The following is a 144,179-nucleotide window of genomic DNA, read 5'->3' on the forward strand; positions in this document are numbered from 1 at the left end:
TTTTAGGAAGCAGCTTATATTCAGGGAAAGAAAATCACGCTGGGGTTCAAGAAACCTGTTTTCAAGTCCCAGCACCACCATTATGTGACCCCGAGCAAGTCACTTCTCTCTAGACTTCAATATCCAAAACTGTACAATAAGGATGATACACTAGGAGCTCTAAGATCAAAGGAAAGGCCAAGTAGATAGGGCTACCCTCCAAAACTCCTGCCTTCTTCTTTAATTAGAACAGCTCTCTTTTAATCCATTATATGTGTATATAATTCTGAAGGCCCTCCATTTCTAATGGTCTTGGATTCCATTATTCTGCCATACATAGGCAGTTCATTATTCTTTGCACTTTATAGATGAGGAAACTAAAGCTCAATCCAAGTGAACAGATTATTCTTCAAGCCTGGCTAAAAGGAGGCCAGACCTTCCAACTCTATTGTGGGCCCTAGCCCCTTCTCAAATCTAGAACCACCCTCTCTTCCTGAATTCCAACTCTTCCTGAGACTGGACTGCTCAGCATTTCAGGGTCCTCCAGCAAGTGTATCCCTACCATGAAATGCTCAACAAATCTCCACCCTAAATCACTTGAGGTAACCCTGTTCCTTCCAAGCCAAAGAGGTAAATTCTTCTGAGTAAAACAGAAGTCACCCTTTGTTGATAATGCTGTCATGAAGTAAGAAGTGGTCACTGACCTCATGAAGGACTCCCCTACATGCACAGCCATATAGGCCTAGGGGAGTTACTATGCCACTTGACCTTTGCCATATCTTCTTCCCCAATTTTTCTGGATTATGATTCTTCAAAAGTTTCAAAACTTTCTTTAAAAAATGTTTATGCCATCTAATAATAACAGCAACACAGTGCTTTCTTTTTCCTGAAACACCTTTACAGATATTTTCTCAATTATTCTTCACCACAATCTTATAAAGAAAGTAGAGGGACTTACATCCTCATCGCAAGATGAGGAAATTAAGACTCAGAGGATTGAAGTGACTTGCTCAATCACACAGCTAGAAAGTGGACTCAGGTTTTAGCCTCCTAGCCCAATGCTCTTTTCATCCAGCCTCCACCTCTCAACATTATCTCATTTGATAATTGTTACTTGGAGACCCACATTCAGGCCAATTTACCATTATTACAGGCCCCCTGAGCAGTCAGTCCCTTTACTCCCATGGAAAGTCCCATGGGAGGGAACAAAAGAGATCAAAACTTATTTCTCTCCTGTCAAGTAAATAAATAAGTGAATAAAATCATGGAAAACTCCTCCTTCTCTATCCTGCTTATCTGCCTAATTAGAAACTGTAGTGCAAGACAACATTTAGATAACTAGGAAAGCTCCTACCAGAAGTTGGGGCTAGAAGACCTAACATATTTCTTGACCAGGCTGTGAAGAGTTGTTACAGCCATTTTAACACAGGAGAAAGACTGAGTACATCTAGTAAGAGGTGACATCTTAAATGTAAAGGACCCAACTTTTTTTTTTTTAATGTATGTATTTATTTATTTGGCTGCATTGGGTCTTCGTTGCTGCACGCAGTCTTTCTCTAGTTATGGCGAGCGGGGGCTACTTTTGGATGCAGTGCGAGGGCTTCTCATTGCAGTGGCTTCTCTTGTTGTGGAGCCCGGGCTCTAGACACGAGGACTTCAGTAGTTGTGGCTCGCGGGTTCTAGAGCACAGGCTCAGTAGTTGTGGCTTGGTTGCTCTGCATTATGTGGGACCTTCCCGGACCAGGGATCGAATCCGTGTCCCCTGCATTGGCAGGCGGATTCTTAACCACTGCGCCACCAGGGAAGTCCGAAAACACCCAACTTTTGAGAAGGCTCTGATTATTAGATACTCCTACATTTGGTGAAAGTTTGGTTTTGTTTCTTCAGAGATCTTTACCACCCCAAGATATTATGATTCTGAGTTTCCCAAGAGTGTAATACTCTAGAATCTTAAGACTGTAAAGTGTCTAAAGGCTCTAAAATCTTGTAATTCTTGTGGAACAACTTTACAAAGGGAAGATCAAGTTGTGGAGTAGCCAGTTCTTAGCTGTCTCTCCTTCTCTACCTGCCCCACCCCTAATCTGCTATTCACTTAAATCCCCAAGTATTTAATCGCTCATTGGAGAAATACAAAAATTATGGCACATTCATCCATGGAATACTTTATACTATATATTCAATTAAAATGACGAAGAAAAATACTTACTTTGTAACAAAGAATACATGACTTTATATAGCATTACCCCAACTGTGTTAAAATAGATACACAGAAAAAAAAAAAGGAAGAATGACAAAAATCAGTCATGATTATTTCTGGCCGGTGGGGTATCAGCATTTTTCTTTTCATTATGCTTTCCCAAATTTCCAAATTTTCTAAATTACGCATATATTTTTATAATCAGAAAAAAAATGTTTTATGTTCAAACGTGTTAGGCCACATCTGGCGCCGCCAATTTATTGTTGGGATACAAACAAAGATGAGTCATCTCAAAGGCGAGGGAGGGGCCAGCTGGGCATTGACAAGGGCTGGCTTTGAAGGGGAGGGACAAGCACTGGATAGGGTGAGGACTGATCAGCTTAGTTCGAGTTCAACCCGGAAGCGCTGACGGTGGCACACGACAGGGCAAAATCCAGCCACAAGAACTGGGAATAACGTGGCAACTACAATACCCCAGCCCCGGCGGCCCTCTGGCCCACGCCCCTGGCGAGTTCCCGCCCCTTGCCTTTCCCCATTGGTCTGCTGAAGCTTATTTGGCTCCTAGGGCCCGCCCCTCTGGGGCGTACGAGAGGTGGTGCATCCCTCCCCCACTTCCGACAGGAGCAGCCATACTGAGTGTGGCGGGAACGAGACGTTGCCGGCGCAGTTCGCTCTTTGGCCTCCGCTTTTATCCTCCCAGTGTTTCTCTTTAGTCTCGGGTTATCAGGACCCAGAGGAAAGGGCGGTTTGCCAGTTGGTAGCGGGGCGTTCGTGTGAAGTGCAGAGGTTTCCTTCACTGCCTCCAGTTCCCTGGAGGCCGGCGGGTTTTAGTTTTCAAAAGATGTCATCACAAAACCTTTGCAAGGTCCTAATGCCCTGTGGTTAGGATCTCAGAACCACTTAAAATCAGATCCTTAGCGATAGGGTGACCATATAATTTATTGTTAAAACTGGCACAAATTTGAAAGCCTAAGGTGATACTATTAATTACCATTGGCCCAATAGTCATATATGTGGAATTTAGAGTCACCCTACTCCAGATCAAGTCTTAGGCCCAGGTTTTTGTTTGTGTGTGCGTGTGTGCACGTGCACGCGCGCGCTGAAATGTATGTACCGAACACTTCCATTTTAATCATTTTTATTTTTTTATTTTAGTGTAGTTGATTTACAGTGTTATATTGGTTTCAGGTTTACAATGTAGTAATTCTATATTTTTATAGATTATTCTCCGTTTAAAGTTATAACATTGGCTCTACATTAGATGCTTGTATCTTATTCATTTTATATCTTCTACTTCGTGCCTCTTAATCCCCTTAACCTATCTTGTCCCTTCCCCACCCCCTCCACAATGGTGACCACTAGTTTGTTCTCTATATCTGTGTCTGTTTCTGTTTCTTGTTATATTCATTTGCTTATTTTTTAGTTTCCACATATAAGTGAAAACACAGGATTTGATTTATTTCACTAAGCATAATACCCTCTAGCTCCAGCCATGTTGTTGCAAATCCTTTTAAATAATTTTTAAGTGGCATTAATTACATTCACAGTGTAGTGTAACTGTCACCATTATCTGTTTCCAAAATTTTTTATCACCTCAAATAGAAACCCTACCATTTGGCAATAACTCCACATTACCCCATTTCACCAGCCCCTGGTAGTCTCTTTGAACTTGCCTTTACTAGGCAATTCACGTAAGTGGAATCATGCAATATTTGTCCTTTTATATCTGACTTACTTCCTCAGTATAATGTTTTCAAGGTTCATCCATATTGTAGCATGTATCAGTACTTCATTCCATTTTATGGCTTAATAAAATTCCATTGTATGGTTATATCATAATTTGTTTTTCCATTTATTAGCTAGCTGATGGACACTTGGGTTGTTTCTACCTTTTGGCTATTGTGAATAATGCTGCTATGAAAACTCCCATACAAGTATTTTGTTTGATTCCCTGCTTTCAATTCTTTTGAGTATATACTTAGGAGTAGGACTGTTGGGTCATATGGTAATTCTATGTTTTAACTTTTTGAGGACCTGTCATACTGTTTTCCACAGCAGCTGTACCATTTTACACTCCCATCAAAAATAGATAAGGGGGGACTTCCGTGGTGGTGCAGTGGTTAAGAATCCGCCTGCCAATGCACGGGCATGAGTTCGATCCCTGGTCCAGGAAAATCCCACATGCTGCTGAGCAACTAATCCCCTGCGCCGCAAGTAGTGAGCCTGCGTGCCACAACTACTGAAGCCCGTGCACCTAGAGCCCTGCTCTGCAACAAGAGAAGCCACTGCAATGAGAAGCCTGCTTACCACAATGAAGGATAGCTCCCACTCGCTGCAACTAGGGAAAGCCTGCACACAGCAACAAAGACCTAATGCAGCCAAAAACTAAATAAAATTAAAAAAAAAAACAATGGATAAGGGTTCCAATTTCTCTACATCCTCATGAAAACTTGTTATTTTCCAGTTTTTATTTTATTTTATTTTATTTATTTATTTAACATAAATAAGCAGGATCAACAAGCAGGATCCTGGCTTACTTCAGGACATAAAGTTTATAGAACGGGCCTTTAATTCATGGCCTTGGATACCAAGATTTTAGAAATCTCAATCTTTACTGGCTGAGTTACATGAAGGGCTCCCTGTTGAGGCCAAGAGCCAAAATGTCAATTTCACTTAAATTTTTTTTCTACCAGTGTACATTAATAGAAATGTCCTTGCAAAATTTGACTTTAAAAAAAATTGGGCACATATGTCTGAAGTTTAAAATCATTTTATTCAACAAATATGTACAGAGAACTTTAGGTCTGTTACCGTCTTTATTCTTATTTTGTTCATTAATTTGTAAAGTAAATATTATGAATTTCTCTTTCTCTGAGATTTACATGTTGCTCTCTATTAAGGCTTGAACAAGGCTAGTCCTTCCAGCCTGTGTCCAAGTCAAGATGAAATGTGGTGTATATGTAGTGCCAATGCTTCCCCATCACATTCATTTCTGGACATCTTTAGGTAGCTTTTTTTTTTCCTTCAAGACTATAAGGTTTGGGATAGAGAGCAATTAGAAATTACAAGGATAGGAGGGATTTTTAGACCCTGTCCTAATTGGAGTAGGTGGTAATGTTGGTGGGGTCCTATTATGTTTTTTTTTCTTCAAATCATTTTAATAACCTGGCACTGATTCAAAGTATAAGAAGATTCAAACGTCTTCCCTTTAAAGGGGATGCTACCATGATTGCCTCACAACAAGCATGATCGAAGGCAATCATGAGACTGGATTCCAAAGAGCAAGGGTCGTAGGAAAGCTCCAAGGCTCACAGATTGAAGAGCTTGGTTTCAGAAAGTCTCTTGAGGGTGAGCAGACAGCAGAAGAGACCTGAAATTTTAAGAGGTCCTCAGAGGACGGGGTGCAATTGCTGGGTCACGAGCACCTTAAGGCATGCCTTGATGGTAATTTGGTGTCAAGAGTATTTGTCATCTGGGAGAACTGAGCAGGATGGGCCACGCAGGTCTGTTGTCTCATAGGATCAAGCTTCTTCAGCGAATAGATCCGGTCTCCCTGCTCATTGAGATAATACTGGAGAAACATGACCACACCAAAGCCAGAGGGTCCAATTCCGTCTGCCCATACTATGTTGTGCTTTAAAAAAAATATGGAAGTTTTTACTTTTGGAAATTAAAAAAAAAGAATCTGTCCAAAATAGAAGCTGCATTCACTAAGCAGTCAATTCTATAAGTGAAGAAATTGCCAATTTAAGAAAATTTATTTATTTATTTTGGCTGCACCATGTCTTAGCTTCAACACGCGGGATCTTCCTTGCGGCATGCAGGATCTTTAGTTGTGGCACGCAGGCTATTAGTTCTGGCCTGCAAGCTTCTTTAGTTGCAGCATGATGACACTTAATTGCGGCATGCATGTGGGATCTAGTTTCCCGACAAGAGATCGAACCCAGGTCCCCTGCATTGGGAGCATGGAGTCTTACCCACTGGACCACCAGGGAAGTCCCAGAAATTGCCAATTATAATGTTCTCTCTTTCAAACCTTTCCACAAACCTTCCCACCCCTTGAGCCAATCTTCTATCAGAATTACCTTTAAAAATAAACAGACCAGGGCTTCCCTGGTGGGGCAGTGGTTGAGAGTCCGCCTGCCGATGCAGGGGACACGGGTTCGTTACCCGGTCCGGGAAGATCCCACATGGCCACTGAGCCTGCGCGCCCGGAGCCTATGTTCCGCAGTGGGAGAGGCCACGACAGTGAGAGGCCCGTGTACCGCAAAAAAAATAAAAAATAAAAAAATAAACAGACCTGAAAGAAAAGTGTATCTAAATATGATTTTTGTACCTGCAGAGCATATCTCTTCTAAAGAACATATAAAAGGCATAATAATTATCTCCTTTGCTCCTTCCCAAATTTTCTGCAACTAGGAATTATAGTGAGTATTTTACTCTATCCTCTCTAAAAATCAGACAATTATAGTATGTGTTTTCTAGTTCAGTCTCTCTGTTGAGCATGTGAGATTGCTTGGTTCTAAAGCCTTTGGATTAGGTCGGTCTCACTGCTAAAGAAAGAAACCCTTAGCCAGTCTGTGGGGCTGCAAGATCTGATTTCTTACTAGAGGTTACTCATAATTAGAGTTGCAAGATTTAGCAAACAAAAATAAGGATGCCCAGTTAAATTTGAATATAGAATTTAAAATTCTAATTTAATTTGGCATCCAGTATTTTATCTGGCAACCCAATCTAATTAATACACCAATATTATGCACTCATTATTTCAACTTAATATGTTTTTATTGAACACCCCTAGAGTGAAACACTGGGCTAGGCTTTGTAGGTCAAACCGCAGGTAAAATGTGTGTCCTCAAAGAATTTATAATATTGGAAGATATAAGGCAGAACACTGAAATTACATTTTAGTAAAACACTGGGCTGGGCTTTGTAGGTCAAACCGCAGGTAAAATGTGTGTCCTCAAAGAATTTATAATATTGGAAGATATAAGGCAGAACACTGAAATTACATGTAAACAAATGAAAACTACATGTATAATAATGTTACTATATAGAGCTGCCTGTCAGTCTCTCTGTAGTTTGTTTCTTTGAATGTTGAGTATTGGTCCCTTTCAGGTATTTGTATTTGGAAGAACAGAGTCCTTCCCCTGTAGTAAAGCTCTGTCTTGGAATTAGCATGACTTTTGCCTGTTCATTGCTACCAAAGCATAAATACCTGGTATTGAACAGGACTGTTCAATATTTTAACTCTATACAGCAAAGTGAAAAATTAGAAAGCTAGACACTTAAATGCTCTTTTTTCATTATAATTTCAAGCTTGCTTTATCTTAATTTGTGATTGATATTTAATCAGTAGTGGTTTGTTATACTTTGAGCTTTTGGGTTTGCCTTCTGTTAAGAATTTAATGGAATTTAATGACTCTAAGCAAACACTTAAGAAGATGATACTTAAAGGAAGCCTATGACCCCTTTGCAATGGATGAATTGTTTTGCAATGTGAGCAATTTCATTCTCTAATTTATGAGTTTATAAGTAAAATGGGTTAATAGTTCAGATACTAATGTTAAGTTTTCTATCAAATAATACAAAAGGGATGTTATCCCAAGGGGAAAAGAGTAACATCTCTATATAAACATTTTTTTTTGCATCTTTCCCTCCAAATGATAACTATTTACTGAGTTCTTTCTCTGTGCAGGCACTATGTTACATGCTTTACAGACATCATTTAATTTAATTCTGATGGAGAAACCAAGGCTAGAGAGGTTGGAGATGTGACCCAACATTTTTTTAGGATATCTGGTGATCTTGTAAACACTAACAACAGAAAGCACAACTGCATGCAACATTTTGCTTAAATGAAGAGTTTTAAAGCACTCAATTTTTAAAAGAGAGATCCGAGTTAAATACAAGAAAAAACTTCCTGATAATGAAGAACTGGAATGGGGAGAGTGGAGAGATTTTCTTCACTATATAGTATACTAAAGGATCAGTTGATGTTTATATGCCTAGAAGCTGATAGAGATGAATAAGCGCTACAGATATTCTCTGAGCTCAGTAGTTATGGGAAAAGGACTTTGCCTGGAGACGAGAGAGGGGACTTGTATCCGCTGTGTGTTGTTCCCTTTCCAGCTTCAATCCTATGTCCACCTACTGTGGAAACTTGCATGGTAATTGCTACTTCTAAAACAATAAATAATAATTATCTACCTCTAGCTATTGGATTCTTACTTCAATGAAATATGTGTAAAACTAAACTCACTATCTTCCTACCTTTCTTGACCTTGTATGCCCCACTTCTTTATTTGCTACCTTCTTTTTTCTTTCCTTCTCTTCAGAACAAAGTTCCTTAGATGAGAGTCTTCACTTCTTGCCTCCATTTCTTTTTTTTTTTTTCCCTCCATTTCTTAGTCTCCCATTTCCTCTTAAACCCAAGAGTGGCTTCTCTCCTCCTCTCTCCATTGAAACTTCTTTGACTCAGGACAGTGACCTTTTAAAAAAGGAAAACTTTATTGAAATATAATTTACATATGATAAAGTCACTCATTTTAAGTGGCTTAATTATAATTCAGCGATTTTTATTAAATTTACAACATTGTACAATCATCACCACAATCAAATCTGAAAACATTTCTATTGCCTTGAAAAGAGCCCTGGGCCCATTTGCAGTCACTCACCTTTTGAGAACAGATTCAGTGTATGATTTTCAGTCCACAACTTACTTAACTGCTCTGAATACATTTGGCCCTACTGACCATACCTTTCCTTTTGAAACTTTCTCTTCCCTTCTTTCTAGCCATCACTTTCTCCTGGTTTCTCTCCTAATTTTTTGATAATTCTTCACAGATTACTTTCTCTGCCAAGCTTTATTATTTTTAAAAATATTTATTTATTTATGTATTTGGTTGCACCGGGTCTTAGTTGCGGCACGCAGGATCTTCCTTGCCACGTGCGGAATTTTTGTCACGGTATGAGGGATCTGTTTCCCTGACCAGGGATTGAACCCCGGCCCCCTGCACTGAGAGCTCGTAGTCTTAGGCACTGGACCACCCGGGAAGTCCCTGCCTTACTTAAAATTTATTTATTTATTTATTTATTTATTTATTTATATCTGCATTAGGTCTTTGTTGCTGCGTGTGGGCTCTCTCTAGTTGCGGTGAGCGGGGGCTACTCTTCCCTGCGGTGTGCTGGCTTCTCACCGCGGTGGCTTCTCTTGCTGCAGAGCACCGGCTCTAGGCACGCGGGCTTTAGTAGTTGTGGCATGCGGGCTCAGTAGTTGTGGCTCCTGGGCTCTACAGCACAGGCTCAGTAGTTGTGGCCAACAGGCTTAGCTGCTCCACGGCATGTGGGATCTTCCCGGACCAGGGATCGAACCTGTGTCCCCTGCATTGGCAGGTGGATTCTTAACCACTGCGTCACCAGGGAAGTCCCCGTGCCTTACTTTAACTATTTTTGTTCCATCGAGTTCTGTCCTGGCCTTTCAGCCTACACCTACTTAAGTGATTATATTCATCCTCATGGCTACAACTGCCATCTGTAATCCAATTACTCCAAAATTTCTATTTCCAGCTTAGACTTGTGCCCTGAGCTCCAGTCTGGTATAGTATAGTAAAACTACTTATCATCAACAGTGGTTCTTCTCTTGGGCTCTTGCTATAATAAAATGCAAACAGAAAACTCATCAAATTAGCAGATAAATCCTGTTCCTCTTGGAGGAGGAAATTAAGACTCACCTATATTGTATTAAGTATCAAAGTGCTGGATGAAATATGAAATATACATATGATCGCTGAAGTCTACAGACAATAATATACTCTTCTTGTCAGATCTTGCAAGTAAAATAGAATTTTAATGTACCTGCTACTCTATTACTTCATTCTAGCTTACATTTTTACATATGTGTCTCACCAGGAGATTGATATAAACTCAAGAGCAGGGACCGAATCTTTTTCTGCTTTGTCTTTCCAGTAAGAAAGCACAGTGCTTGGTATAAAGTAGGTAAAAGTATTGTAGAATGAATAAATGAATGTATCAGGGCAGAACATACTTGAAACTGAACTGGTGTGTTAGTGTAGTGTACATTGGTGGTGGACTACCAAAGGTCATTTTCCATCTTTTCTTCCTTATTACAAAATTGTAATTTTTTTGTAATAATCCATCTCCCTCCACATAGCCATACACTTTTGTATTTATCATAGAAATCCTACTTCTCTTGCCAGTGACAGATTTAGGATGGCTATATGAAGAAATTCGTGCCAGTAAGATGTAATGGGCAAAGAAGATATACAGATTGCCAACAAACACATGAAAGAACACTCAACACCATTAATCATTAGAGAAATGCAAATCAAAACTACAATGAGATATCATCTCACACCAGTCAGAATGGCCATCATCAAAAAATGTACAAACAATAAATGCTGGAGAGGGTGTGGAGAAAAGGGAGCCCTCTTGCACTGTTGGTGGGAATGTAAATTGATACAGCCACTATGGAGAACAGTATGGAGGTTCCTTAAAAAACTAAAAATAGAACTACCATTCGACCCAGCAATCCCACTACTGGGTATATACCCTGAGAAAACCATAATTCAAAAAGAGTCATGTACCACAATGTTCATTGCAGCTCTATTTACAATAGCCAGGACATGGAAGCAACCTAAGTGTCCATCAACAGATGAATGGATAAAGAAAATGTGGCACATATATACAATGGAATATTACTCAGCTGTAAAAAGAAATGAAATTGAGTTATTTGTAGTGAGGTGGATGGACCTAGAGTCTGTCATACAGAGTGAAGTAAGTCAGAAAGAGAAAAACAAATACCGTATGCTAACACATATATATGGAATCTAAAAAAAAAAAAAAAAAGGTCATGAAGAACCTAGGGGCAGGACGAGAATAAAAACGCAGACCTACCAGAGAAAGGACTTGAGGACATGGGGAGGGGGAAGGGTAAGCTGGGACGAAGTGAGAGAGTGGCATGGACATATATACACTACCAAATGTAAAACCAGTAGCTAGTGGGAAGCAGCCGCATAGCACAGGGAGATCAGCTCGGTGCTTTGTGACCATCTAGAGGGGTGGGATAGGGAGGGTGGCAGGGAGGTAGATGCAAGAGGGAAGACATATGGGGATATATGTATATGTATAGCTGATTCACTTTGTTATAAAGCAGAAACTAACACACCATTGTAAAGCAATTATACTCCAATAAAGATGTTAAAAAAAAAAGAAAGATGTAATGGGGAGTCTGCTGGGGAGATTCTGGGGAAAGTTTTTCACTTATAAATAGAGATACATCGGGGAATTCCCTAGCGGCCCAGTGGTTAGGACTCTGAACTCTCACTGCCCAGGGCCCAGATTCAATCCCTGGTTAGGGAACTAAGATCCCACAAGCCACATGGCAGGGCCAAAAAAGATAAAAAGAGTTGCAGCGAGGCATCTTCTTTCTTTGGACTTTATAGTGTCTAGAAGTGTCATCTTGAACTATGACAGCCATCTTGTGAATACTGGGGATGCTAGTATCTAAGGACAAAGTCAATAAACCGAGGAAAGCAGAACAGAAAGACAGAAGAAGGTGGTCTTTGCCGACATTGCTGGATGGAAATTAACCAACTCTGAAGGTGCCCTAACTTGGGACTTCATTATGTGACTTGCCCTACTATTTAAACTATTTAGAGTTGAGTTTTCTATTTCTTCTAGTTGAAAGAACCTTAACCAATAATTTTAGTAAACAGATAACACAGCAAATAACCTATATGGGTTTTTTTTCCTTATTAGACTACAATAGAGTGTGGACAAAGAGCACATGTCGATCCTGTTGTCATCTCTGTTGTCTGTGTTGGACTCCAGCTGTAATGTAGATGTTCTTACAAACCTCCTCTGAAAAAGACCCTTTCCACACTAACCTTGATAGTCTCAGATCTAGGCAACAAAAACAATAATAGGCATGTCAGGTGAAGCCAGGAAGACATATTTTAGGGTCAGTGCTGTATGGAAACTTCTTGCTTCTACTGATGAAAATAATGAGAATTTTCAGGCTGATTCTACCACTCATTGCTGGCACTATTTAGCCCCGGGGGAGAATTCTAATGGTAATTATATTCAGGAGACTTTAAGATATATATTGACACTGGTTCTTTGTAGTTATTATGATATTATTTATACAAGTTTCAGTACTTTTACCTTTTTCTCCTCCCTTTCCATCTATTCAAATTCTGCCTGTATGCCAAGATGCAGCTGAGATTTCACACTTGTCATAAACACAATGCACCATGATGTAACTCTGATGTACCAAAATACCTATATTTCTGAGCATCAAATACCTACAAGACCCTGGAGGTATGTTATACATATAAGGTACAACCCTACCTTGCATAGCTTATGATCTAATTGACAAACTAGGACACAAAGAAAGTATGGAGTAGCATACTGATTCTCAAACTTAGGGTGCATAAAAGTCCACTTGTTACACCTGTTAAAAATCAGTTTCCTAGGCCATACCTTCAGAGATTTTGACTCAGTAGTTTCAGCTTGGCGTTCCATAATCTTTATTTTTGACAAAATCCTCAGATTGATTTTGACTGTAGGTGTAATGAGACTCTCTATTGGAGAACATTGTGGAGTGGAGAGAGTGACAATTTTGTGTTTCTTTGGACTGTGGTGCCATGCTGAAATGGGCCTGTGGTAGGAGTATAAAAGCATATATTCATTCAGATTATCTTAATAGTGGTAACGGTGAAAATGGAGCTAATTGTAACAGAGAGATGTTAAAGAGATAGCTTTCACAGGGTTTGGTGACTAATTACATATGAATGACACAGAAGAAGAAAAGGTCTAGGATAACAGTAAATATCCTGATTTAAGTGATTCCCATCTCTTGTTGGCTCTATGACTGATTCCCTTATTCCCTAAACTTTAAATGAAGATGATAATATCTACTTCATAGCGTTATTATGAAGTATAAATAAATTAGGGTGTTTAATAAATACTCAAAAATATTTAGTTTTCTAAAAGAAGTTTAATAACAATAGAAGGTAGCATATGGTTAATGCTTAATGAAGGACTGGTGCAAACTATAAGAATTAAAGGAGTCATGGAGGAGGAAAGATCATTGTGGTCTGGCATGAAGAATCTCAGTACTTTAAAAAATTCAATTACATTTTTAAATTTTGAGGTTTTTTTAGATTTTTTTTAAGTTAATTAATTTATTTATTTTTGGCTGTGTTGGGTCTTTGTTGCTGCGTGGCAACAAAGTTTTCTAGTTGTGGCGAGCGGGGGCTACTCTTCGTTGTGGTGAACAGGTTTCTCATTGCAGTGGCTTCTCTTGCTGCGGAGCACGGGCTCTAGGCACGCAGGCTTCAGTAGTTGTGGCACACGGGCTCAGTAGCTGTAGTTCGCGGGCTCTAGGGTGCAGGCTCAGTAGTTGTGACGCACAGGCTTAGTTGCTCTGCGGCATGTGGGATCTTCCCCCACCAGGGTTCGAACCTGTGTCCCCTGCATTGGCAGGTGGATTCTTAACCACTGTGCTACCAGGCCTAGATTTATTTTTTATTGAGGGAACATTGGTTTATAACATTATATAAATTTCAAATCCAAAGAAGAAGGAACGAGGAAATCCAAAAAAGAGGGGATATATGTATACATATAGCTGATTCAATTTGTTGTACAGTAGAAACTAACACAACGTTGTAAAGCAACTATACTCCAATAAAAATTTAAAAATAAATAAATAAATTTCAAGTGTACAGCCTTTCATTTCTATTTCGGTATACCTCACAGCATGCTCAGAGCACTTCCTTCTGTCACCATAGAAGGTGAGTCCCTTTATCCGTTTTGCCCTCTGCCCCATCGCCTTTGGTAACCCCTACTCCATTCTCTATATCTATGACTTTGTTTTTGTCTGCTTTGGTTTGTTCATTTATTTTGTTTTGAGTTTTTAAAAAATATTCTATATATGAATGAAATCATACAGTATTTGTCTTTCTCCATGTGACTTATATCACTTAGCATAATACCCTCAAGGTCCATCCATGTTGTCACAAATGGCAAGATTTCATCTTTTTTATGGTTGAGTAGTATTCATATATATACATATATATGAATATATATATCTATCTTACATCTTCTTTATCCCTTCATCCATTGATGGGCACTTAGCTTGTTTCCATACCTTGACTCTTGTAAATAATGCTGCAATGAACAAAGAGGTGCATATATCTTTTTGAATTAGTGTTTTCATGTTCTTTGGATAAATACCCAGAGGTGGGATAGTTGGATCATATGGTAGTTCTATTCTTAATTTTTTGAGGAATCTCCATACTGTTTTCCACAGTAGCTGTACCAATTTACATTACCCCCAACTGTGCACAAGGGTTCCCATTTCTCCACATCCTCACCAACACTTGCTATATCTTGCCTTTTTGATAATAGTCATTCTAACAGTTGTGAGGTGATATCTCCTTGTAGTTTTCATTTACATTTCCCTAATAATTTGTACTGTTGAACATCTTTTCCCGTACCAGTTGGCCATCTGTTTGTCTTCTCTGGAAAAATGTCTATTCAGCTACTCTGCCCATTTTTAAATTGGGTTGCTTGTTTTTTTGTTGTTGAATTGTATAAGTTCTTTATATATTTTGGGTATAAACCCCTATTGAATACTTCATTTGCAAATATCTTCTCCCGTTCAGTAGGTTGTCATTTTGTGTTTGTCTTGTTTTGTTTTGGCTGAGTTGGGTCTTCGTTGCTGCATGCAGGCTTTCTCTAGTTGCAGCAAGCAGGGACTACTCTTTGTTGCAGTGTGTGGGCTTCTCATTGCAGTGGCTTCTCTTGTTGCGGAGCACAGGCTCTAGGTGTGCAGACTTCAGTAGTTTTAGCATGCGGGATCAGTAGTTGCAGCACATGGGCACTAGAGTGTATGGGCTTCTGTAGTTGCAACACGCGGGCTCAGTAGTTGTGGCTCGCGGGCTCTAGAGCACAGGCTTAGTAGTAGTGGCGCACAGGCTTAGTTGCTCTGCGGCATGTGGGATCTTCCTGGACCAGGGATTGAACCTGTGTCCCCTACATTAGCAGGAAGATTCTTAACCACTGCACCACCAGGGAAGTCCCTGTCATTGTGTTTTGTTGATAGTTTCTTTTGCTGTGCAGAAGCTTTTTAGTTTGCTGTAGTCCCATTTGTTTATTTTTTTGTTTCCCTTGCCTGAGTAGACTCATCTAGAAAGATACTGCTAAGACAAATGTCAAAGAAAGTATACCTATGTTTTCTTCTTGGAGTTTTATTGTTTCAGGTCTTACATTCAAGTCTTTAATCCATTTTGAGTTGATTTTTGTGTATGGTGTGGGATAGTTGTCTAGTTTCATTTTTTTTGCATGTGACTGTCCAGTTTTCCCAACACCATTTATAAAATTCAATTACGTTTAATTCAAGTGTATATATGCATAGTTTTAAAAAGTCTAATAGTGCTAAAATGCTATTTTTCATTTGTCTAGTTTTTTTGCACTTGTTGGCAAGTTTTCCTTCAACTCCATTTTCTGTATGGTTAAATTTAACTACATCCTGCTGCTCTGTCTGGGTTGGTTACTCTCTAGACTTTTTTTGCTTTTCCTAGGAATACCTTTTACTTCTTTCCTGTGTAAGATCTACTATTTCTAGATCTATAACTTACTTTTCTTTGGTTTAACTCCTTGTTTGGCTTCTTCAATAGCTTTTTGGAAAAGAGTGAATTTTTGAGACCTTGTACATCTGGAAATATTTTACTCTACCTGCACATTTAAATGATAGTTTGCCTGGGAATAGAATTCTAGTTTGAAAATCTTTTCACTTAGAAGTTTCTTTGTTTTTTTCCCCAATTTCCAATGTTATTATTGAGAACACTGATGCCTTTTAATTTATTTTATATTTTTGGCCGTGCCACGTGTTAGTTGCAGCATGTGGGATCTTCGTTGAGGCATGCAGTTTTCTCTCTCTAGTTGTGGCACAAGGGCTCCAGAGCACGTGGGCTCTGTAGTTTGCAGCACGTGGGCTCTCTACTTGAGGTGCACAAGCTCAGCAGTTGTGGCACGCAGGTTTAGTTACCCCGAGGCATGGGGGATCCCCGTTCCCCAACCAGGGATCGAACCCTCATCCCCTGCATCGGAAGATGGACTCTTCACCACTGGACCACCAGGGAAGTCTCCCTTTTCTGGTTTTTAATCCTTTTGATATGTCCTGTTTTAATTTCTGGGAACTTTTAAGATCTTCTTTTGTCTCTGATGTGGAATTTCATGATAATGTGTGAAGTGATTTTCTTTTATTTTTGCTGGGTCTCTGACATACACTTTTTTTTTTTACAATGGAATCTTTGTTTTTTTAATTAATTAATTTAATTTATTTATGTTTGGCTGCACAGGGTCTTTGTTGCTGCACGTGGGCTTTCTCTAGTTGCAGCGAGCTGGGGCTACTCTTCGTTGCGGTGCGTGGCTTTCTCACTGAGGTGGCTTCTCTCGTTGTGGAGCATGGGTTCTAGACACGCGGGCTTCAGTAGTTGTGGCTCGCAAGCTCTAGAGCACAGGCTCAGTAGTTGTGGTGCACGGGCTTAGTTTCTCCGCGTCATGTGGCATCTCCCCAGACCAGGGCTTGAACCCATGTCCCCTGCATTGGCAGGTGGATTTGTAACCGCTGCGCCACCAGGGAAGTCCTGACACACACTTTCAATTTGGAAACTCATGTCTACCAGGTGTGAGAACTTATTTTATATAATTTATTTTATAATAATCTCTGCATTAAAGTTTTCTTCGTTCTCTCTATATATAATTTCTATTATTTGTGTGCTGAGTCTCCTGGATTAATCTTAGATACTCCTCAAATTATCTAGTGCTCATCTCTTAGCTTTTTGCTATGCTTTCTGGAATATTTCCTTAATGTTATCTTCCAATTATTTTATTTTATTTTTAAACTTTGGCTATCATAATTTTAATTTCCAAGAAAACCTGTTTTGAAACAGTGTTCCTTTTTAAAAAATAGGATCTTGCTCTTCCTTCAAAAATGCAATAGTGGGACTTCCCTAGTGGCACACTGGTTAAGAATCCGCCTGCCAATGGAGGGGACACGGGTTCAAGCCCTGGTCCAGGAAGATCCCACATGCCGTGGAGCAACTAAGCCCATGTGCCACAACTACTGAGCCTATGCTCTAGAGCCTGCAAGCCACAACTACTGAAGCCCGCGTGCCTAGAACCCATGCTCCACAACAAGAGAAGCCACTGCAATGAGAAGCCTGCACACCACAACAAAGAGTAGCCCCTGTTCTCCACAACTAGAGAAAGCCTGCATGCATCAATGCAGCCAAAAATAAATAAATAAATAAATAAATAAAATGAAAAATGCAATATCTTTTATCATAGACTTTCTTTTCTTTCTATCTATCTATCTTTCTTTCTTTTTGCTGGCTTATTTGTTTTATTTTTTTTATTTCATATTGGAGATTTTATCAAATATATGGTAAGCTTTTACAGTTTGTTCAGATTTAAGAGAAGCATCAAAGTAATTGGAAGCTCAATGTGAGGGGTAGAATTTCTTGATTAGAAGGGTTCATTATAGATAATTTGGTGGTGAACTGACTTTTTTATTGAAGTTACCTCTATATTCAGAACTTACAGATCCTTTCTCTGGGACGTTTCAGCTTATATATAGAAGGATCTTTCCATCTCTTTTTCAGGCTTATAAGATGCTGCCAGTGTTATGAAAGGTGCTTGGAGAGAGACCATTGATTATCAATCCCCAGATCTTCTGACAGCACCTCATTCTAGTAGTCTACTATGCCTGGTTTATGAGCCTAGAGCTTCTTATGTGCCATTCCTCCATAGATGGGGATAGGTTTGTAACTACTGTTTATATCGTCTTTGATACAATTCCCTTGTTTTGGGCCCCTTTTCTCTTCCCTACCTTTGTGGTACCTGGTATTTCACATTCCTGATCCTTTCTGGGGGTTCTGCTTGCCTGATTGACTTGCTTCTTATTGCTTTCCCCTTCAGTAAGCACTTTCTATCCTCTGTTTAGTCAGTTACCGTTGCTCTATCTTTTTTTTTTTTTTTTTCTTTTTGCGGTATGTGGGCCTCTCACTGTTGTGGCCTCTCCCGTTGCGGAGCACAGGCTCCGGATGCGCAGGCCCAGCGGCCATGGCTCACGGGCCCAGCCGCTCCGCGGCATATGGGATCCTCCCAGACCGGGGCACGAACCCGTATCCCCTGCATCGGCAGGCGGACTCTCAACCACTTGCGCCACCAGGGAGGCCCCCGTTGCTCTATCTTTGTCTCCCAACTTAAAATATTATGGGTCTGGGTTAGAGATGTCACAGCCAGAGTTTGTGTTTTTACTTTTTCTTCTTGTTTTGGAATAATTTCAGAAAAGGAAGGAGGCAGAAACTCCTTTAATCTACCATCCTAAAACTGGAAGTTTGTTCAATTTTTCTGAATGGCGTTGCAGCTTATTATCTCACTGGATAGTTTCAGCTATAAGCTACCATAATGATTTTGATATCTTTTGATTTTTATTTAAAATTCAAAAATCTGAAGAATGTTCACTAAGAGATGTTTTCTCTTAGCATCTTAGGCAAGTTACAATTTGGCTGTACAGTCTGTTGGCATTTCAGTGCAAACAGTATTGGTCTCATTTTTCTTTCCTAAGATGCTCTGTTCTTTACATAAACAGCAGTAGAAGCAGTTGTTCTCTTCTACTGTGAGAGAGATTATCTCTTAGTAGCAAGTGGAGTGATTCATTCTCTGGCACATCTTAGAGGAGACTTTATTATTTGTGGGAAATAGAGTGTGGGGAGAGGAGAGTTCCAGCAATGTGTCAGATATTACACATTCTGGACCTACATAAAAAGAAGCAACCTCTTCTCCCACTGCAATTTCAAAACCTAGAAGTAACACCTCCCATCTAAGGCTCTGAGAAATCACATTATTCATAACAAGGACCATGATTCACATAAATGGAACAAAATGGAATTATCAAAAATAGATTTTGTAGATCACTCTTCAGCAAGAATATCTTGTAACATAGCTTATAAATTGGCCATAATAATAGGTAGAACAATTCCAATGAAGTTCTAACTACCTTCTCCTCCACCTTGACTGAATAACATTTATACTTCTACCATGGCACATCCTTGAAGGTCAAGGTATTTGGAAAACAGGTTTTGACATGAGGCCTCCTATGTCTTTTTTTTTTAATTGTAGTCCTTTTGAAATGAGACTTGCTTAAACATACCTTGTGTTAATTGTGCTTATTTAATTGGTCACCTTGAATTATTGGGCATTTGTCATTTTTATGCTTTGTATATTGACCCACTATTATTTTTAGTAGCAATGATTCTAATAACTTGTGGAGTAGGTTAGAAGGGCTTCACATTTGATGGAATTTGAATTCCTGCCAGAGCTATTATTTGTTTCAAATATGAGCAATATGATTTCAGTCCTTTTACCTGGGCAGTTTTTCTCCTTTTATTGATTTCCTGCCTCTCCAAGAGTAATAAATCCCTTTTAGGTGGTAGTAAACAGAAAAAGACTTTACAGTTTGTTAACCACTACTGTATTTTATATATATATATATATATATATATATATATATATATATATATATGTATATATATATACACACATACACACATGTATATATACATACACACACATACACACACACAAGCACACACACACAGTATTGAGTGCCTAATGTTCAAGGAGTTGTGTGAGGTGTTTTAAGGGATCTAAAGATGAGAATGTCAGATGCTTTCAGCTGCAAGTAACAATGACAAAGACATATTATGAAGACATTAATACATATAAAGACATTTATTATTTTGCTAAAAAGGAATCCAGAGGAAGTCCAGTTCCAGGGTTGGTACAGTGGCCCAATGATGCCTTTTAGCTTTTTGCTTAGCCATCATCAGTGGTTGGCTTTTTTCTTCAGGATTATATATTAATGTTCACAAGATGTCTTTGCTCTAGATATCATGTCATATAACCATATCCAATGGCACATAAATGGCAGTTTTTCCTCATCTACCTGTTCTCATCAAGGAAGAAAATTTATCTCAGAAGTCTCTGGCACATTTCCTTTGTATCCCACTGGCTCAGATCAAGTTAGGTGCCTATAGCTTAGCTGAAGGGAAGCTGGAAAAGTATCTATCATTTCCAATATATATTGTGGAAATGTGTGTGTGTGTGTGAATGTGTGTGTGTGTGTGTGTGTTGTTGGATAGGCAACAAATAGTGTCTGTCACAGGGAATAAGATGAAATCTCAGTCCTCCCTCAAGAAGTTTTTTGTCTCTGAAAGTCAAGCTGTAATTATATTGCAATTTCTGTGTGTTATATTCCTGCTCATACTCATGGGCTTCAAATTAACAATCCCCCCCCTTTTTTTTTTTTTTGCGGTACGTGGGCCTCTCACTGTTGTGGCCTTTCCCGTTGCGGAGCACAGGCTCCGGACGCGCAGGCTCAGCGGCCATGGCTCACGGGGCCAGCCGCTTCGCGGCACGTGGGATCTTCCCGGACCGGGGCACGAACCCGTGTCGCCTGCATTGGCAGGCGGACTCTTAACCACTGCGCCACCAGGGAAGCCCCAACAATCCCTTTTAAGCTGATCAAAAAAAAACAGCTCTAGGTACTTTCCCTTTGGAGCTGCCAAAGCTGTCCTCTCCCATTGTCCCCAGTTTTTAGTTATGAGATCTGATCTGGGCATCTTTTTCATAAGTGTCGTAAAGGAATGCAGTATCAATTTACATCACATGATTTTAAGTGATGTTCTCTTTCTCCAAAACGTTCTTGCCCTTCCATCTCCACATGCCCAAATCCCATTCACCTTTTGAAGAAAACTAAAAATAATCTCTCTCATTTATTTCATTTATTCAGCAAATATCTGTTGCATGCTTGCTGTGGAGCAAGCACTCTGAAAGTGCTGGGAATACAAGACATGAGTTTTGACCTCATGAAGCTTATAGTCAGGTGGGGAAGACTGACAATTAACAAAAACAATTAAGTGATGGGGAAGAATAGGGTACAATGGGAGGACAGGCAGGAGTACTTACACTCTTTGTTGGAATTCGAGCAGACAGAGAGGTTTTTTTGAGGACTTTTAAAAGATGATACCTAAAGAATTAGTAGGAATTCAGACGAGGGAGGGAGGTGCACGTGTTCAAGATTAAGAGAAATTATTCAAGTGAAAGTGCTGGTGAAAGCACCCTTGAAAAAGGCCTCTTTAATTCCTCCTTCTCCCAAGTAATTTCTCCATTTGATAAACCCCATAGCACATATGTAACTTTTAGACCATAAGATCTCTAAAGATAAAACATATGACTTACACAGAGCACTTGATAAATATGATATTGGCTTCAGAGGAGAATGAGGCCTTATATGTGTCAAGTTAAAACATTAAAAACATCTGAGGTAAGAGGTGGATTATATCATATCGCTCTTCAAAATGATAGGAATAGCCTCACCTACCTAGGTGATTACAGAGACCAAAGCAGCAGGGAAGAATTGATTCATAAAGTTCTGGAGGAAGTACAAAGTAATTATAGCTCCAATCCTCAGATGTTACTTTAAAGGCTATTTCAGGAAACATAATGAAAACCTGGTACCCATCAGAAAGAAAAAATAGCCACTCATTTTTGTTTGCAGAGCTTTTCTTCTTAAATATTGTCTTGGTATTGGCTGCACTTTGTGTGTACTAGGGTTTTGGGTTACTGGTGGGGCGAGCCTTATCAGACCTGACAAGCTACTTTTAAAATCAAGTATTAAAAAAGAAAAATCAGACATCCATGTGACAACTCAGGTTTCTACCATTTCATTTTAGATGCATGATCTAAAATCTTTCTGCTGCTTGGCTGAGAGGAACTAGAAGTTAGTAAATTTTAATAGAGAAGGAGATTTGGGGGTATAGCTGTTGTCTTGATAGGCCAGAATAAATGAAAATTTAAGAATCTCTTTTCCTCCTCTTAATTTATTCTAGTTCATTCAGCAATTCATCCCTGGGTTTGAGAAGGCACTTGTTTGATCCTGCCATTTCTACAGCTAAGTAAACAATAACCCTCAAATAATGAGAAAATGTACACAAGTGTGTTTTGTGAATGGTAAGGCTCTAAACACAAATTTAAGGACTTATTTTTTATTATTAACTTGGAACTATTTTTGATACCAGTTTTTAAAAGCGTCCTTTTCAAGGCCAAGGATTACTTTTTCGAATGCTGTCCTATCGTATGGTGAGTTGTGGCTGAAGTATGGTAAGGTGTGGATTACAAATTCTCTAATTTGATAATTCTTAACCTTTATTTATCTTTTATTAATACATGTTATTTTTTAAAAGTTTTAGATTTACAGAAAAAATGAGCAGACAGTACAGAAAGTCCACATATACTTCTCCCCATCCCCAGTTTCCTCTATTAATATCTTACATTAGTACGATACATTTGTTACAATTAATGTACCAATACTGATACATTGTAATTAACTAAAGTCCACATTTATTCAGATTTCCTTAGTTTTTCCTAATGTTCTTTTTCTGTTCCAGGATCCCATTCAGCTTAAAACTTACCAGTTTAGTTATGTTAGTTATACCCACATTACACTTAGTTGTCATGTATTCCTGAGCTCCTCTTGAGTGTGACATTAACCTTCATTTTTTGGGTCATGAACTGGGTTGAAAATCTGATGAAAGCTATGGATTCTCTCCGCAGAAAGATACACATGCTGCAGATGTCTAATTTAGGGGAGGCTCACCTACAGCAGATTCAGAAGCCCTGCTTTAGAAGGAATGGGTGATCTTTTTTTTTAAATTAGTTTTTATTGGAGTATAGTTGATTTACAATGTTGTGTTAGTTTCTGCTGTACAGCAAAGTGAATCAGTTATACATATACATATATCCACTCTTTTTTAGATTCTTTTCTCATATAGGTCATTACAGAGTATTGAGTAGAGTTCCCTGTGCTATACAATAGGTTCTTATTAGTTATCTGTTTTATATATAGTAGTCTGTATATGTCAATCCCAATCTATCAGTTTAATCCTCCCCTCCCATAAACCATGTTTGTTTTCTACATCTGTAGAAAGGTGATCTTTTTATTTTATTTTTTAATATATTTATTTATTTATTTTAGGCAGCATTGGGTCTTTGTTGCTGCACGCGGGCTTTCTCTAATTGCGGCGAGCGGGGGCTACTCTTCGTTGCAGTGTGTGGGCTTCTCATTTTGGTGGCTTCTCTTTGTTGTGGAGCACGGGCTCCAGGTGTGCAGGCTTCAGTAGTTATGGCACATGGGCTTCAGTAGTTGTGGCGCATGGGCTTAGTTGCTCCACAGCATGTGGGATCTTCCCAGACCAGGGCTCGAACCCGTGTCCCCTGAATTGGCAGGCAGATTCTTAACCACTACGCCACCAGGGAAGTCCCCAGGTGATCTTTCAATGTCTACTTCCCTGCATCAGGGACATGCTCTACCTCTAATTTGTTGTGTGACCTTTTTGCAACTCCATTTTCTTATCTGGACCTCAGTTTCACCACCTGTGAAATGAAGGGTTTGGTTTACCTGACGTCTAACTCCTTTTCTATCACAGTAGAAGGTGGGGGTCACTTATAACTGTCCATATCTGAGGAACAAAGGTTGGTAAGAGAAGACCAAGCCAGGTCAAGCTAGGGAAGTGGATGGGCTTATCAACGAGGAGGTTGTGGAGGTTCAACTGGGGGAAAAGACAAAACCTGGGTTCCACTTTATGGCTCTACGTATTTTGTAAATCATTTCCTTCCTGTGACCTTCAGCTTTCTTGTCTACAAAAATGTGGAGGCCCTGCTTCTGTTACGAAACTCCTGGGAGCAACAGTACCTAGTAGGGTATCGTCTGAAGAATTATAAGAAAGAAGATGGAGAAGGTGGGTGCAGAGGTGAAGGGCGGATCTGAGGACTGTGAGGCAGAGCTGAGGGCTCAGGAAAGAGGAACCTTCTGTACACCTTAGGACCTTCCGACTTCACCCCCACTTGGGGTCAATTCCGCCTCCATTCTGGCCCCGCCTCCGCCCCAGTTCCCTCCCCTCCCCTCAAGTTGCGATGGGCCACACTTCGCATGGCCGCCACGGTGAGACGCTTTCCACCGCAGGAGGGCAGCGCGCGCGCTCTGGCGCTGCCACCTCACTCGACATCTCTGCCCGCCCTTAACCTCTTCCAATTGGCTCATCCCGTAAGTGACATAAGTGCTCCTTATTCTACCCCGTCAGCTCCCCCAGGCTCCACCCCACCATCTCCCGGCTTCTCCCGACGCGAGGGGAAACCTAACCTCCCCACGTCTTCTCTGCCTGGGCGGAGCCGGGAAAGCAGGCTAAACCAGGAAGGCGCTGGCTGTGGCGCGCACGCGCGCTCACGCACGCACGCACGCACGCCGTGTCTGGCTGGGCGGCAGGCTCGCGCCCGGGCTCGCCCCGTGCCGCGCCGCGCCACAGGCTCGCGCACTCAGCAGGTTGGGCTGCAGTGGCGGCAGCTGTGGAGCTGGGACGCTGCGTGTGAGAGGTCCCAGACGCGTCTGCGGCTCCGGCTCCGCCACCCTCGCCTCAGTCTCGGTGCCGGGTGCTGAGAAGGGAACAGCTCTAGCCTCGGGACCCCCGAGCACACTGCTGGCTGCTTCCGACACCGCCCTCCTTCCTTTCCCAGCCGCGGGCCTCGCTCGGTGCTAGGTGACTCCGAGAGGCGGCGGCGACGGCTGCCTGTCTGTGAGAGGAGCCTTGTTCTCCAGCCTTGCTCCGCTGCCGGGCCCTGCAGGGGCCGAGAGAGCTCGGTGCCGACCCTTCCTCTAGCCTCCCCGTGAACCGGTTGGAGCGGCGTCGGTCTCGGAGGTCTCTGGGCTGAGGCGGCGGCAGCTCCTCCGGCTCCATCATGTCCGCGGGCGGAGACTTCGGGAATCCGCTGAGGAAATTCAAGCTGGTGTTCCTGGGGGAGCAGAGCGGTGAGTGCGCGGCTCCCCCACTCCTGGCAGCTGGAAGTGGCTTCCCCGCACCGCCCCCAGTGCGGCCCTTCCGTCCGCGGGGGCTCCCTGCGGGCCTCGCGGTCGCGCTTCCTTCCACCCCCTAGCCCTTGAGCCTGTTCGCCGATCCCTGTTAGCCACGCATTCCTCTTCGCCATGATCTGTCGATCGGATTCTGACCCTTCCGCCCCCCACTCCGCCCGCTTCTTTCCCCGCAGCCCGGCCCTCTCCCGTGGATCTGCCCTCCCCACTCCTCACCCCGCCCAGCCCCAGCCTCCTGTCCATCCCTTTCTTCCTCCGGTCTCCGTCGTCTCACCGACGCCAGCTCCCTTCCTTGAGCCCCACCCTTGTTCCTTGCTCTGATCCCAGTTGCTCAGCTCGATGAGGCCCACCTTGGGAAGCCCCACTCCGGGGAACGGGCCCTCTTCAACCTTGTGCCGGGAGGGTGGGATCTGGGCGTTGTTTTCCCCAGAGGCTTGGCCCCGAGAAGTGCGGATATTATGGAAGTGGGGGGGGGGGCTCCTAGGAAATTCTTGGTTTGTTTTCACCTGAGTGGGGAATGGGTCTGGGTTATAGAGGATATATATCTGAATTGGAGGCGACTTGATGGAATGGTTGGGGAGTGAGGGAGTGGCGGCGGCAGTAGCGGTTTTTGCCCCTTGGGTTAGGCTGTGGCCTGTTGGAAAACCTCGTTTTCTTCTCTTGACTTTCATCCCTGGCGATTCTTTTGGTTGTGTTCATGCTTTTCCAATCTCTGCCAGATGCTATGTCATGATCGTTTTACTTGGAATTTTTCACATCTCACCTCTCCTTTTTCTGCTTCAACACGAAGCGCAGTGTCTGATTCTTCTCACGGTGGTGCAAACAGGAATTACTGGAGAAATGTTAATTATTCCATTTCTTATTGAGTATTTTCCAATTATATATTCAGGATTCCTTAAGGAGAGAAGACTTTAGAATAACGAACATATTTGTTTTGTAGGGTTTCCTTCGGGGATAGGGAGTAACAGAGTAGAGAAGGGATAGATTCATCATCCAGTTATTTAGATTCGATTCGAACATGTAATACCATTTTGGCTAAATGATTCTTTTATGGTTAATATTCCATAATATCTAATGAGTGAAATTATTATCTCATTTACTTGGTCAGGCTCTTGCTGTCATTGTACTTTGTGTTGGGTATAAGGTTCTAATTTTCTGATGGTTGTCTCTAAAAATTACTTCTTGTGGTAATTCCAATTTTATGCTGTATTATGCAAACTTCACACTCTGCAGTTTAGAGATTATCATCCTCCATTATTTTTCTCACACTTTTCCTATCTTTAAAATTGAGACATTAAGAGATTAGTTCCTCCCGAGTCATCAGACATTGAGTTACATGATAGGTGTTTCAGGTTAGGCTATAGAAGACATTTATTTCTTTTGATTGGAAAGAAGATAAGTGGTATAAATTCAGAGCTCTTATTACTGCTCTGAACTATTTATACTAATTTGTGTGGCGTTAAAGTAGGTTAATAATAGTTGCAAAATTGCTTCCAGTTAGACCTGATAAATTGTTTTTCTCCTTTCATACATAATCTTTTCTCCCTGCCCTCTTACCAGTCTCCTCTTTGCTTTTTTTTTGCTATGCAAATATAAACTTGTTTCTTCAAGTGACTTAGTAAGACTTATGAGACTGATCCCTGTCCAGGTATTTTATGACAGTTTCAGGACAGTGACATACATAAAATACAGCCTATTGGTCATTATTGATAAATAGGATCTAAAGTGCCTATTGTGCACTCAGGGATGTTATTGCCTGCCTTACATTGTGATGCAGAGCTATTTAGTTTGCATGAAAAATCCATTACTCTCTGTCCTAGGAAGTTTTTAGTATGAATAGAAATCATAACTTAAGTATCTGCAGGTTTCCTTTGAATTTCTTTGGTATTTATATTCTAATTCACATTGCAGAGTTTTATGGCTTCTCATTTCTTAGTTTCTTCAAGTCTTTACTAACTCCCCTTCCTTCCAGCGTAATTCCTGAAGCCATCTTAGATTTTTTTTAAGTAGACTTGATTTTTTAGAACAGTTTTAGATTTACAGAAAAATTAAGAAGATCATGCAGAGGTTTCCCATATAGCCCCACCCAATATCCTATATTATTAACATATTAGTAAGGTACATTTGTTACCATTAATGAACCAATATTGATACATTATTAACTAAAGTCTATAGTTTATTCAGATTTCCGTAATTTTTATCTTTTTCTGTTTCAGCATTCAGTTCAGGATACCACACTACATTTGGTTGTCCTGTCTCCTTAGGCTCCTCTTAGTTTTTTTAGTATTGTGTTTACATGCTTTTTAACTAGGTGGAACTGTGAGGTTAATAATCTTTTGAGGCTACTACATTGCTAAGTAATACCATCCAGTAGCTTTGGAAAGACGGATCTCTGTTTTCACAGGCAGTGTCTGTAGTTTTCTTATGCATTAGCAAAGGTCTGTCAGAGTCAATGTCATCTTTTTTTCTTTTTTTAAATTAATTAATTAATTTATTTTTGGCTGAGTTGGGTCTTTGTTGCTGCACATGGGCTTTCTCTAGTTGTGGTGAGCAGGGGCTACTTTTCATTGTGGGGCGCAGTCTTCTCATTGCAGTGTCTTCTCTTGATGCGGAGCACTGGCTCTAGGCGCGCGGGCTTCAGTAGTTGTGGCTCACGGGCTCTAGAGCACAGGCTAAGTAGTTGTAGTGCATGGGCTTTGTTGCTCCGTGGCATGTGAGATCCTCCCAGACCAGGGCTTGAACCCTTGTCCCCTGCATTGGCAGGCGGATTCTTAACCACTGTGCCACCAGGGAAGCCCAGTCCATGTCATCTTGATTTAACTCTTAATGAATTTTTTATTTTTAGGTTTTAGAATTCCACAATTCAGCTTTCAAAGAATAATCTGTGGCAAAGCCTTGTTTGTTTCCTTAATGGCATTGACCACATTTCTAATTCTTACTTGTGTTTATTTTTGTCTGTTTCCCACAGCAGAATGCAGGTCCCATGAAGATTAAAAATTATTTGTTTTTTTGTTCATTGTATCCCTAGTGCCTAGAATAGTGCCAGACTTGTAGTGGGTACTCAGAGTGAATGATGGTAGAATCTAATAGTAACCAAAGCTAGTAGTCATCTCTGTTATGGTGAAGTCTACATTTTTTCCTTGCACATTTAATAGTTTAATAATAACTTTTTATTGGCCCCACATGCAGCTTGTGGGATCTTAGTTCCCCCACTAGGGATTGAACCTGGGCCCCGGCAGTGAAAGCACTGAGTACTAACCACTGGACTGCCAGGGAATTCCCAACAATAACATTTTATACTTACATTATTTGATTGTATATAGGGATAATCCAGATGCTCGAGAGCAGGGATTCCAATAATTTATATATAACCTTTATGGTGTAACAAAAAAAAAAAAACAGAAAAACAACTGACCAGAATTTTATACTTTTTTTTTTGAGTTGAACAAAATTAGTTTTGTTAAAGTTATTGTTAAATTATTTGCTATTAGTATAACATCTAAAAGTATGTCAAATGATTATTAAAGACATGTTCATGGAACAGATTTGAAGTTAGGTAGACTTTTATTTAGCTTTTCAAAAACTTAAGGTTCTGGGACCTCCCTGGCGGTCCAGTGGTTACGACTCCACGGTTCCTCTGCAGTGGGTACCGGTTCGATCCCTGGTCGGGGAAATAAGATCCTGAATGCTTCATGACACAGCCAAAAAAAATAAGGTTCTGTATTCTATAATGAAGATGAAGTGTTTCAGTATATGAAGCCTCATATTGAATTAATTATATCAGTCTTGGTAATCTTCGTGTGAATTCTTACAGTTTCTTTATATTTCAGTAGTATACATGGTTAAATAAAGAAATGTTGAAATACATAGCTTGAACCTGAAGTTTCTTTGAGGAACCTCTTTTGTTACCACCTTTGGCTATTGTCTTGAAATACAAAGGCAATTTTAGGAATGGTTTAGAGTAGAAGGTAATACTTACAAACAAATGTTATGAGTTACAAATTAGGAAATGTAATTTCAAAAAGAAACACATACCTGGCCTAGTACTACTTATTTTTTCACTTTTTATTACCTTTTTTACATCAGTTCTTTTGAATTATAACATGCTGTGTTGGGAAAAATTGTCTTAATGTCAGAGACTAGGAACACTGAACAGTTTAGATTGGCTAGATCAGTGATCTTAAACTTTTTCTTCTCAAGAGCCTCTCAAGATGTTCTTACAAATTGTTGAGGCTTCTAAAGAGCTGTTTATGTGGTTTATATCACTATTTACTGTGTCAAAAGTTAACTGAGAAAATTGTTTAATATTTAATTCATTTTAAAAGAATAGTGTTAAATCCATTACATGTTGACATAATTTTAATGAAAGAGAACTATTTTTCAAACAATAATTTAGTGAGGGAGTGGCATTGTTTTACATATTTGCAAATCTCTGTAATGTCTGATGTATTAAAAGTCATCTGCTTCTCACAGCTGCTTCTGCATTCAGTCTCTTGTAATATCCCACATCACATAGGCTCTGGAAACTCCACTATATACTCATGAGAGAACAAAAGTGAAAAAAGCCAAATAACATCTTGTTATTATGAAAGTGGTTTTGACCTTCAGGAGAGTGGTGGCCCAGCCAAAGGGTCCTGGGGATCCTGGGAGTTGGTGGGCTGCGTTTTGAGATCTGCTAGTTTCTAGATGATATTAAGCCATTTGTATCTTGTAGCTTCATATTGCATTTATTTATTTATTTTTAACATTTATTTATTATTTTTGGCTGCGTTGGGTTAGTTGCGGTGCTCGGGCTCTTCATTGTGGTGCATGGGCTTAGTTGCCTGTGGGATCTTAGTTCCCCAACCGGGGTTTGAACCCACGTCCCCAGCATTGGAAGGTGGATTCTTAACCACTGGACCACCAGGGAAATCCCCATATTGCATTTAGAACAGTCAAAAGGAGTTTTTTCCATATCTTGTTTTGAAGTCTTAAAACTAATCAGTACAGCTAGTGATTACGAGCACAGAGTCTGGGTTTTATATTTTAGCCCTGCTCACTGACCTTATTATTGACTTCTTTATGCTTTAACTTCCTTATCTATAAAATGAAGATAATAGGACCTATCATATAGCATTATTGTGAAGATTAAATTAGTTAGTAAATGTAAAGCATTTAGAAGAGTGCCTGGCACATGTTTACTGAAAACTGCTACTCTGTCAATTATCAATAGTTTGATAGAGCCTACTCTTAAGAAATATACATTTCATCATGGAAGAAACATATAATACCTAATACAATATAGTGCAATGAGTGCAGCTGCTTTGAAAAGTAGAGTTAAAAGATACAGAGAAGTGACAGGGGAGCATGGAGTTTCAGGGAAGGTATTGATACATTATAAATATGACTGACTAAAAGTTTAAGGATCTTCTAGTTGAAATTGTTGAATTAGAGCATTCCAAAGTTGGAGGAGACTTGGAGAAGTCACCCAATCCATTTCTCTTAGGGCTTTAAACTGGATTGCTATTTTTGCCCTCTAACTTTATTTTATTTATTTATTTATTTTTTGCTGTACGCGGGCCTCTCACCGTTGTGGCCTCTCCCATTGTGGAGCACAGGCTCTGGACGCTGAGGCTCAGCGGCCATGGCTCACAGGCCCAGCCGTTCCGCGGCATGTGGGATCTTCCTGGACCGGGGCACGAACCTGTGTCCCCTGCATTGGCAGGCGGACTCTCAGCCACTGCGCCACCAGGGAAGCCCTAACTTCATTTTTAACAGTTAACACAATCACGTAGTTCATAAATCAAAATTATGTAAAACGATATACTTTCAGAAAACTTACTGCTACCCCTGTTCCTGTGACCTCATTCCCCACCCCCTCCTCTATTAGTAATTATATATATATATATATATATATATATATATATATATATATATATATATATATACTATTTTCTTATGTATATTCTGGGATTTCTTCATGCAGACACAAGCAAATATGAATTAAATTTTTTATTCTTCCTTACATACGAGGTATCAGATTTTATTCTGCATCTTGCTTTTTTTCACTTAACAATAATTCCTAGAGATGTTTTCACATTAGTACTTAGAGTACTTTCCCATTCTGTTGTTTTGTTTCTAAATACAATTTTTTTGATTTAGGATAGTTTTAGATATACAGAAAAATTGCAGAGATAATATGGAATTCCTGTATACTCTACACCAGTTTCCTCTGTAATTAACAGCTCATGTGTACATTTTCCACAACTAATGTACCAATATTGATACATTATTAACCAAAGACCATGTTTTATTTTGATTTCTTTAGTTTTTTTCCTAATGTCTTTTTTCTGTTCCAGGATCCCATCTAGGATACTACATTTGATTTAGTTGTTAGATCTCCTTAGGCTGTTCTTGTCTGTGACAGTTAAACTGGACCACTTTTTTTTTTTGCGATACGCGGGCCTCTCACTGTTGTGTGGCCTCTCCCGTTGCAGAGCACAGGCTCTGGACGCGCAGGCTCAGCGGCCATGGCTCACGGGCCCAGCCGCTCCGCGGCATGTGGGATCTTCCCGGACCGGGGCACGAACCCGTATCCCCTGCATCGGCAGGCAGACTCTCAACCACTGCGCCACCAGGGAAGCCCTGGACCACTCTTAAGTTACTTCACTCTAAGAGATCTCCAGGAGAACATATTTTGTAATTTTTAGTATTAAACTTCCCTGTTCTGAAATTCTCAAATCTATTCCCTTACTACTGTAGTTAAGTTTTTTCTTCTTAGGGAGGCAATATATAGTGATAAAGACAGCTCTAGAGACAGTTATACTTTGGTTCTAATCTTGAACCCCGTGTTTACAGTGTGATCTTGGACAGTTTATTTAACCTTTCTAAATTCTTTTCATTTCTGATATGCAGTACTAACCTGGCAGTGTTGTTTTCCCCATCCTCTAAATATAGATATTATACATTTTGGTTAGATCAGTATTTAATCTTCACATTATTGTTAATAGGTAATGGTATTCACAGCTGAGCTGTGTAGTATACTGATTACTTGTACTATATTCCGCATTTTTTTTTGTTTTCCTTTGTGTCACTATTTGACTTGCTTTTTTCTTAATTATCCCCAAACTCTTTACCAGTAGCGTAGATCTCAGTTGTTTGAATGCATCAGGTTTGCCTGGGACATCTCTCCCAGAACCTTCTGACCTCTTCTAATTTATACTATTGTATAATAGTTACCCTCCAGAATTGATGTACAACTGTCAATGTGTCATCTCCTTTACTTTCATTTTGAGGATTTCCTTCTCTCTTGTGTTGGATGGATCCCTTGTTTCTCAGATTACTTTTTTCTTCTTTGTTTTACTCATTACGTTGAATGTATCCACCAGTAGGTAGCTTCCTAATAAAGGGAACATGGGAGGAAGTTTTTTGAGACCTTGTATGTCTGAAAATGTGTTTGTACAACCTTTACACTGAAGTTTGGTGGAGTTTAGAAATTTGGGTTGGATATATTCTTCCTTTAGAAATTTGAAGACAAATATATTGCCTTGTAGAGTCTAGTATTGCCATTATGACTCTTGGTATTTTGATTTTTCATAATGATGTGTTTATTTTCATTTTATGTGCTGAGTAATAGGTATAAATATTTTCAAACTGGAAACTTAAGTTTATTTCAGGAAATTTTCTTGACTTAACTAGTATGATATTCTCCTCTCCATTTTCAGTTCTTTCTGGAATTCTTATTAGACCTCCTGGATTGATCCTCTAGTTGTATCTTATCTTGCCCCTTTTTCATTTATTTGTTTCTGTTTTAATTCTTAAAAAATTTTCTCAACTTTCTTTTACCCTATTACATTTTATTTCTGCTATCGTTTTAATTTCAAAGAGCTCTTTGTTTTCTGATTGTTTCTGTCTGTAACATCTTTTTGATTCTAGTATCTTCTTTTGTTAAAAATTATTTTAAATTGAAGTATAGTTGATTTTCAACATTGTGTTAATTTCTGCTGTATCTCTTGTCATTTTGAGGATATTAAAGAGATATATGGCCTTCTTTTCAATACTCAGTTTTTTATAAATTGCTTTTCACTTATGTTTATTCTAGTTTCTCTATTTCTTGTTTGATGTGGTCCTCAAAGAACTAGTATTCTTGACTGTCTCCTTTTGTTTAAGAGTTGAGCACTAAAAATTTGATTTTAAGCTCTATTGTGGGTTTATTGGGCTTCTCTGTAGGACAATCTGGCTGAGTTCTTTTTGGGGGAAGAAGTCTGATGTTAGCTCTTTTAAGTCTTTTTGCCAGTCACATTTCTTTTTTTAAAATTAATTAATTAATTTTAATTTTTGGCTGCTTTGGGTCTTTGTTGCTGTACGCAGGCTTTCTCTAGTTGCAGGGAGTGGGGGCTACTCTTTGTTGCGGTGTGCGGGTTTCTCATTGCGGTGGCTTCTCTTGTTGCAGAGCACGGGCTCTAGGCGCGTGGGCTTCAGTAGTTGTGGCTTGCAGGCTCTAGAGCTCAGGCTCAGGAGTTGTGGCGCAGGGGCTTAGTTGCTCCGCGGCATGTAGGATCTTCCCAGACCAGGGCTTGAACCCATGTGCCCTGCATTGGCAGGCGGATTCTTTGGGGTTTTTTTTGTTTGTTTTTTTTTAGCGGTACGCGGGCCTCTCACTGTTGTGACCTCTCGCGTTGCGGAGCACAGGCTCCGGACGCACAGGCTCCGGACGCGCAGGCTCAGCGGCCATGGCTCACGGGCCCAGCCGCTCCGCGGCATGTGGGATCTTCCCAGACCGGGGCACGAACCCGTGTCCCCTGCATTGGCAGGCGGACTCTCAACCACTGCGCCACCAGGGAAGCCCGGCAGGCGGATTCTTAACCACTGAACCACCAGGGAAGTCCCGCCAGTCACATTTCTTTCTTTTTTTTTTTTTTTTTTGCGGTATGTGGGCCTCTCACTGTTGTGGCCTCTCCCGTTGCGCAGCACAGGCTCCGGACGCGCAGACTCAGCGGCCATGGCTCACAGGCCCAGCCGCTCTGCGGCATGTGGGATCTTCCCAGACCGGGGCACGAACCCGTTTCCCCTGCATCGGCAGGCGGACTCTCAACCACTGCGCCACCAGGGAAGCCCCCAGTCACATTTCTTAAAGAAGAGTTGTCCAGTGTCCTGCTGGAGAGGATAAGATTGGTTGCCAGCTTTCTTGGAGCTGAATGGAGACAGGGTTTGAAGATAACATTAGAGTATATGAATTTAATTTACTTTGTTTTTAATACTGTTTGTACTTCAGCCTTCTCTTAAATCTTGTATTCACCAGTCCAGAAACCCTCTATTTTCCTTTCTCATAGCATAATCTATAATCTTCTGATGAAGCGGGAGAGGAACCTGGCTGTGTGGAATAGAGGAGGGGATGTGAGGGTGTCAGTCTCCCTTTTAAACAGATTTTCATCTATTCCTTTCATTTTTAGCACCATCTTTACCCTTATTTCTAGATGTACTTGGTACCTACATTGGGGGGGTTCTCTGGCACAAATTAGATTGTTTCTCAGCTTTCCCCATTGTCAGTTTAAAATTGATCTTTATAGAATCTATTAGATCAGGTACCACTTTGCATTTGCTTTCTAGCTTCTAACTGATTTTCTGAGAATCAACACATTTCAACATTTAGAGTTGCTTAGGGTTTTCAGTTTCTGTTCTTTATTTTTCTCTTTTTTAAAAAATAAATTTATTTTGTCTGCACTGGGTCTCTGTTGCTGCGTGAGGGCGTTCTCTAGTTGCGGCGAGCGGGGGCTACTCATCGTTGTGGTGCGCGTGCTTCTCATTGCAGTGGCTTCTCTTGTTGCAGAGCACGGGCTCTAGGTGCGTGGGCTTCAGTAGTTGTGGCACGCGGGCTCAGTAGTTGTGGCTTGCGGGCTCTAGAGCACAGGCTCAGTAGTTGTAGCGCACGGGCTGAGTTGCTCCACGGCACGTGGGATCTTCCTGGACCAGGGCTCGAACCCGTGTCCCCTGCATTGGCAGGCGGATTCTTAACTGCTGCACCACCAGGGAAGTCCCTCCTCTTCTTTTTTAAAAGTACATTTTATAAAATTAAAACCAACTCATTTATATCCATGTTTATAGCAGCATTATTCACAGTAGCCAAAAGGTAGAAGCAATCCAAGTGTTCACATGGTACTGTGTATACATACAATGAAATATTCAGCCTTATAAAGGAAGAAAATTCTGACACATGCTTTAACATGGATGAACCTTGATGATGTTATGCTAAGTGAAATAAGCCAATCACAAAAGGACAAATACTGTATAATTTTTTAAATTAACTGATAATAAGCATTACTGTTATCTCAACCTGCCATTGTGAGATTGCATAAAACCTTGCCCAGACACCCCGCATAGACGTCTCTTTGAGATGAAGTCCAAGCTCTTCTGCCCTAGTTAGACCCTTTCAGAGTCTGGATTCTACCTTCCTATCTCTAACCTTATTGCTAGAACTCATCTTTACCTATTACTGTTAGACAGGTTTTTGTTTTTGTTTTTTTTTTAAGTTAAAAAAAAATCATCATCAAGGTGTTACGTGCTGTACAGAACACACACATCTTTGCATTTTAAGTTTTCTGTTCTAAGAATCATAGAATCTTACAGGTCAATTATCTATTTAACAGATGTCCACTGTGTGCCAAGCATAGAGCTAGGTCCCGGGGGATGTAGTTTTTAACAGATCAGGTATAATCTCTGTTCTCTTCTTGTTTATGGTCTAGCAGGGAGCAGTAAAGTAGATTTAAATCTTTATATTTGTACCTTCCAACCTCTGTTCTTGGACCTCCCCTCCAATCCATCCTCCACATTGATATCAGAGTGAACTTTATAAAAATGTAAATCAGAGTAACTTCTTACTAAAAACAAAAACATTTTGACTGTGCTTAATGCCACAGAATAGTACACTTAAAAATGGTTAAAATGGTAAATCTTATGGTATAGTTTATCACAATAAAATTTTTTAAAAATTGTAATAACTCAAAAAAACCCCACCTTTGTAGTTTTTTATTTTTTGGTTTTTTTTGCTTTTGTTTAAATCACTCTTAGAATAAGGTCTAAAATCTTTCCAAATGATCTACATTGCTCACACTGAATATTTTGGCTCCTCCCCATCCGTCCATTCTTGAGCATATCTCCCACCATCTCTCTCTGTTTCAGCCATACTGACCTTTTTTAAGTTATAACTCTTAACCAATCTCCATCTTGTGATATATTCCCTCTTCCCCTTTGTCAGATTAACTCCAGTTTATCCTTTAGCTTCAAGAAATTTCTTCAAGCCTTTGCTGACTTCCTCAGAGTAGTTTATTTTCCCATCCTTTATAGACTGTCAACACTGTCCTTCTCCTTGCTGCCTTTAATACAACTGTAATTATTTGTCTGTTAAAATTTCTGTTTTCCATTTGTTCTGTAAGTTCCACAGAGGTAGCGTTCATGAATTTATTGTTCATTGCTGTATTCTAAGCACATTGCATAGTGTTTGGCATATAGCGGGAGCTCACTAAATATTTTCAAATAAGTGAATGATTTATGATTTTTACCATACTTAGTTTCAGGCTTTGAGGTAGGTTGCTACCTCAAAAATACACATAAAAGAGGATAATTAAAAGAAAAACAGAATAAGACATAAAAACCTAACGTAGGAGGAGAAAGGTTTGATATGCCAAGTATCTGGTATGAATCTGAAGAGTCAGTGGCTCAAGATGAGGAAAATGATGACTCGGAAAAGGCTATTGGATTTATCAAGAACTAATTGATAATTTTTAAAAAGTGGTCTCGGGCTTCCCTGGTGGCGCAGTGGTTGAGAGTCCGCCTGCTGATGCAGGGGACACGGGTTCGTGCCCCGGTCCGGGAGGATCCCACATGCCGCGGAGCGGCTGGGCCCGTGAGCCATGGCCGCTGAGCCTACGCATCTGGAGCCTGTGCTCCGCAACGGGAGAGGTCACAGCAGTGAGAGGCCCGTGTAACGCAAAAAAAAAAAAAAAAAAAAAAAAAAAAAGTGGTCTCAGTAGAGTTTTGGAGAGTCAAGAAGTCAGTCGTTGTAAATGGCATATTTGAAGAGTGAGTTTGTGATTTAACCAAATATGTTTCTGGGTTCTTAAAGTATTATTTAACCCCTTTATTATGGGAAAATTTAAACATAAAAAGGTACAGAGAATAGTGTCATGAACCCCCATAAACTCGTACTCAGCTTCAACAATTATCCCCCCCGCCCCCACATACCAGAGTGAGTTGAAGAAAATCCCGTATATCCTATCCTATCATTGCAAATATTTTGGTATGATTGCTAAAAGATGAGAACTTTCTTATTGGTATATTCTTGACATTCATGGATATAGTTGCCCACAGAGGCCTTTATTTTTGGGATACTTTGCATTACATGCTTTGAGACTTAACATTTTAGGATCTTTAAATCTTTGCTATCCAATTGAACTTTCTGTGATGGAGGAATTGTCCCATATTTGTGCTGTTTAATATGGCGGTGGCTACAGTGACTGAGAACTGATTTCAAAATTTTACTTCACTTTAATTTCAGTAGTCTCATGTGGCTAATTAACCCTTTATCTGGCTTTAACCCTCCTCTTTTTTTTTTTTTTTTGCGGTACACGGGCCTCTCACTGTTGTGGCCTCTCCCACTGTGGAGCACAGGCTCCGGACGCGCAGGCTCAGCGGCCCAGCCGCTCTGCTGCATGTGGGATCCTCCCGGACCAGGGCACGAACCCGTGTCCCCTGCATCGGCAGGCAGACTCTCAACCACTGCGCCACTAGGGAAGCCCCAACCCTCCTCTTAAAACTGAAGGATATCCCTTTCAGAAATCTGTGCATGTGTACTTTAAATTATCTACATAATCAAGGTGAGTTAAGTTGATCATAATAGGGAAATAGAGGGCTTCCCTGGTGGTGCAGTGGTTAAGAATCCGCCTGCCGATGCAGGGTACACGGGTTCGTGCCCCGGTCCGGGAAGATCCCACATGCCGTGGAGCGGCTGGGCCCGTGAGCCATGGCCGCTGAGCCTGCGTGTCCGGAGCCTGTGCTCCGCAACGGGAGAGGCCACAACAGTGAGAGGCCCGCGTACCGCAAAAAAAAAAAAAATAGGGAAATAGAGAATGTGATGACTCATGAATTTAGACAGATTTTAGGCCACCTCTGGACTAAAGACATTTTGATCTGTAGTACTAAAGGCTGCATAAAATCCATTCTTAGATCTTTTAAATCTCTGTCCTTGGTGTCTAGCATAATGTCCTTCATACAGGCAACCATAAAATATTGAATCTGTCCAGTCATTAGGAATCTGAGTAAACAGGTCTTTCTTTCTTCTTTAAGCAGGTGGGGGAAGCACCAACATATTGACATTAAGTAAATAGGACAAAACTAGATGGCTGTTGAAGTAACTAATTTGCAAACCTTTTGTTTGTTTATCAAGTTGTTTAATATGGAATGTTTCTTTCCTTTGGCCTGTGAAACTTCTATAGTTAATGTGATATGGGGGAAAAGTTGTGGGGCAGGAGTTAGGGATACTGAACTGTGGTCTTTGCTCCGTGACCTTATACATTATGAGCTCTTAAAGCATTCATTTTAACCTCTCTAGGTAAAATGAGGAGAATCTACCCAAATAACATGGCCTGCATAGATGGTCCTCTGTAGGCTCCACCCAGGGACTTACTGTCAGCACTCTCTCATATATTCCTACCTATTTAATGCTCTCAGAGCTTTCAGAAATTGAAAGTAGTTCCTCTTCACAGAAAGACTGAGTACGTTTAGTTTTATTTATTTAAAAAATTTTTTATTTTATTTATTTATTTTTGGCTGTGTTGGGTCTTCATCGCTGCTCACGGGCTTTCTCTAGTTGCAGTGAGTGGGGGCTACTCTTCATTGCGGTGCACGGCCTTCTCATTGCGGTGGCTTCTCTTGTTGCAGAGCACAGGCTCTATGCACGTGGGCTTCAGTAGTTATGGCACAAGGGCTCAGTAGTTGTGGCTCACGGGCTCTAGAGCACAGGCTCAGTAGTTGTGGCGCATGGGCTTAGTTAGTTGCTCCGTGGCATGTGGGATCTTCCCAGACCAGGGATCGAACCCGTGTCCCCTGCATTGGCAGGTGGATTCTTTTTTTTTTTTTTCATTTTTTTTTTTTTTTTTTTTTTGCTGTACGCGGGCCTCTCACTGCTGTGGCCTCTCCCGTTGCGGAGCACAGGCTCCGGACGCGCAGGCTCAGTGGCCATGGCTCACGGGCCCAGCCGCTCCGCGGCATGTGGGATCTTCCCAGACCGGGGCACGAACCCATGTCCCCTGCATCGGCAGGCGGACTCTCAACCACTGCGCCACCAGGGAAGCCCCGGCAGGTGGATTCTTAACCAGTGCACTACCAGAGAAGCCCCCCCATTTTTAAAAAAAAATTATTTATTTCATTTATTTATTTTTGGCTGCATTGGAACGTTTAGTTTTAAATCATTCCTTTTGTTCTTTCAAAATTCTTTAGTTGAACTTTCCTCTCCAAAATATTGTACATTTGTTTTCAAAATCTCTGATACTGCAATAATTAGTCTTCTATGTAAAAACAATCTAAATAGTTATTTCAACCTCAGTCTGATTGATATTATTCTAAATACTGTGATGATTTATTTTTATTTTTCAGAATTTTTTCATTTGTGCCTGGTTATGGCTTGAAGTGTGTTCTTCCCAAATTCGTATGTTGAAGTTTAACCTCTAGTACCTCAGATGCAACTGGTTAAGGTGAGGTCCTCCTGGGGTAGGATGGGCCGCTATACAGTATGACTTGTGTCCTTATAAAAAGGGGAAATTTGGACACAGATATACACAGAGAGAATGCCATCTGAAGGTGAAGGCAGAGATCAGGGTGATGCTTCTGTACACCAAGGGATGCCAAGGACTGCCAGCAAACCACCAGAAGCTAGGGAAGAGGCTTGGAACAGATTCTTTTCACAGCCCTCAGAAGGAACTAACTCTGCCAACACCTTGATTTTGGATTTGTAGCCTTCAGAACTGTGAGACAATAAATATCTGTTGTTTAAACCAGTTTGTGGTACTTTGTTATAGCAGCCCTAGCAAACTAATACAGTGCTTAATATCGCTTTGCAACCAAATACAGAAATATAGCACCTCCTGACAGCTGTAATGGTTAATGTGTATTTCCTGTCAAACTATCAATACTAAATATCAACTGACATTTGATTACTTACTACAGATCAGACCCTGTTGTAAATACTTTACAGTCTTAACTAGTTTAACCCTTAAAACCAACTCCGTGAGATCTTTGGAGAAGTGGTTGGTTTCAGGGCTGGGGCAGGGAAAATACAAAATAAGCTGGAGAGTATTCTGGTGCCAGAAAATAAGGAAGTGTTTATGAAAGGATGGGGACATGTTGAAAGGGCACAGGAGCCAATGTGAAAGAGCGCCCAATAGGGAAAGCTGGAAATTTTTGAGCAACAAAATAAATAATGGTGATATTGGATTATAACCCACATAATTAAGATATTTATGAATACTTATTTAAATAAATAAATAGATAAGAAAGGACTGCTCTTATAGTAGATAGAATGAGGGAAATAGAAAATCACCATTGGAATACCACAGTGCTAATTGCTACAGGCAAGATCCATTTGATGGATGCTAAAATTAGAAGGCGAAATTTTGCAAAGATGGGATATTTGAATAATCTCAAAGTATCTTCCTCAATATATTTATTATTTACGAGGGGAAAAACAGTAACTTATGGTAGAGAAACTCTGTGGAGATTGCCATAATCAAGCCATCAAGGTTAACATCACTAGGAATAAGACATTACTATGACATCATGTATTTCTTTTATGATGCACTGAGAAGGGCACATCAGTTCTGTGGTGGTCTTGTCAAAAATGTATGACCTCATTCTAATGAGAAAACATTAGACAAATCTAAATTGAGGGACATTACACAAAATAACTGACCAGTTTGCTTTACAAGTGTCAAGGTCATAAAAACAGGAAAGACAGGAAATGTCACCGATGAGAGGAGACTAAGGAGGTTTGTAACTTTTCTGTAAAATAAAAAGTTGACATAGAAAACAAACTTATGGTTACCAAGGGGGATAGGTGGGGAGGGATCAATTAGGAGTTTGGGAATAGCAGATACAGACTACTATATATAAAATAGATAAACAACAAGGTCCTACGGTATAGCACAGGGAACTATATTCAATATCTTGTAATAAGCTATAATGGAAAAGAATATAACAACAACAAAATAAATAAATATATCTATATATATATATATATTAAAAAGACAGTCACTTTGCTGTATACCAGAAACTAACACAACATTGAAATCAAATATATTTCAATGAAAAAAAGTTGAAATATTTCTATAAGATAGGTACTACTGTTATTCCTATTTTACCATGAGGAAATTCAGGCACAGATAGGTTAAATAACTTGTCTCAGTAGTATATACAGTTAGTAACTGGCCAAACTTGGGTTTCAGCTCAACAGCCTGGTTCTAGAGCTCCACTACTAAGACACTAAACTATACAACCTTTCCTTGATAAATTTTGTATAGGTAGAAGGTGTGCAGAAAGTACAGGATACTTTGGTGTTCCCAGAACCATAAGAGTGAAAAAACTGTAATCATCTCTGGAAAGTTGAGCTACATGAACTAAATGTTAGATAAGATTAAGTGTTTTTTTCTCAGGTATTTTGCTGTACTGGACTTCTGTAATTTATATGACAAAATTCTTAATACATGTAACTTACAGTTAAGTAGAGAGTAAGGTAAACAAATTAGTTTTAAAATTCAGTGGCTTTGAGGACTTCCCTGGTGGCTCAGTGGTTAAGAATCCACCTACCAATGCAGGGGCACAGGTTCGATCCCTGGTCCAGGAAGATCCCACATGCCGTGGAGCAGCTAAGCCTGTGCGCCACAGCTACTGAGCCTGCGCTCTAGAGCCTGTGAGCCACAACTACTGAGCCCGTGTGCCACAACTTCAGAAGCCCGCGCTCCTAGAGCCCGTGCTCTGCAACAAGAGAAGCCACCACAATGAGAAACCCACACACCACAACGAAGAGTAGCCCCTGCTCGCCACAACTAGAGAAAAGCTGTGTGCAGCAACGAAGACCCTACGCAGCCAAAAATAAATTAATTAATTACAAAAAAGAAAGTTTAAAACTTCAGTGGCTTTGATAAAATTTGCTTTGTTGATGATTGTGTTACTGGCTGACACTGAATAAGAAGTAATAAGAATCACTTCACATGTTGCTTATACACAAGGAAAATCATAGGTTTGTTTAATCATGGAATTAAAATGTGACATTCAAATGAGAATTGTCCAGTCACATCAGGAAGGCAAAAGTACAACTGAAAAAAGTCTTTGTATTTGTAATATCTAACAGAAAAGATAATAGCTTGTTAACTTGCAATTCTAAGATCTGAACAATAAGAGAGGCTTAAGCTGAAACATAGTCAATTTTTTTTAATATCTTTATTGGAGTATAATTGCTTTACAATGGTGTGTTAGTTTCTGCTGTATAACAGTGAATCAGCTATACGTATACATATATCCCCATATCTCCTCCCTCTTGCGTCTCCCTCCCACCCTCCCTATCCCATCCCTCTAGATGGACACAAAGCACTGAGCTGATCTCCCTGTGCTATGAAACATAGTGAATTTAAGTCATATATATGGAAGAATTTCTTGACTGAAAAGGTTGTAGAAATATTAAGAGTGGGTTATGAAATCACCTGGAGATATTTCCTTTTTTAAACAGAGAAATGATTTCTTGGAAGAGCTAGGCATACTCAGACAGAACCAGGAGTATACCTACAATACTTAACAGATTTCTATTTTGTGTTGTATAGAACGATATTTGTTGATAATTAAATATTCTTGTTAGTTTTAGTTGGTCTTCCTTGCCTCAATATATGCTTTCTTTTATCAGAACTTCTTGATGACTGACTGAATAAATTTATATAATACAGAATAAATTATATGGCATGGGTTGGGAGTGGGATAGGAAGAAAAGTATTAGAAAGTAATGCTGTATGAAGTTTTGTGTGTATGGTGACACAGGAGTATTAAGTACAAATGTTACAATATTGTTGGAAGAAAAATGAATAGCCACAGTGTTCAGGATAAGATTAGTTAGGCTTTGATTGAAATGGTCATTTAAATTGTCTTTATATAGGAGGATATAAAGAATGTACTATTAGGGATTTTGAAAACTATTTTGGAGAAATAAGCTTAGCTGAAGAGATTTGAATGAATACAGAAGAAATGCAAATACAGAAGGAATGCTGTTTTAAAATTAGATATGTCTAATCTTTCTATGAAAAGGAGCTATTTTAATTTCCAGAAACTAAATAGCTTCCAGAAGCTATTGATCATAAATGGGTAGGAATATCTGAAAGGGTGCTAAAATATGTCTTTGGACAATGTAAAAGAGCCACCTAAGTGGACTATAAGTGGACTATACTCTTTGGAGTTTTGGGTTACCCTCAATACAAGGAAGATACAACAACTTGAATGCTGACCAGGTGAGAGAGACATTGAGATCCTGATCTAGTGTTTGGAGATTGTCTTTTTTTTTTTTAATTCATGGATGCATGCATGCATGTATGCTGTGGGTCTTAGTTGCGGCCCGTGGGATCTTTTTTTTTTTTTTTTTTTTTGTGGCATATGGACTTTGCGGCACGCATGCGGGATCTAGTTCCCCAACCAGGGATCGAACCCTGGCCCCCTGCATTGGGAGTGCAAAGTCTTACTCACTGGACCACCAGGGAAGTCCGTGGAGATTCAGTCTTTAAAACAAAACAGGGCTTCCCTGGTGGTGCAGTGGTTGAGAGTCCGCCTGCCGATACAGGGGACACGGGTTTGTGCCCCGGTCCGGGAAGATCCCACATGCTGCGGAGTGGCTGGGCCCGTGAGCCATGGCCGCTGAGCCTGCGGGTCTGGAGACTGTGCTCCACAACGGGAGAGGTCACAACAATGAGAGGCCCGCGTACCGCAAAACCCAAAAAACAAAAAACTACCTTGAACTAAAATATTAAAGAATTTATCCTCTATACCTAAATGATACATACTTGTATTGTAAGGTATAGGTATTGACAGTTTTAAACCCAATGAGAGCAAAGACTTTATTTATTGTAATTTTTTAAAAAATTGGTATGCTGGAAAAATGTGTGTTTTACTAGAGTTGAAGGGAGGGTATTTTCGAGCTTTGTTTTTCTTTCTTGGGTTTTTAGTTTTGATTACTTCATTATTATTGAGCAATGTTTTTCCAGAGTCAAAACTTATTTGCTTAACTTTTGCTGTAGAAAAGTTAAGGTGCATATTAAAGAAACTACACTCACAGTTTAGAGAAAGACTTTTAATCGGTAACACAGACACTATGATAGTCTTAAACTGTTGCTTCATCCTCCTTCAAAGCATGTCCTTTATTCTCCATAAAGAAAAACAAAAGGTGTATTTTTTTTTGAACAGACCAACCTATGATTGCTTGCTTTTTTCACTCTTAATGACAATTTTTAATGAACAGAAAATGTTAGTTTTAATGTAGATAGATGTACCCAATCTATAAAAATCTGTGATTTTTGTGTCCCGTTTTAAGAAGTTTTTCCATAGCCTGAGTAATGAAGATAGTCTCCCCTATTATATTTTAGAAATTTTGTTTTGTTTTTTGTGTTTTGTTTTGCTTTGCCTTTCACATTTAGGTTTATAATCCAACTGAAATTGATCTTTATGTGTACTATGAAATAGATGTCGGGTTTAATTTTTTTCAGTATGGATATGTAATTATCCCAACATCATGTATTTAAAAACATTTCTTTTCCTCAGTGCTCTGCCATGTCGGTTTTATAATGACCAACTGTCTATAAATTCATTGACCTGGTTCTAGAATTTCTATTCTGCTAATTGCTTTGTCTACCCTTGCAACAATACAAAACTTACTCACTATAACTTAATATAAAAATTACTGATTTACCAGAGAGCAAATCCTCCAACCTTATTCTTTTTTGGGGGGGGGGGGTATGCGGGCCTCTCACTGTTGTGGCCTCTCCCGCTGCGGAGCACAGGCTCCGGACGCGCAGGCTCAGTGGTCATGGCTCACGGGCCAAGCTGCTTTGCGGCATGTGGGATCTTCCCGGACCGGGGCATGAACCCGTGTCCCCTGCATCGGCAGGCGGACTCTCAACCACTGCGCCACCAGGGAAGCCCTTCCCACCTTATTCTTTTTATTTAAGAGTGGCTTGGCAATTCTGGCCTTTTGCAACCCTGGGGAAGGTTTTTAAAATAGAGCTTCAATTTCTTTAAGATTTTCTTTTTTCTTTTTTCTTTTTCTAGGACTTTGTACATTTCATCTACTGTTTCAAATTTATTAGTGCAAATTACTCATATTACTCATGTTTTTAAGTCTGCAGGTTCTGTAATCATGCTTCATTAATTTCTAATAGTAGTTATCTGTACCTTTCATTTCTTCTTGGTAAGACTTACTGTAGGTTTATAAATTTAATAGTTTTTTGTTCAAAGAACTTAAACAGCCTTGGTTAGCCTTGTTGACTCTCAATTGTGTGTTTTCTGTTTTATTTCTGCTCTTTATTTCCTTTCTTATAGTTTCTTTGGTTTATTTTGCTGGTCTTTTCCAACTTCTTGAGAGAGGGATACATAGCTCATGTTTAGTTTTTTTTCCCCCTAATATATGCTCATATAAGTGTGTGTGTGTGTGTGTGTGTGTGTGTGTGTAATTGTATAAATTTCCCTTTAAGTACTATTATAGTAGTGTTTTGGAGATTTGCTCTGCAGTATTTTTGTCATTCAGTACAAAATGCTTTCTAATTTCTATTTTGATTTCTCCTTTGACTCATTGGTTATTAGAAGTATATTATTTCAAAACACTTGGGGACTTTCTAGTTTTCTTTATATTTTTGATTTCTACTTTAATCGTACTGTGGTCAGAGAATATATTTTCACTGTTTTTAATTTTCTTGAGACTTTTCTTTATGGTCCATATGTTATGTCAGTTTTAATAAATATTCCCTTTGTGCCTGAAAAGAATGAATTTGTTAGGTGCAGAATTCAATATATGATCACTAGATCAGTTTTGTTAATCAAGTGGTTCAAATATTATGTGTCTTTATCAAATTTTTGTCTATTTTGTTATTGAGAGAGGTATGTTAAAATTTCCCATGGTGATTGTGGCTCTGTATATGTATCCTTGTAGTTTTTCCATTTTTAACTTACAGGTTTTTGAGACTTTTTTTCTGGCCACACCACGCGGCATGCACTATCTTAGTTCCCCAACCAGGGATCAAACCCGTGCCCCCTGCAGTGGAAGCGCAGATTCTTAGCCACTGGACGTCCAGGGAAGTCCCTGGAATTGTTATTGTGTTCTTGGTGACTTCAACCTTTTGTCATCATCAAGTGTTCCACTATTTCTAGTAATGCTTTTTGCCCTAACGTTTACTTTTTTTTTTTCCTTTTGCGGTACGTGGGCCTCTCATTGTTGCGGCCTCTCCCGTTGCGGAGCACAGGCTCTGGACGCACAGGCTCAGCGGCCATGGCTCACGGGCCCAGCCGCTCTGCGGCATGTGGGATCTTCCCGGACCAGGGCACGAACCCGTGTCCCCTGCATCGGCAGGTGGGCTCTCAACGACTGCACCACCAGGGAAGCCCAAAGTTTACTTTGATGTTAGTATAGGTATACCATCTTTCTTTTGGCTAATGTTTTCATAGTATTTATATTTTTCTATCCTTTTTAATTAATTAATTTATTTTGGCTGCCCTGCCCAGCATATGGGGGATCTTAGTTCCCTGACCTACCAGGGCTCGAACCCGTGTCCCCTGCATTGGCAGGCAGATTCTTAACCACTGTGCCACCAGGGAAGTCCCTCTATCTTTTTACTTTCAACATTTTTGTATTCTTATGTTTCAGATGTGGCTTAGTAGTCATCTAGTTAAGTTTTGTGTTTGTCCAGTCTGATAATTGTTTTTAAAATTGGAACATTAGTACATTTACATTTAATATAATTATATATTTGGATTTAAAATAAATCTACCACCTTCTCAATGTGCTTTCTTTTTGTCCTGAGTGTTTCTTTTTCTCTTCTTGTGTTATTTGAATTTGTAGTCTTTTAAAAAATTATTCCATATTCTTTATTAATTGGGAAGTTATACAATTTTTTTTTCTTTTTCTTTTTGTGATTAGCCCAGAAGTTGTAGCATGCAGCCATGACTTACAAAAGTTTACAGGTAATTGATTCCTTTACCCTTCTGGGCAGTGCAGGGACCTTGGCAGTCTAATTCTACTTACCATTCTTCCTTCTGACTTGACTTACTATGTGTACTTTAAGAGTGTGTGTGTGTGTGTGTGTGTGTGTGTGTGTGTGTGTGTATAAAACCCCATAAGATGTTATTATTTCAGACAGTGATTATTTAGATTTTTTTTTACAAGGAAAACTTTTTATTGAAGTGTAACGTATAGAAAAGCATATGAATCTTAAGTGTACAGCTTGAATGAGAAAAATTGCTAGTTATATTGACCTGAATATTCCCATCCTTACAAAATTATTTCTTACATTAATTAATAAATTTGGCCTTCTGGTTCTTAAACCTCAGTTCACTGAGTTTTATCATAAGTGTGCCCCTGTGAGCTGTATCTACTTTCATTTTTCCAAGAATGCAGACTCTGGACAAACTTAGTGAATGCTGTCTACTTGATGGTTTCTTTCATTGATTATTTCATTTAGCACTAGGCAGGGACCAACATTGAGTGTAGCCATGAACCAGATAGATGAGATTCCTGTTCTACAGCTTATCATTTGTAAGTTGGGAGAGGTAAACTAGTAAATAAATGCACAAACAAGATAATATGAGTTAAGTTCCTTATATTGCCATTTTTTTCTTATTTTTCCCCGTAAGAAGAAGTGGATCATACTTTTCTACACTTAGACCTAAAAAGTTTTTGAGTAAGGTTAATGCTGGAAAAGCTAGTCTTATGCTAGTACTTATTTTGAACTTCCCACTGAACTGTTCTTTGAGGGTACAGATTATTTCCAAGTCATCTTTTTAAAAACCTTTTTTTTTATTGAAGTATAGTTGATTTGTGTATAGCAAAGTGATTCAGTTATATATATGTATGCATGTATGTATGTATATTCTTTTTTTTTTTTTTTTTTTTTTTGTGATACGCGGGCCTCTCACCATTGTGGCCTCTCCCGTTGCGGAGCACAGGCTCCGGACGTGCAGGCTTAGCAGCCATGGCTCACGGGCCCAGCCGCTCCGCGGCATGTGGGATCAATCCTCCCAGACCAGGGCATGAACCCATATCCCCTGCATCGGCAGGTGGACTCTCAACCACTGCGCCACCAGGGAAGCCCCTATATTCTTTTCCATTATGGTTTATTACAGGATATTGAATATAGTTCCCTGTGCTATACAATAGGACCTACTTACTTATTTATTTATTGTTGCATTGGGTGTTTGTTGCTGCACGCGGGCTTTCTCTAGTTGGGGTGAGTGGGGGCTACTCTTTGTTGCGGTGTGTGGGCTTCGCATTGAGGTGGCTTCTCTTGTTGCAGAGCACGGGCTCTAGGCGTGCGGGCTTGAGTAGTTGTGGCTTGCGGGCTCAGTAGTTGTGGCTTGTGGGCTCTAGAGCACAGGCTCAGTATTTGTGGCGCACGGGCTTATTAGTTGCTTCGCGGCATGTGGGATCTTCCTGGACCAGGGATCGAACCTATGTCCCCTGCATTGGTACGTGGATTCTTAACCACTGCGCCACCAGGGAAGTCCCTAGGACCTTTGTGTTTATTTTATATATAGTAATTTGTATCTGCTAATCCAAAACTCCTAATTTATCCCTCCCCCAGCCCCCTTTCCCCTTTGATAACCATAAGCTTGTCTTCTAAGTCTTTGAGTCTGTTTCTGTTTTGTAAATAAGTTCATTTGTATCATATTTTATATTCTACATATAAGTGATATCATTTGGTATTTGTTTTTCTCTTTCTGACTTAACTTCACTTACTTAGTATGATAGGTCCATCCATGTTGCTGTAAATGGCATTATTTCATTCTTTTTGATGACTGAGTAGTATTCCATTGTATATATATATACCATATCTTCTTTATCCATTCATCTGTTGATGGACATTTAGGTTGCTTCCATGTCTTGGCTAGTGCTGCTATGAACATTGGAATGCATGTATCTTTTTTAATTAGTCCAACTCGTCATTTTATCCTTAAGATACATTCATAGATGAATGTTAACTTTGTTGTAGGAATAAAATAAAAGCCCTGCTGCCATCTAAAATACTTCTAGAAATACAATCTTAGGCTGAAAGTAATTTTTTTTTTTTTGGTCGCCCTGCATGCCTTGCGGGAATCTCAGTTCCCCGAACAGGGATTGAACCTGGGCCGTGGCAGTGAAAGCCTGGAATCCTAACCACTAGGCCACCAGGGAGGTTGGCTGAAAGTAGTTTTGAGAGGTAATTTAGTTTTTCTCTCCTCCAGGCAGAACCACATCTGATACTGAATTCATAAGTTCATAATGTAACCAGGAAAGAAAAGTTCCACGAAACTGGTTTACACGAGGAAAATCTCAGAGGCTCCAAGGAACCTGTTACGCTTGAAGAATAACCAGTGGCTTTCCATCATTGTCAGATGGTATTTGTGTTTGGCAAGGTTAGGAGATGAGACTAGCAAGGCTCAGCTCAAGTTTGAATGCCTGCTAAGGATCTTTAGCTTATGGAGACTGGGGAGCTTTGGAATGTTTATAAATTGTTGAAAGATACCTCTGGCAGTATAGAGGATGGACACTTTGTTTGCACAGTGCTTTATTCTCTTGTTCACTCTCTTTCAGTGGTTGTAAACTCCTTTGCGTTCAAGGCCTTACTTACATTTGTTTTACATTCTCATCCTCCAACCTCCTTGTTTCCTAGCACTTGGAAGTTTTGGAATGAAGTGAGAAATAGTAGCCATCCAAGCATTAATATATTTGTTTATGTTTTATTCATCTTTGATATGAGTAGCCAGTGGGTCATTACCTTTATGTGAATATCTTTTCTGTCTTCACGTTTTGTGTAGTCAAATATTTTTTGTTTTTACTTTGGATGTCTCCATTTCATCATCCTGGAAACTCATATCATAGGTCTAGTGCTTTTAACATAAATATTATTATAAAGAAATAAAGCATATTTATTAAAAAACAACTTTTGAACCATAAATGTGAAATTACTTATTCAGCAAATATTTTATACAACCAAATTCATTCTCCCTGTTTTTGAACGTTATTGTACAAGTGTAGTTGTAGTTCTCTTCTTTTTTTTTTTATCATCTTTATTGGAGTATGATTGCTTTACAATGGTGTGTTAGTTTCTGCTTTATAGCAAAGTGAATCAGCTCTACATATACATATATCTCCATATCTTCTCCCTCTTGCATCTCCCTCCCATCCTCCCTATCCCACCCTTCTCGGTAGTGACAAAGCACCGGGCTGATCTCCTGTGCTATGCGGCTGCTTCCCACTAGCTATCTATTTTACATTTGGTAGTGTATATATGTCCATGTCACTCTCTCACTTCATCCCAGCTTACCCTTCCCCCTCCACGTGTCTTCAAGTCCATTCTCTATGTCTGCTTCTTTATTTCTGTCCTACCCCTAGGTTCCTCAGAACCTTTTTTTTTTTCTAGATTCCATATATATGTGTTAGCATATAGTATTTATTTTTCTCTTTCTGACTTACTTCATTCTGTGTGACAGAATCTAGGTCCATCCACCTCACTACAAATAACTCAACTTCATTTCTTTTTATGGCTGAGTAATATTCCATTTCTTCCTTTGTTTTTTTTTTTTAAGTTTTAGGAAAAATGAAACCTTTATTCAATTTAGGTCTTTAGAGAAAGGCTACTAGCTTTATTGAACTTCAGTGTTGTTGACTAGGTTTGCTACATTGGAGTAGTGTTAGCTTGGTTTAATTGATTTTCTGTTTTGCTGTAGAATTGCATCACCTAGGTGAGACATCTTGTCTGTGATATTGCAGTGCGTTTTGCTTGCAGCTGAGCTTTTTTGCTGTGGTCCCTAGGTACCTTTTTCAGGTGTCTTCGTTACCATGATGGACTACAGATAGTGTTGTTTTTGTGTGTTTGTTTGTTGTATTTTTATGCATAACTCCTAACTAAAATCATAGCATCTGATTTAAGATACTGTTATTATCATAGCATGTTAATCTTTTATAATGGCTTATTTTTGTGGGAAAAAATTAGAAAATATAAATATCTTGTTGTCTGCTTCAGTATTATCTGACCAATATAACTGACCAGATTATGAAGCAGTTCATAAATGTTCATTTATGTAGGTGTAGAATAATTGAGACTTCTCCTTTTATGCAAACATTAGTCTTATAATCTTTGAATCCTAAGTATTCTTGAAGAGTATATTATGTGAGGAATTACTTTACCACTTACAGAAGTTATCTCTTAAATTAGTATACCTTGGTCTTCTAGAGGCCCAATAATTAGTTCCTCTAATCTTTAATAATCAGCCCTTTTTTTTAGTTATCTTTGGTGCTCCAGTATTAAAATTATTATACATAGTAAAATTTACCATTTTAACTTATTTCTATGTGTACAGTTCAGTGGCATTAAGTATTTCACATTGTACAATAATCACCACGATGGATTTTATTTATCTATCTATCTATTTATTTATTTATTTATGGCTGTGTTGGGTCTTCGTTGATGTGCGCGGGCTTTCTCTAGTTGTGGCGAGCGGGGGTTACTCTTCATTGTGGTGTGCAGACTTCTCATTTCAGTGGCTTCTGTTGTTGTGGAGCACGGGCTGTAGGCGTGCCTTGCATTGGCAGGAGGATTCGTAACCCCTGAGTCACCAGGGAAATCCACAATAGATTTTTTTTTTTTTTTTTTTTGCATTATGCGGGCCTCTTACCGTTGTGGCCTCTCCCGTTGCGGAGCACAGGCTCTGGACGCACAGGCTCAGCAGCCATGGCTCACGGGCCCAGCCGCTCTGCGGCACGTGGGATCTTCCCGGACCGGGGCACGAACCTGCGTCCCCTGCATCGGCAGGCGGACTCTCAACCACTGCGCCACCAGGGAAGCCCACGATAGATTTTTTTTTTTTTTTTTTTTTTTTTTTGCGGTATGCGGGCCTCTCACTGTTGTGGCCTCCCCCGTTGCGGAGCACAGGCTCCGGACGCGCAGGCTCCGCGGCCATGGCTCACGGGCCCAGCCGCTCCGCGGCATATGGGATCCTCCCAGACCGGGGCACGAACCCGTATCCCCTGCATCTGCAGGCGGACTCTCAACCACTTGCGCCACCAGGGAGGCCCCACGATAGATTTTTAATAACAGCTTTATTGAGATGAAATCATACATCACACAGCCCTTTTTTCCATGGAATCTGAGGGAGCTCTCGCAGATTTTGATTTCCCACTCTTAAACTCGTATCTAGATCACCATGGTGACTGAACAGAGGTTGATGAGAGCTATTAGAGTTTTTTAATTTGTGGACCAGAAGTGATGAAACTCCAGTCGGATGTTGCCATACCAATTCCGAAAGACCATCAGGTTCTAATCAAAGTCCAAGCGTGTAGTGTAAACCCAGTGGACACACAAATTCACTCTGGTACCTACAGTAGAAAACCACTTCCACCTTATACTCTTGGATTAGATATGGCTGGGATAATAGAAGCTGTTGGAGAATGTGTATCTGCTTTCAGGAAAGGTGACAGAGTTTTCACTACCAGCACGATCTCTGGGGGCTACGCAGAGTATGCTCTGGCAGCCAATTACCCTGTTTACACACTGCCGGAAAAAATGGACTTTAAACAAGGAGCTGCCATCAGTATCCCATATTTTACTGCTTATTGAGCTCTGCTCCACAGTGCCTGTGTGAAACCTGGAGAAAGTGTTCTGGTTCATGGAGCTAGTGGAGGAGTTGGGATAGCAGCATGCCAGACTGCTAGAGCTTATGGCTTAAAGGTTTTGGGCACAGCTGGTACTGAGGAAGGACAAAACACTGTTTTGCAAAATGGGGGCCACGAAGTGTTTAATCACAAAGAAGCTAATTATATTGATAAAATTAAGAAATCTGTTGGTGAAAAGGAGTTGATGTGATTATTGAAATGTTAGCTAATGTAAATCTTAGCAATGATTTGAATCTTTGTCACATGGAGGACGAGTAGTAGTTGTTGGCAGCAGAGGTCCTGTTGAAATAAACCCACAGGAGACATCATGGCAAAGGAATCTAGCATAATAGGAGTTGCTCTCTATTCATCCACCAAGGAGGAATTTCAGCAGTTTGCAGCAGCCCTTCAAGCTGGAATGGAAATTGGTTGGTTGAGACCAGTATTAGGGCCTCAGATTCCATTGGAGAAGGTGGCCCATGAAGATGATATTCAAAGCAGTGGGGCTACTGGAAAAATAATTCTTCTCTTAAAATGATTAATCATTTCATAGATTTCCTATGGAATTAGAGATCTCTTACCTCAGTTTTATGTACACTACATTTGCTTTAATTAGTATTCATTTGATTCAGTGAGTTTCTTACATTAAAAAAAAGATTTATCTTTAGAGCTCATAGGCATTGGAGTGCAATTTATTTTATAGCTGGCAATAAAGAATATTGCCTTCTACCTCTCATCAAGGAATTATTATAGTAGGAAATAGAATGTTAGTGGTCACTTGGCATTGGAGTATATTACAGAAATTCCTAACTGATACTTGATCATTAATTCCATACTTTGACTAAAACATGCTAATTCAAAATAAGACTGGTTGATTTCCAAGGCTACTTCTCCTTATAAAGGTTCTTTAGTCTCTGATTAGCCGAGAACTATATTGGACTTTGAAGATTTTCTGGACTAAACGAGACCCCATTTCCAAACTACTCTCATCTAGATCTACAAGTCTCTCAGAAGGGCAAGATAAACAATGTCTAGATAAATTTGTTAGTTTTCCAATATTTCCCAATGTATTAATGACATTCACTAGTTTAAAGATTGATTACCAATGATCCATATATTCTGAGGACAGCAGCCTTATATTTGGTATAATATGATACTAGGTACAATTTCCAAATAAATACTTATTGATTGATTAAACTTCAAAGTAGATTTAGAATTATCTGTTTATGTGATGGGGATCATATATTTTTATTTAAATTTATAAATGAAATTAACACATTAAGAATGATCTGCTTTTGTTATAACATGGTAACTGCAATAAATTCTAGAGGAAATTAAAATTTTTTTAAAATAATCATATACAATTCACTCATTTAAAGTGTACAATTCAGTAGTTTTTAGTATATTCACAGAGTTGTTCAACCATCACCAATATCACTGATGAACAGAGAGAGATGCAAAAATCCTCAACAAAATACTAGCAAAAGAAATCCAACAATGCATTAAAAGGATCGTAACCATGATCAAGTGTGATTTATCCTAGGGATACAAGGATTTTTCAGTATCCGCAAATCAATCAGTGTGATTCACCACGTCAACAGATTGAAGAATATAAGCCATGTGATCATCTCAATACATGCAGAAAAGGCTTTTGACAAAATTCAACACCCATTTATGATAAAAATCTCCAGAAAGTGGGTATAGAGAGAACATACCTCAACATAATAAAGGCCATGTGTGACAGATCTACAGCTGACATCATTCTCAACGGTGAAAAGCTGAAAGCAGTTCCTCTGAGATCAGGAACAAGACAAGGAACAAGGATGTCTGCCACTTTTATTCAACATAGTTTTGGAAGTCCCAGCCACAGCAGTCAGAGAAGAAAAAATAAAGGGAATCCAAATTGGAGAAGAAGTAAACTGTCACTTTTTGCAGATGACATGATACTATACATAGAAAATCCTAAAGATGCTACTAGAAAACTACTAGAGCTCATCAGTGAATTTGGTAAAGTTGCAGGATACAAAATAAATTCACAGAAATCTATTGCATTTCCAAACACTAACAATGAAAGATCAGAAAGAGAAATTAAAGAAAAAAATCCCATTTACCATTACATCAAAGAGAATAAAATACCTAGGAATAAACCTACCTAAGGAGGAAAAAGATCTCTCCAAAAACTATAAAACGCTGATGAAAGAAATCAAAGACAACACAACAGTTGGAGAGATATACCATGTTCTTGGATTGGAAGAATCAGTATTGTCAAAATGACAGTACTACCCAAGGCAATCTACAGATTCATTGCAATCCCTATCAAATTACCAATGGTATTTTTCACAGAACTAGAACAAAAAAATCTTAAAATTTGTATGGCAACACAAAAGACGTTGAATAGCCAAAGCAATCTTGAGAAAGAAAAACGGAACTGGAGGAATCAGGCTCCTAACTTCAGACTATACTACAAAGCTACAGTCCTCAAAACAGTATGGTACTTGCACAAAAATAGAGCTATAGATCAATGGAACAGTGTAGAAAGCCCAGAAATAAACCCACGAACCTGTGGTCAGTTAATCTATGACAAAGGAGGCAAGACTATACGATGGAGAAAAGACAGTTCTTCAGTGAATGGTGCTGGGAAAACTGGACAGCTACAGGTAAAAAAAAAAAAAATTAGAACTTTTTTAACACCATAATAAACTCAAAATGGATTAAAGACCTAAATGAAAGACCAGATACTATAAAATTCTTGGAGGAAAATATAGGCAGAACACTGTTTGACATAAATTGCAGCTATATCTTTTTCAATCCATGTCCTAGAGTAATGGAAATAAAAACAAACAAATGGGACCTAATTAAACGCAAAAGCTTTTGCACAGCAAACTATAAACAAAACAAAAAGGCAACCCAGAGAATGGAAGAAGGTATTTGCAAACGATGCATCCTGACCGACAAGGGATTAATCTCCAAAATTTACAAACAGCTCATATGGCTCAATATCAAAAAAACAATCCGATCAAAAAATGGGCATAAGGGGCCTCCCTGGTGGCGCAAGTGGTTGAGAGTCCGCCTGCCGATGCAGGGGATACGGGTTCGTGCCCCGGTCTGGGAGGATCCCATATGCCGCGGAGCGGCTGGGCCCATGAGCCATGGCCGCTGAGCCTGCGCATCCGGAGCCTGCGCGTCCGGAGCCTGTGCTCCGCAATGGGGGAGGCCACAACAGTGAGAGGCCCGCATACCGCAAAAAAAAAAAAAAAAAAAATGGGCATAAGACCTAAATAGACATTTCTCCAATGAAGACATACAGATGGCCAACAGGTACATGAAAAGATGCTCAACATCGCTAATTATTAGAGAAATGCAAATCAAAACTACAGTGAGGGACTTCCCTGGTGGTGCAGTGGTTAAGAATCCGCCAGCCAGGGCCTCCCTGGTGGCGCAAGTGGTTGAGAGTCCGCCTGCCGATGCAGGGGATGCGGGTTCGTGCCCCGGTCTGGGAGGATCCCATATGCCGCGGAGCGGCTGGGCCCGTGAGCCATGGCCGCTGAGCCTGCGCGTCCGGAGCCTGTGCGTCCGGAGCCTGTGCTCCGCAGTGGGGGAGGCCACAACAGTGAGAGGCCCGCATACCGAAAAAAAAAAAAAAAAAAGAATCCGCCAGCCAATGCAGGGGACACAGGTTCAATCCCTGGTCTGGGAAGATCCCACATGTCACGGAGCAACTAAGCCTGTGCACCACAACTACTGAGCCCATGTGCCACAACTGTTGAAGCCCACCCACTCTAGGGCCCGCGTGCTACAACTACTGAGCCCGCGTGCTACAACTGCTGAAGCCCATGTGCCTAGAGCCTGTGATCCACAGCAAGAGAAGCCACTGCAGTGAGAAGCCCGTGCACCGCAACAAAAAGTAGCCCCTGCTCGTCACAACTAGGGAAAGCCTGCACACAGCAACGAAGACCCAACACAGACAAAAAAAAAAAAAAAGATTTTTTTTAGTAACCCTAGATACCTTTTTTTTTTTTTTTTTTTTTTTTTTTTGCAGTACGCAGGCCTCTCACCGCTGCGGCCTCTCCCGCTGCGGAGCACAGGCTCTGGACGCACAGGCCCAGCGGCCATGGCTCACGGGCCCAGCCGCTCCACGGCACGTGGGATCCTCCTGGACCGGGGCACGAACCCGTGTCCCCTGCATTGGCAGGCGGACTCTCAACCACTGCGCCACCAGGGAAGCTCCCCTAGATACCTATTTTTAATGATCTTTTTTTTTTTAAGATGTTGGGGTAGGAGTTTATTAATTAATTTATTTATTTTTGCTGTGTTGGGTCCTCGTTTCTGTGCGAGGGCTTTCTCTAGTTGTGGCAAGTGGGGGCCACTCTTCATCGCGGTGCGCGGGCTTCTCACTATCACGGCCTCTCTTGTTGCGGAGCACAGGCTCCAGACATGCAGGCTTAGTAGTTGTGGCTCACAGGCCCAGTTGCTCCACGGCACGTGAGATCCTCCCAGACCAGGGCTCGAACCTGTGTCCCCTGCATTAGCAGGCAGACTCTCAACCACTGCGCCACCAGGGAAGCCCCTAGATACCTATTTTTTATCATCTGAAAAAGAGTTGAGTATCAGTTCAGCAAAGGTGTTGTTTGCTTAGTGTGATGTGACAAGCAGTGTCAAACTCTGATGATGTGGACTAAACAGGACAATTATAGAGCTTATGATCAGGGAAAACAAGCATTAAGCAAATCATTATAAGTTTACATACCATTTTACAGAAGGTTTAGGGGTAAACAACAATAAATTTACAAGGATCCCATATTGAAGAATCATATTTAAAATGCTTAATAATGAAAATTTAATCTTTTGAATAAAAACCGTTTCAACAAACAAGCTATTTTGTATTTCTTCACTATATATTTTATTTATAATGAAGCTCCTTTGCTTTTCTCCACCACTGTTTCCCCCACCACTATTTTGCCTTTTATCTCTTCAGATTTTTAGATTTACTTTTTATAGATTCTGATCAGTGTTAAATAATAGTAGTATTGGGCTTCCCTGGTGGCGCAGTGGTTGAGAGTCTGCCTGCCGATGCAGGAGACACGGGTTTGTGCCCTGGTCCGGGAAGATCCCACATGCCACAGAGCGGCTGGGCCCGTGAGCCATGGCCGCTGAGCCTGCACGTCCGGAGCCTGTGCTCCGCAACGGGAGAGGCCACGACAGTGAGAGGCCCGCGTACCACAAAAAAATAAATAAATAAAATAATAGTAGTATGTGTATTGTTCCTGACTTTACTGTGATTGGTTCTAGGGTTTTGCCTTTAAGTACATATGTATTCTTATATATAAAAAATATTTTGGAAAAACATATACCAAAGTTTTAATGTTAGTTATGTATAGGTGGTAGGATATACGTAATTTTCACTTTGTTCTTGATCTTTTCTGTGTTGCCCGCTTTATAACATGCATTTTGCTCTTTTATATAGAAAAGGAGGGACATTTTTCAAAACAAAATAAAAACTGTATGTACTATTTACTAATGAAGAAATACGTAGGTCTACTCATTGCTCCAAAAAGAGACTTCTTCCCAAACATCAGTTTGCTTTTGACCAGGGTGTAGGGAAACTAGCTTTAGCTGTTCAACCTGCTACTTTAGATTCTTTAAAATAAGACGTTTGGGAGTAGGTGATTTTATGGGATTCTTCCTTCTTTGGCTCAGTTTTTTCCTCAGGTTTTCCGATGGCACATGGATGGGAGGACATTTTAAGAGGCCAGGATCAGGTCTCTAAAAAGCAAAAGTTGAAATCAAAAGTTACTTAAATTCATACAAAAATATGAGTGACATGGTATTGTTTTTTTTTCTCCCCAAAGTATTTACATTTGGGAGAGCATTTGAGATATTTATTTGTTCAGTTCTTTTCTAATTGATATAGATTCTTGTTTTCATTTAGTATTTATTGAATCTATGCCAAGCTACTGGAGATATAGGAAAATTAGATATGGTTCTTGCCCTTGAACACTGTGCCCATTGGTAAGGATATTGGCAGTATACCACTATTTTTTACCTAGTGGCACTTTCATGTGGATTAACTTAAAAATACCAATACAAAGTAGTATTATGAATCTTTGGGATTTCCCTGCCGAAGAATAGAGATCTGATCCTGAAATGAGTTTCAAAACAATTTTCCATTGTCATTTCATTCTTACTCTTAAGCAGTCAAGTTCTTGCAGCCCTCATACCCCTCCTAGAACTCTTCATATTTAGTTTTTATGCTTCCCGAGATTAAGCTTTGATTCACTGAATGAAGTGGACCTGACCTTCATATTCCCCAGGTTACTGTCCAGGAAGTTAACTATAATTTCTTCCCAGTGTAATCCTAGTTCTTTTTGTTAGGGCTCAAGTAAATATCTGCTTGCCTTTTGTGAATTAGAGATGTCAGCATAACTGATTGTTTTCCTCCATCTTTTCTCTTCATTTTCCTCATCTCTTAACTAAATAAATATTCTTTTACCTGTGCTCTCAGTTTGAGAGATTATCTTTTGTTTGTTTGTTTGTTTGGGTTTTTTTTATGAGGAAGAGGAAGGGGGGTGGGGAAGAAGAACTTATTTAGTTGTTTTGCCTGGGCTGAGTCTTAGTTGCGGCACACCGGATCTTCGGGATCTTCATTGCAGCATGTTTAGTTGCAGCATGTGAGCTCATAGTTGTGGCATGCAGGCTTATTAGTTGCGGCCTAAGGGCTTCTTAGTTGCAGCATGCATGTGGGATCTAGTTCCTCAACCAGGGATCGAACCCAGGCCCCCTGCATTGGGAGCGCAGAGTCTTACCCACTGGACCACCAGGGAAGTCCCGAGATTATCTGTTATTAAAGAAAGACATTTCAACAAACTCAGGGCTGTATGTTTGTAAATTATTGTTAGTAGAACCATTGCAGATATTTCCCAATGAATTGAATCGCAGTTCTCTGTAGAAAAATTGCTTGAGAACCCAATTTAATGTGTTAACTGAATCAATCTTTTTTTTCCTTTTCATTTCAGTTGGAAAGACATCACTGATTACCAGATTCATGTATGACAGTTTTGACAACACCTATCAGGTATTTTGTTTATGCCAACCTACTAGTTGTCTCTTATGTGTTACAAGTAATACTCAAGGTCCTTTTAAAAATTCATTTATTTACATTCAGACATGGATATAAAAGCATTTTCTGTAATCTGTAAAATTCTGTATAAATACAGGATTCTATGACATTTTCATCTATACTTGAAGTCAAGAATAAGTGAGTACTATAATTAGAAATCATTAACAGAAGATTTGGGAAGTTCACACATATGTGGAAAATTAAATAACTCATTCCTAAATAACCAGTGGGTCAAAGACAATCACAAGGGAAATTAGAAAATACTTCGAGATAAATAAAAAAAAAACCCACAGCATACCAAAACTTACGGGATACAGCTAAAGCAGTGTTACAAGGAAAAGAAAAGATACATTAAATCAGTAATTTAATCTTCTATCCTAAGAAACTAGAAAAAGAAAAGTAAACCTAAAGCAAGCAGAAGTAAGAAACTACTTTAAAATGTAGGTTTTATTATTCAGGTGTGGTGAGGCCAACAGATCAAGAGATGATTGCCATTGTAAAGATAGTTTACTATACTCACAAATCTCAAGAGGAAGGGACACTCCAGACCATATGAGGGGGGCACATGGAAGAAGTACTGGTATTGGTCTGGAGGTGAAATGGGGGTGGGCAGGAAATGTAGGCACTAGCCTTTATTGTGTTTTCTGTGGGAAGGATGGGTAAGACCAGGTAAGGAAATATAGGATTGCCTACTTTGAGTAATTTCAGTGGTCTCTGGGCTGTAGGGCCTGCTCCTAGTTGTCTGCTGCTTGGCCCTAGGGTGATTAGGGCAGGGGAGTAATGACCCTGAGTGTGATAGAGGAGGTGGTTGGGGTATGGGTTTGGATTGGTTGGTTTTCATATGAAAGGCCCTCCACAGGCAAGTTTTACTTCTCTAGGAATTGGCAAGCCCTGGGATGGCCAGTCCCTCCAGTATAAGGAAGGCCCCAGGTGTCAGGACAACAAAAATACAGAAAATAAAGACGTGCTTAATTCAGAAGCTAATAAAGATTAGAGCAGAAATATATGGAAGAGAGAACAGAAAAACAAGAAATTCAGTGAAACCAAAAGTGGTTCTTAGAGAAGATCAGCAAAATGACAAACCTAAAGGTAGACTAATCAAGAAAAAAGAAGGCTCAAATTATTAAAATCAGGAGTGAAGGAGAAGACCTTACAGAAATAAACAGGATTATAAGGGAATACTGTGAACAGTTATATGCCAACAAATTAGATAACCTAGATGAAATGGATAATTCCAAGAAAGATACAAACTCCCGAAACTAACTCAAGAAGAAATAGAAAATTTGATTATACCTATAATAAGTAGATAGAGTTAGCAATCAAAAAACTTCTTACAAAAAAAATCGCAGGCCTAGATGGCTTCACTGGTCAATTCTATGAAATGTTTAAAGAACAACACTAACACTTCGTAAACTTCCAAAAACAGAAGAAGAAGAAATACTTCCCAACTTATCCCATGAGGTCAGTATGACTCTCATACCCAAACCAGGCAAAGACATCAAAAATAAAACTACAGACTAATATCCTTTATGAATATAAACACAATAGTCCTCAGCAAAATACTACCGAACTGAATCTGGTAACTTGTAAAAAGGGTCCTATACCATTTACCAAGTAGGATTGGTAGGTTAGTACCAAGATTGCAAGGTTGGTTTAACATACAGAAAGTGATGTAATATGCTATATGAATAGAATAAAGGACAAAATCAGGGGAATTCCCTGGCAGTCCAGTGGTTAGGGCTCCACACTCTCACTGCTGAGGGCCCGGGTTCAATCCCTGGTCGGGGAACTAATATCCTACAAGCCACACAGTGCGGCCAAAAAGAAACAATAAAGCCATGCAATGTGGACAGGCAGTATCACATGATCATTTCAGTAGACACAGAAAAAGCATTTGACAAAATCCAGTAGCCTTTCATGATAAAAACACTTGGCAAATTAGGAATACAAGGGAACTTTCTAAATGTGATAAGGGGCATCTCTATGAAAGTCCCACAGCTAACATCAGATGTAATGTTTAAAGGCTGAATGTGTTCTCTTTAAGATCAAGAACAAGACAAGGATGTCTGCTCTCAGTTGCATATGTATCTAAGTTATATGTATGTATGTATCTTAGTTTAAAATGCTTAATTGTGAAACGAAAATCAAAGAAAAAGCTAAAACGAATAAATTAGTAATCTTCATACCAGGTACTTTCACTGAGGCCCTAAGCACATTATAAATCTTTTTCTGTATTAACTTTTTTGCTGCACGGCCTGTGGGATCTTAGTTCCCCAACCAGGGGTCGAACCCACGCCCCCTGCAGTGGAAGCGCAGAGTCCTAACCACTGGACTGCCAGGAAAGTCCCTGTATCAACTTTCTGAAATATTCTTATTAAAATAAAATTTTTTTAAATCCCCTTTAATTGAAGTATTTTACATCTGTATTACTGTGTAGTTAGTATAAAAACTTGATTTCAATTATTTGTCTTAGGAGTATATCAAATATTGATCTGGTTAAAGGAATGGTTAATTTCCATAGTAATTAACTGCCTCTGTCTCAATTATTAAACCATTTTTTATTTTTCAGAAAGTTTTTAGGGTAAATATAAAATCTGAATCCTGTCCCTTTTTTAGTATGTATTTTCCCATATTTGAAATATTTATTTTACTTCAGGGATATGCCTTCTGGTTTGAACACTAAGAAAACTGAAAAACTTGGGCATTTGTTTTCTAGGAAAAAGTTTGTCCAAAACCATCCAACTACTAAATGGTAGAATTAAGATGTAAACAAAGGTTTTTCTAATTGATCTTTGACAAAGGAGCAAAGGCAGTACAATGGAGCAAAGATAGTCTCTTCAACAAATTGTGCTGGGACAGCTGGTCATCTGCATGCAAATGAATGTAGTTACAGAGGTTATTCTCAAAATGGACCTAAACACAGACCTAAATGTAAAACTCTGTAATGAGCTACTGGAAGGTAACATTGGAGAGAACCTAGATGATCTTGCATATGGCAGTGACTTTTTAGATACAATACCAAAGGCATGATCCATAAAAGAAGCAGTTGATAAGCTGGACTTCATTAAAATTAGAAACTTCTGCTCTGCCAAAGACAGTGTCAAGAGAATGAGAAGACAAGCCATAGATTTGCAAAAGGCACACATGACAAAAGACTGTTATCTAAAATATTCAGTGGGATCTTATAATCGATAATAGTAAAGAATTATTAATTCCTTACATTTTGATAAATTTTGACAGATATGTACACCTATGAAGCTACTACTACAATCAAGATTAAGAACATTTCCGTCTCACCCCCAAAGGAATTTGTTTCTAATTAAGCCTTTTATTAAAACCCATAACGATCATGAAACAGGAATGACTAAAACATAAAAATGACATTTAAGGAAAGTCACTTCTTAAAAGCCAGTGAATATGTATAGTATAAATTTTATTACATTCTTTTGAATATTTCAGAAATGGTTTAGTTACATCTTAAGACACTATAAAAAGAGCAAGTTTAGAAATGAAAAAATAGTACAATTAGCAAGAGTGCTTTGGGTTTTTTTGGACCCGTTTATATCGGATATCCTCAATTTTCTAGGTCCCTGCAACTCTACAGCTTATAGCTTCACCTAGATGACCTCTTGCATACTATATTTTGATTCTGAGCAATGCTTCTCTCTCTCTTCAGCAGAGAAACTATAAATACCAGTCTTAGGGACTGAAGAAAGTATTGATGTCATTGAGCCATATGTAGAAAGTTCCTGAGAGTGTTGAGCTCAAGTCTTTGGGAGTGGAACCAAATACCATATGCTAAAAAATTTGAACTAGAGTCAGAGTCTTAGGCTAAAGAATTATGAGCTAGAGCCTGTAGTTGGAGTTCTCTGGGTATTTCTGAAGTATTTCATTTTACCCAAGTTCTCTGTGAAATTAAGGAGATCTTTCCGGCACACCTAAAGTGCTGTTGCTACTTATGCACTAAGACTATTGCTGCTGTTCATTCAGACATTTATAAGGTGATGTTGATGGGGTGAGGTTACATAGAATTTGAGAGATAAGGAAAGATTTTGATTCTTTGTGAAGAAGTTGTTGCTAGTGAAGCCAAAATATTATTGTACTTTGGCATTAATAGGAGATACTGATTTACAATGTAAACTACACGTTTTTGTAAGAATTAGGTACAGTCCGAGGTATTTTAGTTTAGCTCTAACAGGAAAATTTGGATAATGTAGCACCCCACATCCTTACCTAGGGAAATCATCTTGACAGCATATCAAGTATTAACTTGATATATGAAGAATTGACCATATGTCGTTAGCTACAAACTTAGTTATCAGGTGAAGAGTTGTTCAGTGGATTATTTGAAGATTCCCTATCCCTACCCCGACCATACACACAAGAGAAAGACTTCTGAAATGAATAATTGAAGAGCTAGTCTCATAGCTAGAAATGTATTATTGAGCTGTATGTAATATATATCTGAAACTTAGTGAAGTTTTATTTTACAAAAAAGATAAATTTTATGTAATTCATAATTCATGCCCTATTTATGATTCCTTTGCACTGAATTAATTTCATTTGAAAAAGGCTAAACTGGTTGGCCAGAAGAGTCCTTAATTGACCATATTTTAGTCATTATTTCAAAGTAAAGCAAAAAATCTAAGTTACCTGGGAAACTTATTTCTAGTTAGAGAGTCTGGAAGCGTTTCTCTTAAGTTGCTCTAGCATTCACCACTTCTTTTTCTTTTATCAATTATAAACCCACAGATTTTTCTAACAGTTTCAACTATATCAGTTTGAACCATATTACATTGCTATTTTTATCATTCAAAAATGGTATAATATTGGCCATTTTATATAGTTCAACTTAATATAAATAAGCTCGGGAAAGATTCCCACAGTTGGAGTAGTTTAATTCTTTTATTTGAGGAAGATTATATTGCTCAGAGTAACCTTAGAGATTACTTTGAATTTAGAGAATTTCTTATTCCAAAGGCTGTTACAAATCAACAGTTAAGTTCAGGACAGCATAGATAAAACAGTGGGTTTTATTTTATTTATTTATTTTTAAAATTTTATTTACTTTTGTCTGTGTTGGGTCTTCGTTGCTGCGCGCAAGCTTTCTCTAGTTGTGGCGAGCTGGGGCTACTCTTTGTTGCGGTGTGCGGGCTTCTTAGTGCCGTGGCTTCTGTTGTTGCGGAGCATGGGCTCTAGGCGTGCAGGCTTCAGTAGTTGTGGCACGTGAGCTCAGTAGTTGTGGCACATGGGCCCTAGAGCACGTGGGCTTCAGTAGTTGGGGCGCATTGGCTCTAGGGCACACGGGCTTCGGTAGTTGTGGCACGTGGGCTCAGTAGTTGTGGCTCGCAGGTTCAGTAGTTGTGGCACACGGGCTTAGTTGCTCTGTGGCATGTGGGATCTTCCCGGACCAGGGATCCAACCTGTGTCCCCTGCGTTGGCAGGTGGATTCTTAACCACTGTACCACCAGAGAAGTCCAAACAGTGGGTTTTAGACACTCTAATGAACTTGTCCAGAAAGATGGCGGTGGTGAATAAATATATCCTTAATCTCTTTAAGTTAAAGCTCTAGATTATTCTATACAGAATGCTAGTTTATCAGTAGAAACAAAATCCTTAACTAGATGGACTGTTTTGCTGATTCTGTGTTTGATTTGTCTTTTTATTTTTGTTTAATTTTTAATGACTTTTTTTTTCCTTTTCCAGAAGTATTGTCATTTTATTTGGGGTGGGGGTGAGGTTCTTTTTTATGATTGTGGTAAGAAACTTACATGAGATTTTACCTTCTTATTAGATTTTTAAGTGTATACAATACAGTATTGTCATCTATCTGCACAATGCTGTGCAGCAGATCTCTAGAACTTGTTCACCTTGCATAACTAAAATTTTATGTCCATTTTAATGACTCATTTTTAAAATTCACAGACTCTACCTAGTTTCTGTCCTAATCGACAGAAATATAATATGGCACAAAGATACAGAGGGGAAAAATGTATATACATATATTTTTTCCCACATATGTACATATATGTAAACATATTTTTAAATGGGATTCCCTTCTAAACTGGATTCTTTATCAGCATCTTCTTTCTGGGGTCGTTTTCCTTTCCTCATTCTTTTTATTTAGCTCTGTTACTCAATTTTAGATTCTTTTAACTTCCCCAGTCTTTTCTTCCTTTGGTCATTGCCTCTTTCAACTCATTATTTCTCTATTTTCTCTTGCTAGAGAAGGCAGCAACCAGGCAACAGAGCTTTACGTTTGTTTGGACCACAGAAGGAAACTGATTATCATTGCTTTGTACAGAAGAAAACTTGTTTTCCTTACCTAATTAGTTTTGTATTGGAAAAATCATGTCCCATATGGAAAATCATAATGTTTATGGGTCTCTGGCTTCTCTGGCATTAGGACAGGTGACAAACCACTATTTACGGAGTCAGACAGAATAGTAGCTTCCATCTGAATCTTTTATAAAATAGCTGTTTGGGTAAATAAGCACCATTCTAAGTGGAGAGCATCCAAATAAAATAGCTAAACAAGTAAAAGTTACTGTTATCTTGGCTCCAGTATATTTGGATAAGCCATTGTTCAATCTTGAATTGTGAGCTCCTTTTATAAGTACTCAGTTTAATTTGTTTTTTTTTACAAAGCAGACCCCTGCCCCCTCAAAACCAATGAATTAGTTAACATTTAAGATAATATGAAGTTGTAAATTAAGATACATAGGAGAATTTTCTTTTACCTTTGGTTTCTTCTGCAGTTATTGCCTTTTGCATTTTTTTAAGGAGATGAGCAAGAAGCAGCACTAATGTCTCATCCATCTCTTATGAAAATTTGAATTAGTTCCTCATCAGTAGCATTCAAGATGCTGGAAGAGCTGATAACGATTAGTTTCCCAGCCATCTCCTTTCTTTTCTTCCTGTTGTTGGCTTAATTCTTACAGCTGATCGACTTCTATGCTGTAGTAGCTCAGCTTGGAATAAAATTAACTAAAAAGAAGAGTAACGACAGGATGTTTTTCAGGTTAATCTTGATCTTTATGAGTTCAGTGGTATAAGTGATGCCCCAAAACTAGGATAGTACAGTGCAAGGAGGGGACTGTTGTACATTTTATCATAAAGTCTGACTTTGTACTAATTGTAAAAACATTTATATGTCTTGACTGTGAGATCTGAAAATGCTTGTTTCTATTTATAGGCATTAAAAATTATTTTGGGCTGTTTATAACAAACATAAAATAACATTGATAAGTGACATGAGAATTTTTTTTCATGTAAAAGAAGTCTAAAGGTAGTGTGTTTCAGTGCTTGTGTGGCAGCTCCATGGTCATCCAGGACCAAGACTCCTTCTTTCTTTTTAACCTGATCTAATATATGACTTCCATATTGAAATTTGCCTCATGGTTACTGAATGGTTCTTGGAGTTCCAGCCTTGGTAGCCACAGTTCAGGAAGAAAGACGGAAGAAAGGGGGGAAAAAACAACGTACCTCCCAACTGAGTTAACCCCATTTATTTAAAGTTCAAAGAAGCCTGGAAAATGTAATTTTTTTCATGGGAAAAGTATGGTTTTAAGTAAATGTTTGGTTGTGTTAGTAAGGAAGAAGGGGTAGATGGATATTTGTGTAGGTAGTTAACTACCTCTGCCACACTGTCTGAGTAAATGAGGTTCTACTGGTGAGATTTCTTAAATGCAGCTATGCCACTCCTGTACACTCCTGAGGTTTGTCAATTAGATGCTCTTGCATAGTAATTCAAGTTTATAAGCCCGTTTTCCCACCCTATGGCAGATATAATTCTCAGATTGAATGTCATAAGGTGGAATTAGTACTTAGGTTGTGTATTAGTCACATAGTTTGGGATAAAGGAGGAAGCATCGTCTTCTGTTGTTGTTTGTTTTAAAATACAAGTCTGTGTGAAATGGAAATCAACAAAACTACTCAAAAAAAATAAAGGAGACCTAATTAAATGGAGAGACATCCCAGGTAAATCAATCAGAAAACTTAATATTGTTAAGATGTCAGTACCAACCACCCAAAGCAATCTACAAATTCAGTGCAATCCCTATCAAAATTCCTACTGCGATTTTTGTAGAAATGAAAGACCTGATCCTAATTCACCAAGATATTAATAGCCAAGGTATTATTGAAAAAGAAAAATAAAGTTAGAGGACTCACACTTCCCAATTTCAAAATTTCCTACAAAGCTACAGTAATTAAAACAGTGTGGTAATGGCATAGGGTAGACATACAGACCAATGGAATAGGATGGAGAACCTATAAATAAATATATATATCCCTTGACAATTGATTTTCAGTAGAGGCACCAGGCCCAACCTACAGAATAGGGGGAAATATTTGAAAGTTACATATCTGATAAAGATTTAATATCCAGAATATATAAAGAACTCCTACAAATCAAAAACAAAATGACAAACTCAATTTAAAGATAGGCAAAGGACTGAATAGACATTTCTCCAGAGAGGATATACAGATGACCAATAAACACATGAAAGCATGAAAAGATGTTTAGCATCATTAGTCATTAGAAAAATGCAAATCAAAACCACAGTAACATTTCACTTCACACCCACTAGGATGGCTATTTATATAGAAAAGGGAAAATAGGAATATATCACTAGTGGGACTTTAAAATAGTGCAGCTGCTGTAGAAACTTTCCTCACAAAGTTAAGTAGAATTACCATATGGCCCAGCAATTTTACTCGTAGGTATATACCAAAAAGAATTGAAAACAGGAACTCATAGTAGCCAAAAGTGTCCATCAATAGATGAATGGATAAACAAATTGTCATATATCCATACATTGTAATTTGGTATTGCTTAATGGGTACAAAGTTTCTGTTTGGGGTGGTGAAAAAGTTTTGTAAATAGTGTTGACAGTTGTACAGTTGTGAATGTAATTAATGCCATTAAATTATACACCTAAAATTCGTTAAAATGTCAAATTTTATGACAATTTAAAAATAAAACGTATATTTTATTTTTTTTAGAAAGTTTTTTTAAAAATATTTATTTATTTGGCTGTGCCGGGTCTTAGTTGCAGCATGCGGAATCTTTGTTGCCATGTGTAGGATCTTCACTGTGGCATGCGGCGTCTTTTTAGTTGTGGCATGTGGGATCTTTAGTTGCGGCATGTAGGATCTCGTTCCCCGACCAGGGATCAAACCCGTGCCCCCTGCATTGGGAGTGCAGAGTCTTAGCCACTGGACCACCAGAGAAGTCCCAAAACCTATCTTTAAAAAATCACATCAGTGTCAGTGTAGGTTCATCAGTCATAACAAATGTACTACCACTCCAGTAGGGGATGTTGACAATAGGAGATGCTATGCATATGTGGAGGCAGGGGGAAAAGGGGAATCTCTGTACCTTCCTTTCAGTTTTGCTATGAACCTAAAACTACTCTTAAACCCTCTTAACCATTTTTTTAAAAGACTTTTTTAAAGAGCAGTCGTGTATTTTATCACAATTTAAAAAATTTTACATGTATGTATAAAGTGTATATAAAAATATATAATGTGGGCTTCTCTGGTGGCGCAGTGGTTGAGAGTCCGCCTCCCGTTGCAGGGGACACGGGTTCGTGCCCCGGTCCGGGAAGATCCCACATGCCGCGGAGTGGCTGGGCTCATGAGCCATGGCCGCTGGGCCTGCACGTCCAGAGCCTGTGCTCCGCAACGGGAGAGGCCACAGCAGTGAGAGGCCCACATACCGCAAAAAAAAATTAAATTAAATTAAATTAAAATTAAAAAAATATATATATAATGTATGTGAATATATATGATATATGAAATGTATAAAATATGTATATAAAGATAGATTTTTAAAGTATATATAAATATAAAGCAAATATAGAAGTATATGTTAGAAAGAGTTGGACTTTTATTCCCAACTCCACAGCAGAAGCTTTGTGTCTTTAGACAAGTTATTTTACTTCTCCAAACCCCAATATTGTTATGTATAAAATAAAAATAATGATGCTACTAGCTACTTTGTAGAGATGTATTAGCATTAGAGATGATCATGTAAAGGGCCTAAAAGAATCTCTAATACATAGCAAGTGCTCAGTAGCTAGAAGCCATTATCACTGAAGATTTTGTTCATTTTTATTTGGCTATGATATGTTTATATGTTTATTCATTATTTCTTCCACAATCATAATTCCCACTTGAACCCTAAACTGCTGACTGCCATTAAACTATTACTATTTTTAACTTCTTTGTTTTGTTTTGTTTTGTTTTGTTTTACAGGCAACAATTGGTATTGACTTTTTATCAAAAACAATGTACTTAGAGGATCGAACAGTGAGTAATGTTTTCAGTGTGCAATTTTCTGCAACACTCCAGGATAGAAAATTATGATCAAAACTATAATCAATGATTGTCACCATAAGAAGTACTTAGCAAAGTTGCCAAAGTTAGTTTACAGGCCTTGAGAAAAACTGTTATTATAGAGTGAGTAGTACTTAGCACTTTGAGTTTTTTATCCCCGAGTAGAATCCAAAGGGGAGAGAAAGCTGTTATTTGTAAAACTCTGATGGCCCTAGGCTTGTTAAACAAAATTTTGTCTTGATTTGGAAAATTATAACAAATAGCATTGAGATAAGACTATTTTCATGAAGAAATTAGAGTTGCTAAAGACCTTTTGAATACCACTCTTGAGGCATTCAAAAAGATTTCATTTGAATATCACACAATTTGTGAACTTCAAGGTTTTATTTGTCAGAATATGATATGTACCAAAGTGACTATGAATAGAAAAAAGTAATGTGTATTTACTTGTTAGATTTTTGTCTTCCATCTTTTGGAATACTCCTCTTAAGTGCAGTATAAATCCTGTATTCTAGCCTGCTATCCCTTGAAGAGATTCCTGTCACCTAAACAGTGACTCTCTTAAATGCATTATTTGGGGATCTATACCCAAAAAAGTTATCTCTAATGCTATTTCTTATAAGTTTGTGAGTTTTTTTCTTTTGGATGTTCTCTTTTATGTTTTAACATATAGCATTTTATTTCTTAAAATTTGAAAACAGAAGCTGCTTTATGATGGTAAGAGAACTTAATGCTTGTTTTCAGGCTTTTCTTCCTGGAATGTAGATGTGAAAAAGTAAGAAAGTAAAGATATTTTTATGTAGGGTTGCAAAAAGATATTTCTCCTTTTTGCTAGATTATAGACAGTGTTCTAGGAAGAAATGTGTGGGAGAAGCATAAGCACAGTAGTCAGAGATCCAATTTCAAAGTGTTCTGGATCCAATAGAGAAAAGAGACATTTTATTTTAGTTTCAGAGAGGCTTGCAGAAAAGCATTATTTCCTTTTCTCTGATAGCCTGAGCTGCTCACTGACATTTACCTTTGTTTTTCCCTTTTATGCTCATTATTTGAACATCAGCAGTCTACTTTTGCTCTCCGGAACACATAGGATTCAAAGAGAGGTTACAGGGAGGGGAAAAAAAAGGAAGCTGTACTTCTGATTCTGTGAAATCTTTCATATTGCCATTTTTTTCAGTTATGTACCTTCAGGGCAAGCCAAATTTAAATATTATTCCCTTTTGAAAAAGGAAAGGAGTTTTGTGTTATTTTCATTCCTCACATCCCTGTAACCTTTTGCATGAGTTTCCTTTTTACCTCCTTGCCACCCTCCTCCCTTTAAAAACATTATTTCTTTTTAGTATGAGTTTGGGTTTTTTTTTTTTATTTATTTTTTCCCATCCCACAGATCAGGCTGCAGCTATGGGATACTGCGGGTCAGGAACGTTTCCGTAGCCTCATTCCCAGTTACATCCGTGATTCTGCTGCAGCCGTAGTAGTTTACGATATCACAAGTAGGTATTTTGCAACGGGTTGACCTTTCTTATTTTTCTTGCTTGTTTGACTGATTTTATTGTTAGGTACGATTGCAATTATGGGACACAGCAGGTCAAGAGCGGTTCAGGAGCTTGATTCCTAGCTACATTCGTGACTCCACTGTGGCAGTTGTTGTTTATGATATCACAAGTGAGTGGGGGGAATTATGCATTTCTAATCTTTCAACCTTTAGCTTAGTTGCATGCATGTTCTTGTCTTGTGCTTGTTTTCTATACTGGCATGTAAAAATGAGTTTTATCATAGCAAACCTTATCACAGGCCAGCTAGGTCAGAGTATTTGCTTTGGTGCTTGTACCAATATGCTTTATTTCTACTGTGCCAGGTTTTTTTGCCCTGTAATTTTTCCTTTAGGTCTAATTACGAATCCTCTCCAAGGCTTTCTTAGTATCCTATTATCCCTACACCATAATTATGGTTGGAAGAATGTCTCCTTTTTTATTTAACTTGATCTCAGATTTCTCTAAAATAAAATAATCTGCATTTAAGTCTCTTGCCAAGTTCTCCAGATCCTTCAAGGCTTCTGTTGAGACTGTTAAAAGCTTCTGCTAGCCAACTTTTCTCTGCTTTCCCCTTCCAGCCATCCTCTCTCTATAGAGGAAGGCAGAGAAAACATAATGTGCAGTTTTCTATTAATCATTTTCATTTGAATGAAATCTGGATTCTCTGACTTATTTACTTGGTTGCTAACGAATTATACTTTCATTTCTCTCCAAGAAAAAAATTTAAATGGGAGACTAAAAAAAGTAATGGTCTTCCTTTTTCTTTTCCTTCAAGACTGACTAATAATGCCTTTGGCTTTTTAAGTGACTGTAAATTTTGAATGGAGCACTGGTGACTGACAGGGAAATGCTATCTGATTAAAATTGTCTTTGTGAATCAGTTTGTGATATATTAGGCAATATTAAGCATCATTCCATATAGTGCTCCATAATTTATAGGAAGACCAGGATAGTACCACATCTTGGACTTCTTTAAAAACATCTTATATAAACAATCTACTGATTTGAGCTAGTAATATTATTAGTGTACATTTTTGCATATTTGCTCAACCAGAAATCATACCTACTTAACAATAATTACAATGGCAGAATTATAAGAGGTTTGCATTCAGAGACTTCTTTTTTTTTGGTTAGTTGCCAACTGCAGTCTTTCTTTTCTTGAAGCTTTTCTTTGGGTTGCTACTTGTTTTAAAAATGTATGTTCATTATTGTGCATTCACAAGTTTTGCAGCTTTAAAATGTTTGTGCTTACTTTAACCAAATCAAGTAAAACCTGGTATATTTTTCTTTGAAATTTGTGCACATGCCATTAAAATATTAGCAAGTTGTTTTCTTTAGCTGCTGTAAGATGTATTGAAGTACTCTACTTAGAATCCAGGGCTAGAAAAGATGGATTTTTTTATAAGTGATTTTGGTACATTAAACAAATAAACTTCAAGTTAAAGTGATCACAAACTGAATAAGCAATGCAAACAATGGTGTTGAAAGCTATTTAAAGGCTTTACAAATTTTGTGGATGTGTTGGGACTTACTGGCTGACATACTTTTGGAGATGCTTTCTTTGTCATGTTTGGTATGTTTAAGTGATCAAAAAAGCATTGTGGCAACATGACACCATATTATCTGCCATAGCTGTCCTTACATTAAAAATTTTTTTTTTCAATTACATATAGTACATTATACTCACTTGGTCATGTCCAAAAATTTTAAACTATTATAAAAGGTACCTTAAGGACTTTACTATTGTGATTTGTTTAGATCATTGATATTTATATTCAGATAAAATGGAGTTATGTTGCAGGCACATTAAAAGTGGGTCCTAATGTGCCAACCCCCTTCCAACTTCCAGTACTTTTTTTTTCCTTTTTTTCTTTGTTTGGTCCTTCACTTGGGGCGGCACTTGCAATAACACTAATCTCTCTGTCCACCCTCCTATATACCAGATGTTAACTCATTCCAGCAAACTACAAAGTGGATTGATGATGTCAGAACAGAAAGAGGAAGTGATGTTATCATCATGCTAGTAGGAAATAAAACAGATCTTGCTGACAAGAGGTATGGAATGATTTCATATTTGTATGGAATGTTTGATTTCTTTGTTAAGCAGCCTGTTATTTTTGTTAGTGAAAAATAGCTTTAAAAGGAGACATGTTTAATCCTTAATTTTATACCCCTGCCCCTTTTCTTTAGTGTGGGGACCTGAAATAGAAAGGTAAACATTAAACTCAGTCCTGCGAACTCCCTGGCGGTCCAGTGGTTAGGACTCTGTGCTTTCACTGCCGAGGACCCAGGTTCAATCCCTGGTCAGGGTACTAAGATCCTCCAAGCTGAGCAGCACGGCCCACCAGCCCTCTCCCCCGCCCCCCACACAATAAAACACACATTAGGGCTTCCCTGGTGGCACAGTGGCTAAGAATCTGCCTGCCAATGCAGGGGACACAGATTCAAGCCCTGGTCTGGGAAGATCCCACATGCCACAGAGCAACTAAGCCTGTGCCCCACAACTACTGAGCCTGTACTTTAGAGCCCCGCGTGCCTAGAGCCCGTGCTCCGCAACAAGAGAGGCCACCGCAGTGAGAAGCCCGCACACTGCAACCAAGAGTAAACCCTCACTCACTGCAACTAGAGAAAGCCCGCGAGCAGCAAGACCCAACGCAGCCAAAAATAAATAGATAAAATAAGTAAATTCATTAAAAAAAAAAACCCGTTAAACTCAGTCCTTAAAGGAAACTAAACTTATTGGGTTTGTGTAAGCTCGTGTGTAAATAACTCTTGTACAAGATTGTTTACACATGAAGCTGATAACTATTTTGCATTTTTTAGGGCTCATAAATATGAGCAGTGTTCTGTTAAAGAACAAAATGTTTTATAAATCCTATCTTTAAAAAAGTATTCGTTATGATTAAATGCACACTCTTTTGGTAGTCTTCTTATAAATGTTCATTATAATTCAGTGGTGTAGTTTTTTCTTTTCTTTTCTTTTCTTTTTCTTAATTGTATGGTTGAGCCAGACTGTGAGGTTGAACTGAATAGCTTGATTGTGATACCTTAGTCAAATGAGCAAAGACATATTCAAGTCACAGGATGTAAAATGTATTAACATTCACTGTACAACCTGTGGCTTGAATATCTGCCTTTTGCATTCCTAAGTGATCTACTGGATATTCTTTCTGCTTTAAATAGTCTTGACCATTTATTTAATATTCGAAGCTTTTACTATTTATTATTTGTTTATTCATCAGTTGGATACTGAAATTCCAGTAATGAACTTTTGCTATTAATTAAAATGTTACAAAGAAACCCAATATGTTCAAAGACATATGAAATGTTAAGCCCATTTCTGCCATGGTACCTCATTTGGAATTGGCAAGAAAGTCTTTCCTAATTTAAAAGTAAATTCAGCATATGATTTCAACTTTTCTTTATGAAAATCATTTTTTGGACATCAATTGCTATCATAAATTTTCACTATTTTATTTAGCTTCAGTATGAGAATTTGAAGATCATATAGGTATACTTCTAGTGGAGAGTCGCTAGATATCTTCACTGTTAAATAGAAAAATTGTATATCTGAATTGTTTCCCTTTATAGCCAGAGTTATCTAAAAGAATGCTTACAAGCATCTGTTCTTTTACTGCGTAATATTTGAGTATACAAATGCTAGAAACATCTAAATTATGTTTACAATAATTTTTCTTTAAGGAAATATTTGTCCATTGCTTTAGAATTACCATATTTCTCAGTAATTTTTGCCAGACTACCACCCTTCAGTTATTCACATTTAAAAGAATTAAGAATCTTAAAAAAAATTTTTTTTTTACTTTACTTTTATTTTATTTATTTATTTATTTATTTGCGGTACGTGGGCCTCTCACTGTTGTGGCCTCTCCCATTGCGGAGCACAGGCTCCAGATGCGCAGACTCAGCGGCCATGGCTCACGGGCCTAACTGCTCCGCGGCATGTGGGATCTTCCCAGACCAGGGCTCGAACCCGTGTCCCCTGCATCGGCAGGCGGACTCTCAACCACTGCGCCACCAGGGAAGCCCTTTTTTTACTTTTAAAAAGTAAAAGAATTAGAGTTTTGTTCGTTCCACTAAAATAATTGGGGTGGGGTCATCTATTTTTATTATTTAAATTTTAATGTAATAGTTGCAGGATTTTTTTTTAATTGAAGTGTAGTTGATTTGCAGTGTTTCAGGTATATAGCAAAATGATTCAGTTATACATATATATATGTATTTATCCTTTTTCAGATTCTTTTCCATTATAGACTATTACAAGACATTGAATATAGTTCCCTGTGCTACATAGTAGGTCCTTGGTATTTTTCTGTTTTACACACAGTAGTGTGTATCTATTAATCCCGAATTCCCAATAAAATAATTTTTAAATGAGTAAAAGTTTTAAATTTTTTTAAAAAGCATTAAAAGAAAATCTTTTGGGAGTGGGTGGCCTTTTATAAACATGACGTGGAATCCTAAAGCCATAAAGGGAAAGATTGATAAGTTTGAACACATAAATATAAAGATCATATTCACCTATTAGGTTAGCCATTATTAGGAAGATTAATAATGCACAGTATCATCAAGAGTCTGAATAAACAAACACTGAAACTGTAACTAATCTTTAGAGGAAACGGTTTAACGTATCAGTATTTAAAATACTTATTGACTCAAATCCACCTCCAGTAACTTATTCCACAGATATACCACAGAAATGTGAAAAGATGAACATACAAGAATTATTATTACATTATTTATAATATTAAATAATTAAAATCAGTCTAAATGACTGCTAGTTATAGTAGCATTTTATAAATGAAATTCTTCTAGCCACTAAAAAAATGAGAAGAATTTATTGCTGTCTAATACGTGAAGCTTAAAAAAAAAACTTGATCAGTGTGTATACATGAATCCTTTTTGTTTTAAAAATACATATATACACACACACCATCCTATATATATATATATAGACATCTTTCCTTTGGCCTAGAACAAATCTGCATAAGCATACATGAACTTAACTGTAGTTATCTTTGGGAAGAAAGTGGGATTATAGAGGAGTTTATTGTAATGATTGGTCTTTTAAAAATTACTTTTGTAATCAGAAAAAAAAATTTTTAATAAAAGCAGTTCAGGAGCTTCCCTGGTGGTGCAGTGGTTGCGAGTCCACCTGCCGATGCAGGGGACACGGGTTTGTGCCCCGGTCCGGGAAGATCCTACATGCCGCGGAGCAGCTGGGCCCGTGAGCCATGGCCACTGAGCCTGTGCGTCCGGAGCCTGTGCTCCGCGATGGGAGAGGCCACAACAGTGAGAGGCCCGCGTACCGCCAAAAAAAAGGCAGCTCAAAGTTAAATGACTTTACCACTTTCTCTGACAATTAAATATTTTTTTCGGGACTTCCCTGGTGGCGCAGTTGTTAAGAATATGCCTGCCAATGCAGGAGACACGGGTTCAATCCCTGGTCCAGGAAGATCCCACATGCCTCAGAGCAACTAAGCCCGTGTGCCACAACTACTGAGCCTGTGCTCTAGACCCTGCGAGCCACAACTACTGATCCCGCGTGCCACAACTACTGAAGCCCGTGCTCCTACAGCTTGTGCTCTGCAACAAGAGAAGCCACTGCAATGAGAAGCCCGCACACCGTGACAAGGAGTAGCCCCTGCGCACCACAACGAAGAGTAGCCCCCGCTTGCTGCAACTAGAGAAAGCCCACGTGCAGCAACAAAGACCCACTGCAACCAAAAATAAATAAATAAATAAATGAAATTTATTCTTTAAATAAATAAATAGTTTTTTCATGAAAACTTGGAGGAAAGACCAGAATATATGTTTCCATGTCTCAGCACCTAGATTCTCAGTATTCTTGATATCCCCTGTGGCCCAGTGAGTCCCAGATGTTTCAAACCTGAGAATCACTTGGTAAACATGGCTTATTAGATCTCTTTTAAGATTCTGGCTATAAAGGATCATGGTCAACCTTAAAAATTTTTTTTTTTTTTTTTTTTGCTTTATAACAAATTTAATCAGTTATACATATACATATGTTCCCATATCCCCTCCCTTTTGCGTCTCCCTCCCACCCTCCCTATCCCACCCCTCCAGGCGGTCACAAAGCACCAAGCTGATCTCCCTGTGCTATGCGGCTGCTTCCCACTAGCTATCTACCTTACGTTTGGTAGTGTATATATGTCCATGCCGCTCTTTCACTTTGTCACAGCTTACCCTTCCCCCTCCCCATATCCTCAAGTCCATTCTCTAGTAGGTCTGTGTCTTTATTCCTGTCTTACCCCTATGTTCTTCATGACATTTTTTTTTCTTAAATTCCATATATATGTGTCAGCATACAGTATTTGTCTTTCTCTTTCTGACTTAACTTCACTCTGTATGACAGACTCTAGGTCCATCCACCTCATTACAAATAGCTCAATTTCATTTCTTTTTATGGCTGAGTAATATTCCATTGTATATATGTGCCACATCTTCTTTACCCATTCATCCGATGATGGACACTTAGGTTGTTTCCATCTCCGGGCTATTGTAAATAGGGCTGCTATGAACATTTTGGTACATGTCTCTTTTTGAATTATGGTTTTCTCAGGGTATATGCCCAGTAGTGGGATTGCTGGGTCATATGGTAGTTCTATTTGTAGTTTTTTAAGGAACCTCCATACCGTTCTCCATAGTGGCTGTACCAATTCACATTCCCACCAGCAGTGCAAGAGTGTTCCTTTTTTTCCACACCCTCTCCAGCATTTATTGTTTCTAGATTTTTTGATGATGGCCATTCTGACTGGTGTGAGATGATATCTCATTGTAGTTTTGATTTGCATTTCTCTAATGAGAAAAGATGTTGAGCATCCTTTCATGTGTTTGTTGGCAGTCTGTATATCTTCTGTGGAGAAATGTCTATTTAGGTCTTCTGCCCATTTTTGGATTGGGTTGTTTGTTTTTTTGTTATTGAGCTGCATGAGCTGCTTATAAATTTTGGAGATTAATCCTTTGTCAGTTGCTTCATTTACAAATATTTTCTCCCATTCTGAGGGTTGTCTTTTGGTCTTGTTTATGGTTTCCTTTGCTGTGCAAAAGCTTTTAAGTTTCATTAGGTCCCATGTGTTTATTTTTGTCCTTATTTCCATTACTCTAGGAGGTGGGTCAAAAAGGATCTTGCTGTGATTTATGTCATAGAGTGTTCTGCCTATGTTTTCCTCTAAGAGTTTGATAGTTTCTGGCCTTACATTTAGGTCTTGAATCCATTTTGAGCTTATTTTTGTGTATGGTGTTAGGGAGTGATCTAATCTCATACTTTTACATGTCCCTATCCAGTTTGCCCAGCACCACTTATTGAAGAGACTGTCCTTTCTCCACTGTACATTCCTGCCTCCTTTATCAAAGATAAGGTGACCATATGTCCGTGGGTTTATCTCTGGGCTTTCTATCCTGTTCCATTGATCTATCTTTCTGTTTTTGTGCCAGTACCATACTGTCTTGATTACTGTAGCTTTGTAGTATAGTCTGAAGTCAGGGAGCCTGATTCCTCCAGCTCCATCAACCTTAAAATTTTTAATGTTTTTGATCCTCCTTCCAGATTCAGTTATTTTAACTAACCTTTCTAGGTGCTTCTGACAAACTCAAACCACAGTTGTGAACATTGCTATAGCTAACTTTCAACCATTTTATGGGGGTGACTTATAGTCTAAAACTAGTTAGGATTTATGCCTGGAATTCTTCACATGTAGGATTTACAGACTAATAATCATTCATTCAGGAGGTATTTGTTGAGTACCACTTATGTTTCAGAGAATGCCACTCTAGGATAGACTAGTGAACAAAAAAGACAAGTCTTCAAGGAGCTTTTATTCCAAGAATAAACCAGACAATAAATAAGTCAAAAAATACATAGTATTGGGGCTTCCCTGGTGGCGCAGTAGTTAAGAATCTGTCTGCCAGTGCAGGGGACACGGGTTCGAGCCTTGGTCCGGGAAGATCCCACATGCCGTGGAGCAGCTGAGCCCCTGCGCCACAACTACTGAGCCTGTGCTCTAGAGCCCACGAGCCACAACTACTGAGCCCGTGTGCTACAACTACCGAAGCCCGCGTGCCTAGAGCCCATGCTCTGCAACAAGAGAAGCCACCGCAATGAGAATCCCATGCACCACGACAAAGAGTAGCCCCCGCTCGCTGCAACTAGAGAAAGCCTGCGCACAACGAAGACCCAGTGCAGCAATAAATAAATAAACAAAAAAAAAAACATAGTATGTTTCGTAGTAATACATGCTAAGGGTGAAAATAAGCAGGGAAAAGGAGTATGAAATGTTAAGGGCAAGTTTGTCATGTTAGATGGAATAGCAGTAGAAGACCTCCCTGAGAAGATGATTGGTTACTTTGAGTAAAGACACTAAGGAAGTAAGGGAGTTAACTGTGCAGAGATCTTGAGGAGATAAAGGTCCTAGGCACATGGCTCAGAAAATACAAAATCACTGAGTTGGGAGTACACAGCTTTTTTGAGAGACAGCAAGGAGGCCTACATAGCTGGTAAACAGAACAATGGAAAGAGTAGTCGGCAGTGAGGTTAAATTAAAACAAAACAAGAAAAGATAATGAAGGCCAGGTCATGTAGGGCAAAGTAAAGACTTTCCGAATGAGATTGGAGGGTTTGAGCAGAGAAGTAGCTTTTCATAAGTCACTGTTTGCTCTGTTGAAAATACATAAGGGTAGCAGAGAGGAGGCTAATCTAGACTTTATTCCAAGCAAGAAATGATGATGACTTGGACCAGGATAGTGGTAGCTTTTGTGGTGACCAGTAGTCAAATTCAGATATTATGTTGAAGATAGAACTGTCAGGATATACTGATGCAATTGATGGAATGCATACAGATGGGTGGAATATGGGATGTGGGGGAAGGAGGAGTCAAGGATTACACCTAGGTTTTTGGCCTGAGTAACTGTCATTAACTGAGATAGGAGAGACTGCATAAAGAGACAGTTTGGGAGGGAATATCATGACTTGAGCTTTTGGTGATTTTAAGTATAGAATGGCTATTAGATATCCTAATAATTAGGTGTCAGGTAGGCAGTTGGATATATGAGTCTGGAGTTCAGAGCAGCAGTCCAGGCTAGATATATGCTTGAGAGGCATCAGCATATAGGTGGTATTTAAAACCATGAGACTGCACGGGGTTGCCAAGAGAGTAATTGTAGATAGAGAAGAGGTCCAAGGAGTAAGTTTTAGGGCATCTGAAATAATTGTTTTTAGGAAATTCACACTCAGAAGTGTTTGTGTTTGGGCCTAAAGGTCTGCTGCTGATTGTCAACTTACTGTCAAATTAAGAAAAAATATGTTTTTAAAAAAAATTTATACACAAATACATAGAGAATGAGTGGCTAAAACAAACAGATGTAGTAAAGCATTAATAGTTGCATTGTTCTATATAAGAATAATTTGGGGGCTTCCCTGGTGGCGCAGTGGTTAAGAATCTGCCTGCCAATGCAAGGGACATGGGTTCCAGCCCTGGCCCAGGAAGATCCCATGTGCCATGGAGCAACTAAGCCTGGGCGCCACAACTACTGAGCCTGAGCTCTAGAGCCCGCAAGTCACAACTACTGAGCCCACGTGCCACAACTCCTGAAACCTGCATGCCTAGAGCCCATGCTCCGCAACAAGAGAAGCCACAACAATTAGAAACCCGCGCACCGCAACAAATAGTAGCCCCTGCTCAGTGCAACTAAAGAAAGCCCGTGCACAGCAACAAAGACCCAACACAGCCATAAATAAATAAATAAATAAATAAATAAATAAATAAATAAAAATTTTAAAAAAAGAATAATTTTATTTTTAGAGAGTGGAGAAATTCAAGAATAACATCTTCTTGTAAACAAGAAGACAGTGGAATCTAGTACGTAGGTATAAGTTTGGGGAATAAGGACAGTTCCTCCATAGTAGTAGGATTAGACAGACAGAGAGTATAAAAGGCACACACATAGGTAGATTGGAAGATAGATATGGTGGGAGCTTGTAGAAATTCTCGTGCATTGCTTTGGTGTTCTGTGTTGTAGGAAGCAGGATTTATCAGCTGATGGCTTAGATCCATTTAGTTAGAATAGTTGCATATTTATTAAACACCTATGTGATTGCTAGGCACTAGGAACACCAAGATAAACAGGATAGTTCTGCACCTGAAGAGCTCACAGCTTGAGAGACACTGCTAATTATGATGTACTACAAAATTCCCTGTAAAAGAAGTACTAATTTGACTCACTTGTTCCACTTACAGAAATCCACAAAATCCAACCTAAAGAAATGATCCAAAGTCACAAAGCACAAAGATGTTCATAGCAACATTTTTCACAGTAGTGTATTGGGTTGGCCCAAAAGTTCATTCGGGTTTTTCCATAACATCTTATGGAAAACCCAAATGAACTTTTGGGCCAACCCAATAAAATTTGAAAACAACATACATTTCTAACAGTTTGAGACTGGTTACATAAATTATGACAGTAAATTGACAAATTGTCTAGCCATAAAAAGTTATTTTACATAAAAGTTTTTAATCACAAAGCTAAATGCTAAAGCTAAGAGAAAATAGCATGCTATTAAGATTTTTAAAATTAAAAAAATACAAGATGGGCTTCCCTGGTGGCGCAGTGGTTGAGAGTCCGCCTGCCGATGCAGGGGACACGGGTTCGTGCCCCGGTCTGGGAGGATCCCACGTGCCGCGGAGCGGCTGGGCCCGTGAGCCATGGCCGCTGAGCCTGTGCTTCTGGAGCCTGTGCTCCGCAACAGGAGAGGCCACAGCAGTGAGAGGCCCGCGTATCGCAAAAAAAAAACAAAAAACAAGATGAGCTCAGCAGGTAAAAGCAAATCACTAAAAAATGCCTTTATAAAAACATTTTGTCAGATATAACATACACACAGAAGTGCACAGATTTTTTTATTGAAGTATAGTTGATTTACAATGTGTTAATTTCTGCTGTACAGCAAAGTGATTCAGTTATACATATATATACATTCTTTTATATATTCTTTTCCATTATGGTCTATCATAATATTAAATATAGTTCCCTATGCCATACAGTAGGACCTTGTTGTTTAATCCATTCTCTATTTACTAGTTTGCATCTGCTAACAAACTCCCACTTCATCCCTCCCTCCCCGCAGCAACCACAAGTTTGTTCTCTATGTCTGTGAGTCTGTTTCTGTTTCATAAAAGTTCATTTGTGTCATATTTTAATTCCACATATAAGTGATGTTGTATGGTGTTTGTCTTTCTCTTTCTGACCTAAGTGCACAAATTTCAAGTGTATTGCAGCTTGATAAATTTTCAAACTAGTCTTGCCTGTATAACCAGCACCAGATCAAGAAAAGTTTTTTTCGGAACCTTGTTTATAATCTTTATATCATTATCTTTCAAAAAGATGAGTTTATCTTTTTTATTTTCTACAGGCAAGTGTCAATTGAGGAAGGAGAGAGGAAAGCCAAAGAGCTGAATGTTATGTTTATTGAAACTAGTGCAAAAGCAGGATATAATGTAAAGCAGGTAAGTGTTTTTTCATTATGGGTGAGTTGAGGTTATCAAATTGAAAAAACATAAAATAATTGTGTGAGTTTTCTATTCTCTAGTGTAAGATATTCTTCCATTTGGCAATAGCAGGCCTCATTAATTAGCGACATATCACAATGAACAGTGAAAAATCTAAATGTGGCATAGTTTGGGAAAAAGAGAAAAGACTTGCCAAACTTTTTAGATTGTTCATAGGACACGTATTTCATTTTGATTACAAGATTATGATTATAAGATGATTGCTAGGTTGTAAACTCACCATACACTCACTAAATCCCAACTGCATTGTTTCAAGGTAAATTTTCCTTATTTTAGTGTTTGATAGTAAGATTATGATAAAGCAGGTATTTGCTTTCAGGCATGGTATTTTGCTTGTTGTTGTAAAAATACATTCTGGTTACTTTGTCCTTAATAAACTGCTGGTGTTTTAACAGAGTTTATAACAGGAGTGTTTTGGGGATAGGAAAATATGGGGAGATCTCACATTGTCAAACTGTTTTCTAAAAGATGGGGTAACCAAAAACTTACCTGCTTAATTCTTCAGGGCTACGTGTCATGAGTAGTGGTCCCAGATTTATAAGATTTACCTCCCAATAAATTATTTTTTAAATTCTACATTATCAGTAGAGGGATAAAGTAAAATCCTTGAAACTGAATAAGTAGAGCTTTATGAAAAATTCTCTATATTGTTTTCAATTTTGATTGTCCCATCTCTCTTTGCCTTGAAACATATGTAAGTAATACTGAATTGTCACTAATTCCCTCCTCCTAGTATACTGTTTCATGGCTCCATATCTTTGTTCTTTTTGCTTAGAATACTCATTTTCTTCTTTTCTGACTGATACCTAGTCATCCTTTTAAGTGTCAGTTTAGATGTCAGCTCTTTAGAGAAATTTTCTCTGACATTCTCCACCATACCTCCAGTTATTATGATCTAGATATTATCATTTAGTGATACATGACTCTCTTCTGTGTTTCCATAGATCCTTGACTCCTGTGAAACCACTGTCATAGAACTTACCACATTATATTGAAAATAGCTCTCCCATCAAAATTATATATTCTCAGACCTGCCCATGTATTTGGAATTTATTAAAGAGTTTGAGTAGGGTAGGATGAATTAGAAGATTGGGACTGACATATATACACTACTATGTGTATAATATAGATAACTAATGAGAACCTACTGTATAGCACAGGGAACTCTACTCAGTGCTCTGTTGTGACCTAAGTGGGGAGGAAATCTAAAAGAGTAGATATATGTATATGTATGACTGATTAACTTTGCTGTACAGCAAGAAACTAACACAACATTGTAAAGCAACTATACTCTAATAAAAATTAATTTTAAAAGAAGGATTTGGGCTTCCCTGGTGGCGCAGTGGTTGAGAGTCCACCTGCCGATGCAGGGGACACGGGTTCGTGCCCCGGTCCGGGAAAATTCCACATGCCGCGGAGCGGCTGGGCCCGTGAGCCATGGCCGCTGAGCCTGTGCGTCTGGAGCCTGTGCTCCGCAACGGGAGAAGCCACAGCGGTGAGAGGCCCGCATACCGCAAAAAAAAAAAAAAAAAAAGAAGGGTTTGAAAAATAGAAGTTGCCATAATATTATCATATGTCACTGCTCTAAGACAAAGCAATGGTAGCTTCATCTAGCTTTCTCTATTATAGACACTTTGATAAGGATATGAAATAGTTGCTTATATATTAGTATATGGGCTTCTCCAGGATATCTTTCAGTCTGGGTTAATGTCTAAAGAAAGGGTTACTATGGCCCCCTAGTCCTGACCCTAAGTAATCTCATAGGTTTAGAAGCTCTGAAATCATCAGCATACAGTAGGCACCAGTATCTTCATGACATTTAATTGCTTCCAAGTTTAGATAACTCCTAGGATGTTAAGAATATCGGGTATATCATTCATTTGTTATTTTATAAGCACATAATTTTTTAACAGCTTTATTGAGGTATAATTTACATACCACAAAATTCACTTGTTTTAAGTGTATGATTCAGTTATTTTTAGTGAGTTTACATCATTGTGCAGCCATCATCATAATTCGATTTTAGAACATTTTCATCACTAGGCATGTAATTTTTCCTAAAAGCCTGACCCATACAGACAGATATTGCTAGCCATTGGTAATGAAGAGAGACTTCTTTTACAAAACAGTCTTATCCTGAATTCAAAATCCATTTCCTACTTTTTTATTTCTCCTTATTTAGATGATATGTCTGAACATGTCCCTGATTCTACTGGGACTTGATTTTATTATTTTTTAAATATAAATGTGACCAAAATTACTGTTTTCAAACTTTGGAATAGATCTGCCTTTTAATTTTTTGTAGCTTCCTTCTTTTTTTTTAAAATAAATTTATTTATTTATATTTTAAATTTTGGCTGCATTGGGTCTTTGTTGCTGTGCACGGGCTTTCTCTAGTTGTGGAAGCAGGGGCTACTCTTTGTTGCGGTGCACGGGCTTCTCACTGCGGTGGCTTCTCTTGTTGCGGAGCATGGGCTCTAGGCACGTAGGCTTCAGTAGTTGTGGCATGTGGGCTCTAGAGCACAGGCTCAGTAGTTGTGGCGCACAGGCTTAGTTGCTCCGCAGCATGTGGGATCTTCCTGGACCAGGGCTCAAACCTGTGTCCCCCTGCATTGGCAGGCAGATTCTTAACCACTGCGCCACCAGGGAAGTCCCGTAGCTTCCTTCTTAACTCACAAAAACCATTACTTTTCATTTTCTAGAGAGTACCACAGTATATTCGAATTTTATTTCAATATTTAGAGAACTATGCTTTGTCAACTCATGTAATTTAGTTAAGGAAGAAAGAAATCCTGGGACCCCCACATTCCCATGAGATAATGAAACCAAAAGAGAATTAAAATCTGACGTTAATAAGCACATTTAAATAACAGGTTAAAAATCTTCCCCTTTTAACTGTCAGTAGTTCATCATATAGAATACATTTCTGTCATGTGTGAATACATTTCTGTCATGTGCAAAAATTACTGATTTTAAGTATTAGCTAAGAAATAAATCATATTTTTTATAGATTGTCTATTCCTTGAATCAGTTTTTATAAAGGAGCTTAAGAACTAATTAACTAGAGTATCATTAAAAAACTTATTTAAATGACCAGAAATGGAAGAAGTGTTTGTCTTTTTTCTTTTAGTTGCACTACAAATCACTCCAGTGTTTAAAAAAAAAAAAAGCCTTTGATACCACTTGATATATTAGCTATATAGAAAAATTCAAATTTTCCTAAGTAAAATCTAAATCAAACCTGCCAAATAACCATTGCCCAATTCTTGACTCTGGACAATGCACCTTGTGTGGTTGGAGTTCAGTGCTTATTTTGCAAATCTAATGTTTACCATGCCATTGGAAACTTTGGCAATAGGGGAAAAAATGTGACAAGTTTTCTCCAAGACAGATGTTTTTGAAACCCATACAGTTTACCATTGAGGCTAAATGTATTTTTCCTCCACCTTGCTGTCTTTGGTAGAGAGTAGAGTACTTTATATCCAAACAAAGATAAGAAAGGATAGAGGTTTTAGAATGGCAAATTGTACCTAGGAATATCTCCTAGGATTAGAGAATTGTTTAATGGTTCTCAACTTTAATATGCATAGTTATCTGAAAGTTTATATACTGGTTCCTGAGGCATGACTCCTGGATATTGATCAGTAAGTCTAGGCTAGTGTCCTAAAGTCTACATTTTTAATAAGAATCCCAGGGAATTTCTCATGCAAACTGTACTTTGTAAAAAGACACAGGAAGCCGTAGAGATGGTTTGGCAAGTATGTCAGATCTATTCAGTTTGATAATTGTTTGAACGAGTATTGATTCCGTACCCCTGCTAGATACAGAAGACAGGCTTATTACACTCAAACTGCTCAATCTTTTGTAGAAGCCAAATTCAGATTACAGGGAATTAAATGTCATGTATCTGAGTGTCAAAAACTCTTGTCTTCATAAAGTAACAGGACAAATGTAGTGAAACCCGGAAGCTCTTGTGATTTGCTCGTATTCACAACTTAGAACTAGTCGTTTAGATACCAAGTCTTATTGATTCTACTTTTCCCATTGCTGTATTAAGGCCCTTGTCTATTGCCTTGCCTGCTACCATAGCTTATTAACTGGTATCGGCCTCCAACCTTGCACTACTTTAGTTTACTCTCCATCCTGCTACCAGAGTGATTGTTTTAAAATGCACATCTGATCTTGGAGAGGCAGTAATGAGCTGTGTCTTGAAGTGAGATCTGAGTTCCCTGCCTAAGAATTGAACCTGGGTAACCTGGGTGAAAACCAGGAATCCTAGTCCACCAGGGGCTAGGGGCTAGAGGCTAGAAGCAGAGTTCCCCTGGTTCTTGCCTCCATTTGAAAGCAAGAATGTTTCAAGGAGGCAAAAACTGTAAAAACAGGTGCAAAGGTGCTTTGCAATGACCTAGAGGGGTGGGATAGGGAGGATGGGAGGGAGGCTCAAGAGGGAGGGGATACGGGGACATGTGTATGCATATGGCTGATTCGCGTTGTTGTGCAACAGAAACTAACACAGTATTGTGAAGCAATTATACTCCAATAAATATCTACTAAAAAATGTACCCTTGTAATAATCAAAAGCAAGTTAAATGTTGATGATATATTCATTTGGGCCAAAAAATTGGCAAAAATTATAAAAATTGCAAGAACCCATAATTGGCAAGAAGATGAGGAAATTTCCTCATTTTAGTTAATTCCTCATGTTAAGTTATTGGTGCAGCCTTTCTCAAGAACTATTTTGCAATAAATGTATAAGGCCTTAAAAAAAAAAAAGATGCAAAGTTTATTATTAAAGGCAGAGCACAACAAGTGGGAGAGCACACAGAGGAACAGTTTAGTTAAGACAGAAACAGGGCAGAGACACACATACCCGGAGAGAAAGGATGTGCATGTCCTCCCTAATGAGAAGGAGTGCAGTAAAGAGGGGCTTAAGTCATTTATATAGGGCAGTTCTTCTGGGTCTTTGTTTACCTTTGGCCAATTATCTGGTTTCTTTTTCAACACCTGACCTGCCCTAGGACCCTCCCCAACATGTTTGTGCAACTTTTTTCCAAGATGGATTCCAGCCCAGAGGCCTATGGGGGGGCCTTGGCATCACCTATTCTGCAGTGGTGACCCCTCCTTTTTGACCCACAAGGAGCCTTTCCGCACATGTGCAATGTCTCCCTTGCCCCAAGGATGGGAAATATATGACCTCTTGAAATTTTACTCAGACAGAGTTTAGCCCCTCTCTGTTCCTGCCATGACTGTTATCTTAAAGTGTCCTCAGGAGACAAAGCCTGGCTATTTACCCTGTTTCTGTTGTTATTTCTATTTTGAAGTACAAACAGGAGGCTGGTTGTAAATATCTAACCTGGAGCCCACCTATCTCCTGTCTCAGGAAATGCACATAGGAGGCTAATTGTAAGTGTGTCCAGCCTGAAGCCCATCTTTTTTTTTTTTTTTTTTTTTTTTTGCGGTATGCGGGCCTCTCACTGTTGTGGCCTCCCCCGTTGCGGAGCACAGGCTCCGGACGCGCAGGCTCAGCGGCCATGGCCCACGGGCCCAGCCGCTCCACGGCATATGGGATCCTCCCAGACCGGGGCACGAACCCGTATCCCCTGCATCGGCAGGCGGACTCTCAACCACTTGCGCCACCAGGGAGGCCCAGCCCATGTTTTTCTTGCCCTAAGAAACGTAAACAGGAGGCCAGTTATAAATGCCTAGCCTGGAGCCCATCTATCTCCTGCCTCAGATCTGCTTAGGTTACATCTGTGAGTTTTATCCTGAATTTTAAGCAAACTCCTTAGTATGCTACACCCTGCTGTTCAGAATCTTTGATCTGGCCCCTCCATACATCACTGTCCTGTTCTTTGGCCACTACATACCCATACAATACTTCTTAAAGTGCCCCAAGTTTACTGTGTTCTCACATTTCCATTGTATGTGATTGTCCTTCTTTCTAAAACACTATTTCTTCCATCTGCTATTTGTAATTAAAAACTCAGTTTAAACATAATCAAATTTAGATTAAGTGCTTTTCCTATCTGTTGTAGTAGCACCCTTTTTTACTTTTAATATTGAAGTTTTTTGTCAATTCTGCCTCCCATTAGACTGAACTCAGTAAACGTTCATTGAATGAAAGAATAATATACTGTATTTATTTAATGAGCTTGAGTCTGTCTTAAGAATTTTCTAAGCTGGACTGAACAAGCTTAGAGAATCTAGGTTACATGGGGAATTGTCCTTCATTCAGTATTTTGACTGCAACTTAGGTATAGATACGTTGAGTTTCTTTTAATTCAGCTATACTTTTATTGAACTTTTTTTTCCATTAGTTTATTGAGATAAACATTTATGTATAGTGAAATGCACACATCTTGAGTTTACAATTAGATGAATTTTGTTAAAAGTATATATAAATATAATGACCACACTAATGAAGATATAGAAATATGTTGTTTAATTTCCAAATATTTGGGACATTTCTAGATATTTTATTGTTATGGCTTCTAATTTAATTCTGTTGTGATCAGAGAATATACTCTGTAACATTTTAGTCATTTGTAATTTATTGAGACTTGTTTTATGGCCTAACATGTGGCCTGTCTTGGTGAATGTTCCATGTACACTGGAAAAGAATGTCTTTCTGCACTTGTCAGATACAGCGTTCCATAAATAATATAAATGAGGCCAAATCTTAGATAGCACAGTTAATAGGCTTGTTCAAATCTTAGATAGCCTTAGTAATTTTGGAGGGTAGTGAGAAGGGGCTATTAAAATCTACAACAGCAATATTTGTATCATGTGTTTTGTATATAGTTCAGTCAGCTTTCTTCTTTTTTTCCTTCGCCATGTGGGATTTTAGTTCCCGGACCAGGGATTGAACCCAGGGCCTTGGCAGTGAGAGCACGGAGTCCTAACCACTGGTCGCCAGGGAATTCCCTAGTTCTGTCAGCTTTTACTTCATGTGTTTTGAAGTTCTGTTTTGGGGTGCATATATATTAGCATTGTTAACTGTCCTCCTAATGTGTTGACTTTTTTAATGTTAAGAAATACTGCTCTTTATCTCTAATAATATTCCTTTTCTTTATCTGATCTTAATATGGCCGCACCAGCTCTCTAATTGCTTATTGTTCATTTGGTATATCTTTTTCTTTGTAAAGTGGGTCTCTTGTAGATGGCATACGGTTGGACCTCCCTTTTTTTTTCTCCAGTCTGAAAATCTCTGCCTTTTAATTGGAGTGTTTGGTTTATTTAGATTTAATGTAGTAGGACTTATGTCTACCATTTGTTCTTTGTTTTCTGCTTGTCCCTCTTTCATTTTTGTTTTTATCAAATATTTTTATATTGTGTTTTAATTCCTCTTTTGATCTTTAGCTAAATTTTTTCATAACCTTTTTAGTGGATGCTTAGGGGTTAAGCTAGCGTTAATATTTTACCATTTCATGTGAAATTATGCACACTGTCCTTCGTGTTATTGTCACATTTTATATTTACATATATTATAAACCTCCATAATAAACATTTAAATTTTTCCTTTAAACAGTAACTAAGAGAAGAAAAAAGATAATATTTTCTATTTATCCATATATTTATCATTTCCAGTGCTCTTCATTCCTAATTATAGATCTGAGTTTCACCTGGTATTTTTCTTTAGCCAAAATAACTTTCTTTACTGTTTCTTATAGGGGTATCCTGGTGATAAATTCTCTCTGCTTTCACATACTCCATAAGGCCATTTGAAGAATAATCTTGAAGAACATTTTGCTAGTTTTTGAATTTGGGGTTGACAGATTTTTTTCTTCCAATACTTTAAAGATGCCTTTCGATTGTCTTCTGGCTTCCATTGATTTTAATGAGAAGGGAACTCTAATTTATATCATTCTCTGTTTGTAATGTGTTGTGGTTTTTTGTTTTTTTGTGGTTTTTTAAAATAAATTTATTTATTTATTTTTGGCTGCGTTGGGTCTTCGTTGTGCATGGGCTTTCTCTAGTTGTGGCAAGTGGGGGCTAATCTTTGTTGTGGTGCATGGACATCTCATCACGGTGGCTTCTCTTGTTGCAGAGCACAGGCTCTAAGCTCACAGGCTTCAGTAGCTGTGGCACGCAGGCTCAGTAGTTGTGGGTCGCGGGCTCTAAAGCGCAGGCTCGGTAGTTGTGGCGCACGGGCTTAGTTGCTCCGTGGCATGTGCGATCTTCCTGGACCAGGGCTCAAACCCATGTCCCCTGCATTGACAGGCAGATTCTTAACTACTGCTCCACCAGGGAAGTCCCTGTAATGTGTTGTTTTAAAGTATTTTTTCTGCCCCATTTTCTTCTTTTCTCTCCTGGAATACCAGTGGCACATCTGTTAGATGGCTTGATATTACCCACGCCCCCTGGTTACTGAGGCTTTTGCTCATTGATTTTGATATTTTTTCCCTCTTTTTTTTTTTCAGATTAGGTATTATTATTGATGTGTCTTCAAGTTCACTGATCCTTTTTCTGCCATATTTAAACTGTTAAGTCCATCCAGTAAATTTATTATTTCAGATATTGTAATTCAGTCCTACATTTTTTCATTTATTTCTTAAAACTTCCATTTCTCTGTTGGAATTCCCCATCTGTTCAATCATTATGGTCATTGTTACCTTCGAGTTCTTGAACATATTTATAGTAATTGCTTTGAAATTCTTGTCTGCTAATTCCAACATCTGGGTCAATTCAGAGTCTATTTCTATTGGCTATTTACTTTTTCTCTTGCCTCTAGGTTAGATTTTTCTGTGTTTTTTGTTTTGTTTTGTTTTTTTATGTGTATCTAGTAATTTTGGGTTGTATGGTTGGCATTGTGTGTGCATAGAAACTCTGGTTTCTGTTATTTCTCTCTGCTAAATTCTGGGTTGTATTATAGCAGGTTGTTATATTGCTGGCTGATCACCATGAACTTGTGGAGTCTTGAAGTTATGCATTGTTTGGGTGGATCTATAGAAAGCCTGAGATGTTTATCAAGCTTTTCTATCTTGGTGGGATTGAAACTCTAAACTGTATCCCTGGAGCAGGCAGTAACTGAAATCTCTGCTCGTTTCTTTCAGCCTTCTGCTTTCAGATGAGCTCCTTGGAATCTCTCGTACATATGTACCGTTAAAGAGTTAACTGATGATTTGCAGGAATTTTATGTGTAGATATTAGGGCTCCTACTCTTGGCTCCCTCCTTTTTGTTATTTTCTTCCTTAATACAGCCACTCTGGTAGTCAGTTGACACCTCAAACCTGTAAAACTCTAGTTTTCTGCTTGAGTTCTGACCACCCCATATTGTTCAAACTAGGATTGGCTCTTGGGAAAACCTGTATAAAGGTGACTCTCACCCAGTGAGTGTGGGTTCCCTTCTAGTGTGAATTCCTCCTAGTTTGTATCTGCTTTTTGTTGCTCTTGAGAGCCTTCAAATAGTTGTTGTCCACAGTTAGTAAATGCTATCTGCAAGAGAGTTAGTCCTATATAAGCTACTCTGCTGTTACCAAAACTGGAGTCTGTATTGAAATTATGGGGTAAAAATTAAAATATCTGATAAATGAAATAACTGAGACTATTTAGCATGTACATACTTAGTTTTATTTAATATAGAAGACCAGTTTGTTCCACAATTCCATACAGAATTCCTGAATTCTGTATGTTATTGCTTATCTAAGGTTAATGTAAGTAGGTTTTTGAATTAAATTATTTGGTCAGTGGGTAACACATATCAACAGAAGTGACTATGAAGAAATAATCTCAAATTCCTTCTGAGTTTTTATTGTAGGTCGGTCATAATTCAGAAATGGTGCTGGTATTCAAAAATTTACCAGGTAAAATTTACAGTCCAGTCACACTCTTGGAAAACATTGAGAGTCACAGTCTTACGAGCTGTTAAGTAAGCATTGTGTATGTTTGTTCAGCCATGTGTTTGCAAAATGCAGTTACTTTTGATGATTGTGCATTGTACTTATTTTATTTGACAAAATCATGGCTGTTCACCAAGAGGTACACAGAAGTCTTTCTGTATATAAGACATGTATATCAGTACCGAAGGTACCATCTAGTTGTACTTTACATGTACAGTAATGTCTTTTTAATTTTCTGCTAATTGGATTCCTCCTCCCCACTCACTCATGTACTAGATTATAATATATATAATAAAAGCTTAAAATGGGCTTTCTCTATTGCTCTTTTTCCTTCTTAAACAATTCTAGGAGAGATTTCACTAATGCATCATTTAATGTCTAACCATGGTTCAAGTAATTGGACCTTAATGCCTGAGAACTTTGGCTTAAAATAAAACAAATTTATTCCTACCCAATATGGCTACTTTTTCTTCTTATTTAAAGATGTTCTTTGCTTAAAACCTTTTGCCCTTTAGTCTGGTTTAAGCATTTAACCCTAATATCTTGTTTCTGTCTTAAAGAATATTTTGTAGTTTTTAAATTAAAACTATCAGGGTTAGAACTAGAATATATAATAATAATCTAACATGATCACTTGTAGTATATAGGATATTTAAATAGTGATTTTTATCCTTTCAATATTTCATAAAAAGACAGCCTAAGAAAAATTTACCCTTTATTTTTCTAAATTTGTTTTTAAAAAAGCAATAATATTGCTTTCTTTATGAAAGTTGTCTGGTGTTTAAATTGCTGAAGGAAATTGTAATGATAAGGTGATTATTTAAGGCTCCACCTCATTTTTCATCTGAGAATTAGTACATTCTTTTAATGAAGTATTTAGTGTGTGGGTGTCACCCTCCTTATTATATTCTCTAATTTTACAGTACTGGAAAATGGAATAGGAACTGAAACACTCCTTGATCTGTAACTTCTAGACTCATCTGTGCTTATCAGAAGAAAAAGTTTCGTTTGAAAGAGAAGGGAGGACTTTGTGAGAAATTAATGGTAGCTGATGGGCATCAGCACTAACAAGTCAGTGAAAACTTGTGTACCATTCACAGTGGAGTCGTGTGTGTATGTGCACGCGCGTGAATGAAAATTATTTTATACCTGCTGAGAAAACATATTTATTTTAAGCATTGGTAGGAATGGTGTCTTTCCTACACCACTGAATCCCATGTCAACCACAGTTCTTGGCTCATAGCAGGTCTTACTCTTATACTTTATCACATACCTTATTCCACCTGTATCAAGTGCCTACAATATGTAGGACCACTGTAGGTTCTTTGGAGAGCATAAAGTTATGTAAAATATGGTTCTTGACTTCAAAAAAAACTTATAGTTGAAGAGAAGAATTACATTCTCATGAAAGCTATGCAGTGAAAGGTAGGTAGTACATGATAAATGCATAGCAAATGCTACAAGATAGTAAGATCCACAGTAATTACTGAGATGTAAAATGAATGCTGGCACAAGGAGGTATATTTGTTGCAGAAATGAAGAAGATCATATACAGTTAGGATGATCAAGGAAGGCTTTGTTTAAAAATGCCGCAAAAGGGACTTCCCTGGTGGCGCAGTGGATAAGACTCTCTGCTCCCAGTGCGGGAGGCCTGGGTTCGATCCCTGGTCAGGGAACTAGATCCCACATGTGTGCCGCAACCAAGAGTTCACATGCCTCGACTAAGGAGCTCGCATGCCACAAATAAGGAGCCTGCAAGCCACAAATAAGGAGCTGACCAGCCACAACTAAGGAGCCTGCCTGCCGCAACTAAGACCCCATGCAACCAAATAAATAAATATTTAAAAATAATAATAATAAAGATTATTTATTTTTTTAAAAAGCCACAAAAAAAGAGCTAAACCCTTGAGGTGTATATTTGATTTGTATAGATAAGATGATACTCCAAGGAAGAAGAGAAATTAACATATAATACAAGACTACCTACTATGCAATGTATAAATATTATGTCATAAATATTAACTTTAAGATATTTCTTTGCTGTCTTCCTACCAGGCACTTTACATACAATATGTAATGTTTATCTATACCCCTAATTTATCCTTTTGTGCTTTATATCCCTAACACAGTAGGACTTTAATATCACTAAATGTCAGGAAGCCATATACATGGTGAGCATGAACTGAATGAGAAATTATTATATTGACCACGCTCTTTTTTAATTTTATTTTTTAAAGATTTATTATTTACTTATTTACTCATTTATTTAATGAGTAACTAAGACCCGAGATCTTAGTTGCAGCACGCGGGGTCTTCGTTGAGGCACGCAGGATTTTTCGTTGTGGCACGCAGGCCTCTGTCTAGTTGTGGCATGCGGGTTTTCTCTTCCCAGTTGTGGCGCACAGGCTCCAGGGTGCATGGGCTCTGTAGTTTAAGGCACGCAGGCTCTAGTTGAGGCATGCACGCTCAGTATTTGTGGCACGCAGGCTTTAGTTGCCCCGCGGTATATGGGATCTTAGTTTCCTGACCTGGGATCGAACCCACATCCCCTGCATTGTAAGACAGATTCTTTCCCACTGGACCACCAGGGAAGTCCCTGACCATGCTCTTATTAAGTCAATTCACTCATCAGATGTTTGTTGATCACCTCCTACCTGCCTAGTTCTGTTACGTTATAGACAGTGGATATACAATAGTGAGCAAAATATCCTAAGTCCATACCATTATGAAGTTTACATTCTAGTATGGAAAATTAGGCCATAAATGAAAATATAATACTTCATGAGGTTATAACTGCTGTGGAGAAAAGTAAAAGTAAGGTCAGGGAGATAAAGAGTACTGGTGAAAGGGTTAAGATATTGATGTTTTGTAAAAGGTAATCAGGAAAAGCCTTTCTGATAAGGTGATATTTGAACAGAGATCTAAAGGAATTGAGGAAGTAAGTTGTTTATGTATCTAGGGAAGAACATTCCAAGCATCAAGTGCAACAACAAGTTCAAAGGTACTTGGCATGTTTAAGGAATAGTACGGCTGGTTCAGTTAGAGTGGAGTGAGGGAGAGGGGCAGGTGTTAGGAAATAAGCTTACAGAGGGATCGTTCTAGGGGACAGAGGTCTAAGTCCATGTAGGCTGTAGCAACGATTTAGGCTCTAGGCTTTTATTCTGAGTAAGATAGGAAGCTGTTGGAAGGTTTTAATCAGAGATTTGACATGTTCTGATTTAGGATTTAAAAGAAATCACTGGCTGCTCTGTGAAAAATAGACTGTAAAAGGGTAAGGGTGGTACGTGTGGAAAGCAAAAAGATCCATTAAGAGCTGATTGGAAAAAAAAAAGAAAAAAACAGTAATAAAATAACCTTTCATTTAAGAAATGCTAGGCTACCAAAATTAAAGTAGAGATCTAGCAAAAAATCAAAGTTAGGGGCTTCCCTGGTGGCACGGTGGTAGGGAGTCCGCCTGCTGATGCAGGGGACACGAGTTCCTGCCCTGGTCCGGGAGGATCCCGCATGCCGCGGAGCAGCTAGGCCCGTGAGCCACGGCCGCTGAGCCTGCGCGTCCGGAGCCTGTGCTCCGCGGCGGGAGAGGCCACAGCAGTGAGGGGCCCGAGTACCGCAAAAAAAAAAAAAAAAAAAATCAAAGTTAACAAATACTGAGCACTCATCATATGAGAATTGTGGTGTATAAAACACTCCCTGCCCTTACAGTACAAAGATTACTTTCATAAAGGAAAATTTTCTGTATGTTGATGGAACTGATTAACTTAGCTTACTCTTTGAAGAATGGAATATCCTCTTGCTTATAAAGTACTTAGTTAATCTTATAATAAAGGTAAGAACTGGTAGCAACAATTATTTTACTTTGAAATCTTCATTTTACCCCTTTAAATTAAATACCTAAAATCATAGCCCAAAATATTCAGCTTGTCATCATCCCCAGAGTTAATTCCTGTAGCTGTCACTGCAACTTAAATATGCCATTTCTCCCTAGAAATTACAAGTAAAATACCATACACCTGGAGGTTAGAGTGGAATTGATACCATTTTTCCAGGAAAAGAAAATATTCTGGTAAGCATCCTGAGAAGGATGCCCCAGAATGCCTATAGGAAGTGGATATTCTGTTAATCCAAGTGAGAGGATTTAAAAAAAAACATTACCAACTGTACTGGCCCCATAGTTAGTCCTCTGTCATTTCTAATATAGCAGAAGCCTCTTTTAGCATATCATTGGCATTTAAAATATGGATTTTCCTTTAATGATTATTTAAAACAACTTAAACCCCTAGAGTTTTTTCCTTCCTGTCTTACATATATTTATGTAAGGATAGAACTTGGCTTTTGTAAAGCATTTTCTTGGCCTATTTTGGGATGTCCTAAGTTTAGTATAAGTTAGTGACATTGATTCTTTTATTGGGTTGGCCAAAAGTGCCTTTGGTTGTTAAGTAAAAATAAAAGACACATTTTTCATTTTCACCAAGAACTTTATTGAACAAAGTATTCACCGTTTTGTTCCACTACCTTCTGCCATTTTTCAGGCAACTTCATTATTCTGTTTTCCCAAAACTTTTTATCTTTTTGAGCAAAGAACTGTTCCCGGTGCCTTTTACAGTCTTCCAGGGATTTTTTTTCCATTAAGAGAATTCTGGAAAGACCAAAATAAATAGAAATCTGAAGGTGCAGTGTCTGGTAAATACGGCGGATGAATCCGAACTTCCCAGCCGAGCTGTAAGAGTTTTTGTCTGGTCATTAAAGAAACATGTGGTCTTGCATTATCCTGATGGAAGATTATGTGTTTTCTCTTGACTAATTCTGGACACTTTTCGTCGAGTGCTGCTTTCAGTTGGTCTAATTGGGAGCAGTACTCGTTGGAATTAATCATTTGGTTTTCCGGAAGGAGCTCATAATAGAGGACTCCCAATCCCACCATGTACACAACATCACCTTCTTTGGATGAAGACCAGCCTTTGGTGTGGTTGGTGGTGGTTTATTTCACTTGCCCCATGATCTCTTCCTTTCCACATTATTGTACAGTATCCACTTTTCATCGCCTGTCACAATTTATTTTAAAAACGGAATGTTTTCATTACATTTCACTAGAGAATTGCATGCAGAAATACGGTCAAGAAGGTTTTTTTTTGCTTAACTTATGTGTAACCCAAACATCAAAGGGATGAACATAACCAAGCTGGTGCAGATGATTTTCAGTGCTTTAATTGGATATTTTCAGTATGTTGGCTCTCTCCTGCATGGTGTAACATTGATTGTTCTCAATTAGTGTCTCGATTTGATTGCTATCAACTTCAACTGGTCTACCCGACCATGGAGCATCATCCAGGGAGAAATCTCCATCACGAAACTTCGCAAACCAGTTTTGACATGTTTGATCAGTCACAGCACCTTCTCCATACACTGCACAAATCTTTTTTTGTGTTTCAGTTGCATTTTTACCTTTCTTGAAATAATAAAGCATAACATGCCAAAAATATTGCTCTTTTCCTTCCATCTTCAATATTAAAATGACTACACAAAAATTCACCAATTTTGATGTCTTTTTTTAAATTCATGCTGATATAACAGCTGTCATATACAGTCTAACAAAATTATTTCGAATGAAGTTAAAGACAACTGAGCTCTACCAGAGCCATCTTACAGAAGAAAACGAACAAACCTTTGGCCAACCCAATAATTTAATTGAAATATTTTGAGGTAGCACCGGATTTTTCAAATACATTGATTAAATTTTTATGTCTGTGATTTTTGTATATAATAATAGTGTTTCACAAAGCAAATTCCTCTTCCCAAGATTGTTAGCTGTTTCTTCACACAGCCCTTTCCACAGTGCTTTCCATATAGAAAGAACTTCCATTTATACTAGGCAACATAAGGTAGTAGGAAAAATATGAATTTTAGAATCTTGGCTCTGCTATTCATTTGGTGGATGGCAAATACTCTCTTTAGCCTTAGATTTCTATAAAATGGGGATATCAATACCTTCCTCACAAGTTACTGCAAGGATTATGATGAGAAAATCTGTAAAGTTAAGCACTCAGTATTACCTTTTTTCTTGCCTACTTAATTTGATTGATTACTTCACTCTCCTTACAGATTATTGTTACAGCATTGGCCTTACAGCACCCTCACAGCACATTAGAATCATCTGGAGATTTTGGGGGGTTTTGTTGTTTTTAGCCACGCCGCGGGTCTTGAGGGATCTTAGTTCCCCGACCAGGGATCAGACCTGTGCCCCCTGCAGTGGAAGCATGGAATCTTTTTTTTTTTTTTTTTTTTTTGCGGTACGCGGGCCTCTCACCGTTGTGGCCTCTCCCGTTGCGGTGTGCTCCGGACGCGCAGGCTCAGCGGCCATGGCTCACAGGCCCAGCCGCTCCGCGGCATGTGGGATCTTCCCAGACCGGGGCACGAACCCGTGTCCCCTGCATCGGCAGGCGGACTCTCAACCACTGCGCCACCAGGGAAGCCCGGAATCTTAACCACTGGACCACCAGGGAAGCCCCTCATCTGGAGAACTTTAAATGAAACGTACTAAGGACCTAGCCCCACCCACACTAGTTGAATCTGTCTTTGGGGGTGGTACCCAAGCATCTGGTGTTTTGCTTGTTTTAAGTTTCCTAGGTAATTCCGATGCACTATAGGTGTTGAGAACTGGTCTTGAAGGAAGGACTTCACACATAACCTTTCAAGAAAGCTTTCCTGAAGTATTTAGTTCTAATTATTCTCAAAGGTAAAAATAAAAGAGTGGGGGGACCTATGGGGTCATGTTAACCTATTTACTCTTCTGTGTTGAATATATTTAATTTTGTAGATAATGGAGGCCTGTTGCTTTCTTTGAGTGTATAGTTCTCTGGGGAATCCCCTGGCCGTCCAGTGGTTAGGACTCTGCACTTCCAGGAGGCACGGGTTAGATTCCTGGTCGGGGAACTAAGATCCCACAAGCCACGCACTGTGGCCAAAAAAAAAAAAAAAAAAATGTATATTTCTCAGATCTACCAGTTAATGTTCTGGTCCCTCTTTTTTTAAAAATTAATTTATGTATTTATTTTATTTTTTGGCTGCATTGGGTCTTCGTTGCTGCACGCAGACTTTCTCTAGTTGTGGTGAGCAGGGCTACTCTTAGTTGTGGTGCGCGGGCTTTTCATTGCAGTGGCTTCTCGTTGCAGAGCACGGGCTCTAGGCGCACGGGCTTCAGTAGTTGTGGCACGCGCGCTCAGTAGTTTTTTTTTTGGCTCACGGGCTCTAGAGCGCAGACTCAGTAGTTGTGGTGCATGGGCTTAGTTGCTCTTCAGCATGTGGGATCTTCCCTGACCAGGTATCGAACCCGTGTGCTCTGAACTGGCAGGCGGATTCTTAACTACTGCGCCAACAGGGAAGTCCCTGTTCTGGTCCCTCTTAATTGTCATTTCCTCCCATTATATTTGCTTGTGTTAATTGAATCTTTGTTTTTAAAAAATCCTTTTTCATATTTGATTGGAGAGATTCAGTGGCATTTGTTTTTCCATCTAGTTGAAGTTTATCAGCATTTTCCTTCACTGTCACTCTGCATATAAATTTAAAATTCCTTTTATGATTCCTTTTTCTACAAGAAACTGAGTACATTGATTTCTTTTGTTTCCTTTTTTCTGGGGTCGGGAGGAGTCAGTGGGCATAAGTATTGATAATTTTTCTTTTACTTGATTTTAAAAAACAGGCTTTCTCAAATCTGTGATCATCTGCTAAATAGTATTATGGATAGTCATGCCTAAAGAATTATCTGAGGGACTTCCCTAGATAATTCCCTGGACCCTAAGTCCAGTGGTTAAGACTCCATGCTTCCAATGTAGGGGGCGAGGTTTGATCCCTTTTTGGAGAACTAAGATCCCATATACTGTGCAGCACGGCCAAAAAAAAATTAAGAATTATCTGAGAATTCAGACGGAAGTGAACTCAAAAAAGCCAGTGGATAAAGGCACTAATCAACTACTTGTACTGCACTGTGTGCTTTCTGATGTGTTTTCACACGCATTAGCCATTCTTAAAACTAACATTTTAAAGAATATCTACTGCATGTCAGGTACTAGGATAACAAAGATGAAATATGAGCCTTGTCCTCCAGTGGTTAAAGTCTAGAGGGAAAGACTGGGAGGTAAATAGACCATTATAATCAGTGTAATAAAAGCTCTGAAAGAAGAAATGCAGGGGACTTCCCTGGTGGCGCAGTGGTTAAGAATCTGCCTGCCAGTGCAGGGGACATTGGTTCGAGCCCTGATCCAGGAAGATCCCACATGCCACAGAGCAGCAAAGCCCGTGTGCCACAACTACTGAGCCTGCGCTCTAGAGCCTGTGAGCCACAACTTCTGAGCCCACATGCCACAACTACTGAAGCCCCCGCTCCTGGAGCCTGTGCTCTGCTACAAGAGAAGCCACCGTGATGAGAAGCCCGTGCACTGCAAGGAAGAGTAACCCCTGCTCGCTGCAACTAGAGAAAGCCCGTACGCAGCAACGAAGACCCAATGCAGCCATAAATAAATAAATAAACAAACAAATAAATAAATATATTAAAAAAAGAAGAAGAAATGCAGGGTGCTCTTGGAATATATAGAAGTGTTTAATTAGATTGGAAGATGATGGGATTGAAGAAATCTGGGAATGGGTTAGGGAGGTTTTTCTCAGAGTTATCAGGGAATGGATCCTGAAGGGTCTATCAGCTAGACAGATTGAGCTGGGAGCAGGGGAGGATATTCCTATGTTATATTATGAGAATAGGTAGATGGGTGTAACTCTAACAATACCCTCCCTGAAAGACCTCATTAGTTATGTACTTTTCACTAACTAGAACTTACTTTAATTTTTTAAAAAGCCTCAAAACTTGTAAACCTCATTCCATTTTCACAGAAGGTAAACAGACCTTCCCTATGCCTCCCCCACGAAAAAAAATTTTCAATTTCTAAGCTAGCCCATAATAAAATATTCTTAGAAGCCAGAAAGATTATGTATCTTGAACAGGTAGGCAGTTTAATGAATATTTCATGTCCGAGCAAGCTATGAGATCTTGGGGAAGATTTCTGGATTTTCCTAAGTAAGAACATTTCACTTCTGCTTTAATATTTTCAGATGATCTCTCCCAACCCCCCCACATTTTTCCTGTCAGTTTTACATAGTTTCTTAAAGCAGGATTTTTTGCCTATTGGTACTTTGCTGTAGTCCTAGAATTCTTGCAGAATTTCAAAACATTCTGTTCCCTTAGCCCACAGGACCATGGGTTATTGTGAGTGATACTCAATTCTGATAGGAAGAGAGCTACTGTATATGAAAGAGTTTCTATGTAGAAGATCAGCCCTAAGCAGTTTACATAATGATTTCCCTTAATTTTCACAGTAATCTAGTCAGTTAAGTGTACTGTTGTCTTAAGCCCATTTTACAGGTGAGAAAATTGAAAAACAGAAAGATGGCCTGTCACATAAGTGGCCTACCCAGAATGTAAACACTTCACCTTTTAGGTTTTAGCCATCTCACCTTAATATCTTTTGCTTTCAATATGTGATTTGTATGTCTTTGTAGTCATAGTAATACACTGGAATTATTGAAAGAAGTCTTTATGCACACTGCTTTTTTTAGTGCCTTCCTTTGCCAGATGAAGTCCATATTCTTTGCAGGTCTTTCTTAGTCTTGCTTTCAATATATATATGTAGCTTCATTCTAATCCTTTTCAATATTGTGTGCTCCAGTCGGTCTGGACTACCTAACCATTCTTGAAAATCATTGCAGCCAAAACTGAATATCACCATTATAGAACGAATTTCTGGGATACAAGATTTGGTTTAGTGCCACATTGTCAGCTGCTAGATTATTCCAGTAGTCACTGTACTCATTGCTGGTTTGCAGTACTAAAGAGATGGTTGTTTTCAGTTGATGTTGGAGGGGGAACACATTTTTTTTCAGGCTTTCTTATTGTCTATAAAATATGTTTTTCCTTCATACTCTATATTCTTTATCTCTGGATGAAAAGTGATTTTTAATGGGTGTTAGACTTTTCCTGATGCATAAAGTTTTGAGCTGACAAAGTTGACATTCTGCTTTTAATTCATTATCTAATACTATTATATAAAAACTTCAAAAATTAGAATTATTGTCCAACTTTGCATGCATTAATTAATTATAGACGCTTGCTAGTTTCGAAAGGGCATAATATTCTTCCTAAAGTTATCTAATGCACTATATTAACCTATTTCTGTGTTCATTTTGCCTTTGTAAATTTTAAGTTATTTTTGTTCATAAAATTAACAGCTTTCACAGACATTAATTATTGCAGCATTTATTCTTGTATCTAGATCTAGAGTGCTGATCTGTATTTGAAAATGAGTATTCATATATTAATCCAAATGGACCCACCTTTATACAATTAATGTTACATTGATTTGATTGATGGTAATTTACACAACCACATGATCTTTGATCATGCACAGTTTCTGATGTTCAAGTAAGCATTCTGCAATTTTAAGTCTTAATAGCTGATTTTGGTTGAATATTGAGGCTAATGCCTAACTTTGGCACATCTCTAAATGCTACTAAACGTTACAGAACCAAGGCAATTATACTTTTATTCAGGTCTTCCTTAATCCTACCACATCATACTTATTGCCTACAGATAAAAATTTGCTCCTTTTCTATACTTCTTTCCCTAGACAGATTACATATAGTTCCATTCTTTTATCTTTGGCCTTCTTTCTGTTTCTTCTCATTTTAATTCAGCAACATTTATGGAGTGCTTAAACTCTGAGTGCTTTGTATGGTATGTTTTTCAACCATGTGAAATCTTTAAAACTGCCTTTAAATCCCAACTCAAATGTCATTGCCTGAGGATTTTACTCGGCCTCTTGAGTAGGGCCTTCTTACATCTGTATTGTCATATCATTTTCTACTTCCTTAGTTCATAGCACTCATTGCATTGTAACACAAGGAATGGTTTAAGTCTATCTCCTTTGCAAAACTGTGAGCTCCTTGAATCTAAAAAGCACATCTTGTTCATTTTTGTGTCCCTGGAGAACTTCAGACAGTGCCTCAGGTAAGCAGGTACTTAGTATAAGGTAGTTAACATCATATGTGCATTTTAATTTATAGGAATTTTACACTGCATGCCTAACAAAAAGAAATGATTGAAATAATCTGCAGTTTTACCTGCCATTTTTCCCAGTAAGTGGATAGCTAGGATTGGACATGAAGTAGAGAGTATGAATCTGTTGTTCCTTCAGTCAGTTTCTGTTTCCACATGCCTCTCAAAGTGAACATCTCACAAGGATTGAGTGTGGTATGGTGCTTTCTAACATAGTGATTTCCTAAGGAGTTATCAAGGGCAATTTTGACTAGATTGACTTTCTCCATATGTACACTAACTTTAGAACCTAACTCATTAAAAAGATAGGAATGCCACTATACAGTGTAACTAAATGAACATTCTGTCCTTACTCTGAGTTCCTGTAGTAGTTTGTTTTTATGACTCAAATGGTATTTTTGCTGCTTAGTTCTTAGCTGTTTGTTCATGTCTAATCTCACCCGTTGGAAAGCAAGGATCCTCTTTGTATTTGACATGCTGGTTTTCACATGATATTCATTTTTAGAATAAATAGACATTTTAATGTGCTTTCATTGTGCTAAGGTCTAAGGAATAACCCAGAAGCCATATCCTTTAACTCAACCATCCAGTGGTCATCCCTTTACTTGATACCTTTTGCTAAATTTTCCCTCCCAATTATCACGTCTCTTTTTCCACAGCTCTTCCGACGTGTTGCAGCAGCTCTACCTGGAATGGAAAGCACACAGGACAGAAGCAGAGAAGACAGTATCCTTTCTGTTTCATCAGGAAATTTTATTGTTACTACAAGTCTTTAGAGCCCCACTTGGTTGGCTTAGGAATATTTTGCCATTGCCTTTTACAGCCAAGAATTGATGGTTTAGGAGCAAAAAAATTTTCTATAACAAATGAGATCTGGTTATCCAATTGCATTCTTTGCAGGCTGCTGCTCACTACGATTAATTGGTGAGAGGGTTTGTGTTTGTTTGCTTGCTTGATGTCTAATGAGCAAGAAACTCTTAACATCCCACCCTCCTGCTTCTTAATTTTGACATCCCTTGGCTCTGGGCTTTTTCCCCACAATATATATCATATTTCCTTCCCCTGCTTTTTCTATCATATGAACTGTCTACTTGGCATAGGCAGGAGATAACTAAGTTTGGAGCTTTATCGTGGCCTCTGCTTTCAAAAATGGGACAGAATGAAGCACATGTAATATTAGTTATTTAAAAGAATTTTGATATATTCCTTGTTTGTCTCATATTTACCTTCTAGTCTTTTTCCATATGCAGACCGTTTTATTAAGCCATAGAATTCATAGCACTTTGTATTCAGCTCTTCCCACTTCTGAATGTTTTTTGTTTTCTAAGCCTTTATTTTAGCAGCATAATGTGATCTATAGAGTTGAAGCCCCATTATTTATTAAATTCTCCCCCTGTTGTGGAACTCTCTTATAGGCTATTTTCAGATTTTTATTATAGATAATTTTTTAAGGAACATCTTCTTTATATGATTTCTTACTCCTGTAGAATAATTTCCTTAGGATAGATTTCCATGAGTAGGAATTAACCTTATTCTGAACCTTGCTGCATATAGAAGATATAAGCAAGTTTATTCCATATGAGCACCTTATATGGTGAGCGAGGTATATAGAAAATAGTGGCTGAGTAGTCTCTGAAGCCAAATAGGAATGGAAGGGGGTCTTAGCAGAATTGTCGATGTTCAGCAGAACTGGAATTGTACTTTCCCATTTATAGTTCCTTAGCTTTTGTTTCAGTGATTGACATAAAACTGGAAAAGCCTCAGGAGCAACCAGTCAGCGAAGGAGGCTGTTCCTGCTAATCCCCCATGGCATCTTCAACTTTCCTCCAGAAGCTCACTGCTTTGGCCCCCTTACTCTTTCATTGACTGCAGTGTGAATATTGGCTTGAACCTTTTCCCTTCAGTAATAACGTATTGCAATTCAGCATTGCTGCCTGTCTCTTGGAGATGATCTATTAGCTTCACAAGCACAAAAAAGTCAGTGTCTTCATTATTTATATTTTACAAAAAGCCAAACAATTCCAGCATATTCCAGTGGTAACTTTAAAAATTAGATACATTTTCTTAACATTTTTTTTTCCTTTTTAATGTTATGAGAATGTACTTCAAAATGAAGGAAATCTCAACAGTATGTGGCTTGGTTAAGGAGCAGTTGTTCACAGCAGCACTTGCCTACCTACTTGATCTCTCCCTGCTTTACTTGCTGTTCTTTACCCCATTTCCTATTCCAATCCTCCCTCCGTCAAAACAAACAAGAGGGGGCAAAGCAGTAGTCAGACCAAGCCCATTGGAATTATCCTTCAGTTTTAGCAACACCATGTGCTCTCAAGATATCCAAAATTATTCTTAAGCACTGACATAAATTACTTAGACCTTAATTGAGGTCAAAACTCAACTGTCGTGGTAGGCAGTGCTGGAATAAGGAAAGGGTTCTGGTGCATCTTCAGAATGAGTCCTAATGAACATACTGAGTACTTACAAGTAAATGAACATAAAATATATTTCTGACCAAAACAAATGATTCTTTCACATGTTAGACTCCAGGAGAGAAAAGTAAAAGTGCTCCAGAACAGGTTTTAAATATTTAATTCTTCTAAGAGCTATTTCTTCCAGGATTTTAAATTTGTCAAAATCGAGTTCTTCTGTTTGTTTAAAAAACAAAACTAAACTTTTTTAGGCAATAGATTTCTCGAGTTTTCTTTTTTCTTTCTTCCTTTCTTTCCTTCTTTTCTTTCTTCCTTCCTTTCTTTCTTACTTTTTTTTGAAATGTTGTGCAGGCAAGGCACTGTAGAAATCAAATTCCTCTAAGAAGAACCAGTGGAAGAGTTTAAATTTGGCACTTTGATCGAAACTACTGTAACCAGTAGAAACAATGATATCTAAAGCTTACCAACTAAAGAATCCTCAAGAGAATAGCAAATACTTTGCCCAGGACAATTGAGGTCAAATTGAAAATGGAAACAGTTTTCTTATAAGCCCTAGAGGCAGATCTGAAAAAGCATACATAGAAGAGGGAAAGGAGAGAATGAAAATAAAACTTAATATTATGCAGATTTATGCCTTATTTTTCAGCATTTTTTTATGTTGGTTCTCTCAATCCGGTTTTGCTTTTTATTAGATCTGTATAGTTTGCTTAATTAACTAGTGATTTAATTTTATATTTAAGCTACAATTAATCTTTTTTCTTTGGTGATATTTATTTCTTTGCCTTTTTTAAAACTACTTTCAATTTTTAGATGTTTTATTCAGTCTATTTAGAGCTTCATAACAATGGCAATATGTATTTCCCTTAAAACACTGCAAACAAATATACTAGGAGTGCACCATTTTAATCTTTACTAGTTATTGTGAGATTGCTGTGTAAGTTAATAAATACACTTGTAAATACATTGTTTGCAAGAAGAAAATTTCTGAGTTACAGCTCAGGAAAAGCCTGCTGAATTTATGTTGTAAGCATTACTTAACACAGTATAAGGATGAAAAGACAACAAAAATATCTTCATACTTCCTCATCCCCTCATTGCAACAAAACCCTTAACTGGGAGAACCTTATTCCTTCCCCTCTCTTTCCTCTTCCTCCTCCACTCCCCACTTATTGTCCAACCTTATAATATTCAGAGAGCACTTGGATTATGGGTCTGAATAGATAAATGCTTTCAGATAATCATTAGCCCACATACCCCAGTAACTTGTACTCAAAGACGGGATGGAGTTGTAAAGTGCTTTTATAATACAATATTATTGTTAAAGGCAAGGGTTGACTCTTTCGTTTTATTTTGACATGGCATGTCCTGAAATAAATATCAATTCAATATGGCGATGGGTCATATTCTTTATTTGGAAGAAGTTGTGATTTCTGACATAGGGGTGATTGTGTTCCTACACTGTAGCATTTGATTCTTTTTAGTGTATATTTAAGGCAGTAACCAGTTAATGCTGCTTTTAATGTTGGTCTTTTTATTTAGCTGGAGTTCTTCAACCGAAGCAGTGAAGTGTGTTCATAGTGCACTTCTTTTTTTAATAAACACAGTTTTGCTGCCCCAAAAATGTATAAATAAACACAAAAGAAAACACTTATTGATTTGGTTTCCCATTCCTGCCAAAGTGATGAATTACCATGTGCTACTTCCTCCCTAGACTATAAAGGGAATGTGGAATCCAGAAAAATAGCAAAACAACAACAAAACTGAGAAACCCCTGGGGAGTCACAAGACTCTTTTCAACTGTTGAGGGTGAGGGAAAGTGGCTGCAACTTGAAAGATAGGGCCACTGGTGGAGGCAATAATAGGATGTGTTAAGAAAAGCAGTTTAAGTTCTGCTTATGCATCCTCACTCCTAACTCTACCTTTGCCTTTGGACAGGGGTGACAAACTGCCCTCGCACCAAATCCAGCCTGCTACCTATTCTTAAATTAAGTTCTGTTAGACCTCAGCCATACTTTCTCACTGCACAGATGGAGTTGAGTAGTAGAAACAGGCCTTAGGGTAAACCACAGCTGTCCCCTGTACTATAGAAATGGAGGCCACAGCCCAGACTACAGGCTCAGGTATCCACAGCCGTAATGTCAGGGCAGTATAAAATCCCTGAGAGGGAATTGCCTGGTGGCTTAGTGATTAGGATTCTGTGCTTTCACTGCCGTTGCCCCAAGTTCAATCCCTGGTTGGGGAACTGAGATCCTGCAAGCCGCACAGCACAGAAAAAATATTAAAAATCCCTGAGAAGTGAGGAGCTGATGAAACTAGGTGGGGAATAATAACCTGCCTGCCTTAGGCCTTTCACTCACTCTTTACCCTTTCAAAACATCAGTTAGTGGACTGTGATCTAGGGAGACTGACTCCTGCAAGAGCTGCTTCCTAAACTGGTTTTAAAGGTAAGGCCCTGAAATAAAGTTTGGTTTGGTGAGATGATACTGAATGGGAACAATACATGTGGTCTTGTGGTACCTAGAACTCTGTCCCAAGGTTTGTCCTTTCCCCATCTTAAAACTTGACATTCTAGTCTTTGACCCTTGCCCAGTATACCATCCCAGAGTTATAACCCATACCCTAGGAGAATTTGGACTCATAAGTCAGAGCAGTTGGATACTTGAAAAGTGCCTCAAAAGAAAAAGTGAATACCATTTGAAGCAGAACTACTTGAAAAGACAACCAGTAATTTAAAGATGGCATGATAAATATTAAAGAGGTAAGATACTACCAGTATGGAACAAGAATCATAAAATAATCAAATATATTAAGTGAAAAATATAATAGTTGAAATAAAAAACACAGGTAAGGTAGTAGACTGGATTCTATTCATTGAATTAGTGAGAACGTTCAATTGAACTCTTTCATTAGAAAGCAAAGAAATAGAAAAATAAAGATTAGGAGGAGAATAATATATATAGCAACATTCAGAAATTCCAGGGAGATGAAAATCAGGAAAATTAAAGTACTGAAAACAGAATTTTGAAGATAGTATTTGTGACAGGCATCTGTGTATCTTCTGAATGCAGTTTCTGAAATGGTATCTGCCTCCTGGTACTCATACGTTTGCATTATCCTTTCCCCTTGAATATAAGCTGCACCTGGTGACTTGCATCTAAGGAATAGGACACAGCAAAAGTTACATCACTTTGAAGGTTAGATTATGAAAGACTGTGGCTTTTGTCTTGTTCACACAATCTGACTCATTTGCTTTTATGCAGCAATCTGCCATGTTTGAGCTGCCTGTAGAGAGGCCCAGCAGCAAGGAGCTGAGGGCAGCCTCCAGCCAATGAGGAACTGAGGTTCTTCTTAATAAGACAGCCTGCAAAGAACTGAACAAAAAACAAGTCACAGACAAAATATTTGTAGATTGCATGCTTGATAAAGGATAAGTATTCAGAATATATGAAGAACTCTCATAACTTGATAGAAAAGACATGGAAAATGCTTGATGTCATTAGTCATTATAGAAATGCAAATTAAAACCACAATGAAATACTACTACATACATATCAGAAAGGCTAAAATTTAAAAGATTGGCCATACCAAGTGTAGGTGGTGAAGATGAGGAGCAACTTGGAATTCTCATACACAGCTACATGAGATTTTGGAAAAACAGTTTGGAAGTTTCTTTAAAAGTTAAATATACATTTATGTGTAGTAGCCATTCCACACCTAACTATTTACCCACAAGAAATGAAAGCATGTGTCTATACAAAGACTTGCACACAAATGTTCATAGCAGTTTTACTTGTATTAGCCAAGAACTTGAAATAACCCAAATGTCCATCAGAAGGTGACTATGTAAACAAATCATGGTACATGCTTACTGTGGAATAGTATGCCATAAATCAGAATGAACTGTTGATACCAACAACATAGCTGAATATTAGAAAATTATCCTTCGTGAAAAAAGTTGGACAAAAAAGAGTAAAGTATATATTTTATGTTTTCATTTATATAAAATTCTAAGAAATGCAAACTAAACAATAACCCTCCTTTTCTCCCTTTCTCCAGTCCCTGGTAACCTCTATTCTGCTATCCGTCTCTATGAATTTGCCTATTCTAGGTACCACATATAACTGGAGTCATACAATATTTGTCCTTTTGTGTCTGACTTCCTTCACTCAGCATGATGTTTTCAGTGTTCATTCATGTTGTAACATGTATCAGATTTGATTCCTTTTTGTGGCTGAATAATATTCCATTGTATGTATATACAATATTTTGTTTATTCATTCATCTGTTGATGGACACTTGTGTTGTTTCTATCTTTTGGCTATTTTAAATAATGCTGTTATGAACATTAGTGTACCAGTATCTGAGTTCCTCCTGTTTTCACTTATTAGTATATAACCTAGGAGTAGAATTGCTGGATCATGTGATAACTTTTTGAAGAAATGCTAAACTGCTTTGCACAGCATCTGCACCATTTTACATTCTCACCAGCAATGCATGAGGGTTCTAACTTCTCAACATCCTCATCAATACTTTTTATGTTCTGATTTTTTAAATAATAGCCATCCTAATGGACGTGTAGTGGTATCTATCTCATTGTGGTTTTGATTTACATTTCCCTAATGACTAATGATGTTGAACATCTTTTTTACTTGGCATTTGTATATATTCTTTGGAGGATGTCTATTTTGTTAAGTTCCTTGCAGGCTGTTTTACTGAGAAACTTTGGAGATAAGTCTGTTCAGTCCTTTAACCATTTTTAAAGTGGATTGTTTCTTTTTTGTTGTTATAAGAGTCCTTCATATAGTCTAGTTATTAATTCTTTGATAGATACATGGATTTGCAAATATTTCCTCCATTCTCTGGGTTTTCTTTTCACTCCAAGAGTGTCCTTTGATGCACAAAAGTTTTAAATTTTAATCAAGTCCAATTATCTTTTTCCTTTTTTGATTATGCTTTTGGTGTCATATTGGAGAAATCATTGCCAAATCCGATGTCATGAACATTTTTTCCCGTGTTTTATTCTAACAGTTTTATAGTTCTAGCTCTTAAGCTTAGGTCTTTGATCCATTTTGAGTTACTTTTGTAAATGGCATAAGGTAGGGGTCCAACTACTTTTGCATATGGATATTGTTTTCCTAGCAACATTTGTTGAAGACTGTCCTTTCCTCATTGAATGGTCTTAACACTCTTGTTGAAAATCAACTGACCATATACGTGAGGATTTATTTCTGGATTATCTGTTCTGTTCCATCTGTCTATGTGTCTGTCCTTATGCCATTACTACACTGTTTTCATTACTGTAGCTTTGTGGTAAGTTTTGAAGTCTGGAAGTGTGAGTCTTGCTGCTTTGTTCTGATCACTTTGGGTAGTTTGTCATCTTAATATTAAGTCTTCCAATCCATAAACACAGGATGTCTTTCTGTATTAGTCTATTCGGGCTGCTATAACAAAATAACACAGACTGGGCAACTTATAAAGAACAGAAAATTTATTGCACAGTTCTGAAGACTTCGAAGTCCAAGATCAAGACACCAGCACAGTCACCTGGTGAGGGCCCTCTTCCCAGTTTGTTGCGAGCACCTTCTTGCTGTGTCCTCAGAGGGTGGAAGGGCTGAGGGATCTCTCTGGAGCCCCTTTTATAAAGGCACTAATCCCTTTCATGAAGGCTTCAACCTCATGATTTAAGCACCTCCCAAAGCCTACCTACTAACACCATCATCTTTTGGAGGATTCAGTATGTAAATTTTGGGGGGACACAAACATTCAGACCATGCATTCTGCCCTTGCCCACTCAAAATTCATGTCTTTCTCACATGAAAAATACATTCATTCCATCCCAGTAGCCCCAAAAGTCTTAAACCTGTTCCAGTGTCAACTCATAAGTCTGTCTAGGACATCCTTGGTGGCCCAGTGGTTGAGAGTCCGCCTGCCGATGCAGGGAACACGGGCTCGTGCCCCGGTCCGGGAGGATCCCACATGCCGCAGAGCGGCTGGGCCCGTGAGCCATGGCCGCTGAGCCTGTGCATCTGGAGCCTGTGCTCCGCAACGGGAGAGGCCACAACAGTGAGAGGCCTGCGTACCGCAAAAAAAAAAAAAAAAAGTCTAAGTCCAAATTCTCATCTAAATTACATATGCGTGTTGACCTAAAACAAATAGACTCCAGGTTATTCCTCCAGCAAATATGGGTTTATTCACAATCAGTGGAGAATTGCAGTTTGGGGTCTGCAACCGTGGCAAGTCCCTGCAAGGCAAGGGAAGGAGACTGCTTTTATAGAGGGGAAAAGGAAGTTGGGAGGACTATGAACAAAGCCCATGACTTTTCATTGGCTGAGTCCTTGCCAGGAAGGAAGACTAGTCTGTCTGCTTGTTGGGCTCTGCTGTCATTGCATGGTTTGAGAGCTCCCTCTTCTGGTCTCCTGACTATTTAATTGAAGCTTCCGTTTATTAATTATTTTTAAGTCTTTATTGAATTTGTTACAACATTGCTTCTGTTTTATGTGGGGTTTTTTGGGCCACGAGGTATGTGGGATCTTAGCTCCCTGACCAGGGATGGAACCTGCACCCCCCGCATTAGAAGGCGAAGTCTTAACCACTGGACCACCAGGGAAGTACCTATTAATTTTTATTTATTTATTTTTTTTGCAGTACACGGGTCTCTCACTGTCGTGGCCTACCCCGCTGCGGAGCACAGGCTCCGGACGCGCAGGCTCAGCGGCCATGGCTCACGGGCTTAGCCGCTCCGCGGCATGTGGGATCTTCCCGGACCGGAGCACGAACCCGTGTCCCCTGCATCGGCAGGCGGACTCTCAACCACTGCGCCACCAGGGAAGCCCCCTATTAATTTTTAACATGGGTGAGATTCAGGGTAGATTCAGCTTATGGCAATTGGTTTCCAGCTATGAATCCATGACGTCAAACAAGTTATGTGCTTCCAAAATACAATGGTGGGACAGGCATAGGATAGATGTTCCTATTCCAAAAAGGAGAAATAGAGAAGAAAAAGGGGATAAGAGGTCCCACGCAAGTCCAAACCCTTAAGGCACGCTGGGGCAGGGACCTGCACTTTGGACTAACGGGTGGCCCCACCCCAGCTCTCATGGGTTGGAGTCCTGTGCCTGTGGCTCTAGAGGTGGAATCTCATTCCAGTGGCTCTACCACTTTGGGGGTTTGAGGGTAGTCCCATCCCCACAACTCTGCTGGGCATTGCTCTAACAGGAGCTCTCTACTGCACCCAAAAGCGGCCCTCTGTGTTGCACATCAGAGGCTCCAGAAGAGTCCATCCTTTGGAATCTGGGTGGAGGTAGCCACATCTGGTGCTGTGGACACTGCCAAGATTTACTACCTGTGCCCTCTGGGAGGACCATCGCCATGGCCTGCACTACACCTGGGGTAGCTGAGGTGCTAGGTACCAGAATTTGGGGAGGGGGGAGCAGAACCTGGGATGTGAGAGGGTGCCAGGCAGCAGAAGCTCCTCCTTTGAAATTGTTCTGCCCCACATGCCCTTTCAGTTTGGGACTGTGATGGGTCATTCTTCTATTGTCTTGGATAATAGGTCCTGTCTTCTTTTAGATGACCAAGCAATCTCCCCATTGTCTTGAAAAGCTCCCAGCTTCTGTTGGAGTGGTAGATCCATACCAATCTTCTTATCAGATCCTGCCACACACTTTGTATTCTCTCTCAAATGAGTTTTCTTATTTCTTTCAATATGGATAGGCTGAGAATTTTTTGAGTTTTAAATTTCTGCTTTCCCTTTCATTAAGAATTCTACCTTTAAATGATTTCTGCCTTCTCACATATTAAAAAAGAAACAACAGACCCAAAATGGAGTCACTTGTGCTAAACCCCATGTCAACAAACCAAGACTTAATACTTAACCTAATTGCAGTTTCAGCCTCTCCCTGGAATGTGACCTTTAACCACTTGACTTTGAATTACCTGGTCAGCACTAGTGAGATAACCCACCCAATAGATCCCATCTGTCACCCCCCCCACCGTAGGAAGGTCACCTTGCCTAAAAAATTGTTCTTTGCTAGAAACTTCCTTTTCCCATCCCCTGCTGCCTGTAAAAGCCTTCAATTTTACACAGCTCCTCAGAGTTCCTTTCTATCTGCTAGATGGGATGCTACCCAATTCATGAATCATTGAATAAAACCAATGAGATCTTCAAATTTACTCAGCTGAATTTTTTTTTTTAACAGATGTGGTGGCAGCCGTTGGACTGAGGAAGGATGCTTCTGATGGCTTTAGGGACAAAAAGAAACACAGGTGTACCCACGAACCCTTTTGAGGTCTCTTTCTCGCCATTTCTAAAGATTGTGGGTAAGTTCCCCTCAGTTCTAAGCTCTGCTCTCTTTCCATCGAGCTCCCAATCTAATTGGCTTTCCACTGTTCCCCATTTTGAGTGGAAAACCCCAGGATTTGGTTGTATTCCCAGATTCCACATCAGGGACTATTGGTGGTTTCTGGCCAGAGTCACACTGGGTCTGACTTAAAAACCAGACTGGATCCAGCCTTAAACTGGACTGGGTCCATTGTGTTTTGTGTAGGTAAAGGCTATTGCTAATGGAAATCTTAGAAGCAGCCACAAAATTGGTGGGCATGTGTTGAGCATTTAAAAGCTAATAGAGCACTTGCCACCGACCCAAAGACTCCTTTGTTAGGATAAGCTGGTTATGGAACAGGTTAGATTGACACTAGGCCACCTGCCAACCTCAAGAAAATTTCCATGCAACAAGATACACTGTAAAACATCACACAATTCCCAAGTCAGCTGCACATCCCTTTCAAGTATTAGTTTGGGGGACTTCCCGGGTGGTGCAGTGGTTAAGACACCATGCTCCCAATGCAGGGGGCCCGGGTTCAATCCCTGGTCAGGGAACTAGATTCCACATGCATGCCACAACTAAGAGTTCACATACCACAACTAAGGAGCACATGAGCCACAACTAAGACCCGGCACAACCAAATTTTTAAAAAAAGGTATTAGTTTGGGTCCAAGAGACCCCAAATCTTAGCTAATTAATTATTTAATAAAAATGGGATCCTTAAATCCCAAAGTGTTGAGCACACCACCTTCCAGCACAACTGCTTAGTTTATGTCTAAGAACTATGGTCCCGCAAGCTATAGATATCTACAAAAAAGGCAAAAATCTTATTGAAAACAACCTAGAATTACCGAGTCCATTATTACAAATGTTCCAATTCAAAAAGATCATTTAAGGGACTTCCCTGGAGGTTCAGTGGCTAGAACTCCACACTGCTTCCACTGCAGAGGGCACGGGTTTGATCCCTGGTCGGGGAACTAAGATCCTGCATGATGCACAGCGCAGCCTTAAAAAAAAAAAAAAAAAAACAAGCATGACTGTAAACAAAATCTGCCAAGCTAGTAGCCTTGCTGAAGGCCCCATATCTACCCTCGAAGGAGGGCCCCCAAATGGGCCCCTCCCTGAGTTGACAAGACTCTGAGGGATTTTTCTGATAAACTTCTACATTAATCTCTTAAACAGCGAAAAATTTAAAATTAAATTAATGAAGAATCTTGCCAAATTCTGATAGATACCAGAGCCTACAGAGCGGCTCCTGGGAAAACTGGCAGAAGCCAGCAAAGAGTGAGAATTCTTACCAGATCAGCTCTCCCAAATCTCTGTCTGTGGTGCCCGGTTGAGAGAGGAGAATTAACTTTTACACTGTCCCTTGCTTTCCAAATCCAGACCCATTTGTTATTGATTCTTTCTCTTCCAGGGATAGGTTTGTTTTTGGTTTTTTTGGCCATGCCACACAGCTTGCAAGATCTTAGTTCCCCAGCCAGGGATTGAACCCGGGTCCACGGCAGTGAAAACACCGTGTCCTACCCACTGAACTGCCAGGGAAGTCCATCCCAGGGATAGTTATTGCCTTCTTGCTTGTCTTGAGTCTTAAGAACTTGGCCTGGCTTTCTGCCTGCCTCGGACATACAGGTTGTCATTTCCTTCTTTTGGCTGCTTTTTGGGAGTGACTCTGGATCTTGGGAAGGTAGTATCCTTTGTACCCTTTTTGATTCCGCTTACATCCAAGGAGGGGTTGTTCAATACTACCAGAAATATTTACTGTTTGTCCCAGCTGGAAACTAACGAGATATTTAAGAGAGTTTTTTAGGCCTTCTCTCTTAAGCTAAAATAAAACTATGTAAACAGAGGGAAAGAAAAGCCTTAAATTTTAAAGCCTTGTGGAAGGATTTACTAAAACATTCCAAAGACACAGAGCTCTAGTCCAGAACATAGAAATCTTTTGATTTACATTTAAGCTGGAAATCTTCCTGATATATAAAAAAGCAAACAGAATTCCCTGGCAGTCCAGTGGTTAGGACTGGGCACTTTCACTGTCGAGGGCCCAAGTTTGATCATGACTATTCCTCCCGTGATTAGCAACTGTTCCAAATCTGCCCTTTGGAACTCAGGGAAGGTTATGGAAGCCGGAGTCTTGCCTACAAGAAATGGGAGGCAAAAAGGCCTCCATGCCCAGAAGCCCCACAGGGCGCCCCCCACCCCCCCCACCCCCCCCCCCACCCCCCCCGCTCGGTTTCAGGATTTGCTTCCTTTGGCAGAGCCCTAATTCCTAATTAAGGGTAAATGCAGATAAGGCTATGATAAGGAACCTCTCCTTAACAATGAACATATTGCAGAATCTGCTGCTAAAACAATAGCTGTCCAACAAAAATCAAACTCTGGCTGAAGTTGTCCTTGATAATAGGATAGCCTTTGATTATCTTTTAGCTGAACAAGGAGGTGTTTGTGCTATGGTTAGCACTACTTGCTGCACCTGGATTAACAATTCTGGGGAAGCTGAAACTCAGCTACATAAGAAAGTGATTTCTTCAAGTGATCTTTCTTTGACTTTTAAATTTTGATTTGTTTGGGTCTTGGGGACGATGGCTCCAAAGTGCACTCCAAACATTGGGAATTATCCTGAATATAATAATTGTAGCAGTCCTCCTGGTGTGCTGTATTCTCTCAAAAGCTTTAAATGCATGTTTGCAGCCACCTACAACCAAGCAAATGATCTCCCTAAGACTGGAATGCCAGAAAAAGAATGAAGAAAATGACTGGCTAAAAACTGAGCCTAGTGACTTCCCTAGTGGTCCAGTGATTAAGACTCTGTGCTTCCACTGCAGGGAGCATGGGTTCGATCCCTGGTTGGGGAACTAAGATCCTGCATGCTGTGCAGCACGGCCAAAAAAAAAAAAAAAAAAGACCTGTGAATATACACAAAGGCTCAATAAAAGCTACAAGACTACAGAACAGTAGCTAGGAATGATGCTAATACCTTAAATTTTGATCGTATCTCTCAGGCTAAAAGTCTGATCAAAAAGGATGAATTGTTAAAAAAGAAACAACAGATCCAAAATGGAGTCACTTGTGCTAAGCCCTGTGTCAGCAAACCAAGACCTAATACCTAACCTAATTGGAGTTTCAGCCTCTCCCTGGAATATGACCTTTAACCAGTCAATCTGGAATTACCTGGCCAGCACTAGTAAGGTAATCCACCCAATAGACCCCATCTGTCCCCCCTAGGAAAGTCACCTTGCCTGAAACAATCCATTTTTTTGCTAGAAACTTCTTTTCCTGCCCTCTTCTGTCTGTAAAAAAGCCTTCCATTTTGTATAGCTCAGAGGTCCTTTCTATCTGCTAGGTGAGATGCTGCCCAATTTATGAGTTGTTGAATAAAGCCAATTCATTTTTTGGTTTTTTGTGTGGTTTTTTTTGGCCATGCCACGTGGCTTGCCAGATCTTAGTTCCCTGACCAGGGATTAAACCTGGGCCCTAGCAGTAAAAGTGCCAAGTCCTAACCACTGGACCACCAAGGAATTCCCAAGCCAATTAGATTTTCAAATTTACTCAGTTGAATTTTGTTTCTTAATACACATTTTACCATAAGCATTCAAGAGAAGCCAGGCTGCTCCTTCAACATTTTGCTTTAGAAATTTCTTCAGCCAGACAACAATTTCATCACTTACAAGTGCTACCTTTTACAAAAACTAGGACACGAACACAGTTCATCCAAGCTCTTTGCCACTTCATATTAAGGATTGCCTTTTCTCCTGTTTCCAGTAACACATTCCTTATTTCCAACTGAGACCTCATTAGAATGGTCTTTCCCATCCATATTTCTACCAATATTCTGGTCACAACCACTTAAGTATTCTCTAAAAAGATTGAGGCCCTCTTTACAGCTCTGCTCTTCTCCTTCTGAGCCCTCATGAGAATTGCCCTTAACAGTCATTCATGACAATATAGGCTTTTTCTAGCATGTACCTCCAAATTCTTCCAACCTCTGCCCATACCCAATTCCAAAGCTGCTTCCATATTTCTAGGTATTTGTTATGACAGCAATCCCACATCGCGGTATTAATTTCTCTTAGTCTGTTTAGGCTGCTATAAAAAGATATCACAGACTGGGTAGCTTATAAACAGCAGAAATTTATTGCTCACAGTTCTGGAGACTGGAAGTCTGACAAGATCAGGGTGCCAGCATAGTTGGTTGGATGAGGGTCCTCTTTTGGGTCACAGACTTCTTGTAGTATCTTCACATGGCAGAAGGAGCTAGAGATCTCTCTGGAGTGTCTTTTATCAAGGCACTAATACCATCCATAAGGGTTCTACCCTCATGATTTAAGTACCTCCCAAAGCCCCATCTATTAATACCATCACCTTTAGGGGATTAGGATTTCTTTATTTTTTTAACTATTAAACAATTTTTATAGTTTACTTTTTTAATTGAAGTATAGTTGATTTTCAATGTTGTGTTAGTTTCTCATGGGATTTTATTTTTTAATTTATTTTTTAAATGATTATTTCTTTTATATATTTGTTTATTTATTTCGTTGCACTGGGTCTTAGTTGAAGTAGGCAGGCTCCTTAGTTGTGGCATGCAAACTCTTAGTTGTGGCATGCATGTGGGATCTAGTTCCCTGACCAGGGATTGAACCTGGGCCCCCTGCATTGGGAGCACGGAGTCTTAACCACTGCGCTACCAGGGAAGTCACTCGTGGGATTTTAATGTATGAAATTTGGGGAATACAAACATTCAGACCATAGAACTTTGCATTTATTTATATCTTAATTCTTTTCAGCAGTTGTACCAGTTTACACTTAAATGAGATTTCCAGTTGTTTCACATCAGTACTTAATGTTATCTATTTTATCTTTAGCCATTTAGTTGGGTGTGTAGTGATATCACATTTTAATTCAAAACTTTTAAAAACCACTCTGCTGACCAGACAACACAATATGTGGGCCAGATGTGGTCCATAGGCCACCTCCAGATTAAACTGTGTTGTCTGTGAGAATTAATGTTTGTCTTAATATGTGTGTGAATAATTTAATAATTGTCTAGTGAACAGCTGGAAGATAAAAAATTCATGCTACAACCATCAGTGGAGAGATTTTAAAGCAAACTGCACCTGGAGCATCCATTTGCATCTTTCTTGCCCTGTTTGGTGGGGTGAGTGGAAATAACCATGGTACCATCAGGACCATGATAAATGTAGCCCTAAGACCATAGATGCCCAGAGAAAAGAGCCCTTAACCCAGCTGTGGGAGGTTCTCTATAAACTGGTCCATCCACTACCACTCCTCACCATGCAACTTGCTGTGACATCAGACTGTTTCCTGAACTTCACAGTGCTCTCAAGACCAAAATGTTTTTAGGCCTGTTCATGCCATTTCTTCCATCTGTTCTTTCTCCTTTCTCTGTTTGATAAACTCCTACTCATCCTTCGAGGCTCACCCTAAATTTTCACTTCCGGTCCCAAAGCTTTCCTCAGTACCCTTGGCACAGTTGGATACCTCTTCCTCAGAGCTCTCACTGCACCATGTTCCTATCGAACTTCATTGAATCATTGCTTTTTGTTTATGTATCCCTCTAAGTTGGTGTCTGGGGATGTGGCTGAGGTGGATACCTGATATTTTTGCCACCCAGCTCTCACCTAGTCATCCTACTTCTGGGAACAGTGCCCTAAATTTCTTTTGGGACACCACCCCACCCCTGCTCTTAAGCTCTGTTATTTTAGACCATCTTTTCCAGATCACAGTAGATTCAGAGATGGCCACAAGACCCAATTCAGGCTAATGTGCAACAGTTTGAATAAAAGTTCATGCCAGGACTTTCATTCATACTATTGGAGGAAGAGAAGCTCTCTTGGCTAGACTTGAACCAAGGAGGGCATTAGTCTAGAGCTGCTGAATATCACTGCAACCTCTGAATGAGACAGCCCAGTGGCTGTAAAGATGGAAACAAAGCAAAGTCTAAGTGATAATATTTGAGTCCCTGGACCAAGCAGTTTCTGGACTTCTCAGGTATGTGGCCCAATATTTTCCCTTCTTGGGATTAAATCAGTTTGAGCATGGGGGTTCCTGTTACTTGCAGCCTCAAAAGGCCTGAAGTAAGATGGTTGTTTCCTTCCCTGGCCACCTTTGTCTCGAGTCCAACTCATTGATTCAACTCTAGAAGGATGGGAACCTACTGGAAAAGACCCCACCCAACACCACAGGGCTCTCAGAAAGCAGGCAGGGCATGACCTGGATCATCCATCAGCTCAGATGACAGAGATTCTGATGCAGCCTGTCCTCTCAAGCCCTCAGGGACAGCCAACTTCAACCTGCCAGTTTATGGGTGGGGAAAGCAAGATACAGAAATGTTAAGTGACTTGCCCTAAATTGCTCAGCTAACATGCTGCCACCAATTCTACCTGACCTCAGAATCCACACTCTTCTCACTATACCAGAGAAGGCACTAGCAGGTGCTGAGTCATAGAGGTGTTCCAGGGAAACAGGGCCCCCCTGGGGGAACAAACAAAGCCAGAGTCAGGGCTAGAGCCAACCACACCTTTATTAGTCTCTGCAGCAGGGCAACTGGAGCCCCTATCTACAAGGGAACTTTAGCAGGCTACTCTGGCTACTGGGCAGGGATGTTAGCATTTCTACTAGTGATTGGGACAGGATGGGGGAGGAGACTAGAAGGGGACCAAATGGGGAGACTGCTGGGCCTCCCTCCTGCAGGGAGGCACATGTGGGGCCTTCAGGACTGAGACAAAGGTGGACCAGGTCCCAGAGGTGAACACTGCCATCTCCCCCAGAGTGAAGGAAGAGACAAAGCCTCTTTGATGGTGATGGAGATGGTGATAGCCACAGCTATGGATAGAGGGCCAAGCTTTTGGGGAACAGAAATGCATTTCTTGATGGAGGCACCAACCTAGGGCGAGTCACAAAGAGAGCTCACCTGCCCCCCAGGAAGAGGACCCCAGGTTCAGCTCAATTGCTGCCCCAGGCATCTTGACATGGAAAACAGGTGCTTTCTGAACACTGAAGGAACAAAGGACCCAGAAATCTGGTAGCTGGGAAGGATGGGGCTAAACTCAGGGAGTGTTTTGTGTTTGGGTATTAAAACAGGCAATATGGTGCAATCATGAAACGTCCCTCCAAAAAGCTCACACCTCCCCCTTAGCCAGCAACCTCCTTAGCCTGGAGGGCCATCATGAGCTGACCCCTGCCCACACCACAGCTCAAATGAACTCCCATTCAATTCTTTGGATGTGCCGTTATGTTCACGGCTCTGCACTCTTGCCAACAACTTTACTCCTAGCCTACCTTCCTCACTCTTTGCCATCATACCGTCAAAAGACTGATAATTCCACCTTGTAAAGTGTTTGTTTACTCCAGTCTGCCCCACCAAGCTTGGAGCTGCCAGAGGAAAGAACCTGATTCCTGTGTCTCCAGTGCCTGGGCAACTTGAAGACCCATGAGTTGCATTTTCTGTGTCCTGGCGTGTTTGGGCAAAACATACCCATATGTGTCTATAACGGATTTCTGGGGTGTCTAGCAGTAGACAAAAGAATTTTGAGCTGTGTTTGTGCCTGGGATGATAGCTTCTTCTGATGTGCAAGGTGAGGGTGGGGAGTGGGAGGAACGATCCGAGCCCAGAAGGGGCTAATGGAAACTAAGGGGCCAAGTGGGACAGGGCTTGGATGGTGGAGGGTGGGACCAAGCAGGAAAGGGGTCTTTCTGGTCTACGCGCAGGATCCAGGGCTCAGAACCAGCAGGGCGACCACATGAGCGAGCCGAGTGCTGCACCTGTGGCGGCTCCCGCAAGCATGCTCATGGCCAGGGGGGCGCCCGCGCTGTAGCAAGGATCCTCCCGGACCACTACGTGCGTCACGCCAGGGCCTGCGGAGAGAGAGCCCGTGAGGACCAGGGACTTAAGAGGAGGGAGCAAAGAGATCCTCTGCCTCCTTCTGCTAGACTCCAGCCCAAACCATGATAAGGCGCTGAGCCCACTCTCCTGCTCCTCAGTGGGAGACACTGAGGGCTTGATGCGGGAAGGACGCGCGCTCTGTTCCCACGGCTTCTATGCCCTGGATCTGCTACGGACGTTCTGGGACCGTGGGGCTAGGATGGACTGGCAAGGAAACCCCGGGGTCTCTAAGAAACTCCAGACTGCACCTGATGATGGATGGGCCTTCCCAACCGCCAGACCCTGGAGTGAGAGGAGGTAGCCTTTCCCGCATTAGCCACCAGGGGTCGCTACCAGCTCAAGAATGGGTATTGCTGGGCCGGCCTAGAGAAGAGGTCAGCTCTGGAGTGGGGAGGGGCTCTGGTTCAAGAACCGTTCTGAGTCATGGGATGGGGAGGGGGCCTTGCGGAGGGTCCCACCTGGGAAAATCCATGGTCACTAAAAGGGTGGGGCCTGGCCCCTACTGATAGACCAGGGGCGGGAATTGAGGCAGGGGGAGGGGTGGGCTGGAGACTTACCATATGTCGGTCCATAGTAGCTGCGGACATATGTGGCCTCATGAGCGTTGGGGGGCACCACCTCATAGTAGTCCTGGTACGGGCTGTAGATGCGCACCTGGGGAGCCCTGCCTGGTCAGCTGCCGGAGAGCTGGGCCCAGATTTTGTCCCCTCCCCCCAACACCTGGTTCAGGCCCTTCTGGGCCCACAGAGCCACCACACCAAGTTTACAAATGGGTCCCCAGATACCAGCAAGCTCCTGAAGAAAGACCCTACCTCCCCACAAGGCCCTTGTCCTCTAATACTTGAGCCCCTCCATCCAGCTCCCAACGATGCCATTTTCCTGCCCTGGCTTCCTACCTAGCACTCCCCTGATCAAAACTTCTCCATGGCTCCCTACTTCCTTTGATAGATAGTCTAATATTTGCTAGCAGCTCTCCAGTGATGACACTTGGAGAAACCCAATGGACTTCTCTACTCTCCTGGTTATGGAGAGGGCGGCCTGGGCCTTGGCCAGGAAATAAAAGGGGGTTCTACAGGGGCAGAGCTGACCTAACCTGATCCTTGCCTTGAAGGAAGTTCCAGGTCTCCTGGGAGAATAGAGACAAAAATAAAGGAACTAGAAATCAGGCAGAATGAAGACAGGACTAAGCACTAATGCAGTGGGTTGTGGGAGGGAGTGACAATGCCTGGAGGTCTGGGAAGTCCTCCCTGAGGAGTTGGCAGCCTTTGAGGTGCATCTTAGAGGATAAGCATCATTTTGTCAGGTGAGTAAGGAAATTAAGGGTCTTTGCAGCAGATAGAGCAGCACATGCAAAGGCTGGAGAGACAGAAAAGGTCGGGCATAGCTGGGAGCAGGGGGTTGAGCAGAGCCGTTGGAGCGCAGGGGATGAGGGGGATGAGGTGGGCAAGTCTGGCCCAGGCCAGATTCCGAAGACCTTGAAAGCAGGGCTGTGGTTGTTGTCCTATGAACGATCGGGAGCCATGGAATGTTTGTGAGCAGGGAAGGGATGTGACTGGGCCCACTGTTGGAGGCACATCCTGGTGCCAGAATGGAGGCCGGGAGGGCTGAGCCAGCACTTACCCAGATCCGCCTCTCAAACTTACAGGGGCTCCACGAGCGGGTCACACACCTGACCTTGGGGCAAACCCGGCGACTCCTGGGAGGGACGGTGGCTCCAGCTGGGGCCTGCTCAAGCCACAGAAACCCAAGAAGGGGAGGGAGGGGGTTGTCAGAAGCCCTCTACATCTGGAGAGACTCGGAGCTCTTCACAGGCCCTAGCAGAGCCCTCTGCCAGCTGGGCAAGGGAAGGGGGTATCCTCTTCTTCTGCCTCAGCCCATGGTAATGGTGGGAAGCTCAGAAGGGGTGGTGATTTGGCTGAAGTTACACAAGAAGACGGATCAGTAGTGTCTCTCCAGAATTAGCCCACCTTTGCCTGTTTCAGGCTGCTGAGGCTCCCAGTCTCCAGGGAGGACAGTACAGCTCTGATCTGCCTGCCCACCCACCTGCACCCATCACTGGCCCCACAGCCTTGCCCCTGACTGTGCCCCCGGCCCTGTGTTCCCTGGAACAGCCAGGGTCAGGGGCTCCTCCTGGAGCCTCCACCCAGAGTGGGGTATAAACCTGCAGGATGTGGAGGGACAAAGCACAGGTCACTCCTATTAGGCACAGGACAGACAGACACAGGCATGAACACTCAGAGATGGGCAGACACTAGTACAAAGACACAGAAGTACAAACACACCCAGTTCGAGCCAGCCTAGGGACCAGAGGGATGCGCGTATGTGTATGCACGTGTGTGTGTGTGTGTGTGTGTGTGTGTGTGTAGAGCAGGGCGAGGTGGAGTGGAGGGTCAGAGTAGAGAGATTTAGGAAGCAGAGCAGCAGGAAGGTGGATAGGCAGAGAAGACACAAGGCAGCTTCATAGAGTCACAGAGTGCAGAACGGTCAGCCCTCACCTCCTTCCTCCTGCCCCTCTTGGGTGGGACTGATCTGCCCTGCATAAGTGTGTTTGGAGCTCAGAGCCAGGTCCCTCCACCTTGCTGACCACTGCCCCAGCCTCCTCTTACACAGCCTCCACCCAGAAGCCTGAGTCTGCTCCAAAGCCTGACCACAGCCCCCCTGCTTAATGCCCTTTATTGCTCCCCACAACCCTCAGGATAAAGTTCAGTTCCTTCACCTGGACTTAAAGGCCGTTTTTGACATGGCTCCTCAGAGGTCATGTCTCCTACTTCTTTCCCTCCACACCTTACCCTCCAGCCAGGCCAGACTCCTGGCCTTTAGACACACTGACCTAGGTTCCAGTGCAGGCTCTTCCACTGACTTAAGATGATGAGACTTTGGATGAGTCAATTCTCCTCTGAACCTCAGCTCCCCAGCTATAAAATGGAACTAAAAATACCAACCCCTACCCCTTCTTATTGAAGATTAAATGATACAACCAATGCCAGGTGGTCAAGCACAATGCCTGGCCCTCAGCAGGTGAATGCCTGAGGGAGTTTCTAAATGCATCCCAGTCTTCCCTGCTACTTCCCAGCGGACTTTTTTTTTCTAGATGAGAAGGAGCTCCACCGTGCCACAGGTAGAAGGAGCAAGCACAGAATCTGGGGTCAGGCAGATGGGGGTTGAGGCCAAGCTTGGCCACGCCTTTGGGCAGCTCCTCAAAACCATACCTCCATCAATCACTAAGTTCTGTTGATTCTACCTCTTAAGTGTGTCTTATCCTCATCAGCTTGTCTCTACCAGCAAGGCCTTAGTCCAGACCCCCAGGCGGTCACCTGCACACTGTCCCAGCCTTCTAACAGGTCTCCGGGCATCCACTCTTACCCTCTACAATCCATTCCCTACCTACCAGCCAGACTATCTTTTTAAAACTACAAGTCTGGTCTGATCTGCTCATGCCGTTCCTCTGCTTAAAAACTTTCAATGACTTCCCAGTGTTCTTAGCAGAAACCACTATCCTTAACAGAGCTTTTAATGCTTGGCTCTGCTAACCCTCCTTCCCCCACGGCTCTCTCTCTCCCTGAGATCCAGCCACCCCAACCTTCCTTCTGTTCTTCAACTTGCCAGCATCATAACCCCTCTCAGGGCATTTGCACCTGCAGTTCCCTCTGCCTGGAAAGCTCTTCCCTTCACCCCACCCCAGCCCTTTCACCCAGTTGATTTCTGTTATCCTTCAGGTCTCATCTTAAGCCTTGTCTGGACTCCCACCTGGATCAGGCCATCAAGGTGGATGCACATTGAATGCACCCTGCCTGTCTCTGTCAGAGAAGTTACCACCACTGCAATGGAATCACTAACTCTGTAATTTGTGACTTCACGTCTAGCTCCCCATTAGGCTGAGTCCAGGAAAGCAGGGCCCACATCTGATCCCTGGTCCTTGGCACAGTGCCTGGCACATAGTAGGAACTCAGTAAATATTTGTTGTGTGGATGAATAAAACTCAATCTTATCATCTGCAGAGAGAGAACAATAATCCCAACCTCACAGGACGGTTGAGGGGAGTAGCTGGTATTGTAACTACATCACACCTGACACATAATAGTTGCTGGATTAAAGATAGTTCCTTTCCCCCTGCTCACATGCCACCCCCTTCAACAAGCCTTCTTGGAGGCCTCTCTCTCCCTCCTCCAAGCACCAGTTGGATGTCTTCTGTCCTTTTCCACTCGGGACTCAGTCACTCACATATATGGAAATTGAGAACTGCTGGCTGGCAGAGACCGAATCTGAGTCACCCATGATTCCATGGCAGGTAGGGGTGGGGAGGAGACAGGGGGGGAAGGGGGCTCACCGGGGTGGAGTTCGCCTCCAGCAGTGCCGTCTTCCATGCTCTGCAATGCAAACCCACCAGACCATGAAGAGGGAGTTCAAGAGAAAGGGGATTGGGCCCCACATTTTAGACTTTCCTCCCCAACCCAGCCTCTAGCCCTAGTCTCTTGTGAAGGGGGAGATCCTCGTGACTCCCTCGGGTAGACAAAGGTGACCCTCTCTGCTGCTCCTGTCACATAGACAAGCCCTCAGTTGAGCTGCAGCCTCCTAATGCATTCTTAGTCCCTAGTCTCTTTCCCTCTAGAAATTCCAGTTTCCCCATCTAGACAAAAGACAGCTGGGCTTGGGTGGTCCCTTAGGAGTTCAGATTCTGACATGCCTAGGCTGGTTCTCTGGCTGCAGCCACCTCCACATCCCAAACCTACAAACTCAGTTCCCCAATGCTCTGACCCCAGAGCCCCGGGAACACCCAGTGGACACTGGACAATTGAGCCTTTGTTGGTTGCCATGGCACCTGGCTGGGGTGGACAAGGCGGCTCTGTGCTTTGTCTACCCCGAGCTCAGCCTTCCCTACTCCCACACATCCCATCTCTTTCACTCTCCTATAGCACAAAGGCCAACTGACCCTCCGCCAGAGAGTGGGAAGGGCAAGAATGTGTGAGGAAGACATGCCCAGTCTCTCAGTGTGGATCTGCATCTCACATGGGGGGCCCGCGGGCTGCCTCTGTTAGGCAGGTTAGGGTCTATCCCTCAGATCAGAGTACCCCCTGCCCCAGGCCATCTTCTAGGAAGGGAGTGAGAAGGAGGGCCTCTGAGGATGCCATGGGGCTGTCTGTTCCTTTGTATCACCCCCAAGCGAGGGCTCACCTCAGAGGCTGCTAGATACCCAACTCTAAGTGATCAGGGACCACACACCTGAGGTAGGTATGCACACCCCTCCCCCAACAGTCCTGAATTCATCCCTAACCATATCAGTTTACTGGATACCATACCAATCACCATGAGCCATTCAAATCCACTCTGCCCAGCTTCCACTGAGACTACCATGCTCACTGGTCTTTGTCCCCTTTACCTACCTTTAGGGAACTAGAGGCCCAATGAGGAGGAGGCGTCTGGTCATATTCCCCAAGATCCCACCCCATCCTCTCCTGGGAACCACTCACATGGCATCATCCCGGGTCTCTGCACACAGGTGCAGGCGGCCGCCCTCTCGTAGGTTCACGATCAGCAGGCCATCTCGGCTCTTGCCCTCTGGGGGCTGCACATCTAAAGGCAGACACACATATATGGGGTTTTCACAGGGCACAGGCCCCAGGTTTCCCCAGTAAACCAGAAACAAGAATAGGAACTGACTTCTCTGAGTCCTTTTTACTGGCCACTGCCAACCTCGTCTGATCCCACACACTTTCCTTGGGATTCTGCTCAACTCTTTAGACCTTTCCACCTTTCCACATTGCCTGCTTCTCTAGTTAGGTATATCTATCTCCCAGTTTCCCTATATAATTATGGCCTGAGCCTTGATCAAGGAGATTTTGCTGTGTGACTTTGGGCCAGTCACTTAATTTCTCTGAGCCTCCTTATTTCATTTCATCTTTTTCCATTCCTAGCACTGGAGAGGGCAGGAACGGTGTCTGACTCACCTCTGTGGACCCAGCATAGGGCCCAGGTCCAGCACAGAGTAGGAACTCAATAAGGAACTGATTTCTTAATTCACACCCACATGAATTGGAGGTGATAGAGGCCCAGAAGCAATGTCTATGGAAGGCCTCTGAAAGCCGCAAAGAGCCTTCCACCTGAGAACAGCAGGTGTTCTCAGACAGACACTGTTGCGGGGGGGGGGCATAGTCACAGTGCCAGAGAGAAAGGGGCTCTGCTCACCGTGGCACTCCTGGCCTATCTTTATGTCTCGGACGTTGAAGCGGATGAGCACGCGGTCCTCCTCATCCTGCGCAGTCTCATCGTGGTAGTAGCCCAGGGTTCCATCCAGCCACAGGGCGAACCAATTCCGCTTCCAGCGGCGGAGGATGGAGCCTGTGCGATATTCCAGACCCGCCAGGCAGGCTGATCACAGAGCCTGCTGGGGGGGTAGGAGCCCTGGGTGGGTTCCCAGAGTCCCCTTACCCCCAGCCCCCAGTGTGATAACCACCCCGTCCTTGCCCGTCTACTCCCTGAAATGATGGCAGGGCCTCTCTCTGTCTTGCTCACCCATTGCCTCCCACTGGGCCTGACACATAGTCAGGGCTCCATAAATGTGCTGAATGGTAAATAAATGATCAGATTCTTTCCTTGGGGGAAGCTGGAAATCTTTTTTTTTTTTTTTTAATTTTTTTTTTTTTTTTTTTTTTTTGCGGTATGCGGGCCTCTCACTGTTGTGGCCTCTCCCGTTGCGGAGCACAGGCTCGGGACGCGCAGGCTCAGTGGCCATGGCTCACGGGCCCAGCCTCTCCGCGGCATGTGGGATCTTCCCGGATCGGGGCACGAACCCGTATCCCCTGCATCGGCAGGCGGACTCTCAACCACTGCGCCACCAGGGAAGCCCTCTTTTTTTTTTTTTTAAGTGTCACAAGACATGGAGCACCTCCACAAATTTAAATTCATGTCCAATTGAACATTTGTTTCTGTATGTACAGTTTGTCAGAGAAAAAGCGTTGTTTTTGTATGAATGCAGAATATGATTTATGCAAGAATTAACAGAAAACAACTAGTCATCAAGTGCTTGCCTTAAGGAAACCCTTAATTTCCATTGCATCCATTCTGCTGAGGGGTGTACAATTATTGCTTATAATTGTGAGCATACTTGAAAAAAAGGCCAAGCCCCAGGTGACAGTCATTTGTAGTGTCTGCCTCTTCCACCAAATGGGGAGCAGAGGGATCGGCCATAGCTCACCTCACCTGTCCCGCCACCCAGCAGGACCTAGACTCGGTGTTTGCTGAACTGAATTAAGTGAGTACGGGTCATAGGGTGTGGGGAGCTCCTAGCCCGGGACAGCTCTGATTCAGATCATGACTCTGGTCAGAGGTGGGTCTGGAAACCTGAGCCCTAGCTTTAGACATTTTGTGACTGGAAATCTTTACAGAAAAGGGTAAAGACATAAGAGATCTTCCTAGAGCTTTACAAATTCCAAAGCACAGAGGCATTTTTCATTTTGTTCTGCGCCTTGTTCTGTGGCCAGCCCTGGGTATGGGTGCTATGGACACACAGAGAATTAAACCCAGTCCCTGCACTTGAGGTGCTCACAGTCTGAAGCCAGTATGAGGTGGGGGAGTGGTGAGGCCCACAGGTAAAGATGGTTATATATTTATCAGGGCTATAACAGGGGTATGTATGAGGCACTGGGCACGAAGAAGGGGGCCACTAACCCAGCTTGGTGCTACAGCAGGGGCTGGGGTGGTGAGGAGAGAAAAGGCAGAGAAGGCTCCTCACAGAAGGGGACATCTGAGCTGGGTCTTGAAAAATAAGTAGTTTACCAAGCAGTCAGGAATGTGAAGGACATTCCGGACAGAGACAAGAGTATGGACAAAGGAGGGGAGAATAAAAAGGGCATGATTTCTTGGGAGAAGGGTTCACCGTGCAGGTCCAACAGGCCACTTTCCTCATCCCTGCCCCTGGACAAGGTGCAGGACAGATGAGGGCTTGGCCCAGGGTCACTCACTCTGTCTCCACAGCCAGCCGCCCCTCACCAGGGCCATTTCCTCAAAAGGACTTTCCAGGGTAGAGTCAGGCGGAACCTGTCAGAGGAGCCACAGGACACACGGGCCTCATCAGCTGCTCCACAGCAGCTCCTCAGAGAAAAGCCCCCACCCCTGTCGTCCCTGGGGGAGCCACCGAGGAAACGTTTAAAGGAGTGTGAGTAAACAAACAAGGGCAAGCCTGTCTGTCTCCTCCCCATTCTCTGCTCCAGGCACATAATGGGAGCACTGTGCTTGTAGGGTCAGCAGGGCAGCCACCCACTGCGCTGGGGTGGGGCTGGGGGTCAGAAGCCTGGATTCCAATCTCAGCCCCATAACCTTGACCAAGTCCCTTCTCCCTGGCCTCCACTTCCAGATCTGTAAAAGCATGTCCATCAGGCAGGTAGAGACTGAAGTGAGGAACTCTTAAAATGTTAGAAACCCTGGAATTTTGAAACGCTGGCAGCAGAGAATATTAGAATCATGGCAATGAATGAGGGACTTTCATGATAAGAGAAGCCTCCCTCACATTTGAACCCCACCAGAGCCATTTTCAAAGTGCATAAAACAATAGTTCAACAGCAACTATGATTGATCGAGCACTATGTGCCAGGTATACTTCTCGGGTGCTTTCATCTAGTATCTCGTTGAAGCCCCACAATAATCCTTGTTATTCCCAGGAAACTGGTGCCTGGAGAGGTCCAGGCACTTGTGCAGATTTGCTTGGTTATTAAGCAGTGAAGCCAAGATTCACACCCAGCAGTCCTGGCTTCTAACCATTATTCTAGTAGGAGCTTTTAAAACTCCCGATACACAGGTCATACCCAGTAATAATTAAATCAGAATATCTGGGGGCAGGAGGTAAGCACTGATAGTCTTCAAAGATACCCAGGTGATTCAGTGTACAGCAAAGTTTGGGCCCCACTGCAACTCTATTGGGTACTTTACTAGATGGGTAGGATCTTTACTCCTATTTTACAGATGGACAAACTGAGCTATAGCATGTGACTTGTCCATGTGTGTGACGGAGCTTGGATTGGAATCCAGGTGCCCTCTGATCTTGAGCGCGGCTTACTTTTGAGCTGGTGCCTTCGCCCCTCCCCCCACTAGCTCACACCTGTTGCTGCGCAGCAAGGGCTGGCTGGCACACCTGGGTTGGAAGGCCCGGGCTTGTCCCTGCTTCTCTTGCTACTCCCTCCCATCTTCAAGCTCAGACATAGGTCAGATAAGACGGCCAGGTGCAAACTCCCTCTCCAACCCCCCTTGATGCACCCACCTTTCTACACCTGTTGCGACGCTGCTGCCAAAACGGCCGCTACTTGGTGCTGCGGCCTCCCAACCCGCTGCGCCTGCGCTTTGTGCGCCCCAGAACGCCCGGGGCTGTTCACTCCCCAGGCTGCGCCCGGGGTCTAGCTGCCTCGGGGCCCCGCCCTCCGGTCCCGCCCCGCCACCAGGGAGGGGGCGGGGCGTGTAGAGATGTGCGACAGGAGGCCTTCTGGGACTTGTAGTCTGCAGGCCTAGATATGGGTAATCAATATACAGCCTCTCGTGGGTGGTAGCCCTGTGCCCAACCGGAGCACAGGTGAGAGGCCGCACCTGCGATTTTATTTTGCTATTAAGTCATTATTTTGTTCATTCATTTATCATGAAATACTTTTTTCCCAAGAATCTTGAACTCTAATTTTCTAGAAAAATGTAAATTACAAGGAGAAACCAGGCTTCTAGCTTTGTCATGTTTTCTTGATACTCAGTTTGTGCCTGGCACCGGGCGTTAGTGGAGAGCACAAAAAAGCATCCGACAAGGCCCTTCCTCTTCTTTTCCCGGCTTCCCGTCTGGTGGAGGAGACAACATAAACACACAATTAAAGCACAGGGTATGGTTTGACAATGGGAAAGAAGACTCTGACTTTGACCAAGAGGTTCAGGAAGGCTTCCCAGAGGAGGCTGAAAGAGGTCTTGAAGGATGAGTATGAGTGTCCAGTATTTCAGCGTGTTTGGAAAGTAGAGTGCAGGGGTGGGGGTGGGGAGGGCATGGGGATCAGCAGGTGATGAAGCTGCAGGGGTTGCAAGGATATAACATGAAGGTCTTGGATGACAGGCTCAGGAGCTTGGGCATTATGACATAATGACTGGAGCTTGGGCTTGCGGGTTTCAAGGTGAAGAGTTCGGTGGTTCAATTTATGGGTTGGAAAGGCATTTCTAGGACAGTCAAAAATGGATTGAAAGGGGCCCAACTAGAGAAAGAAGACTGTTTCTCTATCTACCACCACAGTCTGTTCCTCCAGGATCATTTCCTTGAATAGCTCAGCCCCACAAACCGCCACCTAGGAGCAGACCCAGGATGTCATTCAGAGGATAGAGCTTGTCAGGGCCTGAAAGATCCCTTGAGAAGGGAACCCACCCTGCCCTGGGCCCTTTCTCCTGTCCCAGAGATCTCTTTCTTACCGGAGCTGCAGGGCTCATGGTTCCAGGGCGGCTAGAGCAGCATGTCCCAGAAGGCTTCTGCAGGGGGACATTTCCCTAAGCACCTTGGAGATAAGGGGATCAGGAAGGTGCTACCAAGTGGAAACCGGAAGGGGGTGTCAAAGAGAGGGGGCACATAGATCCTAGAGAAAGTCGTCCTTTCTCTCCAGTTCCAGGCCCACCGACTGATCCCCTATTTGACCTTCAGTTCACTGGATAACAAGTCATCTGTGATTCGGAGGCGGTCTTGGACTAGCATCGCTCAGATTCCCGGTGGGGGGAGAAGCCAGCCCTCCTTCCTCGGTTGGGGGCGGGGCTCAATCCTCCTCCAGCCGGGCTTGACCGTGCCATCACCCCAGTCCTGGATGCACAGCTTGGCTCTTTAAGCTTCCCTGTCTTGCTCCTGGTTTTCTGTAATCCTGACCTCAAGCTAACCCGGTGCCTCGGACCTTCATGCAGTGCGTGCCTTGCTGGGGGATCCGCCAGGGCTGATCCTATCTGCCTCTGAGCTCATCCCCTCCGTGCAGCCCCAGGAATCAGTTCTCCTAAACCACGCTGTTTTCCATCCTTGTGTCTGTCTGGAATGTCCCACACCTACCTTCTCCAGACTACAGTTGCTGCTGCTACTGCAGAAGGACGGAAAGGAGGGAGGGTAGGGTGGAGCTGGCTTCAGGGAATCTGGGTGCTGCCCCTCTTCCCTGCTCTCCCTCCTCCCCTTGGTGGCTCCTTCAAAGTGGGATGGGGCGGGGGAACAGTGCAGACAGCTCCCAGATGACATTCTCTGGATTTAGTAACAGATGAAAAGAGAAGATTTTCCAGCATCAGTGTGAAATTCAGGGAAAGGTCTCCTCACTCCCCAACCAAAGAGGGGGGCGCTATGATGAGAAAAAAGGGAAAGGGGAAAGGATGCTTGGCAAACTAAAACCACAGATGCCACTACAGAATCTAAACGCAGCATGACCTGACATAAATCTCTAAAATGTTGGTCAATGACCCTCTTTGAGAAGCTGATAAATGTTGTAGACGCTGCCCAGGAAAAAATGCACACACATCACATTTTGCATATAATTCCTGGGGCTTCCTAGACCCCTGAAGCTATGATGATTACTACTGAGATTGTTTTTAATCTTCACAGCTGTGCAGATGGGTGGGAAGAGTGTGGATTGACAAGTGAGAAGTGCTGAGAGCATAGTAGGAAACAGCTTCAGCAGTACTGGCTTTGAGAGGCTGTTTAATTAACTAAAATGTACTGGCTTTGAGAGGCTGTTTAATTAACTACAATGTATTGAGACTAACAAGCCAACAAGTTAACTTTTACATTTCTGTTGTAACTGTGGTACATAGAGCCATTAGCAGAGAGAAAAGTATTTTTTATTTCAAATGTCTCTGGTGGATGAACAGCTCATGGATAATATATTGTTTAGAGAATAGTGGGCTGGCTTATCAAATTAAAATTTACTACTTACATTTTCTAGAGAGTATAATATAATGAGAATAATTTATATTATCTCCATTTATCAAAAAATTCTGAAATTTATATCAAAATGCAACTGGAGCAAAACCTCTTATGTAAAAGTTTAAAAATAATTTTAGTGAGATATAATTTACATACTATGAAATTCACTCTTTTAAAGTATACAGTTAACTGTTCTGATATATTCACAGAGTTGTGCAACCATCACCGCTATCTAGTCTTAGATCATTTTCATCATCCCAAAAAGAAACTTGTGTGGTCAGGCCACTCAAGATGGCTGTTCTCTTACTCTCTGTGAATCCCCTGCCAGACCAGTGCCTGCTTCACCTAAGCCCTACGCAAATGACTGACCTTCCTACATACTTGCCCCAGGCCCCAGCTGTTAATTGTTCTTACCAAAGGGGCAGTGATACTGGTTTCCCTGGTAACTAATGAGCCCACCTGACATCAATTCCCCTATAACTGGTAATCTTCCCTTACCTCGGGAGCGAAAACTGCCACCATATCCTGCCCCCGTCTGCCGCGCATAGCTGGGTGTCACTCCAGGATCTTGCTTCGGACGTGTAAGCCCCCCCATCCATTAAATCACCGATCTCTCTGTTGATGACTTCGGGCTCTTTCTTCAGTCTTGAAGCTGGGCAAGCACAGGCCTTGTAGGTCTGTGGGGCGCAGCCCAACAAAACTCTGTATCCTGGGACTTCCCTGGCAGTGCAGTGGTTAAGACTTCCTGCCTCCACTGCAGGGGGTGTGGGTTCGATCCCTGGTTGGGGAAATAAGATCTCACATGCCATGCAGCCCAGCAAAAAAACACAACAAAACAAAACTCTATATCCTCTAGCAGTCACTCTCAATCCCCTTTCTCCCCAGCCCCTGCCGACCACTACTTTGTATGAATTTGCCTATTCTGAACATTACATATGTGACCTTTCATGATTTGCTTCTTTCACTTAATGTTTTCTAGTTTCATCCATGTTGTAGCAGGTATCAGTACAGCTGACCCTCTGTATCTGCGGGGAATTGGTTCCAGGACTCCCCAAAACACACACACCAAAATCCTCAGGTGCTCAAGTTCCTTATATAAAATGGCATAATATTTGCATATAACCTACACACATCCACATCCTATACTTTATTTTATTTTTTAAAATTTATTTTATTTTATTATTATTATTTTTTGGCTGTGTTGGGTCTTTGTTGCTCTGCGCGGACTTTCTCTACCTGCGGCGCGGGAGCTTCTCATTGTGGTGGCTTCTCTTGTTGCGGAGCACGGGCTCTAGGCACATGGGCTTCATTAGTTGCAGCACGGGGGCTCGCTAGTTGTGGCTCACGAGTTCTAGAGTGCAGGCTCAGTAGTTGTGGTGCACGGGCTTAGTTGCTCCGTGGCATGTGGGATCTTCCCAGACCAGGGCTTGAACCCATGTCTCCTGCACTGGCAGGCGGATTCTTAACCACTGTGCCACCAGGGAAGCCCCACACATCCTATACTTTAAAATATCTCTAGATTACTTATAATACCCAAAACAATGTAAATACTGTGTAAATAGTTGCAAATACAATGTGTTTTTACAACTACGTAAATTTGCCTTCCCTAGGCAAATTCAAATTTTGCTTTTTGGCACTTACTGGAATTCTTTAAAATATATTTTTGATCTGTAGTTGATTGAATTCACAGGTGCAGAAACTGCTGGTATGGAGGGTTGACTGTACATCATTTCTTTGTATTGATGAATAACATTCTATACCATGTTTTATTTATCCATTCATTAGTTAATAGACATTTTTGGTTTCTACCTTTTAGCTATTATCAACAATACTGCTATGAATATTTGTGTACAAGTATTTGGGTGAAATATGTTTTTATTCCTCTTGGGTATGATATTGCTGAATCATATGGTAACTGTTTCACATTTTGAGGAACTGTCAAACTATTTTCCAAAGTGGCTGCACCATTTTACAATCCCACCAGCAATCCATGAGCATTCCAGTTTTTCTCATCCTCATCAACCCTTGTTATTGTCTCTCTTTTTGATTACAGCCATTCTAGCAGGTGAAAAGTATTGTCTTGTGGTTTTGATTTGCATTTCCCTAGTGATCAGTGATGTTGAGCATATTTTCATGTGCTTATTAGCTATTTGTATATTTTCTTTGGAGAAATGTTTCTTCTCCATTTTTAGTTGGATTGTTCTTTATTGTTGTAAAATTTTTTAACTTAAAAAATGTAGATAATTTTCAAATAACTTTGAAGAAAAAAATGAAATGGTCTTGCAGTGTTTCAGAGGTTTGAGTAGAAAGAAGGGTTACGTTCAGGCTCAAAGAACCTGGAAGGTAACGTACTTCCATTTCCTGGACAGGAATGTCCAGAGAAAAACCCAGCCCATGAGGGAAGATAAGAAGGACAGCAATCTCTTAGTGGAAAGCCATCCCTGAAGGCTTCATCCAGGCTTCTGGCATGGGAGGCAGTTAGTTTTATTTATGTCTAGGCTATAATACCCATTATTCAATCAAAATGCTAATCTAGGCGTTACTGTGAAGGTATTTTGTAGATGTGGTCAACCTCTACAATCAGTTGACTTTAAGTAAAGGAGATTATCCTTGATGATCATCCAATTAGTCAAAGGGCCTTAAGAGCAAAATGGAGATTTCCCTGAGGAAGAAGACTATATAGTCTGTGGACTATAGTCTCAGCCCCTGACTGAGAGTTTCCAGTCTGCTGGCCTGCACTACAGGTTTCAGGCTTACCAGCCCTCACAACTGCATAAGCCAATTCCTTGAGATAAATCTCTTTATATATGTATGTATAGCCTACTGGTTCTGTTTCTCTAGAGATCCCTGACTAGTACAGGGAGGAAGATGTCTTCTTGTCAGGAACTCCCTGTTTGAATGTATTGGAAACACCAGATTTGGGAATGGAAGAAGAAAGCCTGGCAGCCAAGGAGAGGGTCTGAGGGGAGGGGTGTTGAGACCCTCCTATCTCAGAAGAAACAGCACCCCATGCCCAGAGATGAGGGCTTGCAAATGCTCCCTGGAAAATTCTCCATCTGGATCATCAGATGCATGAGGAACCACTTCTAGGAGCTCACTGTTTCCATTGTTGTTTGTCTCATATCTGCAATGTTTTGTCTTGAGATGAAGAGGTTTCTTTCAGCCTCCTGTGCTCTTGTCCAGTGATCAGGACCTTTTGGTTCAAGGGAGATAATTTGGTTTTGAGAACAAATGATGCTTTCCAGCTTTTCGTAAAGGTCTTTGATTTGCTCTCTGAAGGTCTTCAGCTCTTCATTTGCATGCTCATCTTGTCATTTGCTTCAGAACTTTCCTCCTCTTGTTCCAAGTAATGATCTTCCTGGACAGATAATTTCTCAAGAGACTCCATTTCTTTCTCTTGAAAAAGTTCAGTCACTTCCAATTCCCTGAAGACTTTGATATGCACTTTTTCAAAAGTCAAGATTTGCTCAGCCTGAAGACTTCTAAGATGATTAGTCATGTTGGCTTTTTTGTTTCCTTCTTTAGCAATGTTGATGTAGAATTGATTTCTCCCTCCATCTTGGATGTTTAAATGCACACTCGACTTTTCAACGTCAGTCAGTTTCCTCCTGGCTCCTCTGGTCTGGTCATAAATACTGTCTCCACTTCCCAAGTCCAAGTCATTATCTGTGTTCTCTTCTCCAAGGGGAGCTGTCAGGTCTTTCATCTTTAGCCAACATTCCTCCAGAGACTTGACCTGACTCTTTACACATGCCCTGGAGTTCTGTATGAAGGTCCTGAGTCTTTCTTTTGTTACCCATATAGCATCAAGTTTGCTTTTGCTTTTTCCACTTGTATTTTTGATGGATTTGGTTTCTGCTTCCAGAGACAGGATCTTTCTCATGTTATAAGAGATTGGCTTATCTTGATATGAATATTAGAGTTTTTCTTTTCCTAGCTGGTTTGCTATTAAGCATAAGGTGGACTAAATCATGTGGTTAGTCATTTCCAGGGTGTCAGGCACTTCTTTCATTGCAGTGTGAAACTGACAAGGCCTTTTATTTTATTTTATTCTATTTTATTTTTTTTTTGTGTGTGTGTGGTATGCGGGCCTCTCCTGCTGCAGAGCACAGGCTCCGGACGCGCAGGCTCAGCGGCCATGGCTCACGGGCCCAGCCGCTCCGTGGCATGTGGGATCTTCCCAGACTGGGGCACGAACCCATGTCCCCTGCATCAGCAGGCGGACTCTCAACCACTGCGCCACCAGGGAAGCCCGGTCTTTTATTTTATTATAACTATTGCTGAATTGTTAATAGTGTGTTCCTTGACTCTTTGTACAAAAAAATTCTGCCTAAAACCAAGAGAACTGTTAACACATATACTGTCATGGCACATGGAACCAACTCCCAATGATGCCCAGGAGAGTGAGACATGGTCTCACATTGTCAGGTACTCCTGCATAGAACTCTGCAGCGGCTCCCAAGTTTGCCAACAGTGCAGCTCCATGTCAGGACAAAGCCCGTCCACAATATCTAGGCTACACAGAGCCCCCTCTGCTGTCACCAAGTCCCTCTGGGAGTGGAGAACACTGAGCAAGTTTCCGCCCAGAACCAAGCCTGCTTCTGGCGACTGGGCAAACTGTGAATGAGAGGGTCAAGGCGGGACAGAAAGAATACAACAGCCCTGTGTCAGATACCCTGATACCCTCAACCTTGTCCAGGGCTCCTTCTTTTCTCTACTTAAACCTCTCCTTCTGTGGTCCTGGAGGCCTCATCCTATTCCCTCTGCCCAGAAAATGCTGCCCAGCTGTGGGCAAGGCCCATCCTGTGGTTACTTGGCCTCATTGTCTCTGTGTCCCCTGTGCCCAAAGCAGAGCTTGGCACAGAATAGGTGCTCAGTGCTCCATGAATATTCTTGGAGAGAATGAATGAATGAGTGAACAGATGAAGGAGGGACAAAGCCATCATTTGCTATCCCTGCAGATTCACAGGTAACATTAGCTCTGTTGCCTCAGGAGATGGTTCCCTTAGGAGAGCTTAAAACTCCTCTCCAATCCAGTGTAGGATGGTGGAGAGAAAGGGGCAGTGGGAGTTCTGCCCTAGGCTCCTCATTCCTGGGCCACTCCCACCCTGCCATCCCCGCCAGGAGACTGTTTTATCGGCATGTGTAAATTGGGACAACAATGCCTGCTTCACATGAAGTTGTGAGGAGTAACACAAGAGTAGACATAGAGCCTGGCAGGTAATGGGTTCAAAAGAGTTTAGTAAAATTCCGTCATCCAAGGCATTAGCTCCTTCCATTAATAACTCCTTCCATTAATCAAGTATTCTGTTATTCCACCCAGGTTTAGCAAGAGCATTGAGATAAGAAAACAAAATAGCAGTTATCAACTTAAGAAAAAAAGAGAGAAAACTCTTTTTACTGTTAACAGTATATGCCTGGTAAACATTAAGAGACTCTAGTAAAAACTGCTAGAATTAATAAAAGAATTGGGCAAGGTGACTGTATACAAAATAAACAAAAAGTGCAAGTGCTTTTTTTTTTTTGAGAAAACTTCATATCGAGGTATAAAAAGCAACTGTAGACTGTTAGCTCCTCTCTCCTTCGATTCCCTCCTCTGGAACCTGGCATCCCCAGGCCTGGTTGGTTCCGCAGCTTGCCAATGCTGAACATATTTTGGGGGGCAGAGTGGTGGGTGGGGAGAACTATTTTATCTGGCTTTTGTAGTTATTCTCAGCAGGGGCACTCACTGCCAAAAGCTGCTCTATCACACTTGGAAGCAAAAGTGTCAATCTTTTTTTTTTTTAACTCTTAGAATGATTACTTACAATGAAAACTGGAGGGAAAATTACATTTATAGCAACCCAAACTGGAATACTTCAGAAAACACTTAACAAGAGAAGTATAGAACCTATAAAGAGAAACCACCAAATCTTATTAAAAGGTATAAAACTAGACTTGAATGAGTGAAAAGACATGCTGCATTCTTGAATGGAAAGATATAAATTCATAGAAATGTCAATTCTCCAAAATTACTATATACATTCAATTAATTCCAGCTAGAATACTAACAAATTTACTTCATCTTATTTTTAGGAATTGACAAAAGAAAGTATGAAGAATAAAAGCAGAGGAGGAGATGTTGCCAAAACTTGACCTCTGTTCACTGGTGCTAAATAGAAACAAGGAGACAGAGTTTTGGGTGAAGTAGAAAAGAATAGCTTTATTGTTTTGCCAGGCAAAGGGGGCCACAGTGGGCTAATGCCCTCAAAATTGTGTGTCCCACCCTGGAGGGGGTAGTGAGGAGTCTTATAGTGTTCAAGGAGCAGTGCGTGAGCAGCTCATGGGCATTCTTCTGATTGGTTGGTGGTGAGGTAATTGGGAGTCAACATCATCAACCTTCTGGTTCTAACCGGCCTGGGAGTCTATGCACTTGTGGGCAGCATACAGATAACTTCTCCCACCTGGTGGGGGTTTCAGTATCTGCAAAACAGCTCAAAGGACATGGCTCAGAATATTATCTGTAGCACTTGAGGAAGAACTAAATGTCCTTGATTTTGTTTAATGGCTAAACTATTATTATTTTGTCCTGCTTGACTGCTTTCCTTTCTTTCTGCATTTTCTCATTTCTCTGATTAAATTTATTCCTTTTTTTAACATCTTTATTGGAGTATAATTGCTTCAGGATGATGTGTTAGTTTCTGCTTTATAACAAAGTGAATCAGCTATACCTATACATATATCCCCATATCTCCTCCCTCTTGAGTCTCCCTCCCTCCCTACCCTCCCTATCCCACCCCTCTAGGTGGACACAAAGCACTGAGCTGATCTCCCTGTGCTATGCGGCTTCTTCCCCCTAGCTATCTATTTTACATTTGGTAGTGTATATATGTCCATGCCACTCTCTCACTTTGTCACAGCTTACCCTTTAAATTTACTCTTTGACTAAAATTTTTCTACAGACAAAAGGAAGGCAGAGGACATGAATGGGGGTCTATTCTGGGAGGGCCTCATAGGGTCCTGCTCAGTTACAGAGACTTTTCTCCAGAAATCAGAATTGACTAGAAAGCCATGTAATCAAAGCAATCTGTGGCAGACACTGCTAATTTACCTACAATATTCATTCTCCTCTTCCCCAGTGGAACCCAAAATTTACATCTGGGCACATAGCCACTTGGAATAAAGACCATAGCTCCAACCTATCTTCCAGCTTAGTTTGGCCACGTAAGTTTCGCAAATGAGATATAGGCAGAAGTGTCCTGTGCAACTTCAGGAAATGTCCTTAGAGGGAGAGACATATCTTTGTTTCTTTCACCTTCTGTTGGTTGAAAGGCAGTCATTATGGCTAGAGCTTGAGCAGCCATCGTGGACTATGGAAGAAAAGCCATGTGCTGAGGATGGTGAAACAAGAAAGAAGAGGTCTGGGTCCCTGAAACTGTGGAGGGTCAAGATTACTTATATCTGGACTGCATTTATGGGAGACAAATAAACTTTTATTTAGTTTAAGCCCCCATTACTTTAATTTTTCTGTCACTCACAGGTGAACCTAATTCTAATTGATGTTGAATTTGGTACCTGGAAAGAAGGCACTGCAAGTGACAGAATCTAGATGCTTAATTAATGAGTGCAGTTGGGTTGCAGATGGCAAGGACTCAGGCATTGCAGACTGGAACGCCTGTGACTCTGGTTAGACAGTAGTAAAACATTTGATCAAAACTTTGTGTTAGTTACCTATTACTCTGTGGCAAACCACCCCTCCCCGCCAAAACTTAATGGGTTAAAACAACAAGCATTTTATTACCTCACATAATTCTCTGGGTTGACTGAGATCAGCTGGGTGGTTCTTCTGCCAGTCTCACAGGGGTCTTGCATGAGGTTTCAGTCAGATGGTGCCTGGGGATGGAATATCCGAGATGACTTCACTCACATGTTTGGCACCTTGCTGGGATGGCTGAAAGGGCTGCCACCTCTCTCTCCATGTGCTGTAGCTTGGGCTTCTTTACATGACAGCTGGACCCCAAGTATGCAAAAGTAAAAGCTGTCAGACTTTCTTAAGGATTTACAGTGATAAACAGTGCCAGCCCAGATTTAAAGGGAGGGTACTGGGAATTCCCTGGTAGTCCAGTGGTTCCCTGGTCGGGGAACTAATTTCCTGCAAGTGGTGCGGGGTGTCAAAAAATAAATACATAAAGGGAGGGTACTACATAGGTTGTGAATACTGGGAGATGTGTTTCATTGGAGGCAATCTTCAGACACTAGATATCCCACCTTGAAAAGCATATTATGGTCTATTTGAAGTTGTAGCAGTGCAAGGTAGCAATGTAGAAAGGTAGGGAAATTTAGAATGTTGGTGTTTTCTGGCTTCTTCGTGCTACTTCTAGCAAAGTCCTACTAGACAGAAAGACAGAGAAGCTCAAACTAGAGCTAGCTACTCTGTACAACTTTGCTAAGGGAGAATTCTTTGCTATAACCTGTAATCTGGGTTGACTGAGAATCCTGTAATTTTGAGTTTTGCAGAGTTTAAAAAGTCAGTTGCTTCCTCACTGAAGCACTTATGAGTGGTAACTGCGAAGTGGCAGCCTTAGGAGGAGTTGAGACTAGTGCCTCTTTAGAAAAGCTGTGAGCCTATTGGCAAAGAAACATGGTGCTTTCCCACTCAAGCCTGGTGTTTCAGGTGGCCTGAAGAGAGCCACCATCTAGTTGGAGGAATGGCAAGAAAGTAGATCAGAATCTTCAGGCCTGAAAGCCATGTCTAGATAAGATCTTTGGCTGTAGTTACTCACATTGGAATTGACCAGAACCAAACAGACCAAAGGTCTACTAAATTTTTTAAGGAATTATGCTATCAATGAAACCCAACCCAGCCTGCAAAAGCCTGTGATTGCTCAACCTTCAAAAACACTTCTTGGGGGCTTCCCTGGTGGCGCAGTGGTTGAGAGTCCGCCTGCTGATGCAGGGGACACGGGTTCGTGCCCCGGTCCGGGAAGATCCCACATGCCGCGGAGCAGCTGGGCCTGTGAGCCATGGCCGCTGAGCCTG

At 40.6% G+C, this 144,179-nt stretch overlaps 2 protein-coding genes, 1 non-coding gene and 2 pseudogenes across 5 annotated transcripts; 2 read left to right on the forward strand and 3 right to left on the reverse strand.

The window, feature by feature from the left end:
- Positions 1-5,565: 5,565 nt before the first annotated feature.
- Positions 5,566-5,759, reverse strand: LOC132494426 (H/ACA ribonucleoprotein complex subunit 3-like; annotated as a pseudogene).
- Positions 5,760-24,574: 18,815 nt separating this feature from the next.
- Positions 24,575-108,432, forward strand: RAB6A (RAB6A, member RAS oncogene family). 2 transcript variants are annotated; one of them, XM_060104342.1, is made up of 8 exons: positions 24,575-25,133; positions 60,102-60,160; positions 70,466-70,519; positions 71,931-72,036; positions 74,022-74,133; positions 83,522-83,615; positions 105,275-105,341; positions 106,351-108,432. In XM_060104342.1, the coding sequence occupies exons 1-8, from the start codon at positions 25,064-25,066 to the stop codon at positions 106,413-106,415; spliced, it is 627 nt and encodes a 208-aa protein (XP_059960325.1). In that variant the 5' UTR covers positions 24,575-25,063; the 3' UTR covers positions 106,416-108,432. The 2 variants fall into 2 exon arrangements, with proteins under 2 accessions (XP_059960325.1, XP_059960324.1); XM_060104341.1 differs by lacking the exon at positions 71,931-72,036 and adding an exon at positions 72,103-72,208.
- LOC132493850 (zeta-crystallin-like) lies at positions 52,641-53,626 on the forward strand (annotated as a pseudogene).
- A 10,379-nt stretch (positions 108,433-118,811) lies between the features above and the next one.
- On the reverse strand, positions 118,812-118,883 carry TRNAK-UUU (transfer RNA lysine (anticodon UUU)). Its single transcript has one exon. It is a non-coding gene; the product is annotated as a tRNA-Lys (tRNA).
- A 3,071-nt stretch (positions 118,884-121,954) lies between these two features.
- Positions 121,955-132,583, reverse strand: PLEKHB1 (pleckstrin homology domain containing B1). Of its 2 annotated transcripts, XM_060103719.1 has the most exons (8): positions 132,519-132,527; positions 131,227-131,302; positions 129,452-129,604; positions 128,737-128,839; positions 127,596-127,635; positions 124,889-124,993; positions 123,826-123,922; positions 121,955-123,240 (listed from the first exon to the last, which is right to left on the reverse strand). In XM_060103719.1, exons 2-8 carry the CDS (start codon positions 131,261-131,263, stop codon positions 123,104-123,106), a joined length of 672 nt encoding a protein of 223 aa, XP_059959702.1. In that variant the 5' UTR covers positions 131,264-131,302; positions 132,519-132,527; the 3' UTR covers positions 121,955-123,103. The 2 variants fall into 2 exon arrangements, with proteins under 2 accessions (XP_059959702.1, XP_059959701.1); XM_060103718.1 differs by lacking the exon at positions 124,889-124,993 and having other exon boundaries at positions 132,519-132,583.
- Positions 132,584-144,179: the final 11,596 nt, after the last annotated feature.

Source organism: Mesoplodon densirostris, chromosome 7 (genome assembly GCF_025265405.1).
Source record: "Mesoplodon densirostris isolate mMesDen1 chromosome 7, mMesDen1 primary haplotype, whole genome shotgun sequence".
In the NCBI taxonomy this organism is placed as follows: domain Eukaryota; kingdom Metazoa; phylum Chordata; class Mammalia; order Artiodactyla; family Ziphiidae; genus Mesoplodon; species Mesoplodon densirostris.

Bases quoted from the DNA above. Each gene is read 5' to 3' on its own strand.
- RAB6A (XM_060104342.1), top strand. From the start codon at position 25,064: ATGTCCGCGGGCGGAGACTTCGGGAATCCGCTGAGGAAATTCAAGCTG. The intron at 60,161-70,465 runs GTATTTTGTTTA...TTTGTTTTACAG, and splicing joins GTTTTGACAACACCTATCAG to GCAACAATTGGTATTGACTT. The intron at 74,134-83,521 runs GTATGGAATGAT...TATTTTCTACAG, and splicing joins ACAGATCTTGCTGACAAGAG to GCAAGTGTCAATTGAGGAAG.
- PLEKHB1 (XM_060103719.1), bottom strand. From the start codon at position 131,263: ATGGCCCTGGTGAGGGGCGGCTGGCTGTGGAGACAGA. The intron at 129,605-131,226 runs GTGAGTGACCCT...AATATCGCACAG, and splicing joins CGGCTGGCTGTGGAGACAGA to GCTCCATCCTCCGCCGCTGG. The intron at 123,241-123,825 runs GTAAGTCTCCAG...CTCTCTCCGCAG, and splicing joins CTACTATGGACCGACATATG to GCCCTGGCGTGACGCACGTA.